Below are 140,490 nucleotides of genomic sequence, written 5' to 3'. Positions count from 1 at the left end.
CCCTGGGGGCGGGTGTCCCTGTCCCGGCCCCGGGGGGTGCCGCCCCGCCCCTCCCGGCGTGCCGCGCGGCCGCCGCGCTCGCGCCGCGGCTGGGCCCCGCCCCAGGGGAGGCAGCCCGGTAGGTGGGCGCCATTTTGTGTCGCGGGGGAGGCCGCGGGCGCCGGTGCCGAGGAGAGAGGAGCCCGAAACCGAGCAGCCCGGTCCCTGCGCCCCGGCGGCCCTCCGGCGCTGCGGGCTGCCCTGCCGACGGGGCGGGTTGGCAGCAAGCGAGGGGGGGGGGGGTGTCTCCGTGCCGGGCTGGGGCTCGGCTCCGGTGCGCAGCCGCAGGGCGAGGCAGGGGCGCGCCTGCTCCCGGCCGCTCCGCCCACCCGCGGCGCGGAGGGCGGCCGGAAGGAGCAGCCGGCCGGCAGGCGTGGGTGCGCCCCGCGGCAGGGCGAGCCGGACGGACGGGCCGCCCAAACCCCAGCCGCGGGCAGGATGTGGCGGGCGGGTTCTGCCCAGGGCAGCTCTTGCAAACCCTGGGCGCCAGCGCTGTTAGCTGAGGTGAAAGCAGCAAAGAGCACTGCTCCGAACCGATGCAAAACTAACCGTGCAATGTTGGGTAAGCACGCCACAGTCCTGGGGTTAGTCCCCTTGTGACTTGCGATCTGCTCCATTAACAACTCCCTCCATCTTGCATCAAAAAGGATTGAAATCCCCAATTTCTAGGGTGCATCCGAGAGTGCAGAGGCTCCCCTGCACACACCACGTAAGGCTGGCTGGGCGGTGTACCTGTCACCTTCCCTCCCGCTTTTTCCGAAGTCATCTGAATTTACACCCGCCCAAAATAAGGTCCGTACCTGACAAGGTGCATGGTGCTAGCAAGGTGCCCGAAAGGGAAAACCATCATGACCTTATTAGCTTGACGCTTGCATTAAATTATGGCAAGCTGTTAAAAGTACCAAACTCAGATCCTCCCTGATGCAGACAGCCGGCTTCTGGTCTTCAGTGAGACCATGTATTGTTTATTGATAGTGAATTTTAACCCACTGTCCCATTTTTCAGAGGGTTATTTTCTCTGTGCTGCATTTCCTTCTGAGTGTCTAATGTGGAGTAAAAATTAATATTTGAATATGAAGTAAGCTACAGCATCTCTGATTTCTGAGTGGGTTTGAGATGGTGAGAAGCTTGTCTATTCCTATTCCAGATCCCTTTTTGCCTGATGTTGAGGTCTATTAAATATACAAAGATGCCTGGACAAAAAAGAGTTGGGACAGGGAGTCCTTCTACTAGACAACTAAATGATGGGTCCAGAACAGGTACCGTTTAACTGGGGGGGTTAACAGCTTAACCTAGACTACCTGATTCCATTAACTGTTTGAGTCCACCAAAACTCAGGACTTCTCTGGAAGTTATTATACTAACTGGAGCTCACTTCTTGGTATTTATGATAAAGGTACCTAGAGGAAATTATCTCTAGGCAGAATAATACATTTATTGAGGCCAGAAAGGGACAGTTTTTATAAAAGTTGCATAGATATTAAGTGGAATTTTCAGAATTACGTGAATATTTACCTGCCATTGAAACAGATAGATGTCTAGAAGTTTTTCAAATTCCATTAAGCATAAAATTATTCTAAAAGCTGTCTGAAATGATGTAACATACATTGAATTTTTACCTTCTTACGCTGAAATAGAAAGCTAGTCATCAAAACTACAATTCCAATCCACGTCTACAAATTCAAAATAAGCCAAAGTATCACTCCTCTATCAGAGATGACAGAACTATTGTCTCCAAAATTCCCTGAAAGCCCACCACAAGAGGTAGAAGACTCTCTAAATCAAGCAACTGCTGAACTTTCAAGAGAAACAACAACCTCTAAAGCATCTCGTGGAGCAAATGATAGCCAGGGAGAACTACCTATTTTATCAGACATGGCAGAAGAGACTGCTGTAGAACCATGAGTATTCCTTGTGATCTCAGAAGAGTTCCTTCTACACAGAGCTAGCATTACCAATGAGAACATTGAGAACTCCTCAACAACATTCCTACACATGTAAATTAATCTGGCAGATCACTTACAGCGATTGTTGTTGTCTCCCAGCATCACTGAAAGCACCTGGAAAATCTCAGCTGACTGAATGGAAATTGACAATAATTCCTTTGGAGCTCTGAGGGTTGACCCCATCTTCTTGAAGGACTAGCATCAGTCAGGAGAGTAGTTGAGAGATGCTGACAGTTACCGGACACAGATTGCCAGGACTCTGCAGAACTTTGAAGGATGTCCTCCCTTCCTGAGAGACCAGAAACAGGAGACAGCAATGAAAAAATCATCAACTTTTCTCCTCAGATGAAAAATTCTTCAATTTAAAGATGTATATGTTAATACTTTTTTCTGTCAAATGTCTTCTGCTTTTTTACTTACTCTGCTTATTCTTACATTATATCTACTGAACACAAAAATCTGAATAGCTGACACTAGGTCTCTAGTCCTTAAACAGCATGGGCTAAGGGATAAGAAACTGTCATTTTATAAATTTTTGGCAAGCCATCTTTTTTGTCATTTCGATTTCTCCCTGGGTAACAGTATTTTATTGTTATTACTACTGTTTGCTATGTGTATTATGCTTAGGGGTCACAGATAGAAGACTTCTGCTGTAGGACATGCCAATAGATACAAATGTTTGATCTGAAGTGAGGTTTATAACCATCAGTTCATCAGTGTGGGGTGAAAAGAGGACACAGAAAGAACCACAGACTGTTTATAGCCCTGGTTCTCTACTGTTAGTCCCTTGATTTCAGTACAGTTCATCCTTATTGATATCAGAGAAAGGACCAGATGCAGAGAAAAGTCAATGGAAGAGCTCCTGTGGACTTATTTTTGTATCAGGTACTAACATCTTCAGAACTGTGCCCTATATATTTTGCCTAAGGTTAGTGACAATCTGAGAACAAATCTAGGCAATGTTACTGCAGCGTTCTCCATAAATCAAGGGCTGTCTATACCCAAAGACACACCAGTGGGTTTTTTGGGTGTAGAACAAGCCCAGGTGTTGCCTGCTATGCTGTCAGTCACTGCTTTTGTCATGCGAAGCAAACTGAAAGCTTAAAGCATGTCTAGAAAATGCCAAAATAAAACTAAGGAAAATTCTTATCTATAATATGTTGCTTTGGGCCAGCATATGCTCTCTGAAATTTTATTGTACCACAGATTTCTCATTCCTGTATGCTAAAAGCATTTGGCACTGCCAAATCCTCTAAAACCTGTTTTTCAGGGAGGGCCAGGCTATACCTACAGGTGCACCTGAGTAGAAATGGTAGGCATTTTCAAAATCCTTGAAAACCAAGTGTGCAGGACTACAGGGTTAAGTGATTGAAGGCAGAAGACATTTTAGTTACATTTTACATTCTTCCCTTTCACAGCACTGTTGAATTACTGTGTTTGTGAGCATAAGCATGAATTATAATGAGATTCCTATCAAAAAAGCTGATGTTTGTTACCAGTGCGCACCATCACGTAACTTCTGAGGCAAGTTTACCTGTAGCTTACAGCAGTCTACAAGAAACAATAGTGGGCCCTGTAGCAATGAGTTGGCTGTTAATTGCCACGGGTGTTTGGCATTGATGGGGTTCTTTGTTGGCAACCGTTCTAACCCAATTATGTTTCTAAAGTAGGACTGAAAAGCATTGTAGGGAGCACCATGTAAATGGCTCTAAATGCACTGAGACTGAGCGACCTCCCAGAAAGATAGACAGGTGCCAGCTAAAGCCCCATATGATTGATTTTCCACGGCTAACATGGCAACCACAGACATCTGGGTTTGCCCCATTTACAACAGCAGCAGCAAATGCGAGCTGTTGTTTTAGTTAGAACAGCAAGGCTTCTTAGAATGACATAGAAGTATGGCATTTGACTATCAATGGGTGTTCTTTTGCTTTTCTATGAGCAGACATTTATACTTCTGGCACTAGGACATGAGTTTTTAGTCCTCAGAAAAACACAGAGTCTGTGTGTGTGTATGTAACTGAGTTTAGCACTTGGGCTTGTTTTAATGCAGGCCTGACATTTAAGTATGAGATTTTAATTAGTTGTAGGTATAGCTATATGAAATGGGCCAAAGCCAGCATAAAGAAAAATGAGCATTCAATTGAGGGGGATCACATGGGGAGGAAAAAGCCTTGCAGATCCAGGACTGGTGGAAGAGATAGTGAGTCAGCTGCACATCTCATGATGTTTCCACCAGCCAGCAACACCAGTGCACGTTCTAAATCGTCTGTAAGAGAAAGTGCAACGTTGCAGTTCTTTGCTGTTGCACACAGAGGATACTGTTGTTACAGTCTTCAGTCCCAAGGCAGGTGCCCTTCTACCCTTTCCTTGCTGCTAGGAAGGACAAAAGCTTTTCCTCTATTAAATTACTTTGTATTCCTGGGAGCGTTACACAGGACTCACACCAGACTGTGATGTGATAGATGGGTCAATCCAATGAGCAGTTTTGGAGGCAAAAGCTAACGGACTGTGTAGGAGATCCTGTGTCCTTTGTCCATGGTTGCTTCCTATTGATAAGAGACTTTTTTTTTTTGGTGGGGGGAGAGAGAGGGTTTTCTTCAGTCTGCAAAACTATGCAATGAAGGACAGTATGTATGTTACCTTATGCAGCTGTCTTTTATACAGAATAGAGCTTAATAATGTCTTTTTGTTAGAAGAGTTTCGCCAAAGGGACTGCATCACAGAAGGTGAACTTCCAGATCCAAAAGCAAAGGTGTGATCGCTACAGCTTAATGATACAGCAACCACTGTTAGTTCTTTGTATAGTATTTATGCCCTACAGTAGCAGCTCTAACATAATCCAGAAGTGACTGGACCAGTGGTATATTGACATGCAAGACAGTTCACTACCATGATTTTCCTTTGGTGTTCAATATTATGTCACATTTGTCTGTAAATCCCCCAAACTGGGACATATTTACACAATCTAAGAGCTAGACCGTAGGAAGGAGCAGCCCTAAATGTGCCACCTCCCAGCTCTGAGCTGGAAGTGGCCTGAATGCAACATGCGTATGGATGATTGACCTATTTGTGCCCATTCCGGCTCCCCGAGGCTGTTCCTAGGCCACTACCTATACCTGGGCTAACAACCTCAGAGCTGGTTTATGTCTGACAGTGCTCCCACTGTGAAGACACCTGTTCATCCCAGGCCGTGATGATCGTGGCTTTACCAGTCCCACTTGCAGCATGCTTTCTCCCACGGCCCTGAGCAGTCAGTCAGACTGACCCGGCAGTATTTTCCTTACCACCCAGACCACACGTTAGATGAGAGGGCTGCTGCAACAAACCTGGCCTGCTCTCCTCCGGCATAAAGCACCTCGCAGCGAGAGGGAACTCCCAGTGAGAGAAGCACGAGGATTCCTGTCAGCGCGGCCCCGCGGCCGCACAGGGCTATCGCCCGCCGGAGGCCGCGGCAGCCGGCTGCGGCAACGCTTCGGGCCGGGGGCTCGGCCTAGACCGGGGGGCCGCCCGGGGGCGGGGGCACGGCCCAGACCGGGGCGGGCCGCCCGGGGGCGGGGCGCTGGCCCGGCCCAGACCGCGGACCCGCCCGGGGCGTCGCTGAGGTAAAAGCGCCGCGGCGCTCCTCCGCGTCCTTTCCTGGGAGGCGCCACGCTGCTTGCTCTGATTGGTCACTCTTTTCCCTTGGCCCAATGAGCTCCTCCCGCTGGAGGGCTGCCGGCGGGGAGGTCACTAGGCCGTGGCCCAATGCGGAAGCGGGACCGAGCAGAAGGCGGGCGGGGATTGGCCGGCCGCCGTGCTGGCGCCGGACGATTGGCTGGCTCCGCGGAGGCGGTGCGGAAGCGCGCTCCGCTGCGGAGGGTCGGCGGTACTGGCCGGGCTGCGGCGCGATGCGGGGCGGCTGTAGCCTCTTCCCGCTCTTGCTCTTGGCGCTGCTGCGCGGGCTGTGCCGTGGCAGGGAGACGGCTCCGGGCGCTGTTACCTGCGGCTCGGTGCTGAAGCTGCTCAACACCCGCCACAGCGTGCGGCTGCACTCGCACGAGGTCAAGTACGGCTCCGGTGAGCAGGGCCGGGCCGGGGAGTGCCGCGCTGAGGGGGCCGGGGTCTGGGAAATGGCGGGCGGGGAGCCCTGAGGGGTGGCTGAGCTGGGAAGCGTTGAGGGTGCAGGAAAATGGTGGGGGCCAGGCTGGCGGGACAGGGAAGCGTTGGGGGGACAGGCAGGGGCAGGGAGGCGGTGAGGAGGCAGCAGAATGGCGGGGGGACAGGCGGTGAGGGGGCAGGAAAATGGCGGGGGGCAAGGAAGCGTGGAGTGGGGCAGGCGGTGAGTGGGCAGGAAAACGGCGGCGGGCACAGAAGGAGGAGGAAGAGGTTGCTGAGGTCCATGCCCCTGGTGCAGGGGGAACAGCAGGGCAGGGACGGGGCGGTGGGTGCACCGCAGCGGAGGGTGCTGAGGCCTGGGGTCCTGCAGCGGGGATGTGACGGGACACCTTGCCCTCATCCCAGAGGTGAGCCCTGTTCTGTGTCTCGGGCCTCAGCGGAACCTTCCCAGTGTCAGTTCTGGCAAGGAGGGTGCAGGTTTGTTTGGGGACACAAAAAACTTGGTAGTCGTTTTGAGAAGGACGGGATAGTGTGAACAGTATCCATCACGGATCAAATTTTCTTCTCACATGTTCACCATGAACTTCAACAGTTTGCAGCTACTAGCAGATGCTGTGTTTAACTTTGATCTGAAAGATCAGTTGGCACCTGCATTCGCATTGCAGTCAGTAAACAGACTGGGGGAATGAAGCCTCTTAAACATGAAGGCATGACAACATTGAAGCAAATTTCGCTAGTGCTTTCAGGACTCTCTGAACTGGGGAAGTGGATTAAGTCTCCTCCCGTTTCATTCTGTTCAAACAGGAAGTGGGCAACAGTCAGTGACAGGAGTTGAAGCTTCAGATGATGCCAACAGTTACTGGCGGATTCGTGGGAAGAGTGATGGCAGTTGCCAACGCGGAACACCAGTGAAATGTGGGCAAGCTATACGCCTTACCCATGTTAACACAGGAAAAAACTTACACACTCATCACTTCCCATCACCGCTCTCCAATAACCAAGTGAGTTGTTTTAAATCTCAAGCTTTTGTATGAATAGTGCATGCTATTGACAATATTCTCTCCAGTTTTTAATGTTTTTGAAGAATCAGGCTTGGGTACCAGCTGCCAGAAACAGTATTTCTGTGCATATCCAGAGTTCAAATACATGCTTCTCTGCATCTTGGAATGGTGTATTTAAGTTCTTGACAGAGGTAAAATTTAATATGTGCCAGTATCGGTATTTCACAGTAGTTTTAACAAATCCGGATGTTTTTTTATTCTGCAGAGAAGACTGTTCTGAAATGTTCAGCACTTTAAAGGCGTAGGAGGCTGGATGCCTCCCTCAACATTGTGAAGATTGCTCTAGAGAAAGGCAACAGGTCATCTGTTGTGGCACTAGGCATTCCTTCATCCAAGTTCCTTGGTGATCCAATCTATTAGTCTCAGTTATCTTCTCACTATCCCTATTTTAGTTCACTATTCTTATTTTTCTGTCCTCCTTCCACAGGAAAAATGGATCTGCTCTCATAATCATATTTATAGTTTTGTACATATCTAGAAGAGTGTAATTTCTAACAGTAATTAGGTCCCAGTCTTGTTCATGAAGAAATGTTTCTCCAAGACTGAAAATCTTCTTAAAATAAAGAATGCCAACTTCTTGGAAGTTTGTCATTAATAGTCATTTTAGTCTTTCTTCACATTATATAGATAGGTCATTAGATTCAAAGTTGGAAGACTTGACCCTTTGTGTAAAAGGTTTATCTTTTACCATGAGTAAAGTGGCTGAAAGAATAAGGTCCAGTTTTGTGTACATGATCTGTTTTTTAAAACAAAAGAAGTGATGGGAAAATAACATTTCAGAAGAATTGTTTAAAGAACAGATTGACTCTAAAACCTTCCCCTGGTTTTAATTTGTCGGTTTAGGCAATTTGTTTAGCATCGTCATTAATGTAAAAATGTTCAGCAACTGTCATTGTGGTTCTTTGGTTTTGCTGTTTGTTTGCACAGTATCTAAGAGAAAGGCCAGTTTTGCTAGAGACTGACAGGGCTGTGACTTACGACATCATTGGTATATGATGTAGTTAAAACCACAAATTTTTATTTCATATTCTTAACAGAAGTTGAATTTTCAGTTCGTATGTTGTCTTTCACACTTTTTGGACTATATCAACTTGAATTAAGATGACCCTAAAATCTTAGGTTGCTAGGTACAAAGTATTGCAGTTCTATTTTTCAAGTTGTTCATCGCTTCTAGTACTCAGATTTTTAAGAATTAAAGGCTATCTGGAGTCCTAAACAGTTGGTGCTTAGCCTATTCAGTTTCTGCAAACCCTTGGAATGTTTTTGGTGCATAATGAAATCTAATCCCTAACTTTTGTTTTAGCAGGAATTCATTTGCTTTAATGGTACTCTTTTATGTTTTTAAAGAGCTATTCAGCTGTCTATCTGAAGAAAGAGTGTAAACCAGGGTGGTTGTCGACCCAATTGTAAGCTTGGTATAATTAAGTAAGAAAGGACTATGGTTACTTAATAAGCTAAATTGTTGGGACATTGTGATAAAAACACATGCTTAAAAAAGCCTGTTGCAATGGAAACTATGAAGATGGTCATACTACAAAAATAAATGTGCGCTTTTTTGAGCAGGGAAAATTTGCATCAGCACTAGTTGTTTCTTTTGAGTTTTTTCTCAGAAGGATTGTTCTGATCTCTGTGCTTAAGTTCTCTTTCATTTAATCTGTAATGTCTGCTGGGGTTTGTTGGCACTTTTCGCTCAGATTGCATGTTGAGACTTTGTTGGCGCTTTGTGTTCTGATTGTCGTGGTAGGAAGTTACTGCTTCTGGATTTGATAACTGTTGACACAGCAACGCAACAACACTTTTTCTTTCCTCTCCATCCTTGCCTTTGAACTCTGCTGACTTGGTGATTGGTATTTTTGCATGTGTATCAGAGGTGTTTGCTTACATTTTCACTTCAGGAAGTTTGTGTCTCTAACAGGAAGTAAGTGCCTTTGGTGATGATGGCGAAGGAGATGACCTCGATATATGGATTGTTCAATGCAGTGGGACTTACTGGGAGCGGGAGGATGCAGTGCGCTTCAAGCACGTAGGAACCGAGGTGTTCCTGTCAATAACAGGGGAACAGTATGGCCATCCCATTAGAGGCCAACGGGAAGTTCATGGCATGCCTACTGCTAATCATCACAACTATTGGAAGGCAATGGAAGGAGTCTTCATCAAACCCAGTATGGACCCTGCAAAACATGATGAGCTCTGAAGTGATGGAGGATCCAAAACGCTTCAGCTTACTCCAGTGTTCGGAGATGCTAATCCTTGGTCCCTTATAGGTCCTACCTTGCCTAAGTGACTGACTCTCTGTATTACTGAAGGGCATTAGTTCATTCTGAGAATGCAGCACTTCTGTGGGGAATGGCATCTGCTGGGTTCAGCCACTGCAATTTATTTGGCGAAATCCTTTCAAGCTTAATTGATGAAACTAGTTCATACATCTGTTAGTTTGCGTTGTCATTTGTTTTGCTTGTTACTTTTTCTCAAATTTAAAAGAAGAGGAAAAACTGACATAGTATGTTTCTGTTGTCCCAAGTAAAAGAAAACATTGTATTTTGTAATCTTTTTCCAGTTATAATTAAATATTTGGAAACTGATTTCTACTTCTTAGTGAGAGGATGTTATTAATGAGGAGATGGAGTAAGTCTAGAAAGGGAATAATGGTTCTCAAATATGGTGTCTTTTGAATGGCTTGAAGTCAGATATTCGGCCTTCGAGAAACATGAGTTTCATTGCGTACTGTATTGGAACAGTTTAAAAAATTGTGTGTGTTGGAGTAAGAAGACCAAGTTTTTTAATTTGTTCACTTTCTCCAAGAAGTCCAGTTTTTCTGGTAACGGCAATACTGTTCACTGTCAAATGGTGAGACCACTCTGCTCTATCAACTGGTGCAGAAAACTACTGTTTAATTAATATGAGAATTTTATAACGTGGTGTAAAGGAACAATTGAATTTGACGGATGTTGAACTTGCGTGTCACTCTGCGAGATCAGTATGATGTACCCATGTGGGGTTTTTGTGTGTGAATCCAGAATAAGAGAAAAAAAGAATCTTAGCCGATGGTTTCATCCTGGATTTTTGGTAGAACGGCATGCTCTGGAGTGCTAGCAAGGAATCTTCACTGAACAACTTACAAATTTCTGTGCTCCTCTCCCTCTGCAAAAAGGCAAAAAACCTAAATCTTGAATGTGTGTGTTACATATTGTTAGAAATACTGATTAAATTCAAAGTACCATACATTTTCTATTTGCTTTAAACGGAAAAATTCACAAAATGAGTGTGAAGAGTCAGAGAATTCAGATGTTCTTGTCTCCATGTGTAAATAGTTTACTGATTATGGTCTTAATTAGTCAATCAGTTAAAGAAGCAGGAAACCAATTTGCTGCTGTTACATCTCCAGTCACATGCTGCAGTGTTAGAGGGATAGTTGTTGCGAAGGTGCGACAGGCAAGGGCAGTTACCTGCCGGTACGCACGCTGCGCTTCCTCGTGCGGCTGTGCTGTGCAGGCTAGCGTCAGGTTTTATGTTAGGGTTTGCTACTAGTGAAGATCCTTCGTACCCTGTGGAACAAGGAACCTCTGTAACAGTTGGTTTGGGTACTTCGTTATTTTTCTTCAAAGAAAAAGGTAAGACTGTTTTTCTGTTAATCTCAGTTGCGCATGGGTATTTAAGGATTACGAGCATTTTGGAGAGTAAGTAGGCTAGCTTTTGCTGTTTTGTATTAGAAGTAAGCTTTCATGTGACGAGTGTTTCAGCTTCACTGATATTCCTAACTGGTATTGAAGTTTTAGCTATAAAGGATAACTAAAAACAAAACAAACATTCTGCATAAACAAGCTGACTTTTCCTTTCCTTTATTTTTTTAATAAATAAAGGGCTTTTCTTTTGAAGCTGGTATATGAGTAAACTCAAAAAGAGTGGTAGCATTTGGCAGGAGGAAGAAATAAATTTGCCAATGAGCTCTCTGTCATTAAGGGTTAAACGCTTTATGCCTAAACCATATGGGCTTAGTGTTTGTGTGCCTGTGGAACACTGGGTTGGCTGAGAAGGGGTAGAGCTGTGTGGCTCATCTCAGTCTCTGCGCCAGGTACTGTCCCCTCACAGTGTTTACTTCTGCCTGGATGTTTCTGTCCCTAGAAGAGGTATCAGTCTTATTTATTATGCTTGAACGGGATCTCACTGGACCTTCCTCTTTTGGTTCTGGATTTGAGCTAAATTGGTTTGGTGAGGCTGACTTTTAGTCCTTATTGCTTGCTTTCTAATACGGTCTCAGTTTTGAAAACATTGGTACCTGCTGTTCTTAAAGGGCCAAGCTTCCACACACACGGATCCATTAATGCCTTATTTAAAGACATATTCAACAATATTCCTGTGAACTGAGTTTTCTTTACTTTTGATTCTGACCAAAGTGTAAAGGTGTCTTGGCATTAATATTTTACTTATGCATGTATCATAATAGTGGGGGTTTTTTTCCTTCCCAATTCTTATCACTAGAAGCTGTGCTGAAGGATTCTTAAATAAGGCCAGTTGAAGTACATCTTACTTTGGAAACGTCTAATGTAATACTAAAAGAAATATTGGTACTCATAAGATGCTAAATGCAGGCTACAAAAATCGTAAGTTAATGTAGGCAGTGCAAAAGCTTATAGCTGTGAAAAATGATGGCTTGTGCAAGTGCTAATGTGCTTTCCTTTATGTATAACTTCTACGTTTACAAGACTTGCAGTGGTTTCTGTTTAATGTCATATTTTATGCTTTAAACTGAAGTACTGAGATTTCAGAATCTGATTCAGGTCAGGTGTTCTTATTTACTTTGGCTGCTTACAGTTCAATTTCTCAGTCCTTCCCCCACAGCTGAGGACTAGAGACTTGGAGAATCCCGGGTTTTATCGTGCTGGGTTTTGTTGTTGTTTGTTTTCCGTGTGGTTTTTATCATCTGTCTAAAGACGTCAAGACTTTTTAGGCATACCATGAAATACTGAGAGATGTAGATATGAGAGTTGGGAACACTGTTTTGCTGCTTTCTTTATTTTAAGGTGATAAACTAAATTTTATAATGCCTCTTGTCAAAATTCTCTATACACTTCAAGGTTAAGTGAAAGCTATTTATTTTGGCTTCTGATGCTAGCAGAAAAGAACTCTCCCAAATAACTGACCAGGTGCTTTCCAATTTCCTGCTCACTACTGCTACAAGAACTCTTTTTGAAGAGGTGCACCAATGGTACTCTTCCTTTAATAAACTAGAAAGGCTTTTGGGAAAAGACACAGAGGGATCCTTATTTGTAGTTGTTCTCATTAGGGATAATTGCTGAAGACAATCTACCTAGTTTAACGCTCTATTTTGAGAAATCTGTCAAACACCGCATGTTACACGTGTATATGTCTAGTTCAATGTAAAATGACAAAGAGTTCCTTAGACATGTTCATTTTGGAGGCAGGTGTGTGTCTACAAATATTTTTACTCTTTATTTCCTGAAGCTTTTTAAAGCTTTGTATAACAGCTTAGCATATGAACAACTTGATTTCTCAGTATGAAAGAAAATTGGCTTTAGTTCTCCAAAAGTGCTAGAAGGGATATACTACTCCTTGGGTCTTCATTCTGTATGTCGAGGCTAAAGATAAAATGATGTTTTAATTTCATTTATTATGTTTGGGAATACTAATTGGGTATATCTGTTCTTATTGAGTTCAATTAGCATAGTTTTAAAAAATCAGATCAAAAACCCCTTCCAATCAGAACAACGCTGTGGCAGTGATGCTTACTGAGCCTCTTAGTTTTACCGAGTCTTCTCTCTCCTCTGCCTCTCTTTTCCAGCACCGTAGCACTAGCTCTCGTGGCAGATGTACTGTGTTTTGCAGCCGTACCAGGCAGAGGTTGAACCTTAGCAGTATCTCCTTCCAGAAGCAGCATCTTGCTAGGTGCTGTCTGACCCCTGGCTGACACACTTGCTGGCTCATTGGATAAATTCCCCGCTGGCAGCTGGGAAACTGGCTAAAAGCCTACAGAGGGTTGTGTCTGCAGGGTCCTGTGATGCTGCCTGCCCCTCTTGCCTACTTTTGAGTTCTCATCTGTGCTCCCTTTTGATTTTGCAGTTCTGGGCCACCATTCAAATACCTTTGGTAACTGATTGCTTCCTAACCTGGCTGTTTCGTCAGCTGCCTTTCAGGGACCGTGTGTTTGGTTGTGTCATTAAGCTTTCTGAGGAAATAGGTTTTTTTAAAAAGTTACCCTTAAATGAGAATACTCAGACCTAAAGGAGTGCTTTCTTCCTGTAATCTCCTTGATCCTATTCTGTGGGGTGGGGAGCACAGGGGATGGTTTGCTTCCTCCAGAAGGAATGAAATGTTCACAACCTTACCAACATGGAGCTGCATTGGAAATGCAAGACAATTCAAACGTACCTTAGCATATGGACTGTTCGTTATGTATGCAAGTCACAAACAATAATAAACTTTAGGGTCCTAAGGTTATTTTAATTACTTAGAGGAATAAATATTTTGTACTTTCTCCCCTCCTCCCACTGACATTCTGAGCATCTCAGTGTTACCATGTTTACGTGTACTTTAGTGGGACCTTGAGTATTTACACCTAATAACTGATTTTGATTCTATGCCAAAGACAAAACACCAATGTTAGCTCCTTCTAATCTGTTTCCTTAATCAAACTTGCAATAATTTCAGGGGTGCATGGAAATTTATTGAGAGATGGCTCTGAGGACAGAACTGAGTTACTTTGGGTGTGTATGAGACAAGGAGGGAGTGCAGTGAGCACCTTGAAAGCAGACTTCAGCAGTTGCACGGTTCAATGCTGCTTTCTCTTTAAATTACAGCAAATTAAACAGATTATGAAAACCTTTTACTATATTTGGTATTGTACTAATTCTAAACTAGCATAAAGTCCACAGTAGAATCCTCCTGTGACAGCTCTGATACTGATTCAAGCTGCTGTTCCGTGGGGGATCCGATGGTCTTCAGTCCTTTGGGAAAATAGTGTCCTGCTTCATCAGTGTCAGAAACGTTGGAAGCCGTATGACATCTCAAGGGTACCAAACCCTCGTGAAATGCATTACAAATTAATCACAACGGGTGCAAGCTATAAAGCTGGCTAATTAGTTTCTATATGCTTTTTAACTATAAAAATAATGTGCAGGTGCTGGCTTTGCATGGCTGGAGGACTGTCAAACTTGGACCCAGGTCTAAGGCTCTTTGCTTGCTCTTCATCATGGTCATGTATTTATTGACCTAAGCTTCATTTTAGCAGTAGAGGTGTGCGCTGTGCTGAAAGGGGAAGTGTCAGGGTGAATCTACTGTAACTCTAACCACAGCTACACACAGAACAAAGCAGGTGCCGACCTTGTTGGCCGCCGCCCGAAGGATCGGGCTGACTGCGAGCGCCTTCCCGCTGCTCCCCGGGCTCGCAGGTGCCCCACGGAGCCCTCACCGCTGGGGTTTGGGTTCTGCTTGCTGAAACCCAGGTGACTACTCAGTCCTGCCCCGGAGAGAGCCCTTTCGGTGGTCGGTATCAAATCTCGGGTGGCGTGCATGGGAGCAGGGCCGTTCCGAGGCAAAAGGCACGGGCGCGACTTTCTCCTCATCTCCGTTTTGGGGCGCGGGGTGCGGTGCCCGGGGGCGCGGCCGCTAGTCAGCGCTGCTCCCCCGCCGTCCGCTCCCCGCAGCCCGAGCGCTGCCGGCTGGCTCCCGGGGAACCGGGCGCCTTTGGCAGCCCGGCAAGGTGTCGGCAGCGTGGCTTTGATCCCTGCGAATTTACGCGCTTCGGGAGAAGGCAGGGGTTCCCGCTTCCCCCGCGGGGCGCTCGGCGGCGGCAGGGGCTGCGGTGCCACCGTGCCCCGCGTTCCAGCGCTCTGCCGAGCCAGGTTCGAAAGGGAAGTTTGAATATCAGCGCAGCTATAAAGCGATGCTCTAGGCGTTTCCGTTTACTGTCGTTCTGTAGGATCGATAAAGTGCGGCCAAGGCTGAAGTCTGTTTGCTTACAGTGGACACTTAAGGCAATTAATATTTCAATACAGGTAAACACTGGTTTCCGCGCAGGGGGGGAGGAAAGACACGAAAGGATCCCTAAGTAGCGAGTTCTTTCTCCTCCCGCCACCTACAGCAATCCCGGTGCGTTTACGATGTCTCGAAAGCAAAGCCCAACCCGAAGCACCGGTTTCTCGCAGCGCCAGGCTGCGCGGCAGCGGCGGTACTTACGGGAACGCCGCCCGCCCCCGGCGGAGCCGACCCTCGGCCCTTGCCCGCGCTGCTCCCAGCGGGTGCCCTTGGGGTGCCGGGATTCGGGCCGACCTGCCCTCCCCTGCTGAGAGCGCGTCGCTCTGCGGGCTGCACCCGCCGGCTTCCCCCCGCCGTTCCGAGGGGCCGCAGGTCCCGCCGGCTGCGTGGGTCGCCCACGCCGCGCCCCGCCAGCCATCCTCGGTGGGGACCGCGGGCCGGCCGCCCCGCTCCCCTCCCCGCCGGCACAGCTGTTGCCGGGGGCTTCCTCCGTCTGCCCGGTGGGCGCAGGCTTTTCTGCAAACCCGGACGGCGGCTCAGCTTCGGCGCCTGGCCTGAGCCGCCCGCCGGTACTGCCCATGTCCAGCGGGACGGGGGTCCCGAACAGGAGCCTCCCGCCGTACCGGGCGCCGGTGGCTGCGGGCCGGCCCACGCTAACGACCGTCCGCGGGGATCGGCGGGAGCCTTCCTCCCGAACCCCCTCACGCCGCGCTCTGCTCCCTCCCCTCGTCCCGCCCCGCCGGGCGCGGCCGCCGCTTTACTCGGCCTCGCTACGGCGGGGCGTGGGGGCGGCGGGCAGGTCCCGCCTCGGGGGGGCAGCCCCGCCACGCATGTACCGGCCCCGCCAAGCCCCGGCGCCGGTGGGCAGAGCTGCTCCCGGCGGGAGCCCGCGGGCCGGCGCCGCGCCACGCGTGGGAGAACTCCTCGCAGGCTGGGCGCGGCGATGCGGGGCTGCACCCCAGGGCCGGGGCTGCACCCCAGGGCCGGGGCTGCACCCCAGGGCCGGGGCTGCACCCCAGGGCCGGGGCTGCACCCCAGGGCCGGGGCTGCACCCCAGGGCCGGGGCTGCACCCCAGGGCCGGGGCTGCACCGTGCCCGGCAGAGAGCGGGAGTCCCTCCCCGCTTCCTCCGCCCGACTCCCTCTGGCCGGGCGGCGAGTGTAAAGCCCCGTAGTTCAAGAGCCCGAAAGGCTACAAAGGGAAGCATTGGGCTGGGGAATTACAGGAAAGCCGTGTAAGCTCCGTATGCCCAGATAGCACTGCAGCCCGCAGCACCTGGGCGGGAGCGGGAGCCGAGGGCACACGGGCGTTCCCGGGCTCCCTGAGCGTTCGTCCCGCACTTGGGATGTCCGGTGGGTTCCGTGCTTATGGAGACTCTTGTGAGAGGGTTTCTAGCCCTGTCCGGCTCCTGACACTGTGAGGGAAACGTGCCTCGGTGCACCTCCGGCAGCTCCCATCCTGCTGCCGACGGACCTGGCTCCGTGACTGCCTTCCATGGGCGCACAGAGCGCGCTGAGATAAAATAATTGTGTAGGCACTTGCTTAATCACCGGTCGCCTCCGCTTGTACCCTCCCCGCTCGTTCAAAACGGGAAGGCTCGTGATTCCTGCCGACAGCATCTTACACCGGGATTGCGTCGCCTGTGCTTGTGATTCCAGCGCCAAAAAAGGCTGTCGTAGCATTAAACCTGTGCGGCTAAAACAGAGATTGGGAAGCGCAGAACGCGAGGCTTGTCCTGAAATTGCCCCCAGGGGAGCACCATCTGCTCTCTCTCCTGCAAATACTATACTTCTGAATGCATTGCCTCTGCCTTCGCTGGGTGTGGGTGCGGAGACGATGACTGTCGAGCTGGAGGCAATTCTGCACAGCAAAACCCGTTTCTGTTGTGCTGCGTTTCCTCAGCAATACAAACGCACGGTGGTGAGGGTGGTTTTCAGTCGGGCTTAGAGACTTCAGTCTCTGGGGCAAAACAGCTTAAAATGTTTGTCTGTCTCCCTACGTGGCCGCTGTTCTCTCTTACGAGATGGGAGGCTGTTTGCTGCGGGGGATTAACTGAAACCGTGCTAAGAAGTCCCAGCAGTTACTCGAGAGCAGCCTCGGAGACCCCCGGTCCCGGCTCTGGGATGGAATTGCTCCGTGCCTTCCCTTCGGAAAGCTGCCTTTCCTGGGGCTAAAGCGGGGCGCTGCCCGGCTAAGGGGGGTGCCCGCACCGGCCAGAGGGGGTGCGTTTGCCCCTTAGGGAGAACCCAGCTTCCTTCCTCCCTAAGAGGAGGTTGCAGTTGGAGTGGAAGGGACACGCTCCTCCAGGAGATCTGCGGTGGGTGGCCGAGGAAAGCCTTGAAAACCCTCCCGCGAGTGGAAGTTTCACAAAGCAGCTTTTATAGCTCCCTCCCGAGAACCCGCCAGGGAGCGAGCCCCGGCTGGGCGGCGTTTTCCGCCGCTCGTGTCCTGGGGGGCCGGGGGTCCCGAGTGCGCGAAGTACCACCGCAAAGTGTCCGTGACGGAGAAGGAGGGTTTCTAATGCCCCCGCGGGGAAGGGGGGGTTCCGAGCCTGGGGGGGGGCTACGTGGGGGGGCGTGCAAGAGAGGCTGGGTGGGGGAGGCTGCCGCAGCAGCCCCCGCTCTGCCCCGTAGCACGGCCCCGGCTGGGACCCCGCGGCAGGCACCGGCCTCGCCGGGGAAGGGGTGCTGGGAGGGCTGGTCCCATCGGGACGCGACACCGAAGGGTGCCTTCGCAGGGACAAACAATAATATGCAGGACGGCTCCTCTCTTTCCAGGATGTTTTCTGCGTCCTTCTCCATAGGAAAGGTACCCAGTCTAGCCCGTTCTTGCCAGAAAACCACCTCGACACTAGATCGTATTTTCTTCTCTCTGGTGCCTTAGGAAACCGAAGGAAAACGATTATCTGTTGTTCACTCTGAGACACCATGGTTCATACTGAAAGAATGGCTTAATACTCAACCTAAAGAAAGACCCATCCTTATAAAGTGTTAGCCGAAGTCGAGGGATCTTTTAGTAGGAATAGGCAGAGCTGTGCTTAAGGTACTGGCCTGGGGCTGAGGACCAGGACTCGGGTCCTGCCTGCAGAACTGAGTGGTCCCAAGCAACGTGTCAGAACCTCTTTGTCCCACCTGGAGGAAACCCGGTGGTTTTTCTTTGCCCTGTGTGCGAGTGGCGAGCCGGGACGCGGGGTCGGTGTCCGGGAAGGTGGCTCCATCCCCAGCTGAACCCCTTCTTGGCCCCCCCGGCGTCCTTCTCCCGCAGCTCCGCGCAGCGGCGGACCATCACACGCCGCCTCTGTCCGGTGGGCCTGCTCGGAGCGGGTTAAAATGGCGACAACAGCCCCCCTACCCTCCGAGGGCAGCAGCCCCTCCGGCCCTGCCCAGGGGTTTGCGGGGTGGCCGGGCGCGGGGGTGCCGGGGCAGGCGCCTCGCAGCCGGCGCCCCTCCGCGCCTGCTGTGGCCCCTGCGGGGTGACGGGGGTTCCCCCCTCCCCGCAGCCCTGCTTTCCGCCTCGGGGACCTGCCGGCCGCTGTGCGGGAAGCGCGCCCAAAGCCAGCGCGGCGGCGGGGTTGCCCCCAGCCCCCCGGGGTGCCCAGAGGGGCCCTCCCGGCCGCACGGTCGGATCAGCCGCGGGGTCCCTCCAGGCTGCTCTCTCGGGGCGCTTACGAGCATCAGTGGGCTTCCAACTGAACGGAGACTAGCCGGGGAAGGATGTGCTTGGATTCTAGGGCTATTGTAGGCAGAAATACTCGGAAATGTGCGAGTGAATAGCCCGAGCAAGACTTGCTGAGCAGTTTGTCCCTCTGCGTGTCTTCCTCCCCAGGCTATTTTATCGGGTGCCCCCAAGGTAATACAAATCTTTCGAGAGGTTGAGGTCGAGAAGCGGCTGCAGCCGTTGTCCCCTTTGCACCGCCCCGTCTCTGCCAGGGCCGGGCGACACGATTTTGTGGGAAGGCGGCGGTTCCGAGCACACCTTCCCCGATGGCAGGGGGGCCGCCCCCTGCACCCCGCTGGGGGAGGCTCCTCGGCCTTGGGCGCCTTCCCTTTGGGCACAGCCGTGGAACAAGGCGGTGGGGCTGACTGTCAGCGGGGTCCCTTCAACAGCCACGAGCCAGAGACCCTCCGAAATCCCCTGGCAACCCCCCTGCGGAGGTCGGTTTCGCCCGGCAGCGCTGCGCCGTCGCTGGGCGAGCCCCGAGGATGAGCCTCAGGCACGGAAACCCTTTCCCGGCGGCGGCGGCGCGGCAGGGCGCTGCCCCCCCCGCCCTCGCCGTGCCCTCGGGGCACCGGGAGTGGAGCCCCGCCGCCCGCGCAGCACCCGGCGAGGCACCCTCCGGCTTCTTGCGCCGGAGCGGGCGGGCAGCAGGCTGTTGGCTTTAACCCATCTGCGAGGGGCTTTCCTGCTGTAGTGCCAAAAGCCGGCAGCGGCTGGTCGAGGCTTTGAAGACCCCTTACCCCGCCAGCTCCCTGTTACAGGGTGCAATGGAAAACGGTTCGGCTTCACTTGTCCCCATTTCAATATTATCCTGATTTCCCCCTCCCCTATTTAAATTCTCTCCTGCTTGTTTTTTAGCAAGATAGTTTATTGGTGGTTGTTAGTTGGTTTGTGGGGTGGTTTTTTTTCTTGTAAACGTTTACCTTTCAAGTAGGTATGTCTGCACCTGAAGAGGGAAAGCAGGAATCAATTATGATCAGAGAATCTGGCTGGATTCAGCAAGGGAGTACCAAAACTACCCTTTGACCTGCTCCAAGCGCTGCTCTAAATTAATTACTTGGCATTTGGGTGTGGGCAGTGAGGAGTCCTTAGCTTTGTGGAGCTTGGTGTCGTAACAGCCTGCATGTGAAGGTGGCCTCCATTCTTCTCCAGAGCTGTGAGAGATCCCCTTTTCCTCTAGATCAAGAAGTTTTAAATTTTGTGCTTCTCTCGGAGCAAAGCCTCCCTTTTGTTTTATTTTTTTTTCAAAATAATTTAGATGTGTTAAAAGTGTAACCACTATAAAAGGAAAACCCAGCAACAGAATTTTCTGCTGGTGGGCTGTGTAAAATCAGATTGCAGTCACCCTAAACTTGTTCTGAAATATGATGGGGACTCACAGTAGAGGAAAAAAACAGTTTGTCTTCTAGCACTATGTGATGGTGGCTTTTGTATTTGGTGTAACTCCCTATTGGTTTTAATTGGGCAAACCACTCGCAAAGATGTAGTGACTCCTGGCAGAGTTGTTGCTTCTTACATCGGTGTTTGAGGGAGGCAGGGGTCTGCTGTTTGCTGAAGTAGTAGTAGGGTGACTCTTTAAAATACTTATTACACCCATGCAAAATGGTACATTCGAGTTTGCCCTGTGTGCCACAGCTTATCCTTGTCACCCAATTACTCTGTGTGTCTAGGGAGGTTTACAAGACCTAAGGAGGTTTACAAGACAAGGGCTCACCCACCTCCCAGGTGAGTGAGTAAGCAGGATTTTTACAAAGCCGGTGTTTGATGCTGAGCCCAGGCAGCATACCTAGTTCTGTGCAGTGCCATGAAGACTATTTTGGTTTGCCCCAAGGAACTTCCATTTCCAATTAGCTGCCCACCCGCTGTTCTGTGAGCTCCTTCTGGCAGAGATCTCTGCCTGCAGAGCTTCTGGTGACAACACGCTAAAGAGAAGAGCATGGTTTCAAAGCTCTGATGTTTTGAGACTACTTTTCCCATCTGTTCATGTCTGAGCAGGGGGACGGGTCCTTTGCAAGGACGCAGGGCTGCGAGATCCAGGCCTTGCCTGGGGAAGCTTGCTGTTCCCAGGAAGGGTTTAGCTGGAGTCTCAGAAGTTGTGTACAAATTGAGCCAGGCTTCAGCTGAAAAGCTGGGTGGATAATGCCATTGTCAAGCCTCCAGTGGAGCAGTTTGGCCACCTGCTACTCCCCTTGGATGGGAACAGGATGCTTACTGGAGGGCTTATCAGGAAGGGAATATACTTTCAGGTATCCCATGTGAATGGGGTACTCTGGAGGAGTTAACCCTGAATACCTTTTTCTTAATCAACTGCATCTAGGATTTAGATTTATTTTTTTTTTTAAGCATATGCCTCACCCTCTTTCTTAGCACTTAGTTTGCCATAATTTCCAGAATATACCCTGTGGTCAGTCTATGCTGGGATGAATCCTGAGGACTGGATGCAGAGCAGTGGCAGGATATGGCCCTAAAAACCAGCAGCGCATGCTTCCTGCAGGGAAGTGGCTGCCTATGGCAGCCCTTCTAGAGGCAGTACACAGTGGAGCGAGTGCGGTGCTGACCAGAAGGTCGAGGTAAAAAAAAAATAAAAATCTGTTGTGCCTTGGTTTTCAGTAACTGTGCTGTGAGCTACCTAGTGGCATTAAGTCTAATCATAGGAGTTTTCCCCTCAAAGCTGTGGCTGGATTTATGTTGATCACTTTAAGACACATCTCACAGATATATTTAGTAGAAGAATGTGTAAAACCCCAACCCCTAAATGGTATTATGTAACCAATACTGTATTTAAGTGCCCCCTGTGTAAACTAACTGAAAAGCCTGCTGTTTGCCTTCTTTGCCTCTGTTGTGTATTGGTCAGCCGAAGCCGGGCGCTCTGTTTGCTGTTCTGATTACTATTTTAAAAGGAAAGATCCATAGGATCATGTTATCCAGAAAGTGAAAAAGACTTAAACCCCCCTCACTGGGTTTAGAGAGGGCTCTGGGGCTGAGCAAGAGCTCTCTTGTGGGCTGCCCAGGGGCGTGGATTGCCAAGGGAGCTTGTGCCATTTGAAAGCGCGAGCACATCAAGGATACAGCCCCGCGTGATGTACTTTGTCCCTTTATTTTGGCATGTGTGGCGCAGCCGTTCTCGGTGGCCTCTGCAACCTCAGCCATGGGGTTCAGCTGAGCTCAGCAAAGATGATGTGTAGGGTCAAGGAGATGGTGGAAGCTAGCAGGCCAACTGGGAACATGTTCCCACTGCTGTATCTAGAGCCGGTTTCAGGTGGAAATGAGCGGTGGATTTCCTCTTATTTTGAACCAAGAGGAGTTTGTAGGCTTTCCCCCTAATTTACTGTTATTGATCTGCCATCAGCTCCTTGCTCAGTTAAATCCTTTATTCAAGGTGCTGGATCTTAGGAGCACAGTGGTTTCCCATTATTGTTATAATCTTTTGCCAAAGAGAGATTCCCCCTTCTCAGTAATGCACCAAAGTGGAAGTAATCGCTCTTTTTTCTTCTTGCATTTGTCCTTTCCTGTTTCATTCACCGATTGAAAAATGGCTAAAGAGCAGCCCCCATTTCACCTCCCCTTTTCCCTGATTGACTCAGCAGCTCCTGGGATAGAGAGAGGAAAGGGGCCTCGAGGTCACAACCTCCACAATCTTCAAAGCCCCTGCCGCTTCCAGCAGCTGTCACAGCTCTCACTGACCATATCCCCAGAAGGTCAGCAAAAAAATAAACACTGGGGCCCGACAGGTCCCCTTCTCATGCAAACTGGCCGTGTCCCTCCCCAGCTCCCATTCCATGCATAGCTTACACACAGGAGACCCCCTTGGATATGCACAGAGCTATGCAAGAGCAAAATGCCACAGAAAATAAAAGCAGAAGGGCTTCCTGGGCAGGCAGGGTGGGAAAAAGAAAAGCAGCTTCCTGAGCTCTCCATGCCCACCCACAGGCTGCTGCAGCCATTTTGTGTGCGCAAAGCCTGAAGGTGAAGCTGGGGAGGGGGCTGACTTTTCCCTGGGAGAAAGACTGCAGGGAAGGATTCAGCTTTTATATCTGCTTGTGCATGTGAGAGACGGAAGAGAGAATCCAAAAGAAATAGGAAATGAAGCATAGACTGTAAAAGCCTTTTCATCAGGATTAGACTGCTGTCCTCTCCTACAGCCAGCCTGCTTTCTGCACTCACCTTCCTCTGCAAAAAGTCATGATGAAGCAGAAACAGTGCCAGGGAGAAGCGCAGGTTCAAAAGGCCAGAGTGGAAAGGTCCTTTGCTGAAGGAAGTACCCCCCCCAAGCCCTCTTCTAGAGAAGTATCCGTTTCACCACAGCCACTCGGAACCAGAGGGCTATTTCCTGGCCGCCCCAGCACAGCTCCCAGACGTGGAGTGCTCTTCCCACCTCTGCTATTGCAAACCCTTCCCCTCGGGCCCCCCCCACTCGCTTCCCTGCCCTCGCTGCCCCTCTGCTGAGCCCAGCACTAGGGCACGACTCGAGCCTGCTTCTCAGGCCCCACAGTGAAAGAGGATGCTCCTTCTCCCCCCAGCGTTTTGAGCCTCTCCCCACAAGGACGGACAGGCGCTCAGCACACCCACCGCCGGACAAAAGCCCATCCGGGGGGGCAGTTATCGGACTAGGGGGCTGGTGACCTGCAAGAAAACCCACCGGGAAGAAGAGGCAGCGACAGGGGACGTGGGAGTCACTTTATTTATTTGGTGTGGGCCGGGTACAGCGGAGGGGCGTCCTGCCCCGCTCGGCGGGGGGAGCGGGCGGGGCGCGGGGCGGGCGTGGGGCAGGGCGGGGCGCGGGGCCGCTCACCTTGCCCTGCCCCCCGCGTCCGCACGCCCCCCGCCCCGCGTGGTTAAACAAAGAAAGTTGCACAACCGAAGCCCCCCCTCCCTCCCCGCCCCCCGTTAAGGTGGCCCTCGGGGCACCCCGTCCCCGCACGCTGCCACCGGCGCGCCCCCGCTCTCGCCGCTCCCCGGCGCACTGACGCCCTTTCATTATTGCACTGCTCGCTGCGACCGTGACAGTAGTGCAACAGGGAAAGAGGGGCAGCCCGCCCGGCGCTCCCGGCGCTGGCCCCGCCGCCCCCGGCCCGGCCCGGCGCTCCTGCCTTTGTCCCCGCGCTCCCGCCTCCCCCCGGAACGGGGCTGGGGGGCCAAGCCGAGGGCAGCGTAGGGCTGCGGGCCCCCCCCGCCGTCGCGGGGAGAGGCGCCGCAGCGGCCCCGCGCTGCCCGGGACCGGCTCGGAAAGCCCCGCGGCGGCCCCGATCCGGCCCCCAGTCCCCTCCCACCACCCCTTTTCCTGGGCCCCTGAGGTCCCGAAAGGGACCGCGGGGACCACCTGAAATGGAAGGCAGGGCCACCCACCCGGCCATCCCGGCCGCTGTCAGTCCCCAGCTGATCCCTCACAAAGCGGAGCGGAGGCTTTACGCCCCCGCCGCCGCTCCGTTCCCACGTACCTCGGTGAGCAGCGCCCGCCCAGCCCCGCCGCGCCCCCCGGCCCCGGGGCTCCGGCCGGCCGCAGGCACGGGCTTTGTTTCCAGGAGGTTACCGGGATGACAGCCTCGGCCTCTTTGTGCTACGCTCTGCTTCGCGCCGCACTGGTTTTCGGGCTGGGTTCAGGCACAGAAACGGCAAGCGTGGCTATGGATCTCCTCCCATCCCTTGGTGGGTGTTTACATCGCTATGTAAAATAGGCACCCTTCAAACGTCTTGGGACCCATACTATTTAAAATGGAGCCATGATGGGTTTCTGCGGTTTCAATCACTGCTTGTGCATTTTAAACACGAGGCCGTTTTGAGTCCTGTGCGATAGCATCAAAAATATGCCCATTACTCACAACCTGAGTCACCACAATAGCACGATTATTTGTTGCAAATAACATATCTGCACAGTTACTTGCCTATCTAACAAGGCTCGGCATTTCACAACTTTTCCCTTAACTCGATGGGCACATAGGATTATTTTTTCCTGCTGTGGCTTTCTTCTCGCCGTGAAGAATAACCCTCAAAAGAAAAGACCCTATAAGCAATATTGCACTACTACCCTGATCACAAAAGCAGAGGCAATATTGATAGGGTCTCATCCTTAAGGTTAGGAAGCTGGATAATGTGTCTTGCAGCAGGTGACTGGAAGGAGCTTCATTCCACGCCTGCAAATGGGGAAGGGGTAAAAAGTTAGAAAGCAGTGCACTGTCCTACGGATCACAGCACCGTGTGCACCCGTGGGGTGGGGGATGCAGGAATGGAGCACTGACCCTGCAGAATCTGTGCATGGGTGCTACCCCTTTCTCCCAGGACATATTTAACTATGGTGTGTATTTTATCCAGGTTTCTATACCTCCGTCCCCAGTTCTCACGTTCTTCTGTGCAAATTTCTCTCCTTTATTAACAACCTCAGTCAATGCCTGCCTAACTGTTAGAGGCTGGGAAGTGCTATTTATTTGATTAACCGATAGCTGTATTTTGAATCTTTTAGTAACCGGCGTCAAGCCCTCAGAGAACTTCCTTTCTAGGGCTGTCCTACTTGGAGAGCCCAGTGTTTTAAAATATCCCTCCCTTCATTTGAAATCACGGGATTAAGTACACACCAAAAATTAGAAAGCGAAACAGGATCTCCAGGGCTGGCTTTCCAGCACTGACTTCACGTTAATGCACACAGATTAAACAGTGTTTGGAGACGCACGCCTGTTTTGCCCTAGCTCGTTTTGTTTGGCTTTTTCTTCTCCTCTTCCCGCTCCCCAACACCTTGTGCCTTCCAACCTAGGACAGAAAATCTTCAGCTGGGGCTGGCAGAGTGTTGAACACACCAACAGCCCCAGAAATTATTCCCAGGGAAGGGCTGAGACACCTCCACCTTCAAGGCTGCTTTGCCAACTAGACTTTTCCTCTGCAGCCTGGCTCCCTGTTAACCTGCCCCCGTGCACTCCTCACATAGGAACACTTGAGAGCCCAGAGGAAGGAAACTTCATTCTCCCAGGCCATCCCAAACCAGGTCATGATTTTGACACTTTAAGCTTCTCTTTCCTCAACCTGCTTTCCCGTGGATTAAATCGGAGTGTAATGGAGAGACAATCCCCTAATTCATGGATTCCTGGCTAATTTATGCATGCCACATTGATCTGGTCTTTGCCATTAGAGATCCCTGGCGTTTGGTACGCTGGTGTCAGGCAGCCCCGCATCCCCTTTGATGTTGCCTGTCTTGCCAAAGCAGCTGAAAACCAGGGACATGCTAAAGAAAAGGGAACAGGGGAAGCTCCATTAATTGTTTGTTTTTCTAATGGACTGATAAACAAAATCTCCAGTCTGCCCCAATCTCCGCCTCTTTCCATCCTTTGTGATACTTGTTGGAAGCAAACAGGGATCTTTTTTTCCACATTATTTATTTGTATTAACCTTTGCTCACTCTAATTAAAAGGCCATGTTCACAGAGATTGCTGTAAGCAGCTCAGAATTAGTTTTATCAAACTTCTGTATTCTCGTTACCTTGGCAAAACCTCAGGTTTAATCCTGGTACTCTGCTTCTCAACAATCCCTGCAGCCTAGACAGCCAGTTAGACTGAGAACATAAACAGAGACGCAGCTAGGCTCGGCCTTACCTTTCCATCTATTCCCGTCCAGTCTCTATTTTGTTTATTGTTTACCATGTTTTTTCCACTCTTCAGCCTCGATGTTATCTCAAACAAGACTTACACTTAACACACAATTTAACTTCTCCAGTGGCACAAGAGACAAGCCCACTGGCAAGTTTACAGTGGGAATGCACAATTCGCTCATCAAGTGACATTACTAATGCATCAATGGTGGGGGGAGGGGGGGAGTGCGGTCTGACAATTTCTACACAACTTAAGAATTTCAGTAGTTGCAGAAGCTACAACTGGCAGGAGAGGGCAAGGGGTGTAATTAGAAACGTCAGCCACAAGTTGAGTTCCAAGCAAAGGCAATTAAGTTACTTGGTCTTTATGTTTCTGGATCTGTGCTGAGAGCCTAGATGTGTCTCAAAAACGTCCTTATCTCCAAGTGGTGTACTGGCACAGGACTCCCCACACCTTCCCTTGCTTTGGTGGTTTTTTTTTTTTTTTTTTTTTTACAAGACAATGAAAAGACTGAATCAGTCTTCAACAATATTCCCCCAGTTCACAAACAATATGCAAAGCCTGGGTTGTGCTACGTCCTACAACAGCGAGACCCTCCGGAATGTATATGGGGGTTATTTTAAAATAAACGTTTAAACACGAGATTATGAAATGCACGCTATTTATACACCAGGAGGCTCAGCATCTCTAGATATGTTTAGAAACCTCTCTCGCCTTTAATCACGGTTATAGAAACTAAATGGAAATGTCACCCAGACTAGTATGGAAATAACACTTTGTATGTTGCTCAATAATGGAAGCTTTTTTTTTGGCAGTGTGTGTGGGGAATCTTTTACTGTAGCGGAGTCATTGCTATATATTTGAGCCCCCCTTTTCTGATGTTAGCAGGCAAATAGACTGTTAGCAGGCACTGAAGTGTCTTTTTGATGCAGCTTTGGGACAAATAAAGCAGTGAGCTGACTCTCTGGAGCTCAGAGGCCTCTGCTCCTTGTGAGATCAGACCTAGTCTTGCCTGGTTTAGTTTAGGGAGCCATTTCCCCTTCCCTTTGTTGCTGTTTGTTTGTTTGTTTCTCTTGTGGTTAAAGGTGCCACTTCAGGCAAGTGGGTTTTTTAAATTTTCATCTCAGTTGCAACCTCACAAAACATAACAGGGCAACAAAGCTTCTGTCCAGCCTTGTTTCCCTGGTCACAGCCATTTCGCTAGCCTGAGGAAAGGAGACCATTTAAAAGCCATCTTGCAATTAAATACATTATATAGTCTACAATATATTTTCTGCAGTGGAATTGACACTATTACCAAAGGTCAGAGCAAATACTTTGGGAACAGCTGTAGGCTGAGAGTTGATTTAGAGTTTTCCATCCTATTTAATAATTTTATCATTGTTTTAGAACTGGGAAGTGTTGCCTTTTTAATTCTCTCTCTCTTTTTTTTTTTTAAGAGAGAGAAAATTCTTAGCATTCCAGTCCTGGCTCCTGAAGTCTATCTAGCAAGTTTGTACAAATCCGTCCAGAGAAAAAGGGGATTCTTGCTTCCATGCAAGAGTCAACCTGTCCTGGTGTGAGAGACTCCAGAGAGCAAGGGTTGATAATCCTCCCTGAAAACACCACCTTCCCAGGCGCATTTCACCCACCAAGCTTGGGGATTCTGTCACCCACAGCCACTTATCAATACACTCTCCTTCTCCTGAAATCAGGAGGGATTATACTCCAGAACATCCTGCCATTTGATTCTCGCTTATAATATTTAGTTTGTGGGTTTCAATAACCCTTTTCTCAGCAGCAACATTTCCTCAGCTGGCAGAAGCCAGATCTGCGTCAGTGAGCTCCATTAAAAGGAATGACAGAGCTCCTTAAACAGCCTAGACTTTGTAACCCCACAATATGGCTTTTCTGCATGGTGTTTACCAGCGCTTTGCTGTCTGATTGGGGAGGGGGGGAAAAAAAGGCTTGTGGTACTAAATGCAGGAGCAAAATAGGGCTAAATCTTATCACCTTGGAAGTGCTGGTCCACTCCTAGCCCTGCATCTATAGCAGGGCAAGCGAGAGGCTTTGCAGCCGCCTTGGCTGGGGAGGGCACACGTGTGGGGCAGATCTGGGGTTCCCCCAATCGCTCTTCCCCCGCGGCAGGGCTCGGGCTCCCCTCACGACACCCCAGCTGCCCATCGCCTGCGTGCAGGGCCCGGGGTGCGGATTCCCCGCAGGCCCCAGCCCCCGGGGCCGGCTCCGCCAGAGGACGCGGCACCTCCTGCCCTCCCCTCCCCAAACCACCCAGGAGCGGCGAGAGCAGGAGCCACCTTAACACAGATCTAGCACTCATGCAATGACTCAAAAAGTCCCCCTGAAAAAAAAAAATCCCTCTGAAAACTTAAACCATCTGATTTCACTTTCCGCTCCAATTGGTTGTGTAGCCAGGGCGCAGGTCTGGCCTCCTCCACCACACTAATACCCTATGTGTGCTGCCTCCACAGAGGAGGGGTTCTTTTAACAAGTTTATGCAACAACAGGATGGAGGCTCTGCCGGAGCCCTTCCCCCCGCAGCCCGACCTGATTCCCCGCATTCCTCCCGCGCCCTCCCCCTCCGACCCAACTGGAGACAAACTCTGGCATCTCCACACACATGCAAATGGTTTCCCTTGCACAAATACAGACTCCTGAAGGGGCTTTTGCTTCCGAATCCCCCCCCCCCCCCTTTTTTTTTTCTTTCCTCCAGTGCTTGCTGCCTTTTTTTTTTCCCCCCCGTTACATTCCTCAGCCAGGCAGGGTTAAAAAAGAGGGGAAGAAAAAAAAAAGGGGAGAGTGGGGAAGGGAAGGTTCAGAACCTCCATCCATCCCAGGCCCAGATCTGCAGGGACCGCGGTCCTCGCCCCCGCACCCTCGGGCCTGCCTTCAGCTCCGTGGGCTCCCACTGCAGGGTCCCCCCGTGGGCTCCCGGTGCCCCAGCCCGGGCCAGGCGGCCTTGGAAGGTGTCCCCACACCCTCTGCGAACGGGACACGGCCCTTGTCACGGCGCAGGCCCTTCCCTGTGTCACACACCTCGCCCCCTCATGCCCAGGGGAGCTCTTCAAGCATAGCGACTATGTTACCTTTAAAGACATAACTTTATACATAAAAACGAGTAAGCGTCCATTCCCGCCGTGCTTTCTCTGCCTCCAGCCAAGGCAGGCTCACGCGTCTCAGAGGCCATCTTACAGCCCGGCATCAGCCCCGCCGAGGCTTGCGCCAGCACTTATTTCCACTCACTGATGGGCTCCCCGAGCACGGGCGGACACGAGCTGCCCCACACCAGGACGGCTCCCACCTCCTCGCTGCCCACCCTCTCCCCGGCGTCCTTGGCCAGGGCAGCAAAGGGCCCCCAGCACTTCCACTCTGGTCACTCTTGCGTCCTATTGATGGTGGGGGGAAGACACCCCCCGCCCCGGCAGACCCCTAACAGATTTCACACTCTCCTACTTCTTAATTAGGCAAAAATTAGGAGAAGGGGAAGTGCCAAAGCTGAACAGGCCTCCCCGTTCCTTAATGCACACAAAAATGGCAACCGTGCTACAATGCAGAGAGATGGATGAAAAGAAAAGCTCTAGAGAAAGGGAGCCACGCCGGCTTGGGTTACCTCCACTGAGGCCTGGGAGCCGCAACGCATCCGCCACCAGCACCACGCCTCGGCTCGAGCGCGGAGGCTTAGCCTTCTCCGCCGGGTGTGAAAGGGAGAGAGGCTTCAGCTCCTCACCAGAAAGAGGGACTGAAAAGGTGCCTTTTGTTTGCTCCCCCGTTCATTGAAGAACAGGAACGCGTTACTGAGGATCCGGCTTCCCCTCACCCCTCTAAAACAGGACGTGCACCCCCCCTCAGGATGTGGTCCTCCATTTTCTGCCTCCCCATGGCTCGCTCAATAGCACACCCCAGCCTGGCTTGGCATGTGCCGTGCAATCTGAAATCGCTCCCTTACCTAGATTTGATTTCCAATATGACGGCTCTCCCCACCCCCACCCTTTGCTCCCAAGGTAACAGCTCAAGGCTTCAGGAAAAAAAGGGAGAGAGGAAGGCCCCATCCCCCAGCCCTCCAAACCCCTTTCTTAGCAGCTGCAAGCGCAAATACCACATCTGCCTCCAACTACACCACCAGTGACAGTCACCAACATATTGTTATTTAAAGATCAATTCTGAATGCAATATTCGTGCTCCTAGGCCTACACCATCCCTGCGTCTCTCGGACTCGCTCCATGTTGCTATTGGGAAGTGCAGGGAAAGATTGTCTTTCAAAACCTATTGATTGTTATTTAGGTGCTTTCTACTCTTTCTTTTTTTTTTTTGGTAATGAAAATGAAGGTATCAATATTGCTTTAATCTTAACAGTAATTCCCCTAAAAATGAAATACCATGGAACTTGAAAAAATACATCAATAGGAAGCAAAAATTAAATTGCCTCTGAATATATGTGTATGCATTAAAGTCACTGAATTCTATACACAACAACATCATTGTTAGGTTCATAAAACACTAATTTTTAAAGCAGTAGCAAGAAAATACTCAAACCTGCTCAGGATATTTTTTAAAGGTGGTGATTGCTCCAAAGGAGGACAAGAGGGCTTTAAAATGTGAATAGGCCAGCTTTTTATTTTACAACTTGGACACGCAAACCCAGCTAGTGGCAGAAAGGGCAATCCATTGCGTACACTGAAGCAGTCAAACAAAACCCAAGGAATTTCCATACAGAGCACTCAACCTAAGCACAAAACAAACAAACACACACAAGGGTAGGGGTTTTTTAGGCAATTTCTACATGGTCTTGACATTTTAATGCTTGTGCCTTTGCGGTGGGGGGAAGAAATAAGTAGGGGGCTGGTTCCCCACTAAAAAGCATTAAATAACTACGGAATCCCATAGTGTCAGGGACTGGGTGTGCAACAGTAACTGGTCATAAAGGATGTATTAGGACTGGAACCAAATGCTTTGACAATATTATTGCACTGCTTTATTTGTGCAGACAGTAGTGCAACATTGTCAGAGCCAGCGATACCAGCAGCCACTGTCACGTTCTGCACAGCTGTCCCTGCATCCTTTTGTAAGAGACTGTTACATTACAGTGTTAACCACAATAACGTTTTTATGTTTAGCCCCAATAAAACTCTGCATGACAAAGTTTATTTGCAATCGTAATTAGACAAGGTAAAAAAAAAAAAAAAACCAAACAAAAAAGGGTAGTTTAAAAAAAATGACAGAAAGAGAGAAAAAAAGGGGGGGCGGGTAGAGAAAGACCACTGTTAGTACGGCTTGTTAAACAAACCATCCAAGTCTTTTGCTACATGCCCAGGGTATCTAGGCATGGCATGTTATAAAGATTTTATACAATCAAATATTTTGCTACAGTAATGGAGAATAGAAGAATGAGGGACATAATTCAGCATCCCCAAATGTATGTGTTTCCATAAAAACCAAATTGGTCAGTCAATGAATCTGAACTATGCAATTTAAATAAATCACAGAAAGTGCCAGCCCTTTCCTGTGCCTTCAGAAGTTTTCTTGATTGTGCTGTGTATTTATGGTGGGTGACCAGGACAGATGAAAGGGGTTGATGTGTGCGTGTGTATATATAGAATGGTATAGATACACGGTGCTTTGATTTGCTATGGAAAACATTACAGAAATGATGAGACTTGTGTACAGAAATACCTAGCGCCTGTGCTTCAATCTCACACGTATCTGTGCGTGTCGCCACTCAAAAATCACAGCATAACCACCACAGATTGTTACAAACAAATCAACGGCACTGAATCCCCATGGACATCGATAGGGACTGCCTTAAACATAAAGGGGAAAGTTTCTATAAGGGGAAAAAACTATGAAGAAATCATTATAAAATTTCAACATAGATATTGTATGGCAGTGCGTAGAAATTAATAATGAATTACTCGCAAGTTATTGGTAAACAAAGCAGGTAATGTGATGCCTTGAAAGCTCCCAGAAATATTGGGAGCTTACGTGTTACACAGGATGTGTTTAAATTATTCCAGCCCATTTCTATAGAAAGACATAGGAAAATGTATCACCCCAAATCTCTCTCCTTATTTAAAACCACTCCCACAAGTATAAACCCTTATTTCACACACGTGCATAAATACACTGGAGGAGGCATCTATTTTAGGGTTGTTTGCCCACTCTGAGGAGGGTGGGCTGCTAAAGGGGGTCATGTTTCTGCCAGCCAATGCCCTTTTAATATTGCACTGCTCATCATAATTGCCAGTAGTACAACAGAAAAAGGGCTCTGGACAACAGCATACTTCAGAGACTTTCCAAAATAAATGATAAATCAGTTAGAAACTTCTCCAAGTGATGGCCTTCTGTGCATGACTTACTCTAAAACAGATGGGTTACATTAAAAAAAAAAAAAGTTCCTTTAACAACCACATTGATTCAATGTCATTCTTTAAAATTAATTTTAATATTTCACAACTGCATCTTGAATTAACTTCAGCAGGGATTTAGATAAGCTTGGTTTAGGGTCGGTTTTGTTTTCTTCTTCTCAATGGTAAATGTATTATGTTAGAGCATGTGAAATCAGGGACCAGACCTGGGATCGTCCTCCCTGCATTTCAGCACCCCACTCTTTTACAAAAGTAGGTGTCACGAATTACATTAAACATTATCTTAAAGACACAGTGGAGGAGAAGTTAATATCCTTTCCATTGCTTTCGTCTGAATCGTCTCCTAAAATATTTGGTATTTATTACACACATGCTTGCTAGTAGCTTAAATTGCTTTTATTTATTTTTAATTGCTAAGGAAGCCTCGCTATTTTACACAAGCATCTAAACAAGCTTTCAAAACAACTGCCAGCCAGGAGCGAGAGACCTTTAAAAAAATCATCTGCTTGCATCATAAAAACATCACTATTGTGATTTTTTTTTCCTTTTTCAAAAAGAATGTATGGGTAGTAAGGAGAAAACGTCAGTTAATCATTACAAATCAGACATTCCAAATAATTTTAGTAATAAGTAACATTTAAACGTCACCTTGTTAGTCTTTAGGTTTCAAACTCCTACCATTTGTTTCTTTAAACAATTTCAAACTTTAAGCTGGAAAATGTAACTACTTATTAAACAAGAGTCACTTGAGAAGTTACAAAATACTTTGATTTCAGACTTCAAACAATGCAAAGAAATTCTATGCAAAGAAATCCAACCTTGAAAACAACTTTCCATGAACTGTACAGACAAGTCAGAATTGTACCCGATGCTGAAATGAATTAAACTGGTTCAAGTCTGGGGGAGTCTGGGCTGAGGGAGAAAATGCACTGCATGGATTCTAGGTGTCAGTTTTTCAGAGTGGTATTAACAAAAAGCCAATTGACTTGGAAATGTCCCAGCGCAATTAGAATTTTAAACTATCATTCTTATTTTCTGGTTTTATTTTAGTTTTTCCTCCTTTTTTTTTTTGTACAATAATTTATCCCTAGTACAGAAACCTAGGCTAGTTTTGAAATGTTTTTAAAAAAAAGGACAAAAAAAAAAGAGAGAAAGAAGGAAAGGAAAAGAAAATAAAACTAGGAGAACAAACGTACTTAAAACTTCAGGAAGCTTTTTCATTCCGGAGCCCCGGTTTGCATTCGAGGGTACGAGCTTTCCGTACACAACTCGAAGACCACACACCGGAGGGAAACGGAGCGGAATTGGGGCAAAGTGCAAGAATGCCACAGAAACACTTTGGGCTGCGCACCCTGGTTTATTGCAAAAACTCTGGACTATTTAAGCAAAGCATTAGTTTTACGAGATTTAAATATTAAGCCAATATAAATACTGGCTGGAGATAGCATGTGACTTAGTGCCTGCTCTTCGGGGGCTTTAAGCGAGGAGAGAAGGGGGCTCTAGCCCGGGTTTCGGCGCCGGGGCTGCGCGCGGGGCGGCGGGAGGCGGGCGGCGCCGGGCCGGGGGGGGCCGGGCCGGGGGAGCGGCTCGGGCGCGGGACCGCGCCGCGGCCTCGGCAGCGCTCGCACGGCTGAGGCGCTCGGGAGAGGGGGGACAAACCAGCTCGCCGCTCCTCCGGCCTCGGGGCCGAGCCTGCCGCCCCCCGGCCGGCCCCCCGGCCCCCGCCCCGGCCGGCGCTGCCCCCTCCGCCGCTCCCAAGTTCCGCTCCCAGCCCGGTCCCGCACCTCGCGTCGATCGCACGCCACAACGCGAACCGGCCGGGCAGAACTCCGCCGGGAACCGCTACGGGGAGGGGTGTCCGCTCCCGCCCGCTCCTCGCGGAGACCCCCCCCGGGAGCGCCCGCCGGGCAGCCCCGCACGGCGGGAGGGCCGGCAAGCGGAGCGCCCCCCTCCCGCCCCGCTCCCTCCGCCGGCCCCCCCGCCCCGCCGCCGCCCCGGGCGGGGGGCGCCCCCCTCCCGCCCCGCCGCCGCTCGCCCGCGGGCCATTGTCAGAGCCGCCGCCGCGGCGCGCCCCGCCGCCCCCCCGACCCCCCCCGCCCCGCGGCCCGCCGCCCCCGCCATTTCCGCCCGAGCGGGCGGATGCGGCCCCGGCCCCGGGGCGGCGGCGGGGTCGGCGGGCCCCGCTCGCGGCGCGGTACCTGGCGGCGGGAGGGAGGGAGGGACGGGCGGACGCACGGGTCCCCGCGCCGCGGGGGGGAAAGTTGCCGAAAGAGGCGCGAAAGAGGCGGCGAGAGCGGCGCGGCTCGGCCCCCCCACCCCGCCGCCCCGCGCCGCCGCCGCGCCTCGGCGCCGCTGCCGGGCCGGTGGGACCGTGGGCGAGTCCTCCGGTACCAACCTCATGGCCGCCCCGCTCCAGCCTCCATCTTTGACTAGTTGACATTCAGCTCCTGCCTGACCAACTCCTCATTAGCATACCGCCCCGCCATTGGCTCGCGCCTGCGCTAGTCTTTGCCACCGCCTCCCCCATTGGCTCCCGGGGAGGATATTTAAAAATATTATCCCCTCGCCCATTGGCTCCCGGGCGCTCACGTCACGGCACGCTCTTTATTTTAACAATGAATGCACAAACACATTCTTCCATTCACAAATTTTTTTTTTCAGCAGTTTGCCCGCCTTTTCGCCAACTACATTTTCATTGATTTTTTTTTTTTTTTTTTTTTGTTTCAACTGAGGGGGTCCCGGCTGTAAACAGATAAATCACAGGCGAGCAGAGGGGGGACCCGAGCAAATGCTATGTTCTGTCTCTCCGTGCCCGCTTTGTTCGGCAGCGCTGGGGCGGGGGGACCGGAGACGCTCCCGGCCGTCCCGGGCGGCGGAGGTGTGGTCGGGGGGCTGCCCTGCCCGGAGCTCGCAGCTCTCTTGCGTCTATTTCGGTTTTCAAAGCTCGACCCCCTTTCCCGGAAAGTGGAAAAGCAAGTCCTGCCCGGGCGAAGCAAACCGCTAAGTTTGTCCAGTTCAGCACAGCAATTCCTGCCGCACTGGGGAGCGTTTGGCGGGGGGCTCCGAGGGGGCGCGCCCGCGGGAGGCTGCGCCGCTCCGCTCCCTCTCCTCTCTCCTTCTCCCGCTCCCCCTTCCCGCTCCCCTCTGCCTCTCCCCTCTGCCGGTCCCGCTCCCTCCCGCTCCCCCCGCAGCCGCGCTCTCGCCGGCGGATTCACCGTGACCGGCCCAAACACGCCAGGTCACCTCAGTGCACTTTCGTGACAGGAGCTGCTCCCTTGGTGCAGGCGGCTCAGCTGAACCCAGGCGATATCGCAGCTGAAGGGCTGGGGAGGGAAGCTCGCCGGTAGTTCCCTTGCCCTGCAAATTGTAAAACGCAGGAATCGTTGCAAAATAAATGACCAAAGACCAAGAGAGTCACTGACAGTCTCTCTCACAGGGGAATGGCTCGGTGAGCTGCTGCTTTGGAAAGATTTCTGCCATATTGTTAACTGACAAACTCACAACTGTGCAGTTGCTTCCACCTTTAAAGCATGTAGTTCCTCCTGTGGAATCAGCTCCTCAACAACTGATTTCAACAGATGTCTGTAAAATGAAAATATTTGCCTACTCCGGTGAGACAAACTTCACAGCAGAGGAACCGGGTAAGCTGTGAGGCAGGGATGCACTTCTGTGGGTAAACAGGCTGCCTTTTGGGGGTTTGTTACTGTATTTACTGGCATTTTACGAAGTAATCTGTCTTTGAAAAAGTATATTTTTCTGTAAACAGTTGAGTGATTTTAGTTTTAAAATCTCTTTTCCTTTCACTTGGTAACTACCTTCATACCAAGTCCAACCCCAAAACACAACTCGCGTGCCTGTGAACCAGAGTTTTACATTTTACAAGAAAAAGGTTATTAGCTATTTTTGAAAACAAACTAAACTTCCTTTGTATCTATTCTTGGGCTCGGGGGTTGGTTCCGATTTGGACAGTCTCTCCATATATGCATGCACACGTGCGCGCAAGCCCCCCACGCACAAACACCGAACCCCTGTTGGAAACGCCAGACCTGGGTACTAATGGGTGGGGACCTGGAGCAGTGGATCTCTGGCAGTGGTTTTGGAGATGGGAGAGAAGGGCAGTGGGCTGTGAAATCACACATTCCTGTCCAATGGAGCTGAAATAATGGTATTGTTCTCTGGAAAAGAGGTTGCTTTTCTCTTCTCCATTCTTCCCCTGATCTGCAGGGACCTGATTGTGCAGTTAATCAGCAAAAAAGCGTTTGATGTAAGGCAGGGCGTGAATTCAAAAGGCCCAGGGGGGATTCAAGAGGGATTCTTCTGTCTGTTAGAAAATGTTTTTCTGATTTCAAAATGGTAGACATTTGAAAAGCTGCACTGGTCCCTCTTCAGAGATCCCAGTTTGTAGTGGGTACCAGCACTAATTATATCGCTTCCTTTGTGGGTTTGACACTTTACTGCTGGAAAAAAAAAAAGAGTAGATATTCTTGCAGCAAAAAGAAAGATGTCCTTCCTGGAGCAAAGGTGAGCCCCTGTATCCCTGCAGTTTGTTCCTTCAGCTTGCTATCGGTTGCCAGAGAGTGTCCTTTAGCCTTGCTAAATGTTCAGCATCTCACCATTCACAGTAGAATAAAGCCTGTGGGGAGCAGGTAAGACCTACGTGGGTCGTCCAGCTCTTTTTGGTGACCTGTGTCCTGAGCGTGACGTCCACCTCCCCGAACAGTTAAGCGCAGAAGCTTTCCCGTCCCACACCAACTTGTCTGTAGATTTTTCCCTGCCAGCCGTGTCTTGAATGCCAAGAATACTTGAAGCATGTTTCTTATTTCAGCATGGTCATTTCCCAAACTTTTTCACAAAATGCTCTCTGCCGAATTCTGCTGCTGTATGTACCCAACATCCTGCTATCTCTCCTGCAGCACAGCAGCTCTACGTATGCAAATATGGAAATCCATTGCTATCCCTTTACTTAATATATTATTATAGCTACACAGGAAATGACACATCCTAGAGAAAGGCAACTGCCTTCGATGTTTATGTGAAAAATGGGTAACTTTACAGCAAGCTCCAAGCGGGTTTGTCAGTTTAATTTTGGCCAAACTGCAGATGAAGTCCATGAAGGTTCCCCATCGGCAGCCCGCGGTGCCCAGCCCCAGCTCTGTCGCTGTGTGCCACAGCCCTTCCACGGGGCTCCTTCCTGCTCCGCGGGAGGAGGGCTGCTCTGCTGTAGTGCCGGACTGACTGATTTAGTTTGTGTGTTTCAGGGCTGGGGGACATTGGGGAATTCCCTGGATTTTCTGGGGGGTGTTGTTTAGCTGCAAACGCACCGTTGTGCTCTGCCCTCCCTTTGGAAAGGGAGGCTGAGGAAAGGCATTTGTTCTGCTGTTAGTTTGCTTTAAAGAAGGGCTCCTTGCAAACGCCCAGTGCTGGAGGAGAATGGCGTTTTTATCATTTTTAAACATCAAGGAAGGGAGGGAGAAAAGCTGAATTTCTTTTTTTTTTTCCAGATCTTGGGGTGTTTTTGCAGTGTAACTCAATCTGATGTCACTGGGGGTGGAGTCTCCACTGCGTTTGCTTAAACTGGAGCTGCCTCAGTTCAAGGCCTTGTGGCTGAAAGTTCTTAAATCTGCGGCAGACAGGCATGACTATTCCTTAATGAGACCCCTGCTGCAATAACGCGGTTTTTATTTTGATCAGCTTCTTAATGCTATTAATTATGATTTCTTTAATAACACTCTTCCCATCTGCAAGGTTACCGTAGTCCCACACGAACAGCAGAGTAACACGCTTCACCGTTACCGTCTGTGTGAAAACACATGTACAAACTCATATAAAACCTTCTTAATTAGGTCTTGGGCGTACATATGCTTTGTGAATGTGGGTGACAGAAACAAAGAGAAGAGAGGAGGGTAAGAAAAATTTCACTGAGGTTTCCAAAGATATTTACAGAGGCTGTTATAAATTAACTTTAAAATCCATCCTTGTGGAAGTTTGCTACAGCTAGGAAGGATAGATTTGATTTTTGTGTTTTGTCTTTTAGTCCCAGCTCCCTAGCTGCAAACATTTGCTCCTGTGGACAAAACTGTAAAGCTGCGTTCAAAATTAATTGATAAAACTCCATGGGAGACAGGAACAAATAGATTCATAAAATGTTCACAGGGCAGCATTGACCAACAATGTTTAAACTTAAACAGATTGGACTTTTGGTTTGCCTCAACTTCAAAAAAATCCCTAGGACTCCTTCAGAGAGGCTGGAAATCAAAGTCACTCTGGGCTCATCTAAAACTGTAACGCTCTTCTTATTTAGCACAGCCACCTTTCATTTTCTTTTTTTAACACACAAACTTGAAAAATGAAGCAGACCCTGCATTTAAACACTGATTTGAATTATCCTAAAAGTTGCCCCTAAAATATGTGAGATTCTACCATCCCCATATTTTTACCCAAGTCGTTTACAGAAAAGTTTTATTCAGATGGGCTTTGAGTCAGGCACACAAGAAGAAACCAGCTTAAAATTACTCTGTGTATGTGTATCTCTATGCACGTGTATGTGTCTACACACCAGTGAAACTCAAATTGTTTTTTATTTTTAACTCAGATTCTTACAGTTTTTCAACAGATGCAGCTTGTTAGAGGATTTTTAAAATGGAAAAATATAAAGAGAAGCAATAATCACAACAAAAAAAGGCATCATCTGAAACGTTTTAGCAATTTAAAAGCTGTCAGAAACGATTTCTAAAAGTCTAAAATGCATCCAAACTCATCCCCCCACCCACATCTTTATTTAGATGGAACAATCGTTTTAATGTGATAAAAGTGCCATATTTTCTTAAGGACATTTTGCTATCTGCAGGATTATAATAAGAAAGGCAGAGAAATCTCCTCAGTCCTTTCACTAAAAATAAATTATCTTCATCATTTCCTAGCTAGCAGATGGCCAAAAATACCTTATGTGTTTCCATAAACATAGCGAATCGATAGCTTCAAAAGTGATTGAATGTAACCCAAATGCAGCCAGCCCAGAGAGCTCAAATCTCTGCTGATCAGCCTTCTACAAAGCAGGCTCTTGTGCTCGGCTTGACAGTGCCCGGGCGGGAGGGGAGCATGAATGAGAAAAACAGTCACTTAAATGCAAGTTATGAATGAGGGATTGGATGGGAGAGGGAAGAAAAGAAAAAAAAAAAAAACACACCACGAGGAGAGACGCAGCTAATGCAAAAATCAGTTTAATTCCATAGGTTTTACATGGATGGGATTTTCCCCTCGGATCCCACCGGGTCTGCGGACTCGGAGTTCAAAACCTCCCCAGCCCAAACCCCGGGAACCATCCCCGCTGCAGGAGAGAGGGGTATTGTGCTCGGAGGCTCACGGTTTCTTCTCCCCCCCGTCTTCACTCGTCCCCCATCTCTCGCCCCCCTCCCTCTTTTGTAAATCAGAACGAGGAGGTTTTATAGTGAGTCTAATTCTCACTCCCTCCATTTCCTTCCTTTCTGCATTTTTTTTATCCCCCTTCCACCGCGCCCCTCCCCTGCCTGCAGCCCTGCTATTGATTAACCACTTCGCTGCTGCCCCTCGGCGCTGCCTCCCCGGCCCGGGGCCGCTCCGGGGCCGCTCCGGGAGCGGCGGGGGCCGCGGCCGGGGCCGCCCCGGGGAGGCTCCCAGCGCCCGGAGCCGGCCCCGGCGCTCCCGGCCAGCCCTTCGAAGTCGGGTGCCCTTCGCGGCGTTTCGGCGCCGGGAGCGCCCGGCCGGCTCCGGGCGAGGGGAAAAGTGGTACAACAAAGCGCCAGCGACCCAAACGTGGGGGGTTTCATCGCGGGGATGCTGCCCGCCTCCCCCGGCCCGGCTGCCGGGCGGCGCAGGGAGGAGTGTGAAGGAGCCAGGGGGAAAAAACGCGGGCACCGAAATAGTTAATGGCCCCTGGATGCATTGATTAGTATTGATGGCTTTGGTAGTTTTAATGGATTTGTTGTTTGTGGGAGGTGGGGAGCTTTTGCCTTGCTTTGAATTCTAACCCCCTGGCTGGGAGCTTGCTCCTAATTGCATGCACAGCATTCCTTCGGAGTGGGTGGTATCACCTTTTACTGCTGCTCCCTTCCACAGGGAAGGCCTGTAAAAAATCCCTTTCATGTGCCCGAAAATCAATACCCAGGGCTCTGGATGGCTGCTGTAAAAACAAAACAAAATCCCGTCCCTCCCCCGCCAAATAATAATAATAATAATAATAAATATATGTATATATGGGGAGAGAGGGGGGGAAGAGCCCCATAGGAGCAACCCCCGCCCTGCAGACAGCGCAAGGGGCAGTTGGCCCCCTTTGCCAACCCAGGGCAATGTCGGCCCGTGTGGAAGGAGCCCCTATTTTTACAGCTGCTGGGGTCACTTTTGGAGGGGGCAGGGGGCTGCCGTCGGGAGCTGGAGGTTTCAGTCTGGTTCTGGTCAATAAAAATGGACGTGGCTTGAAAATGCCTGCTCCAGTGGCAGGGAGGATGGAGGGTCAGAAGCAGTGCTTAAAAGGTTAAAAAGGACTGGGTGAGTGGGAAGTTGCAGAGTTATGGGTGGAGTTATCCACACTTTTAAAAAAAGCACAAGAGAGTAAACAAATTCATCTTTCGGTTAGTGTCAGGAGGAAGGTAAGAGCGAAGGGCTGCTGTGCCTCGCCGTGTCCAGCACCGGGCTCTTGGAAATAAAACCGAGACATTTTACTGGGCAAATATTAAACTGAGTTTATTTTTCATTCCACCTCCAAACCGTGCAAAAATGATACCAGCCTAACTTACAAGCGAACTTCATGTCCGCTTCTCTCTCTGCTGGATCTTAATTTCTTTAGCACTGAGGGGAGAGGGGGCAATTGTTAAGCGTTTAAAAATCCATGCAAAATAAATCAATGTGTTTCTGCCATCTACATTTCAATTCAATAACATCGTTTTCATAGAGCTATTTCATTAGTATGGAATAACTCACCTGTAAGTAATTACAGCTGACTTGCTTTCTAGCAGAGACCAATACAAGTCCAGAAAGGGGATAAAGGTTAGCTCAAAGAAATACTGCAGAGGTTTGGCATGGGTATAAAACTGAATAGCTGTGTTCTCTCCTCAGAAAGCGAGTAATTCTTAGTCATCATTTGAAAGAAAATTCATAGCTGTGCCTTGAAGCTTCGCTTCAATCTCAGATTTAAAACCAAAACCCAACTTGCAAGCGTTCCATCAGTAAAACGTCACGTCACTGCATCAAACAGAAAAAAGCTCCAAAGCAACAAACAACCCAAAGTTCCTAAAATAATTGTTTGAGAAATCCACCTTTCTCAGATTTCGCACAGGCTCAAACAGTCAAATAGTTTGTTTGATATTTGTTATTGTAATGCTGCCTCTTGTTGAAATTGTGTGTTGGCACTGAGTTACATTTGTTTGAAATTAGTTTATCAGTGTAACACTAACCTAAGAATGAGTTTACTGGTTCAAAAGTGCACTACTTTGAGTGAGATAATTTAAGTGGAGCTGTACGTGGAAAAAACACAGAGAGTGTTTTAAATGGATTTTTTTCCTACCTAAGACTCAAATTAAAGAGTATGTCTTTATAGATAATTTAGTGTCAAATTTTATTTAAATCATAGTTCAAAGGCTTCCTAATTTTATTTAATGATTTTTATTTAAAGCAAACTGCCCAAACATTTTGTATTAATTCATACTAATATGCAACGCTTACTTCCAGCTTGTCCAGAATATGCAAGAGGAAGGTTTCCAGGACATTTTCTTTTTAGGGAACCCCGGGTTTCTTAGTAACAAACAAAATTTTCAATAAAAAGAGTCTTTTTTCAGGATTAACTAATTTCAGGAAGTTCATCCTTTCACCATTGTACGAGCTTTTGTACGTACATTTTAAAACAAAATAGTTACAAAATAAAATGCCTTCCTAAAATACCCAGGATGTGCTCACCTCTCAAATTCCGTGGATTTGTACATTAAACTTGTTTTGGAACAAAAGTAAAAGGGACCTTTTGCTGTACCAAACAAATAAAATGTGCTTTCAGATATGCAGAGAGGAGGGAGTTGTGCTGTGAAAGATTTGAAGCAGTTTTTTAGAAGTGCACTACAGCGACAAAACCTACACTTGAAAGTATTTCAGGATCTCACTCTTTGTTTTAGTGTTAAGAAGAACATTCAGGTTTTTGGTTTTTTTTTAAATAAAGACAATCCACAAAACTTAATCAGAAGCAAAAGCTGGGATTCAGTTCTTTCCTTCTTTCCGAATCTGTTTCTTAGTTATTTTCCACACAGTTTTTTTTAAAAAAACCCAACAACCTAAAACCAAAGAAAGCGCCCGACCTGCAGCTCAGAGAGTATGAAAAAAGGGTAGTTATTGCCTTCATTCACTGGATTCACCTTAACGAACAATTTTGGATTGTCATTTGTTTGAAATCTGCAGCATATTTTTATCCCAGACATTTTAGTGCACTAATCTGTGTGGCATTCAAGAAAAGTAACTGAAGAAAAAACCCCACCTTTCCCCCCCCCCCAGCAGAGTTGCCAATTAATGTGATTCTGTTAGCCCTGACCAAACGGGAGGAATCAGCAGGGTATTATGGGAGATTTATCTAAAAGTCACATCTCACTTCTGAGTTAAGAATTTAATATGAAAATAAATCATTATAAAGGTGCTGTCTTTCTTCTGGTATCTGTGAAATCTGTGCTAACCATGGAGATAGCTGTGTGTTCGGTGAGGTGTGAGCACAGGCTCTGGGCAGGGTTAGCAGAGCTACTTGTTTCTCTGCTAAATGTTGAAAACAGCTTTTCCTTTTTTAACTCTCAAACCCCACCAGTAAACACTTGTGCAGATGCAGTTGGTGTATTTTAAAGGAGTCAATCGACACAAACGGAATTATGAAATTATGGTTTGATTATCAAACAAACGGTTTAGTTTAAAAGGCTCGTGAGGCTTCAGCTTAAATTTGGGGGTTTTAGAGGGGTGAACATGTGGCTGTGCTCTCAGTTTGACTATCTCATAAACTGTCTCTTCAAAACGAAATAGAGAACTGCAGAAAGAAGTGTTCACAGTTTCCCTTGGCATGGCTACTGAATTGCATACTAGAAATGAATTGAAAACTCATTTCCATTGCTTTTAGCTGTTAACCAATATAACTTTGTTTTAAGCTTGCAGCCTTAGCGAATGCTTCCAAAGTTAAATTTAATCTTTGTATTCCTCAATAGCACCAGTGAGGCTTAATTTTAAACAACATTTATTAAAAACTTTGTTTCAAGATTAATTTCCCCTTACCTTCAAACTTGTGTGGCTTGCTCTTCTCACAACCCCAAAACAATTAATATTGGTGTTTTGTTAAATTATTTTCTCCCAAGCTGTATGCCAATTATTCAAGTCCATCAAGGATTAGTGGTTCAATTATATTTAAAATATCACTTGCTAGTTCACCTCCAGTTTCCAGGCACTCTGGTTAGCCGAGCAGAGCACCTACCCTTAATTATAATCTAACATTCCTCATCACTTATAATGAACGATACTGAACTAGTTAAGCAAGACTTTGTTGGCACAAGAGGAAAATGAAAATAAATGAATTAACAAGCCCTGAAAAAAAATCTTTGGAATTCCAGAATTTCTTTGGTTAATATCTCACACACATTGTGCATTTAACCACAGGCAAGTGGCGGGTGCTTAAGGTGTAAAAGACCCTTTAGAAATATTTCAGTCAACACTGCTAGCTCTTGAGCATGTTTATGTATGCCTTTCATGTCAATGGGGGAAAAATAGCAATGAAATTTTGGTGTTTATACACCTAGAAGCTGGGAAGTCCTGGTTAAATATACCAATCTGTAGCTGGGAACATTCATGTGAGAACGAGAGCTTCTTCATGCTAATTGAAATCCGTACCTGGAAAATAACAACCTGCAGGAAGAACTAATTTTTCAATGAGAGCTCAAATGTGTTCGGAGCCTGTGACCAAACCCAGGACAAATTCAGATGCGTTCACTATAAACACTCTCTTACAGAATAGGAGCTTTTTCTGTCGGCGAAGATGGAATTTAGATTGTAGAAGTCATCTGTTCAGATCAAACAGATAACAGTGTCTTTTCAAAACATTAAAAAATATTCCTTATCCACAATGTTATCTTTGTGACTAAATGATTTTAGTAAATGCTGCAGGGAATATGACATTAGCTAGCAGAGTGCGGCGGGTCCCTGCTTGCCTCAGTCCTCCCAGTATTCCTTGTAGTGGACCGAGTCCACATTTAAAACATTCACACGCGTTTCCCCAGATGACATCAAAGACTGTTTGAATCAATATTTGGATGATCAGGCAGCAAATGTTTGAATTTGGAAAGGAAGGGGCAAATGCGGGCTGCGCATGGCTGCTGTGGCACGTCGCACGCGTTCTGAGGTGGGCAAACGTCGTCACATGGCAGAGCTGCCGTAGGAAGGCGAGAAAACGACCGCTGGTCGAGCGGTCGGAGGGTGCCTGGAGGATTTCATGACTGGGCAATTCCACGAGGCAGAGAAGAACTGGGTGGAATTAACAGTGCCATCAAGGAAGGGTCAGTGTTTGTGTGGACAATATTAACAGGCAACTGAAGTGCAAGTGACTGCAGGGCAGAATCGGTTCACCAGTTCTTCCAAAGCCTTTGATATTACCAGTGAAGAGGAAGACTTGCATGTGGTGGCAGAAACCAGAGATGGCACGTTTTTTTAACCTAAACTTAGAAAAAAGCTACTTTGGTGCTGTGTACACCACCAAAATCCTTTAGAAATCAAGAATTGAAGAGAAAAATTGCTCTGTTAAGACCTGGCAATGGAAACTTCAGGCATCACTATGTTTCAGCTCAGACAGTTTTTCTCTTTCCCAAGTAAAAATTTAAGAGAAGACAGGTGTAGATCAACTGCGATTTAAAGAAAACCAACAACCCCAAACCACACAGTAAGAACACCTTCACAGTATTTAAAGCAAACTATTAAGGGTTCTTCCAAGTACGCATCTAAGCTTTGTCTGTCAGGGGTGGACTCAAACACAGTATAAAGTGTATCTGCTGCTCTTACCTGGCTCTTGGCAGACCTGACTTGGTTTCGGTACAACTTTCACAAGTCACTGGCATCCTAACATTGCTATTCATTAGCCTGCTGGGAGAAGGAACCAGCTTTTCTCTGCTGCTCACATAGAGGATGCGCCCGCTCTTCACAATTTCTCATTTGAATGAAACGTTTCTTTAAAAGATATCATCAAAAGAAATCCCTAAAAACTTTAGGCTCGTTATGTGACAGGGTATTTGTTTTTATTAAGGGTATGTTAAACTATCCCCACCCAAATAACAATCAAGATAACATCTCTTTAAGCTACATTAATTCAGACTCTAGGAGGCCAACATGTATAAGGCAAAGTGTGCAAATTAATATGCTAAAGGATGCTGCACACTTAAACCACACTTTGAAACAACAGACCTTTCCAAAGAGATCGTCCGCTCTCATCTCATTTAACTGAAATTAATCAAAATTAAACGAATTCTCAAAATGTCAAAAGTGATTGTAAAAAAACAATGTGCGTTGCAAACCCCACCACCTAAACAGCCACTATGTTTAAAGGAAATCTGTGATCTGCAACCAATTAGGAGCAAAATGGTTGTAAAATATTTAATTTGTGAGTAGCATTTTAAATTCAGTAACAGCTATAACAAAATGGGTAAGTAAATGACATTAATCACTCCTGATACTAAATTATCCCTCTTTTGCTTCTAAGACAGGAATCGGACGGGGCGATGTTTTCTATTAGTTAAATACATCCATAACCCAATGAAAGCCTAGGAGGCCATTTAACTAATGGGGATTCCAACATCCTTGTTGTTCCTTTATTTTGTGTACTTTTTAAAGGTCATATAACTGTTTTAAAGAGTCACCCCTTGATTTTTTCAGCAGAGGTAGTGAGTATTATTTTCCTGATAAGAGCTGTTTCAGACAGGTAGAGCAATGTTTCCTGCAGTGAAGACTAAACACCAAGCTCATTTGAAATGATTTTAACAACTTCATGGCCTAAAGGAAAATACTGCTCTCTAGCCTACAAGATGAGTTTTTTTTCTTTTTGGTTTTGTTTCGAAGAAGAATAATTTTTGGAGGGTAATACTAAATAAAGCAGTAAAGTGCAAGTGGTTATTTTCCACAGTTGAGCTGTTATTTCGTTCAAAATCTGGTATCTTCTTTGTTTTTAATAAATTAATGGTGAGTGCAGCAAGTGGGTGCAAGTGCTCGACTCCTCCATCCCAAACCAGTCCTGCGGGGTTCTCCTGCGCAGTCTGACAGCCAGAGACATACGGTCTCACTCTCACCTGTTTTCCAGTTTTTTACACTCTCTGGCTGTGGATCTCCATTTCTCATTTCATGAAAAATGAAACTGTATTTTTATATATATATATATTTTTTAAAAAAAAGACCAATTTTAAAAGCCCATTTTAATTCATGAACATATCAGATTAGATTCAGCTTCTCAAGATGAATTATTTCCTGCTTTTCTTTCTTGTAAATATCTTCCACCACCAACCACCTTCTGCAGATAAAACTTTACCAATTAGTCATTTACAGACATAAACTCACAAGGCAAAAAACAGCCTTTGCAGCTTTAGGCCTCTTTGATGATGATGATGTTTACAAATGCTTTCACTGCTGGGCTAGTAATGTGCACTTTGCCATTAGCTCTCTGAAACTGTTCGACACACAAAATGTGCCTTTCAGTAAGGCAGATGGTAAGAAAGATTGTTCCTTTCATTATATGCAGGACACTTATAAAATAAATAGTGGCTGGGGTGAACACACCGATTTCTTCAGACTGAAAAAAGCTGTCTTGTTGTGCAAAATGATTTCACTGGCTGAACAGGTCACTCATAAATATCTGTCCTGGTGAGGTTTCCACTATTCCTGCGCTGCCACCGTGCCTCCCAGAGCAGCGGAGGAGACGGGGGCTCCTGGTGCCAGGTGCTGTACGTGCTCATTGTAAGGCAACCCTTGTATATGAGATGCGACTGAAACCCTTCCTTTCTCTACCGGTTTCTTTGGTTCCTATGAAAATTTGCAGTTCCCTCTTTCTTTAGATGTCAAGTGCAACCAGGACACATTGGCTCCTGACAGCACTGTTGTACGCAGCAGGACAAAAGTTCTGCATTTGATGGGGATACAGGAGCTAAAAAAGGGTTAAGTCAGGCAATAGAGACATGAATAATCTGCGCTGCCTGAACAGAAGCAGAAGTGGGTTCCTGAACGGTGTGGCTTGCAGGAAGAGTGAGAGAAATGTCAGAGCCCAGATAGCTTGCACTGGTTCAGGAGAAGAATAGCTGTTCCGATTAAGGAGACAGTGGGCAAAGTGTGTGCTGCTCATAGGGCTAGAGCCTTTTATTGATGCAAGCAGCCTCGGCTGAACAGCTGAGTGTCCGTTTGGAGTCAGACAGAAGAGAGCATGAGGTACGTTGGCTCTGCTCCTCTGTGCCAGGGTGCATACTCTGCACTCTGGTTTTCCTTCGGTTGCTGGCTGGGACCGACCAGTCCCACTCCTGGGACTGCTTTGAAGCTCAGGCAAAGGAGTTTACCCCAACACAACCAGTTTTTACACCAGGCTTTACAGGTGGCCAGGACAGCACACTGAGAGCAGGCAGCATGTTTTGCTTCTCCTCTGAGTACCAGACACTTACAGAAATGTGGAGGTTAGAGAGATGAATCAGCTGCCCTCTCCATTTGCTTCCCCACAATGCTCTCCTGTGGTCCATTGGATTACCTAAGCACCAGCTGAGTTTTGGGTTTGCTTGAATATCTACCAAAACATTTTAATAGCTAACTTTGCTATTTCAAGAAAGATAAAGTAGCCAGAATAAATTGGATTAAGTCTTTAACCCTGTGGCACAAAAACCTCTGTTATACTTCCAATCACTAAATTAAAATGAACGTCAGAGATATAGTAATCAATTGTAAGAAAAGAATCAAAACTAGGGTGGGTAAGGGAAGAAAACAAATGCTCAGGAAGGAGGGATGGAAGCATTTCTTCCAGAGCAGCCTAAAAACTTTCACATAATTACATGGAGAATAAAGACTTCAAATGTTTCCACAGAAGCAAGGAGCAGGTTTCTAAAACTGCTCTCCTAAGAAAGGGCAAGAACTTGGGTACTCCTTGGACATAAGCTGGGTTTGCCTTCTCCTGTGCTGGACAGCTGTCATTGGCACCTTGGGTTGGGTCGTCTGGCTAGAGAGGTTCTGCAGGGGAGCACCTCTCCATCCCTTCCCCTGCCCCTCCACCCTTTTGCCCAAGGTAGAACATCCCTCTTGTGAGACGACTACCTTGTCGTGTGTGATCATCCATGTTTGGGTGCAAGAAGGGAAAATGCTCTGAGTTACGCTGGATTCCCGTGAGTTTGTCACTAGGACATTTGCTTGCTTCTCGGAGGGTAAAATCACAGACAAGTCTTACCCTGATCCATCCTGGGCTTATGTATCGCTGGGCAAAGCAAACATCTTGATCTCTACTCCTCATATCCGTGCCATCCGGTTAGCTGTGTGTGGGGCATACACCTCTCCACTGTAGAGAGAAAATGGGAGAGGGAGCTGAAGTTTGGAGCATGAAGCTTGTAAACTGTCACTTGGACAACAGGAAAATAAATAAGAGGATCCTCAGAACATGGATCTGCTTAAAAACATATTCTCAGCACATGGCACTGAGATTGCTAATGATCACAGTACCTTGATACTTCCATAATCTGGCATGTCCTTAGTCCAGGCTTCTTTGGTTTCTGTTATATCCTTTTGTCTCATGTTTGCAGCTAATGCAGGACAGGAGTCCTGTGGCTGAATTCCCAGAGAAACCTGGCTCTGGAATTTGACTGAGACACTGGCTCCTCTGGGGAGAGTAACTGAGGGATTCTGGGTTCAGCCGAGGGCTCGACAAAAATGCGGTCCAGCCTATTTAATCAGGTTATCACTTGCCTTCCCTTGCTTTACATTGTTTCCTGAAACCTCATAGAAGCTAAACAATAGATCATTTCACTGTGATGCAGAGCCCGACACTGTCTCCACTGGTGTACATTGTGCAGTGGGGCTCTGAATTGGCACCGCTGCCGAGTCTCTGAGTAGTACTGACAGGAATGACAGATATTTGCTACTCCTTGGGAGGATCCACGGAAACTCCTACATGATTTCTGTGATATCCTAAGACACACAGATATCATAGATGTCATCAGAGGAACATAGGCATGGCCACAGTACATCAAAGAGTAATCCACCTAGGTTTGTCCTGAAACAAGATACTGATCTAATTTGATGTACTCATAGAAACTAGAGATGGGGAAACCACTCTCAGTCCCTCTAGTTAAACTCCAGCGATTGCAGGGAGGTCCTCTGCACTGAGAGACAGAGATTGCTTTTAAGAAATCTCTCAGCAACAGCTGGGCACTATGAATAAAAAGCCAGCACTGCAGAAGCCAAGTTTCACTTCCCATACTCCGTACGGACTGTCAGTCAGGTCAGATCTGGGAACTGACCAGATTTAGCAGTAGCAGCCAATGTAAAGGAGTTTCTGTTTTACTATCTGTGTCCCAGCTCAATGCTTCTCTGCACAGCCTTGTTTAATACACTGTGTTTAGAAATGGTTCGTTTGTCATGTTTTAGGAAGACGTAGAGTATCACTGTTTCAAACTCTTTGAACATGGAAGGCTGATTCATTTCTAATTTGGACACTTAATTAAGATTAAGAGCTTGGAACGGTTTCCGTCTGAAAGCAGTGGGACTTTTGCCGCTGACTTTGAATGCAGGTAGAATTACACTGTTGGGCTGTGTTGGTGCAGTACGACAAGTGCACCAGAGTGCTAAAGAAATAGACTTTCCACTAAAGCCCAGAACTGAGGTCTGGAGAGCTTCCAGTTCCTATCCAGCCAACAGCACCTTCTGTTGAAATCATTGATGTGGATCGGTGTAAGGATTGAAATTCCGCTTCTGGACACAAGCGTACAGCTTTCATTGGCTCAGCTGGAGGCTGCGTGTTTGTCTCAAGGGAGAGTATCTATTCAAAGGCACAGGACACTGTCCTCAGTGCTTGCTACAAGAGGATTCTTTTTTGTGCCAAGGCAGGAGACCAAGATATTGGTACCCCATTCCAGCTGGCTGGGGAAGGGCTCCTCAGGAAGGAAAAAAAGGATAAAGAGGCTTAGATCATGCCCTGCCAACAGGAAGACAGCACTCACCAGCTACAGACTCGGCGCATTTCAGAGCGGTGTCTTGCTGTTCCCTGTGCTGTCAAGCAGAGAAGAGAGCCTTTCCTCCCATTCCGCCTGCAGAGGAAGGGGTCTACTCTTACTCCTGCCACTGTTACCCCTTCAGAGCGGAACAGCAGCATTTCAGTTGAGGACAGCAGGGCAGCTGCCTGTGCATCCATCAAACGCGTAGCTCACAGAATTAAGTGCGGGGTGGGGTGGCCGGAGCTGTACTGCTGCTCCAAACAGGGCCGCGCTCTGGGAAAGCGGGACCTGAAGCTGCCCCTTGGCTCTGCCCCTGCAGAGAGCTGCACCAACAGGCCGGCAGGAGCCTCCTGGGACAGAGATCATTTGCACAAGCCAGCCCAGGAGCAAGTACACAAAGATCCCCAAAATGGACTGGTCAGTGATTCCTTATTTCACCTTTTCTCTTTCCAGTCAGCAGTGTTGTGCTTTATCTTGCCTATGCTTAGGATCACCTGGTGTTAGTGAGCTATTCATCACAGCAGGCAAACCCCCTTAGCACTTGTCCAGCTGCACTGAGCCTCCCGTTACAGGAGCTCCCTCCCCAGAAAGCCCTGCTGCACTGGGGTTAGGTTTTAAGTTTGGCAGGTCTAGGGCACTTTGTTCGTGTTCTGAGAGCAGCTGTTTATTGCTGCAGGTTCCCCTCTGGCTGCTGGCAAGTGAGTACCTTTAGCCTGTGTTATTTCTCTGTGTTTCCTTTTTTTTTTGTTTTTTTGAAGGCAACATTTATCTCCTTGTAAGCTGTTGTTATCCAAGGCTCTTGAAGCTCATGGCACTCTGTAATAATACCTGATGCAGACATGGTACCTATAAGAGTAGCAGCTTGCAATCGTAAATCTCAAGGTATTTTATGAAGGTGATTGTTGTATCTGCTTTGCAAGTGTCGTTGCTAAAGCTGAGAGAAGTTAAGTTGCCTGCCCTAGTACACACATCTCGTCTGTGGCAGAGCAAAGATTAGAGCACGCCAACCTCAATGGCGCTTGCTCTGTTTGCTCCCTTGGCCTTACTGTGCAGCGCTTGTGCTACGCAGCGCACCATCCGGGCCCTCGGAGTGACGCAGGACTGCAGAACCCCTGACACCGACAGGTGGGAGCTCTAGTTTGCTCTCATTTGGAGTGGGGATGGGCACAAAGCTCGGGTAGCCTTGCAAGGAAAGCCCTGTGCTTCAGCCCTGAGAATTCATGTTTTGTGCCAAGTAGTTGTATTGTTTTCTCTGCTTTCTTCAAGTGTTTGTTGTAGTAGATCTTACTGCTGTAATGGCTCTTCTTCCTCCATGTGTTGCTCCAAATTCAGTTTTTAGATGACGGTGTGTGCTGGGTAAATGAGAAATGGTTGTACATGTGCAGGGTCTTGTTTTAAAATATCAGATGTCGTAATGGTACCCAGCTGAAAACTAGCGGGACTTTATTGTGATTATTTGAGCGTTTTCCTTTGAATGAAAGATTTTCCAAGCCCATCAGCACTTGTGGGCAGCATGAGAAAATGATCAGATGACAATGTATGCTCAGTAAAACAGCTGCTCTTTCTACAGTCGTGAGTCAAAGTCTGCTTTGCTGCAGAATTTCATTGGAGTCAACTGGAATTTTGCCCGAGTAAGGTGCTCGAGATTTTTCTTCAAATAACTTTACAGTTACTCAAGATGGAGAATTGGGAATCACGTGACATTCCTAACACAATATTGTGTTTCCATTCTTGCTGCATGAACATACTTATCTGAAGATTAAGTAGATCTTGCACTTACAAAAGTGCATGCTCATGCTGAACGCAGACAAAGACGTTGGAGCTGTTGTATTATTGGAACTCCAGTTATTTATTCAACTGTCCACCATGGCAGGAGTTTTTCTGTTAAATATATAATTCCCCACTTTTTTCCTTAAACAAGAGAACCAGAGGGTGAAAGGGTTGAAGATTAAAATGTAAACAGCAAAATTTATTATAATTACAAGAGTGTTTCAAATTATTTCCTTAAACTGCAACATAATTTACCTCTAGTCAAGGTCTCTATTGGTGGTGAAAGAGGAAACTGCTTGACCTTGGGGTGACCTCTGGCCCCCGGGGGTCAGCGCCCGAGGAATGCGCAGATGTCACGGTTCATAAGCAAGGACAGAAACTCTCAGGTTTCCCAGGCAGAGAGGCGCCAGTTCGGGGATGGGGCCAACATGTGCACCTCCCTTTGAACCAGCCACTCATACCTGAAATCACATTGAAAGCGAGCACGCACGGGGCTGGGGACAGGAAAAGTCCAGAGCAGCCCAGGATGGAGGCTTGTTCCAGGAATGGACAGAAGCAGCAGGATATAATGAAGGGAAACCTAAAATTTCAGTAAAGTGGGCCAGTATCTGTGCTACCTTGTTAGTTGCACTCAAGGAATGCTGCAGACAAATGTGATCTGAAACACAGATCCATGTACAGTGCTTGGCAAGTATCATTTAGAGGAGCTTCGCTGCAACCAACTGATGCAGCTTGTGGCTGTTGCAACAGCAAATGTCCTGTACTCTTAACAATGCAAAGGAGAGAGAAATGGAAGGATTTATTGCCCATACTATGTTAACAAAAACTGTGCATGGGCTGGGTTAACGCAGAGGAAACTGCTGCTAGGACTTTTGTAACACCAGCAGAGATCCTCACAGTAACCCAGGTCTGGAGTCCCTTGAGCTGCTGCTTGGGTGCCTTCTCCCTCTGCCCCGCAAGAAAGCGATTTGCATTGCCAAGCCATATTCTTTGAACAAAAAAAACCCCAAACACTTTCATGACTGGGACCAAAAAAAAAAAAACAACAACAACAAAAAAACCTAACACAAAACACTAAAACCAAACCGAACTTTAGAAAGTTCTTCTTAATAAGAGCAAATGAACAAGGAAAGTTGGGTTTAAGCTAAAACAAATTTTGTGGTAAATATTAAGCTTAGGGAGAGAAATTATACTAGCAATAATATTCAAAGAAGAAATGGGCTGAGGGGGAAAACAAACACAAGGTTAATTTTAATATTAAAATCATACCTTATGTATCAAAATAAAGCTTATATTCAAGGAAATTGTGAACTCAAGGGTTCCTTTCAACTATTTGTAGCCTACAAACCACAAGTTGTGCTAAGCATGATCAAAGTACTTCACAATTAGTTTGGTTTTAAATCACTATAATTGTCAGCCTAGGTTGTAATCAGAGAAACATTGTTTTGAAGCAGCAGCAAACTTGCCCTGGTTGTAATCTGGGGAAAATTCGAGAAAAATGCTGGGATCTGGTCAGTTAATGGCAGCGCGGTGCTTGGGGACAGAGTTGTGTTAAACATCAGAGAGACTGTCCTGGGTTCACGAGACAGCCCACCCTCGTCCGCGGGTGCAAAGACCTCTCGGACAGCTTCCTCTCACGTCAGGTCCCTACCTTGGGTTCTGTCTTGGGAAAAGCGGGCACGACGTTGGAGAGTCTTTAGAAAGTGCAATTCATGAAGTGCTATAAATACGTGTGCTTGAGGCGATCCTGGAAGGTGCTTGCGTACGTTGGTTGTGCGGATGGTAGGAAGAGGCAGCTAGTGGAATGAGCGGCGCAGAATACTTGGATGGAGGAGGCTGCAGGAGTGCCAGGAATGACTGCAATGCGAGTGTGAGCCTGCTCGCGCGTTGCTCGTTTAATAAAGCTGGCAGCAAGTTGCAGCTGGAAGCTGCAATGGGCTTCCTAATAGATTCCTTGGTAGTTTCAGGTTGGAGAGCTCTTCCAGGGGCTTTGCCAACAACACAACAGAAAAGAGGATGAGCTCCAATGCTTTTGTAATTAGGAACAGAGTATTCCTTGCAATTAAAAAGATCTTCTAGGAATATAGGAAATAAAGCCAGTCTTAGAAGGAAACGTGCTTTCTAGACATTGAAAGGGTAAAGGTAGCTTTAATCTGGACTCTGCTATAGAGAAACTGAAGGAAATTTCCCCACTGGAAGCCCTAAAAAGAGAATTTGCTCAGCACTACAAATGAATAAAACAACAAGGCTTTGTGCCTGAGGATCTCAAAGCGTTTTCTGCCCTGCACCAGGAAATGTAATACCTCCTGGGAGCTGTGCTAAATTGGAAACAGGGACCTTCTAATGGCTAGCTCAACTCTGCTCCGGCTGAGCACAGCCATGCTTCCACCAGTGTTGGTGGAAAAGACAAGCGATGTTTTGACAACTTGAGTCGTCAGTCGTGACTTTTCTATGGGGATGCAGGAGATTAGCAGGCAGCGTAGGTTTAGTGAAGAAGCAGTTAAGAGAATTAAATTTGCCACCTTGCATCCAGCCAAGCCAGAGGCTTTCCTTGGCCTCAGAACAACAGAAAAATCATCACCTCAGATGTTTCTTAACCGGGAATGTCCTTGCTCCCAAAGGAATGGGGGTAATGTTGGGGTGGCAGTGAGGGAATGCGCTGGCTTAGGAGGCTCTGCCTTGGACGGGCAGTTTCCTCAGCTCTGTTTCAGAAGAAATGCAGAACTGAAAGAAGTTCAAACCCTGTTTTAGCTTGTATGAATCATCATCTCTGCTTCTGTTTTCTTCTAGTCACTAAAAAGACAGTAGGGAAAAGCTGACTGAACAGTAGCAAAGGGCATGCAGTGTGACAGTGAAAGTGGAGGGGAATTATCAGTGGAAGAGATGGGTACTGTAAGGAGTGACTGATATCTCAGCTTTTCCTGTGGGGAAGGTAAACCGTTTCCCAAGAACCCGCTTGGGTCCAAGTGGCACTGAATGGAGAGAGCCCCAGAGGTGGTTCGCCAGGAAGGAGGCCGTTGTAACCAAGTGGAGGGGGTCATGGAGGATGGTGTACCTGTGCTGTGCTCTCCTGGTTGAATGTAAATGGATTGTAGCTCTCTTTTTTGCTCTACTTCTGCAAAACAACTTACTGCAACTATTTATTTAAAGAAATCACAATTAGAGCAAGTAAAGGAATGCTCAGGTGGCATTGTGCACTGCCAGGCCTCCTGGCAGGCCAGGTTTTCTCCGAACCAGGCACGGCCACGTGGTCGTGGTCCTGCCTAATCACCCAGAGTACTCAGCAGAGTTTTTGCTGGCTTTGCTGTACGACATCTGGCACATCACCAAGGAAATGGCACAGACGGATGGTACCTGATCTGCCCTGTCAAACAGTTAAGAATTTGTAGATTAAGTTTATATCAAATCATTGATTTTTATCTGGCTTTTCTGAACCAATGCTAAAAAGTTCCCAACTAGTTTCCACTGTATTACTGACTTCTCTCAGGACTGAGGAGACTTTTTGGCTCTGCTATCAGTTTATGTGTTTGGAAGTACAGCGCTCTGTCATGGAGATGGTACGAGGGTGTACCAGCTAAGGTGCGTTACTGTGACTTGTTACCATGGCGGTTTTATTTGTTCACTTTAATGTGCGGAGAGAGCCTGTCACGCTCTTGCACGATTTTGAGTATACGCACTAACCGATGCAATTGTGAATGGGTCCAGTAAGACACCAGCGATGCATGTGTTTGTCTCCAGCCTCTAGTCATACACCTTTTGTGACACGCGCAGGCTAATGCACTCCTGTAAATTTGTCCTAGCATGACTCAGCCCACACCAGTCAATAAAAGATAGTCCATAAATCTGATGGGTGGGAGTAACAGAGTAATAAAGAAAAGGAGGTGGACCAAGACTGATGCTGGAATTTTTTTGTTTGTTTGTTCCCTTTTTTCATGAATGGGTGAGCATCAGGGAAAGAGGGACAGCCTCTGGGATGTGGTGATGGAAACATTCTCCCATTGACTGGCTTGACTCAGCAAACAAAATCCTTCCCCACATGGAGCCACGGAGGGCACAGAGGGAGAGAAGTGCTAGTAGAGCTGTACCCAGCCATCTAGCAGCAGCAAAAGGCAGCTATGGAAATTGTTTCCTGAGCAAACAGGACCCAGAGTTGTTTCTTTAGTTTTCCTTTGGCTCTTCTAAGTTTTTCTTGCTTCAGGAAGAGCTAGGTGAAAAGGGGGGTGGTGGTGGTGGGTTTGTGCAATTCTTCCACTTGAGTGTAGAGAACAGGGAGCAGAAGGTGCAGTGAGAAGCCTTTTAAAGTGGCTGTAGATGTGTGAGGTCTGATTCTGTTTTCAAAAACGTATCTGTTAGATGTAAGTGCATGGGAGGTCATTAGAGCTCTGCTGCCTTTCAGGGGTGAGGCAGGAGGGAGCCGGGCTGCAGAGCAGGCAGGCAGCAGCATCGTGCTGCCGGGAGCGAGAGCCACCGTGCGATCAGCAGGCTCTGGCAACAGGGACAAGAGGGGAAAGAGGCTGGTTTTTACTCTCCTCAGCTAATGTCATTGCTAGCCATGGCCAGACACTTATGTTTAAAATCACACCAGTTGTTTGTGATTACGCTAAGGGTTACTCTGGAGACGAGTACAGCTAGCTGGCAGGGTTTTAAATGTAGCAGTCCCTGTCTTTGGTGATCACCTAACATCCTGTTATTTACTGGATCTAAAAATAAAGCGTGTTTTCCCAGAGGAGAGAATCTAGCCTGTACAAAAAGGTAGGTATCTCCAAATTGCTTTCCTGGTGGTAGGTATTCCTGGTTCATCCAGCAACCCTCGCTTCTCTCTTAACCCTCCTCACATCACTACTTACCTTGGATGGATGGGGGTTGCTTGTCACGTAGCTTTTTATTCAATAAGATTAAAAAAAAAAAATTGTAGCTGTGTGTAGATTTATTTCTGAGGGAGAGACAGATGTACCAATTTGTGTGATAATTTTATGAGGTTATAGGAATAGATATTCTCTTGGACAAAAAGAAGTGGTCTGATATTCACCCTGCACAGACACAATGTCTTGCCAATAATCATGCTACTCATGCTACTAATATTAAGATTCATGTTGCATCTGAACTAATCCCTGGTACGTCTGTGGTGGGCCACAAGTGAAGACAAAAAGGGACAGATATGAAAGGGGAGATGTGATAGGGTCTCAGTGTAAGGCTGACCATGGACTGTATATGACATTCTTGTAAGTAAACTGACAGTGTCCAGGTTTATAATAGCTAAACTCCTCAGTTTCCTTTACATAAACATTTCACTCTAATGGAATATTATACCCAGGACCGTGCTTCAGCAGACGTGCATGTATATGAATTGCATAAAGATAGACCAATAGATAAATAGATAGCTGGATTTAATAAACACTCACACTGTAACAATAATAGGCTGGTGAAATCTTACAGAGAGGGAGAGAGACACTGAAGGAAAAGACAAAATACTGTCAAGAGTTTACAGACTGGCATAACTGGAAGCACTCAGCATCAAAAGAATGAGAGGAGGAAAAGGCCAAGATGGTACAGGCGAATTCTACACTAATAATGTTCTCCCATCTCACGGCGAGGGATGGCGAATGAGATGGTAAGGTGGGTGCCTGCTGTTTCTTCAGAGGCAAAATCATCATCATCATCATCCAAATCAAAGAGTTTCACTTATGAACTATGGAATTAGAAGGGTTCAGATATGTTTTTCCAAAGTCAGAGGACCTCTAGGAGTTTATTTTCCTTGAAAGCTGGTAGGTGCTTTTGAAAATTTATCTTTGACTTCTTTTGGAGGCAAGAATGCTTTTCCAGTTGGGAGAGATTTTCTTCGGACAATCATTTTCCTGTATACACTTCTTGACACTTTCTCCACTATCATTCACCAAAAAAGGGAGGTGGAAAAAGGCCAGACAAAATCTTCCATTCCCTGTCCCCTCCCAAACAAATATCTCTTCCAGCGTCTGCTCTGGGAACCAAAACCTATAACAATGGCAGCTCTCTACTGAACTGTTGAAATTGTACCACTTGACAGAATATGGTCCTGACGGCCAACATGGAAAGGAGGAGGATTCTGCATCTGAGAGCCTACATGGGAGGGCTCAAATAATTCTCTTTGGTTATTTCCCATGACTTCAGAATTCAGGGTAACTAGGTGAGAAGAAGGAAGAGCTTCCTGACAGTAAATGAGCAACAAATAACACAAACAAAAAATGTGGACTTAAACTGCAAAAATGAATTTCTAACTTCCAGCTTGTCCACTCTGGTCTGCCTTTTAAACTAGCTTTGTCTACTACCCAAGTAAGGTCAACGCAGCTATTACTTCAGCCCAGACACCCTTTTTTGCTCTGTTTTTACAGTGCTTGGGTTTATTTTTCTTCCCTTTATTTGGCTCTGTGCCATTTCATTGGCTAACGTTCACCTTGGCTGGATATACTGAGGAAGGGATGATCATTGCTCCATCTGTGGCGTGCCCAGCAAAGCCCGCTCTTCCCAAATGGCTCCTGCCATCGATTCGGTCTGCTGCCATGTCAACCCGCTGCATTTTGGGGAGCCAGTGACTTTAGAAGCGAGCCCTTTTTTTAGCTGTCTTTTAATTATTGTTCTGAGCTAGACTAAAGAAGATTTCCCTGCTTTGCAAAGAAAAAGCAATAAAATAAAGGGGGCTGCGCAGCGCAAAGCCGCCACGAGAAGAGCACAAGTGGAGCCCCCACACGCGTGCGGGCACCACGTACTCTCCCACCAGGGATCTGGCAATCTTGCATGCATGAATTGCCTTGCAACGGCCACTCGGCTGTCATTCTGTCAGGCCCATTTACAAATCGCATAACAGGTTTAATTTTGAAATCTCTCTTCCCCCCCCCCCGCCCTTATTTTTGCTGAAATGGATTTACAATGAAAGTATTTGAAAAGGAATAATTATCTATATGAGCAACAGCAACACAATGCCTGCAGCATGGGGGTCGGGCACGATCAGAAGAAATCAGTCTTAAGTCTGAAATCTGCTTTTATACGTGTCTGTCTTTACAAAGAGCTAGATATTTGTAAATACCTATAAAATATCTGATGGATATGTGTGTGACATGATTTTTAAAGTGTGTGTGTCTATACGTCAGACATGTGAAGCCTGACTTCAGCTTTTGTTTTTCTTGTGCGAAATGCCACGTTTTAAAATAAGACTCCAACCATACGATTGTGTGCATTTTATATCTGAAGTGGTATTCACCAAGAAATTGGTTACCAAAACCTTAGAAATGCTCTCCAGAGCATTGCAGCCCAATTTATATTTTAAAAAGGGTGACCAGCTCACTCTCTGAAAGTGAGGGAGAGCCCATTTTATGCAGTAGTGGACATGAAGCTGAAGCTTTTTCTATAGTCTCTGTCCATTTCTCTCAGTGAATTGAATCCAGTCAAAGGTCAAACTGGCCAGAGGCACTTTTATTGTCATGGTAACCATGACTTAATCAAACAATCCTGAGATTCCAGGTTTGTGGGAACAGGCAAAGATCTGAAGAGACTGGAATTAATCAATCAAAGGGGGCAGGGAAGAAAATCCTAAGATATATGACTTATCCTTCCAAATCTATTACTCTGTCCTTAAACACACAAGAATTATGCCTTGGACAAAGCCTCTTTTCAGACCAAATACCTCTGATTTTTGTTTTCTTGTCCTTTGCATCAAATTTCCTAACATACCTCTGTCCTACAGCACTCAAACCTCAGCCCAGATTTAACCAACAAGAGAGAAAGAGGGGAGAAACAACAATTTAGGAAAGATGAAGATTATTTTGTAAAAAGCTACTTAAAGAAAAACAAAGAAGAGGAAAAGGAAAACCAAGGGAAAATACAATCAAGCACCTTTGATTTGAAAACCTATTTAGGCTTGTTAGTAGTGATCTAGTGCACATCTACAGGCAGTAAATGCATTTTTAAGGTTGCTCTGCTTTTTGGCCAGCTGCTGCATCTTCTTGGGATCCCAAGGCTTGCTCTTGTCTCAAGCACTGGACTCATTCAGCAGTGCTGAGTTCGTACAGCCTCTGCTCTTTTCTGAGAGCCCGGCTGCTTGAAGATTGTTTTGCGGCATCTGGTGTGTGCTAGTGGTTGGTTAACCAGGACTCAGCTGGGGCTAAGGCTACTCTTCCTTAAGGATATTTTGCGCATCTTTCCTTTTATTTCAGAAGCAACCTGTGTATGTCTTAGCTCCTGTATTTTGCTTGTGAGGCTAATGGCTGCGCTTCTCGGCAGGAGGAAGAGGTAGACCTGTAGGCTCCGCTCCACCGCCATACTAATGGAGAGAACCTCTGGTGTTTTTTGGGGACCTGACTGCCACCTTTGTCCATGTGCTGTCAAACCCCCAAAACAATTCTTGCTTTGGCTTCTAATAAAGTTAGTCTCTTTCTTCAGCTTCTTCTGCCTGGAGAAGTCTAAATAAAACAGTAAAGTCATGGGGGTATGACAGGAGTAGGAGGGCTTTGCTAAAGTGTTGGTGGCAGTAGGTTTCACTCATTATACCTAGTTAAGTGGCAGAATCGCACATTGGTTTCCAATTTTAGAGAAGAATCAGCTAGAAACCTGAAATATATTTGCTCTTGGAGGCTTTGCTGAAATCGGCGTCTGGTGGGTGGGATTGGTCGCACAGTGTGCGCACTCAGGTACACCCTTTGTGATGTACAGTCACGGAAACATTGACAAGCCAGTGGCTGCTGTGCCGTACTGGAAGCCTGGTTTTGTAACGGCATATAGAGATGTTCGCCTTTCTGCCCTGCTCTCAAAGGCAAGGCGGGCTGGGAAGCAGCCGCCTATTGTCCAGTGACTACTCCGTCCTGGGGAGATTGCTGCTGAAATTTTGCTATATTCATGTTATATAAGGTATGCAGGTAATTACCTGAAAACCCTAAACCTAACTACCTTAATGGCAATCAGAGCATGAAAAGAACTGATTGCTTCTTGTTGTTAATGTAGAGGTATCCTTACAACAAATCATATCCTCTCGATGCTATTGTGGGGGACCTCAGCAAACAGACTCTAACGGGTGAAATCTCCCAGAAAACAAGCTCCTTTCTCGCTGCCAGATGAGCGGGGGGGTCACCTGTGGAGGCAGTTGTTGGTAGTTAAAATATGCAGGGAAAAATTGTATAATAGAGCGCAGCAGAGGGACAGAACTCCATTGAGTGCCAGGATACCGGCAGGACGGAAGAGAAATTACCAAAGCCTGAGCGTCAGACAGCGAAATGGGAAATTAGTAGCTGAGGAGGTCTGGAAGGAAGGAACACTGACCTGTGTCCAGGAAGGGTGTGATCTGCAGGGGTAAGAAGAGACAGGTCCCCTTTTGGCTTGGCTGTAAGGACTGGCTGTGGTACCTGTGGTACTGTGGTACTAAGGGTGCTTGTGGAAAGGAGACATTTGAAGCCACATGGGAGGAACAGAAAAGGGACTCAACATGGAGGAATAGCAGTTTAGGAAACAACAGAAAGGAGGAGGCAGAAGGCTGATCATGTCAAGAGAGCCTTTTCCGAGATCTGTACGTACATGAGCAAAAAAAGGAAACAGAAAATAACAGTGAAGATGAAATGAGAGAGAAGAAACAGGGAGATCAAAAACAGGAATTAGGGGACTGGATGAGCAATTACATGAGCAGAGAGAAAGCAACGCTCCTGACATGGGGGTAGGGCTTACTTAATGGCAGAACGAGAAAAAAGTTGAAGAGGAAGAAAGGTTGTACAGGGCCTGCTCGGAGGATGAACAGGGACCGTAGTTAGACTGGTATCACAAAATTGAGGAGAGTTTTGATGGTTTTTGATAGGGAAAGGCTTTTCTTCATTTCTTGTCCAGTGTGTCAAATAATCGTAAAGACCAGGGCAAAGAGCAGCGCTGATAGAGATGAATCGCCACCTCCTGCACAAGTGCTGAGCACCCCTCTTATCAAAACTACTAGCAGCAGCAGGCACTCAGAACCACGGTGCAAGAAGCCTTAAATTGTCTTTGCTCCTAATCTGCTGATCTTTTCGGGACAAGACTGAGGAAATGGGTGAGATAAGGGACCATGGGCAGGTTATACACAGAGCCACCACCACACATGACCTATGTTGAAATGAAATGCAAATCTGGGAGGTAAAAGCCCCGGCAAAACTCCTTCCCCTTTGCAAAAAATACATTCCAAGTCAGCTTTAACACTTAAGTACCATGGTTCCTGAATGCTACCTTTAAAGGTTAAAGCATTTAAACTATAGGAAGAGCCAGAGGCAAAAAGAGGCCCATTTCAATTTGATATGTTGAGGTCCTGCAGAAAGCCAGGCTGGGGGGTCTCTGAGCTCTTTGTGCTTTCCTTCCCTCCTGAACCTGAGATGGCTCTGAGGCCCAGGCTGGGCTGTGTTTCACTATCCTTCTTTCTCTCCCTATGTTGTAGTAAATTAGCCATTTCCAAAGGGCTTAAATGAGGATGGGGGGGTGGAATTCTCCGTGCCTGACTTGCATGCTGCACCAGGCTGCTTTGCAGGAAGGAACTGAAAGTAGATCAGAAAAGAATGGTGCATGAAGAGGAGAGCTGCACTTCTGCCAAGGGTCTGAAGCTTTGTGGAGATGAGCAACATCCCCCTGACACCATGAGCACTGCCAGGGATGGGTGGGACTGGCCCCAAGCAGCATCACTGTCTTAAGGGGAGAAGACTGCCTTTAATGGTAGATCACAGGACACTTGCCTTCCCTGGGGGGATCAGGATCTGTCCCAGCACACTGATGGGCAGCAGTTTTTTCCCATTTCCCAAGCTTTACCTTGTCCCTGTTCTTCGAGGCAGGCGCAGGCCTGACTCTTGCTGTTTTACACAGCGTCTAGCCCCACTCCCGGTCAGTCTGTTAGGTGTTACTGCAATACAAATAGCAGGACTGTCCTGGTGTACGATGAATGTTTAGCTTGCAGAGATATGAGAACACCCTGCGGACTTTACCCCACACTGTAATCAAAAGAGTACTCTGCAGTTTACTCTAGCCTAAGCCTTTCTGCAAGCTGCTGCCTTTTACTGTATTATCTGGTACGATAGCAATGATATTAATAGCAGGAACCTTCCTTGCAAAGAACCAATTGCAGCTACAGTGCCCCTCCTGTTGCACTCCTTGCCTGCACTGCTATCTCTCTGCACAGGAAAACACTTCCAGGTTTACTCCAGTGGTTACAATTAATGGAGATCTCCATCCATTTACCCTGCATCAGCATAAACAGTCCTATCTGTAGGTGGTGCCTGCTGTCAGCTCCCACCCTTTAAAATGAGGCTGGAAGTTCCTTGTACTCAGAGATGTGAGCGAAGGCCTCCAATATTTTCTAGGCAAGAGCAAGGCTGAAGGTGACGACTGAGGAAGAGAAGTGTAAAATCATCTTTCTGGGAGCCCTGCCACAGAGAGGTCCTCTACAATTGTGCTCCCCTCTTTAAAAGAGATCTCTTTAAAAACCTTTACAAATATATGGATGGATTTCCAAGTGATCATTTAAGGGATCAGGAAAGCCCAACTACTTGATAAAGTTCTTTCACCTTTAGTAAAAGAATGTTAATGCTGGAGAGTTGCCATGTGCTCTCACAGGGTTGTCCTTACAAAGAGATGTCTTAGATTAGCTGCTTTTCAGGAAAGAAGAGTAGCTGTGTCTGACCAGGAAAGCTTTCTGAGGGTTTCTTCCAAGGCTTGCTTTTTCTCACAGGAGCAGCTAAAGCTCTGAGCGCTACTTCTCTGCTACCATGATAGACCTGCCCCTGCTGTTATAGCTGTGCACAGCCACGTGGGCAGGCTTCAGTCCTTTGTAGCACAGGTGAGTATCTCTGGTGGTGACAAGTCTGAATAATGCTGGCCATTGAGCGCTTAAGAACATAGTTTTCTGGAATAACTTTTTTGGGGGAGATGTTACCTGCACCAAGCAAAGCCTTTAACGACATGTATACCTTAAGAAACTTACTGTCCGAGTACTTGGCAGAGACTTGGTGGACTCCAACCAGATGAATTTCATTGGATTCTCTGTCAGACACTCAGTATCTCCATTCCGCCCTCTGTGCAGCCTGGGATGGTGGCTTTGCCAGGGAACTCTGAACTCCATGAGTTCCTGTTTCCACGTTATCAAGCTCCAATGTGATGTTTCTCAATAGCATCATTCGGAACAAGATCATACTGAGATATATTTGTTTCTATGTCAGGCTTCAACTGATTTATAAAATAGTTCTAAATCATCACAAATGTGGGTATATAGCATTGAACTGTCTCTCCAAATAGATCCTGTAACAGTCTAATAGACTTCTCGTCAGATGTGTTAAGGCATAGAAGAAACATGCAAACACGATTGGAAAGCTTTGGCATGGAGGCGTTTTTTCCCAAATAATGATGTGCAGAATCTTTTATTATGAATCTTGAACTCCCTGAGGAAGGACAAGGTGGGTAGTTCCAAGGTGTCTTGCTAGCTGATGTAGGGAGAAAGCTCTAAAAGTTAGTTCCAAAATATTTGTGTGTGAAGGCTGGGGTGGAAAGAACCTGACTCAGTTCAATCAGAGGAAAATGTCTGATACCTAAATATAAATCAGTTCCTCCTCTTAAAAAAAAATAAAATAAAAGGTAACATCCATTAAATTTTTTTTAGAGAATGAAACTAATTCTGCCTCCCTGCATTTTTATTTAAAAAAACCTCTTCCAAGCTCATGAAAAGAGAATTATACTGCTAAATGAAGCCTGGAGTCTTATTCGCATCTCACTTTACAGCAGCATGTGAATGTGAAGTTGAGTAGAAGTTGATGAATTTACACCCCTTAGTGTCCACTTGCCGAGTATGCAAGTACTGAATCAGAGCCCCAGCAGTGCGAGACATGCAGGCAGGAAGCTGCACCAAGCTGCTTTTGAGGAAATCACACTTTTCAGATAAATATCAGTCAGCTGCAAACATTTTTCTCTCCAGTATGTGTGTGCTTTTTGAATGTTTAGAATAAAAATGTGGTGCTAGGAATTGGGAATATAGTTTTCACATATTTGATTACTTCAGCATTAAAGCAGCATGATAATATTAGTGGTAGCCTTTAACATGAACTTTGTTCTGTAACTTCCAGGCTTCAAAAACTAATGAGGAGTAAAACTGGGGGGAAAAAAGTCCTCTGACAAGCTGGTCTTCAGCACCTTTTTAATGGATAACAGATTTGCCGTCATCACATATCGCTTGGAATGTATTATGCCAAGACACACAGGCTAATCTAGCGCATTGTCTACAAAAGGCTGGTAATGGGTATATATTAATGAGTTGCTCTTAAACTTGATAGAGGATGGATGAGTTCCAGTTACAGAAGCTTTTGAATAGTTTTCTCTGAAGAACCTAAACCCAGAGGCTCCCCGTGCTGGTACCTGATGTAATCAGACAGCATCAGATGCTTTGTTATGGAAGTTGCAAAATAGTCTCTTTGCTTCTGTGAGATTTGGAAAGCAAAGCATGAAAAGACTTTCTAACTTGCAGCACTTAAGAGCAAGTTTTCAGGAAAGCACAGGACCCCCAGGCAGGCAATACGAGATGTCAGATTTCCACTGTACTGGGTCCTGTTCCCAGAGGTACAGTGAGTTTGACGTGCCCTGAGTCTGGCTCATTTTTGTTTCCAATATTGGGATGTGAATCTGGACGGGTGTTTCTCACGTGCTCACTGCTGGGTGCTTGCTGCTTTCATCGGTCTAGCTCTCAGGAAGCGCTTTAAAGTGTAAAAGCATCAAATATTCCTACCCATACAGGGAAAGCAGGGTGATGGGAGGTGTAAACCTAAAGTTTAAAACCAAATACCTATTGTTATTAAAAGACTAGTACATGCAAAACACTTTTCATTTTAAAAACAAAAAAACGTTTGACTAAGGGAGCGGTATTAGCCGATGTGCACCCAGGCATCCCTGCAGCAGGCGTGGCTATTTCTCTCATCAGCTACAGTCAAGAGTCCCTCTTCTGCTCTGTTCCTTCCCTAGCTTTAAATGGCATATCTAGAAATATATCCCACTTCCTTGTCCTGGTTTTGCCTTTTCAGTCAAGAAAATATAGTGTACTCTTAAAACATTTTTAAAAGTGCTCCTCAAACTCCTCCAGGCAGGTCGATGGGTAGCTGAAACTGGAATGACCCAGGAGCACTGAGTCATCTGCTGACTTCCCCCAACACACACACTTCTACAAGCAATGATTTGTTTTCTTCCTTCCTCTTGATTAGCTCTGTAATACACTCAGATTGGAGAGCGAACTCAGTTTTGTGTCTCTCATATTATCTGTAGTGTCTCATTAGCCTTGGTACCATTATAACCCCTCTCTGAATCATCATTTGTATATGGATGTTTGACATATCAGCTGATTGTCCCATTTTCTTTCCTTTCCCATCTCTTCTGAAAAGCAATGAAGCTATTTCTGTTGATACTTGAATATCACAATTTCTCCCACTATCACTAATAGCATAATGGCATTGTGAAGAACCTTCCTGCAGCGCACTTTTGAGTGGTGTAATGCAAACAAGGGGCAGCTCAGCGAAAACATCATTAAAAGTTACCCTCTTAAAATTCATTCAGATAAGAACAGGCAAGAAGTTTGGACCAAGCCAAAGTTGTTTTTCAGGAACAAAGCATTGAATTAAATATTCCCAGAACAGTTTCAGTCAGGGCAGATTTGACATGGGAGAAGGGACCATAATGTTTATGTGCATATGGCCATAAAGTAGGCTCTAGTGCACAGAAAATAGGTGTCTCCGTGCCACTGCAGACCGCCGTGTCGCCAAACTAGTCCTGTTTTCACCATTCTCATATGGTGAATAATTTCCCTCGGGCTTATAAACATTTCTCCAGATATATGCTAAAATGGCATTTAGTGTCTCCTGCCTCTAGGTATTGGACAGTCAAAGCAGTGTTAAGCTCCCTCGGGCTTTCTCTGCTCTGTGTGATGTAGTATGAGGTTCTTGTGTTCATACTGCTTTGTTTTTGTTTTCTTGATACCCATAGTCACAACCTGGGTTTTTTTTGTTATCCTGGAGACCATTGTACAGGGAGCTGCCACTTTTTAAAAATAAAATAATTGGAAATGTTGCTACTTTTTAAAAAAAAAATGCAGGATAACAAATTCTGGTAGGTTTTTTGTACTTGGTATTCCACATCCCAAATTTTTCTAATACTTTTCTTTGCTCAGCTTCCCTGTTGCCTCATTCCATGTGGTCTCACTTGAGTCTCGCTTTAACTATGATAAGTCCTTTTGTTTTCTTATTCATCTTATCTTCACAGCCATGTTTATTTTTCCTATTTAAAGCCAGGCAAAATTTCTTAGTGGTACCCAGAACGCCAGAAAATGCTTCTCTGGAAGCATGGCTGATCTGTTACAAGGGCAGCTGCGTGCACACCCAGCGTGTGCTTTGCTGGATTGGGGCTTTTCCCTGATGCACTTTGCAATGCGTTTGAGCAATTATATTGCTCCAGCAGTGGGATGCTGAGCTGTCAGGCTCTTCTCATTCTGTGGTCTCCTGAAAAGGCCTATGATAAGGAACCGTCTTAGAAAACTACAGTTTGTTGCTCTATAAGACTAGGGAACATTGTATTTGATTGGTATCCTTGATGGACTTGAGTTTTGCAGAATTTTGTTCTTGATGTTTAAAAAGAAAAAAAAAAAATTACCTGTAATATTTAGGGCTCAGTTAGGGGCTTACTTGAGAGCAGTAGTGCTTGGTGAGGTCCGCCTGCCTGGGGTATCGCTGAAAGACCTGACGCTGCTGCAGATCTTCTGCAAAGGCACTTTGGCCCTCGTCTAGGCTCTGCCCAGTGCTGGCAGGCGGTGCCGACCCAGGAGAGCCCTGGCTGCTGCGCTGGTGCTTGGGGAGGCAATGGGCACTTCTGCTGAAAACTTACTGCCCAGCACCTGCCAGGCTTCATTTTCCTCTCTATGTCCTGACAAACAGGGCAGTGAAAGGTGGCAATGAGCTGGTCTTCCTTTGCATGGGCATGAAACCTGAAAGCAGGTGGTGCGCTTGAGTCTGTACTTTTCCAAATGGGATGGTTTTGCCTCTGCACCCCCCAGCAAGTCGCTCGTTGGGGAGATCGTTATTCTTACTTGGTTAAATAAGCATTAACATGTAACCATTACCTTGCACAGGTAGGTCAGGACTTGCACAGAAATTAGAAGGCTCCCTTCCCATCACTTGCTATATTTTAGCTTTTGGAATGGGTGAGGATTTGTTTTCCTCTCCTCAATAGTCAACGCTGTTATGATGGAGGAGCTGAAGGGCCCAATTACCCACCCTGTGATGTTGTTTGTGAAGCAATTAGAACTGACAGAGTGTGATTAAAACCAAGAAGTTATCGGTTTTTTTTTTCTTGAGGCAGGAGGGGTGACTGTTTACAGATGAATACGCACCAAATCCACAATGGGAATAATTTCCTCACCCACTATGTAATCTCCTCTACTTCATTACTGGTTGACTGTATATAGCTGTATAGTTTTTTTGCGCATGAATTAACACTTGTAGCTAATAGCAGTAAACTCACAAATGGACTATTACTTTTTATAGCCATTTAGCAGAGTCAGCCTAATGGAGCAAAACTGTTAACAGATTAAGATACATTTGACAGGGCTTCAAGCAGGAATCATAACCCAGGAGTCACGGTTTGGGATGCAAATGCAAAGCTATCTGTAGAACTAGCCTGCATCTCAGCTGGTGTCGTGATGGCAAGTGCTAAGCGACATAAAAGAAGAGTTAAGGCAATAGCTCTCTGTTGGTGAGATTTTTAGAGAGGAACCGACTTCCTTTAATGTTTGTAAAGAACCTGTCACATCTCTAGTGCTGCAGGATATAAAATGACAACAACAATAGTAATAGTAAAAACAATCATATTTGTATACTTATGGCACTGTATTTAGTTATTGTATGATTATCAGGCTACAAGAGCATCTGGTCTTCTGGGGCCGGTGTCTCTAAGCCATGGGCAGCATGTATTTGACAGTGCAGAAGCAGGGCTTGTTGTGTTGGCTGCCTGAGCATGAAACAAACTGGAGTAAGAGTGGCTGCAAGAGTTGTCAAATATGTTCAAAACAGGACTCCTTTTCTAGCAGACACCATGCTATAGCCTAATGGGGCATGGGGTTACTGGGGGCAGTACGTGGCTTCACCTCTGTTCAGTGGTGGGTGTTAGTTTTGGGGATTTTTCTCTTTTTTTTTATTTTTATTTTTTTTTAAATGAAGAAGCGGAGGAGGCTGAGCAGAGACTGCAGAGCAGCTGGATGTGCACCGGCTCCTCTGGTGCATGGGAGTTAACACACAGGAGCTGCCCACCTCAGAGCTTTCTGCCTCTCTCAGTCTGTGGCTTTCAACCCTGCCATTCTGCCTTTTCTTAGTGGTTTCATAGAGTATCTGATCTCTTTTACACCTTCAAACCCCATCTCAAAGACACTCTTTCAGTCAGCTCTAGCTCTTCCCTTGTTTGGAGCTGGCTGACGGGGCGTGTGGGTCTGACACTGGTTCGTTTTCTGCCCCACCTTCCCACAACTTGACACTGCATTTGATAAGACAGATGTGACATATGTCTTGAGGCCCCATCATAAGCTGTACCCTACCAGGGGGCTTTTCTCCAGTGCATTCTTATTACTGGAGTTTGACTATGTGCAGCATCACATCATGCACCTGCTCCTACTGAGGAGTTCAGTCCATGCCACCAGTTCCTCAATTACGATGCTAATTAGTAACTCAAAGCCCAAACTTAGAGACATTCAGGTCGTTTTTACTCCTCTTTCTCTACCTTGAACCTTTACCCCCCACTCCCAGCCTTGCTAAAACTTCATCCAACATAACGTGAAGGCTTGTTCTTCTCTTAACACTTTGTGATATTCCGCTAAGAACATCCAGTGTTACAGTTCCAGCATAATTATATTTCCCCATAGGTGTAAAATGTGTCTGCATCAATAGCTTATTAAAAGAGTGTAATAAAAAATTATGACCCTACAATTCTGCTACTAATATAACAGTTCAGAGCCAAGAAAACTCCCCGATCCTTCTTACAGATCTATTGTAACATGGTACAAGAGCAGAACACCTTAAGCCAGTTTAATCCCTTCTTTTCACCCCCTAGCAATATACGTTGGCCCAAGAGAGTAACATGAATTGAAAGTTTAATTTATTAATATGCAGTAGTGATAATGTCAAAAGAACAATATATAAAACCCACACAGAACAGGATTACACAGTACATAGGGGAAAGCCTAGAGCTAATATTTAATAAAGCAAAACACAGCCAAAAATAACTTCTCATCCAAGGAGCAAAGGAGTGAGAACTCTGCAGGTGCCGGCTGTGGTAAGCAGCCTCTGCCTTCAGAGGCGCAGCTGGACCCAACCGGCCGTCCTCTGCCGAGCCCCCTCTCTGCGGGGAGCCCACAGGTCGCGGCACTTCCCGTGAGCGCCAGCCGCTGGGGCAGTGACTGAGGCTCCCAGCTAGCACCTTGTTGTCTACCTTGAAGTCTCTCGCTGCTCCGATTTAACAGTGCCCCAAGAATCAGAGCAGCAGACACCAGTGGCGCACGCGGAGAGCAAGCCACGTCCAGTGCACAGCGAACTGCAGCAAACGGGGAGCCTCGCGGCTCAGAGCGTTTCAGGAAGTGAAGCGTGAAACCAACTGTTCACTTCAGCTAAATTATTCACTTAAGCTTGGATGATTAAACTTTCACCAGTAGCCAAAGTATCCTGCAGCCTTAGCAGGGGTACGGACACACTGACATTTCACCAGCTTTGCCATCAATGAGCGATTTGCCCTATAGTCTTAAACCAGTAACAATCCTGTGAGTGGAAAATGTTTCAGCTCCAAGGAACTGGCAGGTTTCAAACACTTCCTAGTCTGCTTTCTTGCCCTTTCCCTAAAAAGAACAACAGGGGAGGAAAGAACAAATGCGAAGGAATGGAACTCGGTACTTTCCTAGCATTACTGGGCATGCAATGTTCAGCCTCTACCCAGAGAGCAGAACTCACTCCGAGGGCAAGCTGAGAGAGGGATGAGACAGGGGGCTGATGACCCCAGGACCTGGCTGCCTGCAGATTTCCTGCTCTGCCATGCGTTCCTTGCATGGCAGGCTGAGGTCCGAGCTGGCGCATCCCTGCCCGCACACACCAGAGCAACTGCAACAGCAAATAAGTTTGGTAAAAATGTCCGACCTACCTATTGCTGTTGATTAAAGAGCTTGAGCCTGGCTGTTAGAGCTCTGTTAGCTGTTGTGTCCGCAGATTCAATCCCCCTCTGATTCCTCCTCCAGCCTTCCCCAGTTCTGAACTACCTGCTGTCCTTCCCTTTGCTGGAGTCGATTGCTCCCTTCATGGCGTAGTCTGAATTTGAAGAGGCAGGTCAGCTTGGCAAAGCTCTGCTGCTTTAAAATAACTCATCTCCTCTTGAACATCACACAAGATGCTCAGCTCTCAAACAGCAATAATCTCTAAAAGGCAGGAGGAGGCTGTGGAGGTGGGAAATGAGGGCAAACCAGGAGCCACCTCAGCGGGAAGAGGATGCGCGCCCATAGCCTGGCTCTGCTGCGCACTGTGGATCAGAGCCAAGTGCAATGGAGGAAGAAAACCAGTTGGGATTCCCTGAGAGGGGCATGGGGGAAGAGGACAGCTGTGGCAGCAGCTCTTGTACAAGTTAGCAGTCACCCCTAAAGCTTTTCTCACTGGCATTTCTCAAGTGCCGGAGCCCGGATGGGTTAACACAGGTCACAGCTGGCCTGTGCCGAGGTTTCATGTCATGCTGCCTGCTCTTATACATGGAGCTTCCGTGATTTATTTGATACTTCTTTCAAAAGCTTTACTTCTAGCTAGTTGGCTAAATCAGTGTATTTGTCGTTGTCCAGAACGGGTGGCTAGCTGCAGGCGGGGCCCCTGGCTGAGCGGAGGAGGCGCGTTTTCCTTCCTCTGCAAGGAGAGAGGGGTCGGGAAGAGCCATGTCTCTGCCCGGCCGCTGCAGCCTTTTAAGCCCTTTGTGGTACTCTCCTGCTTCCCTCCTGTGGCTGCCATTGCTCTGCATTTTCCTGTATTGTGGTAATTTTTTCGAGTTTTATTTTGACACTTGTTAAATCACTGATTACATTTTGCTCTACTCAAAGCACTGTGTGGTGTGTGCCAGGTTTTATGAGCAATAGCTTTTGCATTGGGCTGCCACTTACCCAAGGGACAATCAAGGCTCCAAGGAGGAGGTTTGCCCAGGGCTTTGCTTATAGGGTGTGGGGCAAGTCCCAGCGCTGCTGTGGGCCAACACAGGACCAAGTTGCCTTGGAAGGGCAACCATAAGTGTTGTGTTCATGGCAATACAGCTCAGAGCAGGATGAGGGGCCAGGCAGCAGAGACATGCCCAACATCAGAGCTGTGTGGAGTCCCTTGGTCTCTGAGCCCAGGGCGCTGCGAGGTGATGTGCCCAGTCCCCCCCATGGCCTCGTATGCTGGGTGAAGCAGTTGCTGGGCTGCAGAGTGGGTGTACCTGCTCCGTGGCCTCGCTGACCAGAGGAACATGAGGCTGGAGACAGGTAAGTGAGTCTCCCTGGTAGAGTGAGTCTTACATCAGTGGCTTCCCAGCTGGTTTCTGCTCTGCCATTAGGTACGGGGGGGTGGGGGATGAATCTGTTTTGCAGTTTCTGTGGTTTTAAATATCTCATTGTATGACATCAGTCAGATGTGGGGATATGATAGATGGGGTGAAAAAGAAAAGTGCCATCCTGTTCAGTACAAATGATTCTGCCCTGGGCTGAAGAGGGCAGGAGAGAATGACAGACAAGTGCTCAACCAGCAGTTGAAAGGCAAACCTGAAAAAGAGCCGAGAGGAAATAGGAGGGAGTGAATCTCTAGTAAAGGAAAAAAAGATTAAGATCTGACCTAGATACAAAGATCACTCCCAACCTGCCCCCATTTGCTCGCTCAGAAGAAGTAATGAGGAGAGCAAGACATCCCAAGGATTGCTACAAAATTCCTCCTAGATTTTGAGCCCATGTAAGGAGGCTCCGCAGGAAACACAAGGTAGCTGTGCTGCACCGTGTGCGAGCGGGTGTCTGCATGGCTGCTGGTGATGCTGAAGGCAGGGGAAAAATCTTCTTCGCTCTGTCCCCATTCCTCAGCTCCTCACACCAGGCAAAAGCCAAGAGGTGGAGGATGGTGCGTGTGGAGCAACAGGTGGGCGTTATGCTAGCCTGAAAGCGAGATGCTTTTACTCAATGCTCAGCTTAACAGCAGCATCTCAGCTCCCACCGTGTGCAGAATCTGACCTCCTCTGTTCTCTTTATGTGCTGTTCCCCTGCCCTGTGAAGGGTCAGGCTCTTGCTGTTGTCCGTCTTGAAATAAGGGTGCGTAGCTCAGCTGAACAATGTAATCTAATGACAATCTGCCAGTAGGTGATGAGTTTAAAAATATCGAGAGTTATCATGAGAAACAGCAGAAGACTAGAACTAGGAGTAATAAAATGAGGTTGAAAAAGGAAGAGTCACCTGAAAAGTCTCCTCAGAGGTCTGCTATGCTGAGGCATGGCCTCTTGGGATAAATGTGAGCCTTCCTATGAAACCATTCATAAATTATGTGAACTGTTTGCGTTTAAAAGCCTTCTAGCAGACAGCCGTCCATATCAAGTCACCTGTTAACTCTTGATATTTCCAGCTTCTTTTCTTTGCCGTTGCTAGTACCTTGATTACAAGGCTTTCTGACACTGAGTTATCCGGCCTTATCTGTGCCAGCAAGGCTTGCTCTGTGTTGAACTTATTCATAAGAAATTCAACTAAAATATTTCTTGCTCAAAATACAAGCTCTTTTACTTGGACATTGATGTCCCATGATCATATCCTGGACTTGAAGTATATTTTGAAAAGTGTTTAAAGTGACTGTTAAATTATAGTTTAATTTTTAAAAGTGACTTGGGCACCTCACTCATGGGGAACTCAGCTCATTTGGATTAGGGTCCATTTAAATTCTCGGCAAGGTTTGGATCACATATCGTTGCAGCCAGGCTTGGATCTCTGACTGCAACTGAATCCAGACCTTTGTGCTTAAACTCTCTAGTGTGAACTGTGAAGGAAGAACGCCCATGTGGACTCTGTTGATAAAACCTTCGGGTACCTGTGTGAGATGTATTTAAGTAACATTCGGGGCTTTTTGTGGAAACACATATTTGACATTTGGGTTTTACTGGTCTTCAGAGACTGGCAGTGAACACAAAAAAAACCTCAGGTGTAACATGAAAATAAATCTTTTACCTGCTGTCTTTCATAAACATGGCACACAATGGGCTTTTCCACTCCGCAATTTGAGAAAAAAATTGATTTGAACCATTTAAGTGATGAATGCTCACAAAATAAAACCTTTTTTCTGGAATGATGACCTTGGGCAGATTAGAGCAGCTAGGTAAGAAATCCAGCAAGTATTTATCAAAGGCTTCTAAGACAGTGCAAACTCTAGTGAGTTCAAAAGCAAGAGACTTTTAGTCTTCATACAACTGACAGGGTCATAACGTTTCAAGAATGCCAGGAATCCGTGTGGCTGTTCCATTAAACACCCCTGATTAGTGAATGTGCTGATAAACTTCGAGAGTCAGAGGTCAACATTGTGGAGCCGAAGGTACCCCAGGTATCTGAAAATGTCTCCAGAATTCAGGCTCCTCTTGCCCAGTTAACCCCTTCCATCACTCCACCCGTGGAGGCTCAGAAATGGAAAGGGAGTAAGTGTCTTGGACAAAATGTTTTCCAGACAATTCTGCAGAGAAGTTGAGTTATTCTGAAAACTATGGAAAAATGACCTCAGGCACCTCCCATAGAAATGTTCTCGACAGCTGGTTGTTCTTTGATTTCAGCTTGAGCTCATAGTTAATATATGCATAAAATACCGCGTTGCCACTGGCTCATCCAGCCTCTCTCCCCTCAACTTCAGGTGATAAAATGATGGCAGCAGGCTGTGCATTAAAATACCTCCAGAGCTATCAAATTGCGAACACGACTGCAGTTTCAAGCTACTCAGACAGGACCGGTCGCACCACCCTGTCACCGTGCAAAGCTCTCCGCTTTGTTCGGGTTTTGTTGCAAGAGCTACAGCTGTACTCCTGCCAAGTGCCTGTAGCAAGCAATTGGGAAATCTGTAAAAATACGGGCTGCGTGCCTGACTGTCGCTTTTGCAGGGCATTGGTTTAACTGCAGCGCAGCCAGGAGGGTCCCAGGAAGGCTGAATTATCCCAGCAGCTCCCTGGGGCGGCAGCCCATTTTTCAGGCAGTGGCCCTAACTGGCAAGCCTGCCCCCATGCAATGACATTGCTTCTGCCTCAATCTCCCAGGCAGCAGTGCAGGGCTCAGAGTTTAACCGGTCCTGCAATATATGGCTTTTCATTCCACGCTCTGATTATAAGCTGCTCGAGGTACTGAGGATTCATGTCTGCTGAGGGCCACAGCGTGACCCCATCAGTTTCTTTGAAAATCAATAGGGAAAATGTCGGCGAACGCGAAGGAAGCAGGAACAGTCAAAGTAAAGACAAGTGATGTCCTGTAATGGCTGTAATGATTCTGAAACACGCAAGGTCACAGATAATTAGGAGCCTAATTCTCCTTTGAAAGAATCTGTCAAGTTACTTTCCTACCTCAAAACCAACTGCTGATTGATGTTATTTATGGGCTAACAAATGCACTGAAGGTAGTCTGAATGGAGGCTGTACAGCCTTTGCTATCCAGGTGGAGTTAGGTAGCCACAGCTGCAAAAGACAACCCAGGTAAAGAGGTTTTCATTGTTGTAGTAAAATAGTCTTCATAGGTTGTGGTTCACAAGGGTGCCGAGGCTGCGGCAAGTGAGAGCCGCTACGCAGCAACTCTATTAAACCCTCAACAGTTTACGCCACAGACATCTCCCCGTTTGGGTGTTTTACTGTGCTGCAGTTGTTCAGAAGTGTTGTGAAGTGGGGAGAAAAGGCACAGGAATGATGGGGCTGCCTTGGGACCAGGCAAAAGCGTGCAGCGAGCCCAGGGCGGGTGGGGAGGCTGAGCAGATGCTACCATGAGCTTTACAGAGGATCCAAAATTCGGGGACTCTTTCTCAGCGCATATCACAGCTAACACTTCAGGAGGAGGACGCTGAGCTCTGTAGGCTGCATTTGGTAGGATTCTGAAGCCAGTTTGTACCAATGTAGAATACAAGGTGCCGCTCAGAGCTGCGAAGCGGGAGGGTCAGTAGCTAACACTAAATGTCAGGCTCCTTCCTCTCTACCACATTTCTACCCAATTGGTTTTGGTTTTACTTCGAATTGTAAAGAGCTGGTCTCCTGTAGGAAAGGGGTAAAAGGTTTTGTAATAAGCAGTTGGGTCGGTTGAGAGGGGCTCTTTCCCCCGGAGCCTGCGTGTGTACGGAGCTGGCGGTGAGGGAGCTATGGCGTGGGGCCAGACCCAAAGCAACCTCCAAACAGCAGAGGTGCAAGGCAAATTGGACTTCAGCACAAGCGTGGGTGTTAGCTCGAAATGCATAACGCAGAATTGACACACAGCTCAAAGGCCAGGGCCGCAGCCAGTGAGACAGCAACCCCACAACTCGCCAAGTGTTGGGATCGGGCTACGTGGCAGAAACAGCCAGGAGAAGGAATGAGCCTCTCATGTAGGTATAATTTTAAAAACACTGTAATTGTGAACTGCGTTCTGAGAGGTTTCTGGTAACAAGGTGCCTTAGGTTTTAGTTTTGTTTTTTTTTTTTTTCCCCAAAGCTCTTTCTGCAGTTTTTTTCATGGCTGCTTCAGCCTCAGCAAGGCCCTAGACTTGAGGGGAGATGGTGGCCCTTCCCAAAGAAAGAGCGGTGTAGCTACAATTGTCTGGATCATTTTAACTTCAGATATGGCGTTTTTCTCACAAAATGAGGCTGCAACAAGAAGGATAGAGCATATAAAAATATTAAGTTTTCAAAGTCCTGAATTCTGCCCCATCCTGAGTGGAGGGAGAAGTGAAATTCAGGCCATGATGAGCTTTTGGCTTGGCTCCACATGGGTTCAGCTGGCAGAGTTCTTTCAGCACTGAGGATTCAACCCAATTCAAAGCAGAAATTCCAAGTTCCAAACCCAGTAAAAACTCTGGTTCAAAAACCAGCTGAGATTTCTGCAAAGTGACAGCCAAAAATTTACCTCACCTTTAATTTATACAACTCAGACATTTAGAAAGCAAATACATCAATAATTAGGTACACAGTAAACTTTACAAGGCTGTCTGAACCTTCCCGTATGGCTACGAATGATAAATTACATATTTTCTCACATCCAGGTGGTATTTTTGGCGAAGGCGCTGTTTATGGCGTGCTGTCTTGTTATCTAGATTTGTATCATTCGAACAAGAACTTCGAAACTGCAAATACAGCCAACACCCAGTACAGACTCGGCACAGCCAGAGCCCATGTGTGTCTGTTCTGCCAGACCAGTGCTGGGTTTCTGATGGTCAACCTGAGTGTCTCCGTGGTGCAGTATTATACCGGGAGCACCCTGCGGGTGCGGGCGGGGGGACACGGAGCAGGCACGAGCAGCTCTCCGTGATCCAGCCCAGCTGGGCAGTTATCAGCCTGGTCTCAGAGCCAGCCCTGCCTAGGCCAGCGTGAGGGAGGGTGGCCAGCCGTAGCTGGTCCTCACGGTGGGAAATGAGAAGCTCCACAGTGCAGGGCAGAACAAAGCCAGTTTTCTCAGGTGAAGCTCAACCACGGCTGGGAAACTCTGTGCAGGAGTTGGGGAGCTTGCTTAGCTCTTAGGAAGCTTGCACATCGCTGTCCCTGCACCAGAGGCTTCCCTGATGGGCGATGTGAAGGAAGCTTCACCTGCCCTGGGAGCTTGGGAGGATAAACTCTCCTGAGACGTGAAGCGTGCTGAGTCTGCTGATGGTGGGTAATCTCAGGGCATGCCTACACTAAGGCGGTGAGATTGCAACTGGTGCAGATTTTTCTGCTCAGATAGGCTCCCACATGGGCTGCGCTACCCGGATCTCAGCTACTTGCTTGGAGGTGAGGACCTGATGTGGCCACAATTAGGTTGCTGCTAATTTGCAAGTAACCCCATGAAAGCAGCTGAAGTCTGTGCCTCCCCCAGCCGTACCCATGGGTCTGCAGCACAGTTACACGCACGTGGGGCCATGGGTTCCAAACGGTCACCACCACGTTGCCTTTGGGTTTCTTTCTGCCCTTTTACTTTTTTTTAATTATTGCAGACTGCATTTGGAGAGGGACTGCGTTATCCTACCTGGATCACGGGTTATTGTCGATGCCAAAACTGCGCTGGATGATACAGCAGCTGGTGCAAGACCAAACCTGAACAAAACGCACGTGTTTGGTTTCTCTTGTTCCACCCCTGTGGATCCACTCCCGTTCATGCAGATCCTTTCCGCATCTCTCCTTCAATTTCAGGTGGCCTTACAGTGAGAAGTGCTGCATATGGTAAATGTGCGCTTTAACTTCACAGCCTCTTCATTCTGATACTCCCCCCCCCTTCATTTTAGTAGGTGAGATTTGCTGCTCAGCAGTACTGTGCTAATTGGCAGATGCATGTTGGGTATGTGTGGGACTGAAGCCTGGATGTTTTCTAGCACAGAGCTTCGGTTTTCTGCGAACTTTTGCATTTTCCTTTGAACAAAAGGCTACTACTTAAGGGGAAAACAAGAGTCGAGATCCAATGATATGTCATGTGTCGTGTGTGCGTGTATGTCCCAGCAACTCATCCCATTTCACCAGTATTCACCCTCTTCTCTCCCTTCTATTATTCAAAGATTTTTATTTTAACATTTCTTATAAGGGGCACAATCACAACTTTCACTCCAGCACAAAACGCTTCAAGCGCAGTTGTTGTTCTGTATGTGGTAGAGACTGTCTCCTGCTTCCCAGCGCTGCAGTATCTGGAGCCCAGATTTGTAGGCACATTTTTGTGGCCTCTTAGTTCTTATTTTGTTTCTAAAAAAGAAAAAAAGGAAAACTATTTTAATAATTTGACCTGCATTTTCATAATTTCTAATGTCTGTGGCATCCTTCCAGATGTGTTTCTGCCTGCCTGACCCTTCTGTCAATACTTATTAATTTCATGGCAATCTTTTCAAGTGTGTTTGGAAACAAACAGGAAAAAGTTACTCTAAGGTCAAGAATGAGCCCAGGGAAATGAAGCAGGAATGATCATGCTCCCTACAATAGTTTATATTTCTGTAGCTTTTTCTATGTTGCTCTTAAAATGGGCTCTACAGGTACAGATCAGTAAAGCATCCCTGAAGGGGGAAGTTGCCACTCGAGTCCTGGAGGTGAGAGGAGGCACCGAGGCGTGAGTTACTATCTGTTGCTGGCACTACAAGGAGGTGCAGGGCTCTAACCTCTGCGTAAGTGCTTCTGCCAGAGAAGTGAGACACGGGCATCTCAGGCAGGGTGAGAGTTTTGGCTACTTAACTAAAAATCCACTGAAATGTCCTGGTGGATAAATGGTGTTGAAAAACTTGGGACTCCCCAGGCAGCAGGACCCGTGAGGTTGAAGTGTCCTCAGTGTGCAGCGTGCTTACCCAGAGCTGTAGCTTTCTTAAGCTGACAGGCTTACCAAATTAGTGTAAAACAAAATGTAGCTAATGATTTAAACCTAGAAACAAAACTCGGTTTTCTCTGAGAAAACCAGAGGAGAGGCTACTTGCTTTGGTTCTGTTTGTTTGGTTTTTATTCTGCCCCATTCTTACAGCTAGAGAGCTGTGTTCATGGCCTTCAACTCTTCAGAAGAAAAGTGAAGAAGCACCAGCCAAAGCTGGGAAAAGTAAAGGACGGAGGTGTCGGCGGTCCTGGACGAAGCCTGTGCGCTGTGGGCAACCGGTGTCTTGGCAAACATGGGCCTCTTTTCTCCGGAGTTTCTCCCAGTGGGAATGAAGAGCCTCCCAGACCCGGGTTGCTCGCCGCAGGGGTGGCACGGTCAGGCAAGATGATTTTCAGAGGTGAGAAGTGCTTCTACAGAAAGGGCTGCTGACCCTAAAACAGGAGTAACACCCAGGAGAAAAGCTCTATGAGGGGAAGTCGCAGGGGGAGCTTGGCTCTCCTGGGCTGTTGCAGCGGGCAGGAGCCGATTCCCGGGCAAAACACGACGCAACTTGGAGTAAAGTGAATTTACAATGTCCTGAGCCGCAGCCCAGTGCTGCACCGGAGGAAGCGATGGGAACAGCGTAAAGTGAGTGCGACAGCGAACTCCTGCCTCCTGCCCCGGAGACCCCCACGGCAGCGGCTGTTCGGAGGGCAGCCGGCACATGCTGCGGGCACCCACCCCAGCGAAGAGCCGTGCCAGGCCTGCGTTGCAGGGCTGCGGAGCCCCTGTCCCCAGCCCGGCTGGGTGATCTGGTCCTCGGCAGGAGTGGGACCGATGCAGCTCCACGCCAGAGGACTGGAAATGGGGCGAGGCTTTCCCAACTGCAAAGGGCTTTCCAAACCTGCCCTCTCCTGGTTGTGAGCGCTTCGAAGCTGCTGTCGTGACCTGATGTCCCAACGCGCTCTGAGGATTAGGCCAAGGAGGGCTGGTGCACATGGACTGTCCCGAAGCGGGGATTCCTTCAGGCTGTGAAAATCTTCATGTGGCCCAATGGAGCAGCCACAGGCACGTCTGTCCCGACACGGCGGTACACGGGACTCAAAGTGCCCGAGTCCCCCAGCTACGTGTTGGAGAGACCTGGCTGCGCTTCCACAGGTGAGTACAAGTCTGAATTTGCATGTGACATTGCACATTCAAAAAGAAAAGAAAGGTTGGATTTTTGTAGAGAGCTTTTACTAGAGGAAATTGAAAAATATGCATCTGACATATCTGAAGACTTGGTTTTAACTTGCATCCTGATTGTTCCAGATGTTCCCCAGATGTCAAAGGGAACCAAGCGTTGAAACAGCAGAATGCATTTGTTTTAACAAGTTCTAACTTCAGTATTGCCAAAGAATTAAAAGCCCTGGGTTTGTTTTGATTTTTCTTTCACTGGTAACTCTAATATTTATTAATTGCCTTCTAATTTAATTGATGGTGAATCAGTTCCCTTTTACTCCAGACAGCACAAGGTTGATATACATCCTGATCCCAGCTTCTCACCAGTTTCTTCTCTTTGGGTTTGTATGGTACTGAGCAGCTTCTGGAAGACAAGCGCCACGAACATCGGCAATGATCGACACATACCACGGGTAAAACCAGAGCTCCGAGCCCCTCCGACAGGCTTATAGAACTCATGGATGCGGGGCTTCCCTCTTCAGCGCCCTCCTTGACAGAAATATTTCAGGGCGTGTGGAAGAGCTGAAGGCTGCCTGAGAGGGTGGAAACGGCCCGACGTGCTGGCCGGACCCCCTCAGCAGCGCTGCGCCCCCGGGAGCGGCAGCTGGGGCACGGGGCCCGTCCGTGGCCGCGGCGCAGGACCTGGCTGGGGCGGCCCTCGCCTCCTCCCTGGTGCTTCTGCCTGGGCCTTCCCTTCCCCCTTTTCCTCTCCCTTCTTACTCTTTCCCTGTCTGCCTAAGTGAGAAATCAACACTCAACTAACATTTAATGTGCAAAAAGTGTATTTTTTTCGAGAGTCGTTCCAAAATCGGTATTATTTCCATTATCTCACCTGGGTGCGAGGCAGTCAGGTGCTTCTCACCCTCCTAGGACAAACCTCTGTGCATCGAGGGAGGTGCTGGTTGGGGAACAGACCATTCATAGTGGTCTCAGCCTACGGAACCTAGAAACCGCGCTAGGGGCTGCGCGGAGGTGTGCTGCTGGCACGGGGCAGGTCCAGTCCGTGCGCACCGGCTTCCTCGGCGAAGTTTGACCGCACCTGCTGTGCCGAGCGCCGCCCGCTGCCGGCCTGCCCTGGGGCGGCCGCTGCCCTGGCCGCCCGCTGCCTGCGGCGCGGAGCGCTGTGCCGAGCGCCGCCCGCTGCCGGCCTGCCCTGGCCGCCCGCTGCCTGCGGCGCGGAGCGCTGTGCCGAGCGCCGCCCGCTGCCTGCGGCGCGGAGCGCTGTGCCGAGCGCCGCCCGCTGCCCTGGCCGCCCGCTGCCTGCGGCGCGGAGCGCTGTGCCGAGCGCCGCCCGCTGCCCTGGCCGCCCGCTGCCTGCGGCGCGGAGCGCTGTGCCGAGCGCCGCCCCGCTGCCCTGGGGCGCGGAGCGCTGTGCCGAGCGCCGCCCCGCTGCCCTGGGGCGCGGAGCGCTGTGCCGAGCGCCGCCCCGCTGCCCTGGGGCGCGGAGCGCTGTGCCGAGCGCCGCCCCGCTGCCCTGGCCGCCCGCTGCCTGCGGCGCGGAGCGCTGTGCCGAGCGCCGCCCCCCTGCCCTGGCCGCCCGCTGCAGCCCCCGCCGCCAGCTCCCACCGCCAGCCACGGCGGTGCCCGGGAGGCGCGCGCCCCGCCCGCAGCCCCGCCGCTCCCCCGCGCCGCCAGGGGGCGCTCGACCAGGCGGCCGCCGGACGGGGCGCTCCCCGCGGAGGGGCGGGGCCGAGGCCGGGGGCGGGGCGGGGCGCGTGTGTGTCGCGCCCGCCCGTCCCGCCTCGCCGGGCGGTGCCGCCCGCGCCTTCCGGCTCCGTGACCCGGCGGCGCAAGCGCAGGCCATGGCCGGCGGCTGAGGCGCGGAGCGGAGCGGGGCGGGCGGCGCGGCTCCCCTCGGTCTCTCTTTGCCGGTAGGCCCCGGCTGCCCCGCAAGCCTCGGGCCGTAAGCGGTTCCCCGGCCGTGCGGCGCCGGGCCGCGCCGCCCCTCTCTCCCCGCGGGCTCTCGCGAAGGCCGGGCGCGGCGGCGGAGGGCGGGCGGGCGGGTGGGCCCGGGGGGCGGCAGCCCTTTCCCGGGTGCGAGGTTATTTTGCGCTGCAGTAACGGCGAGAGGCCGGAGGCGCCTTCGCGGTACGGCCGCCCCGTGCTCCCTCCGCAGGCCGAGGGCCGCCTCGCTCGCGGGCTGCGCGCCGCGGCCGCCGGGGAGCCAGGCCGTGCCGCTGGGGCCTGCGGCACCCCGCGAGTCGGCCGCTGAAGATGAAGACCGTTCTGATGGTGGCGGAGAAGCCTTCTCTGGCGCAGTCCATCGCCAAGATCCTCTCGAGAGGTAGGAAAGAAGGCGCGGGTTCAGCCCTGCTCGTGGCTCCGCCAGCGTCAGAGCCTGGGGGTGAGGGTGGGTCTCCCCGGGGGGGGGTGTGTGTGTGGGGGGGTGCGTCTCCGCGGGGTGTGTGTGTGAGGGGGTGTGGGGTGTCTCCCCGGGGCCTGTGTGTGGGGTGTCTCCCCGGGGTGCTGCAGGGGTTGCTGCAGGCAGGGTGGGGTTCGGAAGCACCCAGACTTGTTCGCCTTGGGGCAGCCGCCGCCGGGGAGTGGTGACTTAGGACAGGTCAGGAAGTAACTGGTTGCGCTTCACGTTCTGTTCGTGCGCTGATGCGTTTCGATTAAAGACCCAAGGAATCTGGTTTTGAGGCTTTATGTAGCTGGAGCGTGTGTTGGTGCATATGGTTTCTAGGAGGTGCCGGCTGGGTATCAAGTGGCTGTCTTGAAATTTTTTAAGCTATAGTAAATCATGTGGAAAACAAAATGCCTTGATTATAACTGTACTACTGGTCTAGAAAACTGGCTGTGTTTTCATAAGGATATTCTGGTGGGAGGGAAAGGGTGGAGGAGATAATGGATAGTTTCAGAAAACGAAAGATGCTTTGAAAAAAAAGTCTAAAGTGATAATTAATGGAAATAAAAATTGGATCAACAAGTAGAATTTTGTGATCAAGAAGACCCTAGCTGTAAGATCTAGGAAAAAGGGAGATGTCGCTTCACACTAAGTAACTGTTACTTCAACAGGAGTTTTTTTAATCTTGTTGGTATTTATGAACTTATTTTCACAGGCAACATGTCATCTCGGAAGGGGCTGAACGGTGCCTGCTCTGTGCATGAGTACACTGGATCATTCGTAGGACAGAGTGCCCATTTCAAGATGACATCTGTCTGCGGTCATGTCATGACTTTGGATTTCATAGGTACTTGTTCATAAAGCATTTTAACTGATACGGCTTGTAAAACCACCAGGGGCTTTTAAGAGGGAAGTACTCATTGTGGAAATAACTCAGGAATAACGTTGGAACTAGGGAGGAAAGGAGGATGAAAAGGTCACTTGGGGTCAGCAGTTCTTGATTTTTGTTTCTAGGTCCCTGGCCGGCTTCTTGCGTGACTTCAGGCACGCCACTTGTGTTTTCTGTGCCTGAATTATGTTTCTGGAAAATGAGGGGAGATGAGGCTCAATCTCGTAGCCTGTGAAAGTGTTCTGGTACTTCGGATGAAAGGTGGTGGAGGAATGCAGAGCCCAAAGGGATATCCTCTAAAGCAGTGTAGCGTGTTGCTGCAAAACAGAGGCGTGGTACAGATAATGCACTAGGAATCCTGTCGCTAGCTTGCTTTGAAGCATGGGACTAGTCCTGTAACTGCTGTATTTCCTCTGATGATAATGACCTCACGAATTTTATGAGGACTAAATTTTGAGTTATTTACGCAGTGCTTTGAAGAGGTACAGTTCATGTAATTGCTAAGCGATATTGCTAACAGCTACTTCAGAAAAATGGAAACGAACAAAGGGCTGGATACGAGCAGGTGGCACAGGGTGCTCGCTGGCATAGCGGGGCTGAGACGTAGCTGGCCGTCAGTAACGAGCAGTACAGCAGACTGCAGCGTGCATGCTACGTGTGCACTGTGAAACACAGGAAAACAGCTCCCTCCCCTCCACCTGGTCGATCAGTTGTACAAACAGAAGGTGTTTTAACAGCTCATGTTAAAACTTCGAAAGGTGTGTAGTATTTATTTTTCCTTCATATGTTTCAAAATGGTAGCTGCGATTCACATAATGCTAAGGGAACCCTTGAGATACAGTAAAGCAAGATGTGCTAGGGCAGAAAGCTTTCAGAGGCAAATCTTGAAAGCCTGGTGTTTTCCAAAGTAATGTTTTTTTGTCTGTTGGTTTTTGGTTGGGGTCTTTTTTAATGTATATTTAGGGCTTTACTTAATGTACTTCTGCTTTTCAGGAAAATATAACAGCTGGGACAAAGTGGATCCAGCAGAACTTTTTAGCAAAGCTCCCACAGAAAAGAAAGAAGCTAATCCCAAACTGACCATGGTGAAGTTTTTACAGGTATTCTTTCTTATGAGATTTATTTGAGATATATCTTTTTTTTTTCCCTTGGTATTCTTTTTCTTTATTTCATTTGGAGTATATTCTGTCTCAAGGATTTACTGTTCTTATTCTTTCTCTATTGGAAGAAGCAATGAGACCTATTTTTATCCTGTCAAGAAAAATAAATGAAATTATTCTGCAGTTCTGGGAAACAATAAAAGCTATTAATAAATCTGAAAGAGCAGTGTGGCATTTTGCTATGAATTAGACCTGCTTTTAAAAAAAAAAACCAAATAAATTCTTACAGGTTAGCTAGCTTTTATTTAAGAACCAGAAGTATAACCCTCTCCCAGCCTTTAGCGTGGGTCGGTTATCTTCACTCTAGCATAAGAAATCGAGTCTGCCTTCCCCACAGATAGTTTTCTGGTGGAGGGTGATGCCAGAGCATTCCATGTCCTTTGTAACAGCTGTTCCATACCTTCCCTCCACTACGGCGGCAGGCGGCTGAGTGAGCCGGTACTGACGCAGCAGGTGCGCAATGTTTGATTTCATAGGTCTATTCACCCGCTTCCCAAAAGCGGGCAGTGTTCGGCAGCGCGCTCTGCGATACGCTACAGTTCTCCTAGGGTTGAAGAGAAATTACTACCTTATTTAATGAGGATTTTCTTCCCTGCAGGAAGTAGGTTTTTGTCAAGGTTAGATCTATTTTATGAGTTTTACTGGTTCTTGCACTGTCTGAAACCTTTGCCTTGTTGAATCCACTTTTGCCATTGCCTTGTGAGGTTTTTTTGACATGCTTCTCAAAATTAGACCGCTGTATGTGTGTTTTGCTTCTAGCAGCAAGTGTGAGGCATAGCTTGTAAATGCCTTCTTTAAAATAGGGCTAGGTTGGTTATTACTCATTCTTCACGTGCGCCCCTCTGAGAGGAAAGTGGCAGTTTGGTTGTTTTTACAAAATAATACTTTCTGAAAGGCAAGTATGTGTGATGTAAAACAGATTCCTGTCAGATAAATTTAGACTTCGGGGTGTCTTTATGGAAAGTGTTTCTTGTTTTGTGGTGGTTTCTTCTTCTGTTTGTTTTTTAAGGATGTGGAGATTAAGGCACAGAAAGGGGACGGGACTGTGCCCGAGGCTGCACAGACTGCGGCAGTTTCAGGAGACTTTCGCTGCTATAGAGCTTTGCTGACTTTTTTTCAGGTCCTGCAGAAAAGCATCTTGTAGGCGGACTTCGGGTCCCATGATGCACAGCTTGCTTCTCTCTTCAGCCGCTGTTTAAGTACCTGCAGACTTGTCGATTCTGCTAGATTCTTCCAATCGTTTTCACACCAAATAAATTATCTCTAATACTTTAAAATAGAAACAAAAAGTATGCAGGTAGTGAGGAGGTAGGTCGTCTCTTGAATTGCTGAACAACTGTGCTAATTTTCTCACAGGTGGAAGGAAGAGGCTGTGATTGCATTGTCCTGTGGTTGGATTGTGATAAGGAAGGAGAAAACATCTGTTTTGAAGTAAGACTTCAATTTTTAAGATTTATAATACTACAGTATATTTGTCTGTGACATACAATACTATCAGCATATTGTTTTGTGGATATGCAGTAAGATTCATACTGAGTTGAATGAAGCCTTAACGGCATGGAGGGCCGTGGTGGAAAAACTCATGTGCTTTTGAGCTCTTACAATGTCAGTTAAAGAGTATAAATCAGTTTCATAGCTGTTGCTCATCTGAGATGAACAATAAGGTCTCTTAAATGTTCGAACATTCCAGTGCTTTGAGAATTGGTCTGTATTTCACAGCTGGAGTAGTATTCTGCTGCCCTTATAAAACTTGATCTCTGTTATCTTTTGGTCATTAAGCAATTGGACACTTCTGAGCATAGAGGCCGCTTTTAAGTGTAGGCTTACCGCAGGAGTGTGGACTCAGCACATAGAAGACACAGAACTAAAACTTTGGTCTGCAAAGGTTTTGGGTTTTGTTTTTTTTTTAACATCCTATTCCCAGAAGTCTACGTAAGAGTATTTTTTGGGTTTTGTTTAAAGAAGCCCACTTTGTCAAGTAATTTTAAAAGTTCTTTAAATACCACTATCCTAACTGGGCCCTAGCAATACATAGAATAACCCCAGACAGAAACTGATACGTATTCACCAAAAGGTGCTGCAGCTGCACCGGTGAATTTCTTTGCACTTAACTAAGAATAGTGCTTCACTTCCCACACTTGCTGTTTAATAAATAAGCTCTTCAGTTTTGCTAATTCTTGATGTACTTCTGGGTGGATAGGCAACACTGCTCTTGCTTATCAGTTGGTGTATTGGCGTGACATCTTACTGAATTAAGAAACGTATCGGCAAATATTTTGTGGAGGGTGGGGTTTTTACTTTAGAGAGAAAAACTGACTTAAGCCCTTACCTTCCAAATACTCTTAAAATATGCTTCTGATCTTCATTAGGTTCTCGATGCTGTTCTTCCTGTAATGAACAAACCTCGTAGCACTGAAAGGACGATCTATAGAGCTAAATTCAGTTCTATTACTGACACAGACATCTGCAATGCCATGAATCACTTGGGAGAACCCAATCGCAATGAAGCTCTTTCCGTGGATGCCCGCCAGGAGCTGGATCTCAGAATTGGCTGTGCATTTACAAGGTGACAGCACAGATTACAGATAGCTTTGTGAAAGGCTCGGGAGTACTGCTCCGTGCATGAAATAAGTCTTGGGACTCTGGTGACTAGTTCTGTTCAGCACCAAACTGAGCAATTTTATGCACAGACAAATAACAAGAAATAGAAATTGCGTTATGGCTTTGAGCTAGATGAAGTCCTATCAGCAGCTATGGTGTGATCTTGTTTTATGATGTTCTCCCACATTTCTTTCGGAATAAACATAATTCTGTGAGGCAAGATAATTATGACTTAATTACCTGTAAGAGATGATCTTTCTCAGAGCACTTTTTTCCTAATGCATGAATGATTTAATAGATTACTTGTATTTGTGTGTATAAGTTAATGAAAACTTTTGCTTTTCATGGGAATGAGAATATTAATGTATTTGTTCCTGGGTTGGGGTTTTTTTTTTTGCCCTCTCTTAGGTTTCAGACTAAATATTTTCAGGGGAAATACGGGAATTTAGACAGCTCCCTCATCTCCTTTGGGCCGTGTCAGACCCCAACACTTGGATTCTGTGTTGAAAGGCATGACAAAATCCAGTCATTTAAGCCTGAGACTTACTGGGTGTTGCAAGCTAAAGTAAGTTTTACAATACTTGTTTGTATATGAGGAATGTATATTTTTACCAAAGAAAGGCATTTATATTTTCATTGTGTTCATTCATAAATTTGTAGCTGCTGACAAGAATTCACAATGCCTACAGTTTGGTCATCTGTTCTCATTCAGTTCACATGTGTGTCACCACTCTCTCAAGAACAGATTCCAGGATGTCAGTTTTCTGTTAAAGTGGTTATTGTCTGCTGCTTATAAGAATTCTTCAGTGCTAACCATCTGAGCTTAGACTCGGCCAAAAAGACTACTTAAAATGGTTTTCTTTTGTTCCCTGGGGTCCCTGGACTGACTGTGTTGTTAATTTGGATCCAGGAATTAATTAGGCTGCCAACAAACATTGGCGTTGCAGAGTATTGGAATTTTAAAGCAAATAAAATGCTCATTGTGTTAATTGGCAATTGAGTCCTCTGAATACTTTGGCAGCTTGCAGCAGTTTTATAGCCTTGCTGCTGTCCAGGCTCTGAGAGCAAACCAGCACGGTTTTACTGCTTGTGATCACAAGGATTTTTTTTTTTAACAAATAAGAGATATATGGTAAAAAGTTGCCATTTTTAGATTTTTAAAAGAAAAAAAGATGAAATCTGGTGTCTACTGTCATCTCTTTTCTGATGCATCTCCTGTGTCTCACAGTAGGAAGTTGTTGGTGCCTGTTTTGAGAGTTTTGTGCTCGCTGATATCGATTGCTTCATATTTATTTTTGTACATGGGAGTTGCATTAAACTGTAGCTAGATCATGTGTCAAACAATTGATTTTACTAAATCAAAATGGTAAACTTTGAATTTCTGCCCATTTTAGCCTTTACTGTTCCCTATGCTAAAAATAAGAAAAATATTTCCGTTAACTGCAGGAATAATTCCAGTCTTTTTTTCGGCCCAATAGGTGAGCCCTGAAAAAGAAAGTTCTCTCACTTTGGACTGGGATAGAGTGAGGGTCTTTGACCGTGAAATTGCTCAGATGTTCCTGAATATAACAAAGATGGCAAAAGAAGCAAAGGTAATAGCATTTACTAAGTGTCAGTAGAGCCATATTTCCTATAAAGGAAATACCATTTAATATTTAATTTGCTGCATATTGGGTTTTTTTTGTTTTGATAAGAGTGTAGAATATCTGTCTCTTGTTTTTGACTCTATTCAACTTTGTGTAAATGAGAATAAAGGGCAAGATTTTTTTTTTAATTGTAGTTCATATTATGCTAGTGCGGTCATCTTGGCAGAAGCTGCTTCTTAATATTGACTTTGGAAATGATCGTCACTCACGATAGGAAGTCTTCATTACTAAACCTGCTAAGAAATACTGTTCAGATCTCTCCAAGCAGACCTCTTATTTCCCATGAGACATTGTATAAATCAGATTTTAATTACTTATGTGGCAATATTCCTGCAGTTAAATTTTTAATCATGTGTATGATACAGTCTTTATAGCCAATTAACTTCTAGTTCTGCTCGGTTCAATACTTGTTTGACAGCATGCTTGGATTTAAGTGCTTATAGCCACCAAGGTTCAAAGGCTGCATGAAGCTTTTAAAAACCAGGATCCTTATAGTTAGGACCATTACTTGGAATAAGCACTAAATCCTTGTAGCACCGAAGTACGTGTGGCTGAGGGAAGGGGGAAGTAAAGAGAGCCATAAGCTACCTTCCTGCGTTCATGATCTCCCGTCAGATTTCCTGAAGTAAAAATATATTGGTCGTTACTGTTTTTACGAAAACAGATATGACAAGAATAGATGATGGTAGGTATGGCACGTGTTTATAGGCATGACTGAAATGATACGTTTGCCAGTTACCAAACTTCAGAACTTTTACTGGGAAAATGCTATTTTCTAGGTAGAATCTGTGAGTAAAAAAGAGAAGGTGAAGCAGAGACCACTGGCTCTGAACACGGTAGAAATGCTACGAGTGGCCAGTGCTGCTTTAGGTATGTGTAAAAGTTCAGATTTTTACACTGTTTTAAAGCAAAATATTTTGGCTTCTCAGGCGAAATAATCAAGGGCGTACCAAATATAGATCGATACCCTCCTCTCCCTATGATAGTTCATTTTGGGGGAAGGATCAAGTTTAGAAAGCTTGTCAGAAGTGACATGTTGGGTAAGATGAAGGTGCCAAGAGTCTTGCGGAAAGGACAAACCATGATTTATTTAAAGGTTTTGATAAAGTATACTATGAGATGCAGCAAACAAGTCATAATCACAGTGATGTGTAGATGACTTTTGTTTTCCTCTATCCCATCTTAGGAATGGGTCCACAACATGCCATGCAAATAGCAGAGCGTCTTTATACTCAGGGTTATATTAGCTACCCTCGAACAGAAACTACCCATTATCCAGAAAACTTTGACTTGAAAGGATGTTTGAGACAACAAGCCAATAATCCTTACTGGGCAGAAACTGTGAGTACATGAAGCTAAACCTGTACTAACAGATCATCCTCTAGTCTGTGCTTTAGAATATATCTTACTTGGTATTTTATGACCTATGGGTCTTCAGAAGCAATAAGTACTGGTAATTGCTTTCATTTATGGATGTTGTACAGACATGGATTTGATCTGAGAAGTTCCTTAACCTGCGAAGAGAGACCCGTTATCCACTTCACCCAGCCTGTTTTCTCTCTCCTCTTTCACCCAGGTAAAAGCATTGCTGTCAGAAGGCATTAATCGTCCAAGGAAAGGCCATGATGCAGGAGACCATCCTCCCATCACGCCAATGAGAGCTGCAACGGAGGCAGAATTGGGTATAGGCAAATTCAGTAGTGTTGCAACACTATGTGAGGAAATTAGTTCCTTGAGGTATAGGAGCCAGTTTGAAAATCCCTGAGTTTCAATAGAAAGTACAATTGTTTGAATAGCAGGAAGCGAAGAGAAAGCAATCTTTATCCAAATTTGAACTTCCAGTGACAGTGAAGTGCAGAGCTGGTCTGCTCTTCGGTAATCGATTTAGGGACCGTGGGACTGCTGAGGAAAAGGAATAGCCAACTTAACAACTTCATGCCTGCTTTCGCTAGGAGGAGTTAGCCCCGGAATAGTAGCCGAAATTTTATTGTGTTTTCGTGCTTGAAAGTCAGGCTTCAACTGCATTTTCATTTAGCGTTTGTGGGTTTTATGTTAAAATGTAACGTTTGCCTTTCTCTACACTGTGATCCCTCAAAAAAGGATTTTAAGTTTATAAGAAAGTGTAGTGATTGTATTGTTTACTAGGAATAGCTAAGATTGTTGTAGAAAACTGACAGCTTTGGATTTTAATGAATCGGTGAAATAATCTCTGATAGAAAACCAAATGCTTTAAAGTTTTGAGTAACTGCACAGGCCACTGAATGGCTGTGTAAGATGTTTTTATATACACAGCAAGATGAAATATGCAAAGCACAGGACTAAGAATTAGAAGCTGTTCATACCAGTGTAACCTTTCGGCTATTCCATTTCCTATCTGTAGATGTGAATAAGGAACTTTATTTTGAAATTTAACCCATATCAGTGTTAATAAGTAGTATTTTAGAGTCATCTGTTGCAGGACTTCAAGCTGACCAGTGTGGCAGTTGCCACTAGGACCCCATTTTAGGTTTTAGATTAGGGTGCGGTCTGTGGTGGCACTAATCAGTAGGTCATTTTGGGTTTCTCTGTATGTCTGTCTTTTTTTTTTAAAGCAAATAAGAGGAGTCTTTTCTACTTTTTCCTCTCATTCAAACAAATTGCAAAACTGGGAGATGGGCTGGCTAAACTAGCCGTCCTTCTCCAAGAGCGTCTGCATGCAGCTCATGTCTGTGTGATGTGACAGTTCTGTAGGCAGGAAATTTTTAAGGGGAAACTGGATGGACTTTTGAGTGTTATTTTCTTTTAGGTACCAGTTTTTCCTGTGGTACTTTTTAGTGCAGATTTTACCCAGAACTTCAGGACTTGAGTTTTGTGGGTAAGATGTTGTTTATCCTCAGGTGGAGATGGATGGCGACTATATGAGTACATATCAAGGCATTTCATCGCCACTGTCAGCGCTGATTGCAAGTATCTACAAACCACCATTTCTTTCAGTATTGGCCCTGAACGTTTTACCTGTATCGGAAAAGTGGTAACTTCACCAGGTAAGACAAATCAGGGAGTAAGTAGATAGCTACAGACTTTTTTTTCCCCATTAATACATTGAATGAACATAAAAGGGAAGCTTTGGGGGAAGTACAATTTTGAAGACATCTTTTGAGCTATTGAGGCCAGAGACCAAATCTTTGTCGTTGTTTCCATACTGCAGTAACAGTAGAAGTCTTTTTTTCATGTAGTAGTCTCAGATTCAATGCCGCGTTTGCCTGCATGAAGACCAGCCTGTTTATAGACAGCAAATGACTTTTCAGTGTTAAATTACACAAAGGTAGATTTTTTTCTTGGGCCTCTGTAAAATGAATGTAGCACCACCACAGATTTTTATGGTAAGCTGGCCCACTAGTCCTTAGTACATTAATATGACGTACTATTTGTATTTCCTTTTTAAGGAGCTCCTCTCATCCATTCTGGCACTGTGCTTTCATTCAAAGAGAGCGTTTACTTTTTGTCGTACATCAGCCTGACTCAAGTCACACACAAAATAGATCTGATGCGGCGTGGTGGGAGATGCCATCTTGTGATATTGTATTGCCTCAGAATTCCTAGCTTCGGGGATTTTCTGCATGTATGGCAGACAGCCTCTTAACTTTGATCTGTATAATGCGGCCCGTGTTACAATTAGAAACCTAAACCTTGGCCTTTTGAAAGCTGTGACGATAAGCTGTCATTATTTTTGTTTGTTTCATTAACTCCAGGGTTCACAGAAATTATGCCGTGGCACAGCATCCCGTTGGAAGAGAGCCTTCCCCACTGTGAGAAAGGAGATCTTTTTCCGATTGGTGAAATAAAACTGCTGGAAAAGCAAACCAGTCCTCCTGATTACCTGACGGAAGCAGAACTTATCACTCTGATGGAAAAGCATGGCATTGGTAGGAACTTGCTTAACTTAGATTATCCTGTAATACGTGCACCAAGAGCGCAGAGTCTGAATCGCTCCTCTGATCTCTCTCTGTCGGTAATGACCTTCCGGTATTCATTTGAATAGGTACAGTAACGATCTCTTCCCCCCCGACTTCAAACCACGATGTCTGTAGTCTCTTAGCAGATGGTAGATTGTCTCTTCCTCCCCGTTCTTTTTCCTTTTTTATTCTTATGCCTAGTTTCTGACCAAAGCACTGTCATTTGGTAACACATCCTTGTCCCTTCTCTGCCAGAAAGAGCCAATGTTTTGTGGAAAAATGCATCTCCTCATTCTTAGGAGTTATTTCCTTTACAGCCTGCTTCAGCTTTGCTGGCTCCAATAGTCCTTATATATGTTATTGTTCAACTTACCACAGTACGACTTTTTTCTTTTTTAATCTGACTTGTTTCCTTTGCATTTTCATAACTTTGTCCAGTCAGAACAAACATAGTCTCTTACTCCGCTGTGTTTTTCCAGAATTAGTGATTGTGAGAATAGGTGTCCTCCCAGTAGTAATTCCTTGGAAGAGATGAAAGAATAAAGGTTAAAACATGTTTCAGGCTTCTCAGAACTGCAAAGGACGTAAGAGTTACTAGACAGAGAAGTTACCCACTAGAAGTTGGGTATCAGTAAAAAGGTACCTGAATTTTAGGTAGTCTCAGGAGCACTATAGCTTGACATAAAACCAGAGAAGTCAGAAATGAGTAATTCAGTGAAAACTCTTTGTTCAGAGTGGGTGTATTGTTTTCCTTTGTGTGGCAGGAACTGATGCAAGCATTCCAGTCCACATTAACAACATTTGCCAGCGAAACTACGTCACCGTGGAGAGTGGTCGGAGACTGAAGCCTACAAACCTTGGCATTGTTCTGGTCCATGGTTATTACAAAATAGGTCAGTTAAATGCTCTTCCCTTTCCATCCTCTTAGCTCCTTTTTCCCTTCAGCATGTCAAGCACGTAAACCACGACACTGTATAAGTAGCATTTCTGTCTGAAATAATGCACCCAGGAAAATATTACTTATTCCAAAGACTATAATAATTAAAACTTGCTGGTTTATTTTGATGGTGGTTTACATATGGACAGTTTCCTACCCCCATTTTTTGATCTTTCATTGCTGCTTCTCTGCTGTTGTCTCTGGTTTTCTGTTAGATGCAGAATTGGTTCTTCCTACGATCCGCAGTGCCGTAGAGAAGCAACTCAACTTAATAGCTCTGGGTAAAGCGAATTATCATCAGGTCCTGGAGCACACCCTTGACATTTTCAAAAGGAAATTTCACTATTTCGTGGATTCTATTGCAGGTAAAACTTTTTTACATGTGGAGTTCTCGATAATCGCTTAATTGTTGCAATGATGCTAGTAGAAAATACTTGTTTATTAGGTTCTTTTCAGAGGTTTAGGCTTACTGAGAAGGTGTGTTCCAGGACTGGAAGTTTTGAGTCAAATTAAGTTGCTCTCTGAAAAGAAATGGACTGAATCATGGCTCCAAAACTCTACTTCAGATTTATTTTGTGACTGTGCAGTGGGGAGTTTCAAAAACTTCAGACTAGCTGAGGTACTTACTCTTGTGTGTTTGTACATGCTCACTGCAAAACACTGTGTATTCAAAAAATCTTCCTAAAGAGGGAAGAGCATTTTGAGTAAAATATTTTCGTTCCCACTTCTTCACAGGTCCTGTAGATGATTTTGTGCAAGATTTCCTCTTAAGAACTGAAATTCTTACATAAATGTGACTATCTCTTTCGCAGGTATGGATGAGTTGATGGAAGTGTCTTTTTCACCCTTAGCTGCCACGGGTAAACCTCTTTCCCGCTGCGGTAAATGCCATCGTTTTATGAAGTATATTCAGGTAAGTTCACTCATGCTTGGGATTTAAATTTCACTTGCTGGGGGGGCATTGAGCAGAAAACCCTTTTCCATTAGTGAATTTGGATTCAAATGTGGTTGTCGAGTGCATTTCTAAAACATAAAGCCTGATGGAGTTTCTCCGCGGGGCACAAACCAGAGAGCAGCCCCAGCTGGATTTACTGCATGTTTGAACACTGCTTGATGCTACAGTTATTCAGGAGGCTTGTATTCTATTTCCAGGCCAAACCGAGTCGTCTGCACTGCTCTCATTGTGATGACACCTACAGCCTCCCACAGAATGGTACCATTAAACTCTACAAAGAGTTGCGTTGCCCCCTAGATGACTTTGAGCTGGTGCTGTGGTCATCTGGATCCAGAGGAAAGAGCTACCCACTCTGTCCATACTGTTACAACCATCCTCCCTTCAGGGACATGAAAAAAGGTAGGAATTATGTAAACGTGCAGAGATCAACCTCACTTGAAATAAATTAGGTGCAGTCTATACAGTGTGCTTTTTCGTAGTTTTTAATCACTGTTGTTTAATATAAAGTACAGTTCAAATTAGATTACAGATACCTAAAATTCACATCAAACTTGCTGACCAAAATTTATTAGTTAACCCGTTTCTGCGCGCACAGTAGGTGACCTTCGTAACACCCAGTATGCAGTGAAAACCACTGAGATTCTGACACCTTGCTAACTGGAGTATAGATTAAGACCAGGTCTTGAGAGTGTTTCGATACTGAGACAGATGGTGTGTCAAAAGCTGTTGAAGGATGTAAGCAGGGGTAAAAGTTGCAGTTAGTCTGGTAACTGTGAGACCAAAACTTCAAGTAGTGCATTTGAAGCTCTGAGTATCAGGAGCTTTTTGGCATCTTTTTATTACCACTTTTTAATTAATTAAAAATGTCTTGCACTAACAGTGGGTAGTGCAAGTATAAAGTAGCAGTTAGGAGACATACAAGTAAGTGTCCAAACTGCCTGTACTGCACAGTACGCGGTATCTGGCAATTCTGAAAGCCATTACAGAAAAACTTTTGAGGAAGGGATTATTCTGAACCTGTGAAAAGGGAAGTTGCTGTTCGGGGAGCGGTTCCGTTCTTTAGTGATTTAGAAAACTTACATATACTAAGTTGTCACTGATTCCTGTGTCTTGAGTCCTCCAAGCTGGGTAGTGTGGGTAGTGATATCAGGGGTTCCTCGTGGTACGGTTTTACTCTTCTTTCCCCAGGAATGGGCTGTAACGAATGCACCCACCCCACGTGCCAGCATTCCCTTAGCATGCTTGGAATTGGGCAGTGCGTTGAATGTGAGAATGGGGTTCTGGTGCTGGACTCGACGTCCGGCCCCAAGTGGAAGATGGCATGCAACAAATGCAACGTGATTGTGCACTTCTTTGAGAATGCCCACAAAGTTCGAGTGTCGCCGGAGACCTGTGACTTGTGTGATGCAGCCCTTGTGGACGTAGATTTTAACAAAGCCAAATCCCCTCTGCCTGGTGATGAGACCCAGCATTCAGGCTGCGTGTTCTGTGATCCTGTGTTTCAAGATCTGGTGGAGCTGAAACATGCAGCCATGAGGCACCCCATGCACCGTGGCGGACAAGGAAAAAGGCAAGGCCGGGGAAGAGGTAAAGGCCGGAGGCCTGGAGGAAGACTCAATCCAAAGAAACCCAAGGACAAAATGGCAGCTCTGGCTGCTTACTTTGTATAACGGCCACACAACAGAAAAATAAACTTCTTATAAAAAATTGTTTCCCTTTAAGTTCATTTTTAAGTGTTTTTGATCTTCACTGCTTTCCTGTCCTTAGAAAAGTTAAACACCTTAGATCATTGTACACCTTGATTTAATCGCAAAACAAATTCTTCTGGATGATGAGTTAGTCACTGCGTGAGCCTTTAAACGTTTAGTTGGAATTCACTGGTCCAAATAGAGCTTACAAATAGAAGGGAGACGTAAGAAGTCTACCTAGACCGTTACCTGGGGCTGACAGAAAGGAAATGAAATTTCCCTCTTCTGTCATTTGTGGGGCCTTTGGCAGCAGTACAAGTGCCAGGAATATAAGAGCTGATTAAGATCAGTGATATGCTGCTGTAGTCTTCAGGTGTGGAAGGAGACTTGTTTCATCTGACTTTGAATCTTCAAAACTAATAAATGATTAGCAGCAGTCAGATTTTTAAATTACATCTGCAATAGCAAGAGCACCACTTCAGACCTGTCACTCTGCTGCATAAGAGAATAAAGCCAAGAGACGTACAAAATGGAAATTGTAAATGTGAAGGGGGATATTGGCACTGAGCAGTGATTCCCACATTATGGTCTGTGCAGCCAAGTCAATAACCTTTGGTCAACGGGCCCCAGTTAACTGAGACCGTCTCCCGCTGCAGGAGGTCAGAGTACCCATGCTGCTGTTTTCCTCTTGTGTTCACACCGCTGATCATACCTGATCAGACAGTTTGTACCGTCTGTACTACAAATTGTCGCTTCAGTGTTGGTTAGTTTTGTTGTCAAGAGGAGGGCGTCCTCGTCTTTTTTGTGGAGCTGTGTCTAACCACTGTGACGCTGGGTGCCGCATCACAAAATCTAGTTGTACCAATGCATAATGTTCTCTCCTTTCCTTCCATGTGTGCGTAGCTGATCCTATCTGGTCATCTGATTGAGTACAGTTTGTATCGCCTGTACCCCCAAAACAGTTTCAGCACTAGTCGTTGGATGGGAGGATGCCATCGCCGTTTTACCTGGTGCAAAGGCTCCTGCATTCAGACACGGGCTGTGCAGAGAGCGACTTGGCACGTGATTCGCTGGCAATGGAAAGGAAAGACAAGTCCCTGCAAAAGGTAACGTACAACTCTGTTTTAATTGGCGCAGCGTGTGCATTTACTGAACAAGGGATCACGGACGAAACACCACAGCCCCAAGCCTGTTCCTCTGATCAAACGTTTATATGGTTACAGCTCAGACATGAACTGTGTTTTAATAGTATTGCTTAAAAGACCCAGCCATAGGTAGAAGTTTCTTTTTTTGTAGTCTTGTTTGGTTTTTTTTCCGAAGTAAAAATAAACTGCCTTTGCAACTCCCTTAGCCTGGAGCTGGTAGCTGCTTTTCATGTTTTAAAGGTCATTTGCTGTCATGTCTCAGAGCCTAGTTCTTAGCATAAACTATAAGAGCTTTCCAGGTGCTTGTATTGAGTTGTTGAAGTCCTCTCTTAGGCTGTAGCCTGCTTCGGTACATGAGGATACGGCTCTGAGAATGCCTGCGTGCTCAGCTGGCTCCTGCTGCTGTGTACGGCGCTGGCCGTTGGCTGGCATTTCCCTCCTCCTCGGGAGGCGGTGGCCCTGGAAGCGTGGGAGACCTGTTGTCACTCGTTCTTCTGGCTTCTGAGCTGTGTAAGAACGCTTTTCTTTCTCCAAGCATGGCTCTTATTTTGGCCATTGGCAAACAAATTTTCGCTTGTAAAATCCCTTTGCTGTATTAGCGCCAGTGGAAATAAATAGCTGGGACCTTGCTCTTAAGAACGAGCTGTTTACATGTTCTGGCAGACTTCAGTGGCTCCCTTCTCCCTACCACAAATGGGCACGTTCTTTCTGATACGGATCTATGAGTAACTGCGAACGGCCATTCAGAACCATCGGTGCCTGTGCCTGAGGAGCAAAGGCTTTGGTTTTGTTCTGCACCAGCTGCCAGAGAAGCTTGTTCTCCCTCAGCAGCCGGGCAGCGCAGGGCGGCCACAGCCTGGGAGAAGGCTGTGCACGGTGCAGGGGGTGCCACAGTGGGCTCTTAGTGCCGCGGCCTGGCACACAGGTTGGTGGTGGCAGTTGTCTCTGACGGGAGCGGAAAGAATGCAGCAGTGATGAGCGTTTTCAGTTTCTTCTTGAAACTTAGAGGCACATTCCTGGGATTGCTTTAAAAGGTACAAGAGAGCAAGAAACTCCCTAAAATGCTGAAGTCCCTGGAGATGTCTCTAACGTTAAGGTGACTGCTACATGTCTTATGTCTGCGGTTCTTACTGGAACAATGAAAGGAATTACAGCTTATGAAATAAATCTCTTCTACTTTCAGTTGATATTCCATGGGAAAAGCTCAGGGGAGAGCTTTTGTTGTTTAGGAAGTTACCTTTGAAATAGCACCATTCACTCAGGAGGTTGATTTGGCTCCCATTGCTGATGAAAGAATAAAAATGAACTGACCCGTATGAAAGGGCTGCACGCTTGGCCCTGCTGAGATGGCACTAGCGTGACCTCGGAAGCTTGCTTTTCTCAGCCTGGGAAGAGGGGGGTAGCAGCTGCTCTCCCTAGAAAGTTGGTGCCAAAGACAGACAGACAGCGTGGTGCTTGGGATTAAGAGGACTATCAAAATACAGATTTTTGATCTGATCGTTACTTATGTGTGGAAGGAAAAGAAGGATTAGATCTCTGATAGGAGCAGGGAAAGAACATGGCAGACAAAAACCATCTGTCTGGAAGTGATCAGTAGCCATTTTACGGCTAGTAAGGCTGAAGGGGTGATGTCATTCCACATCTAGGGCTGCTCTCTCCAACATCATTCAACTATTTAAAATCAGTTTTTGTTCTTGGAACTGCCAGCAGGGAGTGATCACAGCAGGGATGTTGCAGGACACAGGCTACTCTAGTTTAGCCTGGGAATGCAAAGGGAAGAGGTGGGATAAGAATCTCCTGAACTGTAGTGGCTTAGAAATCTCTGAAAACCTCAGCAGCCTCTGTTGCTGAGCACAGGTAGCTGTGTGCCCAGTGCCTCAATCTGTCATGAATCCTGAACTGGTGCTAGGTTGAAGTCCTCGTACTAGGGGTTCAGAGCACTCGGGTCCTTCATAAAACTGAGCATCCCACCGCTGAATTAAAAGCCTGCTTAAACAGTGCAATAGTGGCCCTCTCTTTTTTCATTTTATTTAGATTCATTTTTATGGGATTCTCTATGAAGTATCCTAGTATTAAAAAAAAAAAAAAATCAAGTTTTGAAAGCATTAATGGGGCTTCCCCTTTCCTTTTCAGAGAGCTCTTGCAATTAAAAAAAGTGTGAAGTCTGTGTTTCTTAGCTTATTCAGTGGAATGGGGACCAAATGAGCTCACGCTCTGAAGCAGAGGTGTCTGAGAAGGAGAAAACAAGGAATGGAGGTGCTGCAAGCATTTGCAGTACCTCAATTCCTTGTTTTCTCCATTATTTCACTGAACATGTACTAGTGCTTCCGGGAAGTGTGTTCCCTGTCCTGGCTTTGCAGCATCTGGTGTTATTCCTTCCTCCTCTAAAGATGTTCTGTCCAGTTACCCCTGGAAGATACAAGGTAAGGACAGAATCCTTATCGCTGTCTTGATACCTGAAGTAAAGGGTATTTCTAGTTGTGCACACTGGAAACGGCTGCTGTTTGGAAGGTAAGACGTGTCACCTGTTTGTGTCTGGATGTTCGGATATGGAAGAGGAGATGGGGAATGGAAATAGCATTCAAGATGGTATCGTTGCAGGGGAAGGAGTTCTGAGGTTTGGGGTTTATTTTCCCCCCAAACTGAATATTCAGGTTAATGCCTTGATAAAACTATGTGTTTAATACTTAGCAAATGAAAGGCCCGTGTTTTATGGTATTAAAAATCAGAAAGCCAGATAGACAATAAACTGGGGTCCTGTTTTTGGGAAGGACTTTTGCCGTTTCTCGGGTGGGATTAAAGAATGGTGTTGTGCTTTGGTAGTACACTTCAGCAGAGTTACCGAGCGCTGCGTGACAGCGCGAGGCAGGACGGGGTTTTAGTCGATATGCTGTAAATACCCCAAAGGGCCCGAAAGACGTAGGCGAGAGGTCAGCGCGAGCGTCCCGGCTGCCTGTGCCGTACCAACCTCACAGGGGGGTTGATGCCGTGTTCTTTTTGTGAGTCTGGGGTTCAGGACCGTCAGTCACGCTTCTCCTGGAAGACTCCAGCTTGGGACAGAGATTGTTCCGTCTCGTTTCCTGACAGTCCCGTTTCTGAGCCAGACGTGTCCGTGAATGAGCAAGAAACGGTGGTAGGTGATGTGGCGGACGTGTTTAACTGCAACTAGTGCGAGAAACAGGTCAGCTTGCCGTCGTGCTGGCCGAGACGCCGAGGCCGTTACCGCACAGTCCCGTGCTTCTGCCGGCGGGGCGGTTCTGAGGGCGGGCGCGGGCGTTTTGCAGTGAATTATGGGCCCCAGAGCCTGGCGTGGCTGCGGGCCCGCGGCTGCTGGGCCTTTTTAGAGTCACTTCGGCGGGAACGGGAACAACCGCGGGGGGGGCCCTGTGCGACCCCCACACCCTGCCGGGGAACGGCTGCTTCCGGGTGGAACGCGGTTGCGGGGGGCGGGCCGGGGACACGCCCTTCCGCCCCACCCGTCCGGCCGCGGGGCCGCCCTGCCCCGCCCCCGCATACCAGGCATCGCGCCTGGCCGCGCCCCCTGCGCCTGGCCACGCCCCCTGCGCGGCGCTTAAAGGGGCCGTCAGTGGGGCCGCTGCCCTCGCCCTCCGCTCGCCGGCCCGGCCTGCCCCCGGCCCGCTCCGCTCCCGGCGAGGCGGCGGCGGCCGGGCAGCGCGCCCCAGCGCCGCCCCGCCATGGCGCTGGAGGGGGAGGCGGCCGGGGCTCCCCTGAGCTCTTTTCTGAGGGACTTCCCGTCCCCGCTGGGCCCGGGGGAGCCGCTGCCGTGGAGCCCGGCGGGGAGCGGCGCCCTCAGCAAGGCCGAGGTGCCGGGCGCGCTGGCGGAGCGGGCGCGGAGCCTCCTGGGCGGCAGGTGAGGCGGGGCGGGAGGGCGGGCGAGGGGCTCCCCTCAGGGCCGGGGCGATGGGGTCCCCTTAGGGCCGCGGCGGGCGGCGCGTCCCCCGCTCCCGGAGCTGCCCAGCCGCGGCCGGGCCTGGCGGTGCCGGGGCGGGAGGCGCCGGGCAGGCCCGCCCAGCCTCTCCTGGGGGGGTTTCACCTTCTCGTATTATAATTTATTCATTGCTTTTGCGGTGTTCTCCTGAAAGCTGGGCGTTCGGTAGCGTGCTTCTGCCACAGGCCTCCTGCCGGGACCCGCGCCCTCCGCAGTGTTTCCGCTCCGGCTGCGTGAGAGTGTAAATCGCAGCCCCGCAGCTCCCTGGCAGGGCGAGCCTTGCGGGGCAGTGCCAGTGTTCGGATGCGGGCCCCCGGCTGGGGCGGGACGGGTGGCGAGGGGCAGCCTGCCCGGCCCCTCCCGGCTTGTCCTGGCGGGCGGGACGGGCTCGCGCGGTGTCCCCAAGCTGGTGTTTTCCCAGAACTTCAAGAGCTAGAAAACGCAGCTCTTCTTCCAGTGACGTTCCTGCCATCCCCTGGTTTCAGGAGAGGCGTCTTACGACCTTCATCCTCATCGGTTTAGGCATCCTCTTTAACACCGCTAAGACCTTGGATGTGACTTATTTGCTTTGGCAAACTAGTGCTTCACCGAGAACAAGTCCTCTTGCGCTAACCCCTTGCTTGATGCTCTCAGCGTCTGCTCCCCGAGGCACCTCAGCGCAGGGCCCGCGTGCTCTGGGTTTTGGGAAGTTCCTACCACGGTCTGCTTCATTAAAGCGTGTGGCTGGAGTCCACAGCAGGGATTGTGGATGGTCTAAAAAAAAAAGTTGTCCGAGCGGAGAGCTGGCTTTGTGCTGTGGTGCTGGGGATGCTAGTGAAGAGAGGGAGTTCAGGGAGACTGGTTCTCGTTAGGTGTGCTGAATGTTACCTGGAATTTTATAAAGAGACGGGAAACAGGGTTGGAATGACTTGTCTCCCGAGCTACTGTCTGGTGAGTTCGTGAACGCTGAATAGATTTTGTTGTTGTTGAAAGCGTATAGGTGATTTTGGGGTACTTCAGTTGCCTTAAGTTACTTCTGTGCTTTATATTACATACATGTTTCTGGACCTCGTTCGGTTAAATGGTGTGCCTAAACCCAAAAATGAGAAATGCATATGAAAAAAAAAGGTTTTTACGCTGTAGTTGAAAAAGACCCAGCTGATCGTTGCATTACTTAATTGTGCTTTGACTAATTTGCTCTTGAACAAAACACAGCTGTTGCAGTCCTAAAAGAGATTAAAAATTCATCCTGTGCACTGAATCTTTGACCTCGTTGGAGCAAGAGTGATTCTGCATGAGCACTTTAAAGAACAGAGTAGTGCTAGTCTTGAACAAATACTTATCATATGGTAACCCGTCTGCCACGTGGGCCAGGGTAATGTCTTCTAAAATGGTTTTAGAGAAGAAGGTATGAAGCTGTAGCGATACGGGGTAGGTTCTTCAAACTACAGTGATTTTTAAAACAGTGTTTCCGAGTTACATATCTGCTAACATTCTGTTGTTCTCTAGCGGGCATATTAGCAAGTGGAAGCAGAAAGAGAATGCTGCTTTTGCAGCGCTCTCGTCTCACCTGTCACTTCAGGTGTTTACACAGAACCGAGCCTGCCCTGTCAGAAGCTGCATTTTTCACATACCTGCCCTGCAGCCAGCGCTGCTGTCTCAGCAGCCTGCATCCGTGCAGCCTCCTAATTCTGAGCTGGCAAAAATAAAAAAAGACAGCTGAAGAAAGCCAAGCAGAACAAAAGTGCATCAATCCACTTATTTATGCTTCTCTTCATAAAGTGTACTTGGGAAACAGAAATACATACAGAAAGTGTTTTTACGAATTCTCGCGGCTGCCTGCAGGCGAAACAGGGACGCAGCCCAGTGAGTGAAGCTGTGCTTGGGCGCAGTGCAGCGTGCCTGGAGTGTCACACGTGGGGATCCCAGCAGACTTACGGCTCGGTTTTGGACTCCTGTGGCAAAGAGAAGCCTCGTTTTGCAATTGCAAAAGGGTTGCAGTTTCCTCTTGGGTAGGCAGAGTTCTTGCATGTGGAGGAAAAGACTGGTAGAGCCTAAGGCCAAGACAGGAATCTGGTGTTTTGGAAGTGCAGGCCCTCTTCTTATAATTCCTGTAGTTAAGGACCAAAACTGAAGTCTCTGACTGTGTGAGAAATTGCCAAGCATCATGCTTTCTTCCCTGCGTGCCCAGGTTTGCTACTGCAGATCAATGCAAAATGCAGTTTTGAAGGATAAATAAACTTTTCAGTTGATCTGAATTTCCCCAAATCCTCAATAAAGTAGATCAGGGAACATAAGGAAATAGGAGAAAGAAGGATGCAAAAGGTTTTAAGAAAAATAAGGGGAGGGGTGATGCTTACAAGACATGTAAATGTGTAAAAGTTGTTAAAGATGCAGAAGCAACGCCAGATGAGGAAGCGAGTTCGTGGGAGGTCACTGGAGCGTAGATCTGCTGTGGCAGGCTATTGCGGTAGCGTCCCTAATGCACAGATGGCAGCTGGGTGCCAAATATAGGCATTCAGCTATTACGGTGTCAATATAACCAGGTTTAACACTACGAAGATGTTACTGGATGTGCCTTGCTGACTTCTGGCATTGATGCTTGTTCTGTACGTCCTCAGTTCGAGACTTCTTTAATGCTCCAGCATTGCTGAGCGTATTTTACAGGATGATTAGTAATGATGAAGGGTATCTCTGTAGATCAAAGTGTTACTGTGTAAGCACTGTGAGTTTGGCACGTAGCTCTGCTTATTTCTGCGGTGTCGGATACTTCATTTGCACCCACGCAGATGTGTGGGTCATGCCTTGAAGGGCCCAAGCCGCTAAAGGTCCAGCAATATCTTTGGCTCATGAGAAAACATATGGTGATGTTTAGCTTGTCCTTCTGGTTGCTTGAGGCATAAACCTTTGTGTCGTCGCAATGAGAAATATTCTTCCTCCGCCACCACTCAGGATTGCTCTCTCGAGAGAATGGGGTAAGGGATGACATTTGTTAGGTCCAGTGAGGAGTTTCTGAATGCTCTTGCTTCTCTAAGGCTGCACGTGTCTCTTACATGGAAGCAGCTGGATATCTCAGGCTACCCCCCTTGAACGCCTTTACTAGTCTAAAATGAATTATTTTAACAATCTGCAAATGCAGCTAGCATAGCCAAACACTAGCTGAGGCGCTTTTGCTTCCTGGCAGGACTCAGGCTTAAATTGCTGATCCAGTGAAGCTTTGCAGATGTTTCTACTTTGAATAATTCATTTAAATCAATGGAACTGCCTGCCTGGTATGGAGCTAAATTCATAAATTCTGAAGAACTGGGGCAGGCTTAAGTAATCTTGCTTTGCGGAATTTTAATTAACATACACTTTTGGGTAAGAGCTGTGTGTTCCGACAATCTGTGGAAGTGGGTCAATGCGAGTGAAGCGTCCAGTCATTGCTTGCTTCCAGAGCTTTAGAAATGAACCTGAAATGTTACCAACTTGTACTGGAACAGAAGGTGAGATGAAATCAGACCCCCAAGTACAGAAATTCCTCCTTGCCCTTGATAGGAGCTGAAACTGGTATGACCATCCTGTGACATAGCCAAAGAACAATGTGAAATTCCAGCAGCCTTCCTGTTTGAGGAGACTTCACTGCAATAACAGCTGTGAGTCTTCGGCTTCCTGCTCTGCCCCCTCCCAAACGATCCACTGTGCTTCATCGGTCGGTTGCCTCAGCATCCTGTTTTGTGTCTGTGTTTGACACTGTAATGCTCACACCCAAGGTGTGGCCCTGGCATCTGTATTTTCAGCATTTCCCTGCTTTTGGAGTAGTTAATTCAGCAATTCTGGTATTTTGATGGTTTTACGTGATGTAACATGGGGGGGGGGGAATCTTGTCTTGCCTCTGGTTTACACAGTCTCCTCTTAAAACTCCCTCTAGTCCCTTCCTCTGCAAAAACCAATACCCTGTCTACCTTGACCTCTGCTTTTAATAAATCCCCTGAAACTTACTTCCTTATTCCTAATTTGTACCATTTAGTCTATATTAATGGCACTAATGCTTCTCATTCCTAGGAACATGTTTACGGTGTCAGCGATCCGTTCGCTTCAGACAAGAAAGTGAATTTCATCTGTGATTGCAAACAAACTCTCGTTTTCACGGGACCGGTTGTGCGTGGTAGCGAAGGCAAGCGTGGGATTAGCAGAGACAGCCTACTCTTTCAGCGACACCGGCGTTCCCACGGGCTTGTGATTAATAATGTTAGAATCGGAAGCCTTGGTAAAGTTAATGCGCGTGAGGAATGTGGCGCTTCTGCTGTTTGTCAACCGTTTGCTAAATTAGCTTGTAAACTGGCGGGCGGTGGTCAAAACTAGCTGGTTTTCTGTTGCGAGTGGTTTGCCCGCTGCTGCTCCTGAAGCTGATGGCAGGACCATACACAGCTTGAGAGAAATGATGTGCAGCTCACGCTGTGGCTGTGGCTGGGTAGTAACATTTTTGGCAGTTCTGACCTGCCTCCAACAGTACATAGAGGCTGGAGAAACTGTTAATTTTGTGATCAGCGGCAAATTGCCTTTCAGAACATGTTTCTTAAATTAAAATTCCCAGGGAGTTTTCCCTGTTACAAGATACTCTCAATAGTAATATTGGGAAAGAATGAATTTGCCTTTAAAAAGAAAGTGTATGTATGGGGACACCTGCAAAACGAGAGGGAAAAACCTTGATGAAATGCTGGGGGGGGGGGGGGGCGGAATCTATAACAATGAGGAAACTTTTAGGGCTGACTTGCCGGTGTTTAAGTCAGTTTCTTTGGTTCCGCTTGGAAAACTGAAATTGTCTTTCTCTAGAACTTGCATATTTTGCTCTCGTGATCAGTGTGAAACACCCTTTCTGTTGCTGTTTGAGTTGGGTATCAAGATAAGAAATACTCAATTTTGAAACAACAGGTTTAGGGCTTAATTGAAAAGTGGCTTTTGTGGAATTAAGCCTCTCCAGTTCTGCTGTGTGGGTTTTCTTCCCGCTGAGAATGAAATGGAAGTAGCAGGTGACTCTCCATTCACGTTTTCTGTAAAGACTGTTCGATGATGACTGAAGGGCCTAAACAGATGGATTCTGGGTTCTATAGCTGCTGCTTCTGATAATTTCAGAAGAAAATCTGGAAAAAAACTGCTTCATGTAAAGATGGAAACATAAAAGATTGAAATTCTGTGTGTGGCATTTTTTATATATTTGGTTTGATTCCATCTTGTTCATCTACTGTAAAGACCTGATGTAGTTAACAGAAGAACCAGCTTCCTACACACTGTAGGATGTCAGATGTTGTCTCCTTGACAGATACGTATGTGTACTTTTCTGGTCACCATCACCCTGGGAACTCTGGGTCCTGCTGTAATAAATGCTAATGCTTACAGCCACTTGAGTGGAAATATTCCGTAGTTGATTATAAGAATAAAAAACGGGGAGGAAAATAAAAGTGGCAGATTGGGGAGAAAATACTGAATACAAGCAGCTTTTGTTTATGAGGAAACTTGTGACCCGCTATTATTTTGGCAGGATGAGAGGATCTTTCACTCACTAGGGAACTGCTGGCATTTGCGGATCTGCACTAAAACCACTTTGCTGATGTAGCTGTGGCGTGCTGGAGGCGCGCGCTGAGCCCGCAGCCGCAAGCCGCTTCACCGGCGAAGCTGCGCTGTGTGCGATCGGATGGTGTCGCAGAGCCTGGGTAGCACATCAGTGCAAACGTATCGCTTCCCTCCGACACAAGCCAGCTGCAGCTGAGCGAGGCTAGAAGCTTTGGCGAGCAGATACAGCACCTCTTTGTTCCCCAACATATGTGTGTGTATATGCGCGCTCCGAAGGGAAGAGGGGAGCGTTCGGTGGTCCCCTGGCCTGCAGCATCACTGCTGCCTTGTTGCCGTGACTGTGGTGATAACGCCTAGAAAGACTGTCGTGTAACTTTTTCCTCCCCCAAGTCGAAAGGTGACAAGTGATCAGCAACGTGGCCAACACGGTTGGCAATCTCTTGTGCTTCTCCTCATACAGAGATTTCCTGACAGTCCTGTGGGAGAACGCGTGTGTTTGGGGCAGCGGGACGTGAACTATTTTCCTTCCAAAGACGCAAATAGAAATTGAGAAGGCTTTGCATAAACACGGGGTGTTTGGTGCGTCCTGGCGAGGCTTTGTGCCGCTCCCCGCCAGGTGACACGGAGCTTGCCCCTCTCTGCTCGAGGCGCTGAAGAGCAGCTGCTCGGGTTGCCACCTGCTGCGCTGCTCGGCTCGCTCAGAGCCGCCGTAAGCTGTGGGCACGGAGCACAACGGAAGGTCTGTCGTCTGCTTTCAAGCCTTTGAAAAAAGCATAGTCATAGTGAGGCTCTGGACGAGCTGTGGTGGCCTGACCTCGCGTGCTCTAGATGCTTTGCCCTTGCCCACAACGCTGTTAACTAGAGACTTCTGAAAATACCCTCTTAAACTGGAGGAGAAGAGGAGGTGGGGGCAGCTTTGAACGGGTGACTTGTCTGCCACGCTCACTGCAAGTGTCCTGGGGATTTAATGGCCCAGGTAAAACCACACAAGGAGTGATCTTACTAGAGCTTCTGCTTCCTGAAGAAACGCGTGTATATTATCCTTCCATTCTGAAGGCTGATACGTCAGGGTCAGTAGCAGTGTACGATGGATCCGACATACGTGGGTACGCTGCGGCTGTGATGGTACGACAGCCGGTCTTTTAAAGTGGAATGAATAGAGAACTGAACTGTGTTGCGAAAGAGAAACAAGGTGAACAAGAAGGGAAGTCAGTCACGTTCTGTAACTCATGCCAAATCCAAAGTATGCAAAATATCATAATTGCTTTCTGCTTCCGTGTGTAACTCGTGTTTTGCCCACCGGGGCGTACGCCAACAGAAGCTTTGCGTAGCGCCTTCGAACAGCGCTGTATGCGTCCAGTAGGCCGGGATCTTTCAAGGAGGAGGATGGCCTATAAATTTAACTGTGTTCTTTATTGGCATACGTATTGCTTTACTCTGTAACTTGCCACTTGTTTTAAAAACCTGAGTATAAATATGAGGCTTCTGTTTTACCATGAAGTGGCTGGAGGATGTGAACTCCACGCTCCAGCCGCTGGCGACCTGACTTTAGCTGGTGGTGAAGCTGCAGTGCCTCACCTGCGCTGTTACAACATGCATTAGTTCTTTTAAAATATTTTTTTGTTGTGGTCAAAACACACCCTTTTTGTTAGCAAAGAAATAGCCTGTAGCAAAGAAATTTTAAGTCTGTTTACTACTAGCCTGTGTAGGCTGGGGCAAGGTAATTAGTGTTGCATGTGTCATAGGAATGGGGCTGGCACGTTCCTCCCCAGACTCTCCTAAGAGAAGGTAACATCCCTCCATGTAACGCACCCCACCAGCTTCCCTCCTCTTCCCAGCACAGTTGTTCACCCGCTTCAGAAACAGCTACAGTATTTCTTCTGATTCATGAAGATTAAATTATGCTTGGTTCAGCCTGCCAGCGGGGTGTCCTGGGCTTCTTTGAAGGGAAGATTTTAACAATAAATGACATTCTTCTTTGCTTACAGAAAAGGTTTGAAGACTGTTATGGTAACTGCAGTGGGCTTCTACTTTTACACTGGTTGCCATAGGTACTGTGCCTGCTTCCAGACCCTCTCCAGCCAAGTGAGACCTTGTGGCTCTCAACTAAAGCAGCAGTTCTTACTCATGATTATATATTTTGTTAACTCTTGAAGCCTCTGATTTAGGGGATGAAATTAGAACCACTAAACACTGAAACTGAATGGAAGATGCCGTTGCCTTGGAGCTCTGTTTACCTGAGCTTGTGTGAAAAACAGGCTTACCAATGTGGTAGAACCTAGTATGAAGAGTTTATAAGGTGATCGACAAGTATGTTCTGTTTCGAACCGAGGTTGAGCTAGATAGGTAGGGTCATTTTTTTAGGCTTTTATCTTTTGTCACAGTGTCAGAATCAGCTGCTCAATGTTGTTGCTGGCTGCATAGCAAATAAAATCCCAATAAGCCAACATTTTCTTTGTGTGGATTTGCAAAGCTATGGAGGGAGAGGAAATGCATAGGAAGCAAAACTGAATGAAGCATATCAGTACTGAGGAGTCTCTGGATTTCCCTTTTAGGAACTGGGTGGCAACTGGAAAAAGTTGGAAGGATGTGACACATAATTCATAAACCTTTTCTTTGTTACAGGCATCCTGTAAGCAGAGGTTTATCCAGGACTCGTGACTTAGTATATTGCCTTTTGTCTAAGCTTTTTTCTATGGACCCAGTTCAGCAAGTCAGGGCTCTAGAAAGCAGAAGACTACAACGTTTAAAATCAAAGTATTAATCCCTCTTCTGATGCTGAGCTGGAAACCCAGGCTAGGTTTGAATTTTTCCTCCAGCATAGCAGAGAGATTCTGAAGGTGACCGAAGCTGTGGCAGTGCATTTAAATGCACAGCTGTTTCGCTTCATACTTTTTGTCTCTGTTCTTGGAGCTGAAACTTACTTTAACTAAAGCTTCTGACTTTCAGCAGCATCAGCTACATTTCTGACATAATTTGTGTGCCTTGTATTTTAATATTCCTTTCTTTTCCAGCTACACAAACAAAAACAGGAAGCAGGATTTGGGGAGGGGGTGTGTGTGCCGTATCCGTTTCAGATGTGTTTCTTGCCTGACCTTTTAAATAGTTGTCTGTTAGTGTCGGAGTGATTGTAAGCAGGCATTGTTACTTTTAATTTGGGTAGGAAAGGAACTGACTCCCCCAAACATATTAGCCTGAAAAAAAAGAGAGCCATTTTTCTGCCTTTCCCTGATGTGCTATGACTGCAGCTAGCATTGAAAGGCCTGCAAAGACGTTGCCATCTATTTGAAGTACCAAAATGACTCATTAAAGTAGGCCATCACCGCTACAGAATGCAGAGCATAAAACACGCTTCTGTTCGCAGCCCGCTGACTAACACAATGCTTTCTGTTTGCTGCCACAGGAGGTACTCGTACACGGCTGTGAGGGTATGACAAGGCCTCTCTTTCAGAAACACAATGGCAAATGCATTTCAGCGTGTTGTCACTGGGATCTAAAAACCTCACGGTCTGCCCCTCCCCGCTCTTCTGTACGCACAAAACCAGTCATCTCTGAGCCTCTGCAGAGGCCAGTTGCTTCCACCGTTTCTTACTCTGTGGCCAGCCAGTTTCATGCAGGACTTCCTAAAGGTTTCCTGGGAAAACAAAGCCTTGCCCTTGACTTGCTGCAGGTGCCTTAAAGTGTTATTTGCTTTGGCTGATAATTTGATACTTTGTGGGTATCAAACACTCTGTGAACAATGGATAAAATGCTTTTTGTGGATGTCCACGCTTATTCTTCGTTGTGCTCTTAGAAAATGTCTGGAATGTGTGCTATGTACTGTAATCGTTAGTGCCTGCCATGGGAATATAGTGAATATAGAAGAGTTATTTTCTAGTAGCCCTATTTTAAACTTGGATGGGGCCTATGTGTTTACAGATTCAAAAGCAGTGTGGCAAGTACGTGCTTCCTATAAAGCATGTAGCTTGCATAAAGCATTGGATAAAAAGGAGAGGGTGTTGACTGTTATTGTCTTCCAGCTGCTTACCTAAAAGCTTCAGCGGAATCACAAGTCTTTGAGTCTTTTCTTAGCCTAGTCTCCAGCGCCAACTCTTTGCACCTTCTTCCTGGGTGATTTCTTTGGGGAGCTTCTCGTCAGCAGAAACTGGGTGTTAACGGGCTGCAGGTTAGTGCTGAGCATGACTTTTCTTGCGAAGGGAACTGCCATCTTAAGTAACCTTTCTGGAGATTTGCATGTACCACAATGCAGCGCTCCTGATACCGTCTGTGGTGAGACGGCTGACTGCAAGCAAGAAATGTTGTGTAGTGAGTAGCAACAAAATGTTTGCATTCAGAGGCTAGAGTTGAAGGTAGCGGTTCCCATCTGAGAGCTCAAGAGAAGGAGGTACCATCTGCGACTGGAGTGTGAGGCAACAGTTTGAAAACATGATTCATATGCTTCTTCCTCTTTGCATTCTTGAGAAAGCAGTTGTCTAACTGAAGATCGTACTAAAGATTTGCATGAATAAATACTGAACATATGGTTTCTTCTACTAGCTTACTAATGAAGTTGGAATTACTGATTGTGTGTAATGCTTTCTAATTCTGAGGTCACCAGCCATAAACAGTGAGGTTGTAGCTCAATTTAAACTAATGCACTTTGTTTTGTTTTCCCTTCTGTTTCTTACCAGCAGAGGTGTTTCGCCACTTCTTGCAGCGTCGTTGATCCATGCTGCAGTTGATGAAGTCCTCCGAACAGACTTGACTGAATTTAAGCAGCAAAGTGTGGAAACAGAGGGAGAAGTTGATGAGGAGAGGTTCACCTGTAAGCACACTTTTTCTTCCATCTGTGGTTTCCCCAGAGGCTGTCTGTTGGAAGACTTGTTTTGAAATGTTTCCCAGAATATTTGGTTAGGCTGCCGGGCAAGCAGCAGTGAATAGAACTTTATTTGCTCCTGCTGGGTATCTGTGGGATGAAAGGTAGTTTTGTGGGCAAGATGCAAATGTGGCGTCTGGAGCCCCGGACTGATCGTGTGGGTTGGCTTTCTGGAAAGCGGAGAGAGAGAGTTTCTACCCCCCCAAAAGAATTAATGACTGTGCTTCCCGAGCTGAACTAGTTAAGAACTTTTCCTCTCCTTGTTGGATACTTTCACTTAAATTGAACTGGTTCGGTTCCTATCTTAAGTTGATAACCTCTTGTATTTCTGAAGTGCCCTTTTCTCTTTGGTAGACTGACCTTAGCAAATTACTCCTATGTTTTGATGTTGGCATCATCGCAGTTGCTATTGTGCAGCCACACTGACACCTTAAATTCATCCATATAATCCATCTTGCTTTTGTCTGTTCTTGGGACCAGATTTTGGGCCCTCCACAACCTGAACATCTTGAAATTCCAGATCTTTCCCTTGGCAAGTTTCTCAGTAGTCTCTGTCTTTATCGAATATTTCTTCTCTCCCCACCCTCCCCTGTAAAGACGGGATGCTGAGGGATGAAGGACCCGATGCATGTGTCTTCTGCCTGATGCCTGCATTTTCTCCTATCTGAGTGAGTTGGAGCAAGAACAGACCTTGGTGACTGAGTACTGGGTTTGTGCCTTGTGTAACAGATGGTCCTATTGCATTTACATGCTGAAGTGTTTAACGTTAGACTTCACCAAACCTTCAATCCCAGTGCCAGGAATTTAAATGGAGCAGGATGCGGGCAGAGTCGAAGATAAAAATGGAGGAGAGATGTCTTAGGCAAATTAGCCTGTCCTGTAAGGGGAAATAGTCGCCCTTCCGCTTCCCGGGGATGACCTGAAAGGCGGTTCAGCGTGCCCCAGAGGATGCGTCTCCAAGCAGAGCTCTGGCAATGGCCAGGACGTGACGCTTCCCAGAAGCCCGTTTCAGTATTCACCTGTAAGTCTGAAACGGCAGCAGGGGAAGCGTGTTTCATTGAGTCTTGTGCACCCCAAATAGTTCATCCCTTGCCTTAACGTTTGTAGCCTTCATATGTCTGGAGAGATTTAGCAAGCTCCCCGCGCTTTGCATGGGAAGAGTTGGCTTCGCATCAGCTAGGCTGGGGTCTAAACAACGCGTCCCAGCTCTCCTCCTGTGGCGCAGGGAGAAATGATTCGGAGGTGGGTGTTCTCAGGGAACGTGAACAGTGACATGTGGGGTGTTGGCACACCTGCCTCCGGGGCGGGCGTGAGCCCCAAACGGGCGGGGCCGGGGTGGGGCGTGGTGGCCCAGGCCCTCTGCCACCCCTGGCGGAGCTGGGGCCCGGCTGGGGCTGGGGTCTCCCAGCGCACCCGCTTACGAGTAAGTTCCACAGGTCTTCAGGGATTCTCACAGGCGCCTCTTCAGTCGCTTCGAGGTCAGCCTCCCCACAGCGCCCAACTTCTGCACTCGCTGTGCCGCGGTGTCTGTCGGTCTGCGGGTAGTCACACGGGCTTCGCTGCAGCTAGCCGAACCCGGAGCAGGGCACTGCCCCAGATGGGGAGCCGGCAGAAGTTACTAGACTGCTGCAACTGTAAGAAAACAGGGGTTCAGGCAGCAGTGCTAGAGCATGTCTTTGTGCGGGGGAAGCCGAAGGAGATAAGGTACTGACCTTCCATAACTAGAAGCTCTGTGTTATCATAGAACCATTTAAGTTGGAAAAGACCTTTAAGATCATCGAGTCCAGCCATAAACCTAACGCTGCCAAAATGTTTGTTTGGTATGTTTGCAGCAATGACCATAAGGCATGTGGTAAGGTCTCCCGTTGTCGAAGTGATATAAAAGCATCTCCCTTACTGAGTCCCTTAAATTGGAGAGAATTGTATCTTACTGCACTGCGCCTTTGTGCTCTAGTAGTGCAGCTTTATTTGCTATTGCTCAAATAAGGAACAGCATATGGTAACCCACATATGATAATTGCATAGATTTTCAGCACAAATATTTCACAAAGCAGCTGGAAACTGGTCATCAGAGCATCTTGCAGTCACTGTGCTGGGGAGTCTTCACTGAGTCCCATGTTACTATCTTTGAGGTGAACTGTAGCAGTACTATAAGATGTGAACTGCTATGTATCTGTGAGCCTAGCATTAATTATAATTTCTAGTTCTGGGTTTTATGAAAATCTTGGGACCACAGACCTCCACTTAGTGAAATCTGAGCGGCTTAAGAAATTATAATGTTTAGAAACAGTGAGTAATGAAGAGCTTGATAGGACAGACATTTTGTTGGTCACAAGCATCTGACGTCTCTGGAATCGTGTATGGTTACGTTATACTGGGGACAAAATCATTCATGCTGCTGTGTTATTCTGAAGGCCATAAAGATACAAGATTGGAGTCTACTTATAAGATAGTACAGGCAAAATCAGAAAGTCCTTGAATGAGCTCCACCTTGAACTAGCTCAGGTTCTCTCTCGCTATTCCTCATTGACAAATGCCCCAGAACCTTCCCTGTTCTGACGGCTGAAACCTTTAATTTCCATCGTACATATTCCTGTCTATTTTATGTTTGCTCGTTCTTGTGTCACCATTGTCATTTAGATCAAATTGCTATCCACTGTTCCTCTATCGAACATTATGGAAATCTGCTTAACTATGCAGGTACTTGCATTGCCTAATCTGCGCAAGGAATAATGCCTGCTTTAAAGGCGTTAATCCCTCTGCACGTTTGGACCGTACTTGTACTTGTTTTCCCTATCTTGTAATTGCTGTGGCATCACTTCAACTGTACGACTAGGAAGAAAGGTGTTCCTTGTGCTGCAGCACAGTATGGACTCTCTTTCCTGCATTGCAATAACAACTCTGCCAAAAAGCCATTCTTGGAATGAAAGAGAAGTGAATATATAAAAGCAAGGTGTGTACGAGTGCCTGTGTGAGCAGCGCTCTTTGATGTGGTGTGCTGCAGAAGAATTTCTAGTGTTAAGGTACTAGATTCTATGTCAGATTTAACAAACTTAATAATTAAACAGCAATATGTGTCCAAGTCCACTGGTCAGTATTAGTCAAGCCGTTTACAAATATGTAAACTAATAGCTGTAGACAAAGCTGCTTAAGATGTTGTCCTATTTAATTATATTTGTGTATGGGATGACTTCATATTCAAAGGTTTTACTATCTCACCCATTCGCACCTGTATATTAAGCAAACCAGAAGTAGTTTTAGTTAATGTGTAGTGACTGCTAATCAAAGATCTATTTTAAATGTAAAGCTTTCGATTCTCCAGGCCCAGAGATGCATCTGCAGCTGGCCATCCAGTGTTGCTGAGAAAAACAAATGCTTGCGAACCAGGAGTTATAAAAGGGAATTCTGAGGAAGCTGTAATGGTGGCAGCGTTAGAAGGAGTCGGGATAAAACAGAAATAGGAAAGATAGTTCATGCACTGCAGTTCTTTAGGAAACACGCTAGTGACCAGCAAATTATTTTTGCTTTATAGACAGTCTTTTTAATGCTTTTTGAAGTTAGTTGATTTGGCATTGAGGCAGGGTTCTTACTTAAATAACAAAACTTTAAATTATTACCTATCCTGAGAGAGACTGCATTGCAAAGCTAGACGCGATGCCAAACACCAAACAATTCAGTCTGATGAACAATAAGTTTGGATTAATTGATCTTTGGGAGCTATCCAGAAAAGGATTTGAGTGTCTGGCCGGAGCTTTTCACACTCTGCCCAATGGTGTTTACAGTTCTGCTCCGTAATGACAAAGCAGGAAAGTGGCGGAAGCGTTTTTCTGTCCCTCCAGCTCCTACAACCACGTGCGTTTAAAGAGATAAAGACAACAGCTTAAAATCCTGATCTGTTCAGCTCAATTATGAGTTGAGCTATTGACCTCAGCAAAACGTTCTGAGACTTCCTCGTTGTTTCAGTGGAAGTGGTTCACTAGGACATAACCCGAGCCGAAGCCAGGCTGATGCTTTTCCAGCCTTTGTGTCTAAGACAACAGCAATCTCTTACCTTGAAGGCTTTTCTGCCCTTTGATTTTTTTCCTTTTTTTTTTTTTCTCTCCCCCAGTAGGGATGCACTGCTGCTGCTATATCTTGTGCATTTTACTTCATCATAACTTTCATGTCTAATGTGCCAGACTGATTTGGGGGTCTTTGTTATGATTTTTGTAATATAATCACCTACTTGATAAGCCCCTGTTTTGAAAGAGAACTAGTAAGTAAAGAAGCTGCTCTTATCCTCAGTGTTATACTGTTTTCCGTCGCAACTTCCTCTTCATGTTATTCTCAGGAGCCTGTCTTAATTCTTGCAGAGTGCTGAATGTGTGTATGTATCTCTGAGGAGAGAAACTTGAAGGGAAGATAGGCCAAAAGGTGGGGAAACGGAGGAAAATGAGGCACACAACTTATTGTTTTGTCTTTGTGCTGTCAGTGCTGGATGGAGAGTCGTTGCAGCGCTGCTTCTTTAACAAGCTTCGGGATGTTTGCTTTGAGTGGCAGAAGCAGTTGCCGCCACTGAGACCACTGAAGCGGTTCCTGCTTGTTTCCATCCATGCCATCCGTAACACTCGACGGAAGATGGAGGACCGCCACGTTCTGCTCCCAGAGTTCAATCAGCTGTTCGGTTTATCAGTAAGTCTGGACAAAATTGGGTTTCTTAGCTTTTCCACATTCCCGTAAACACAATGACCTAGTGATGGATGATCTGTGAAGTGGTAAGAATTTCTTGCCCCAAGTTATTTATCACGTGTTTGCTGCAGCAAGGGCTGACTGACTCAGGTTGCTAGGGGCTAACTACTGCCCTGATGAAGAACGATCTTGTGACCTTAGGTTTCGTGTCCTAAGCAATAGAGGGAGATGGGAAGTTCGCCTTAGTGTTATGTTCCTGGAGCTATAATGTTCTTGTGACTGAGGTAACTGATATATTAAGAAAAGGAGGGGGGAGAACAGCAGCTGTACATGTACAGGTGACAATTAATGAAGCTGCGGTGGGGCTACATAACCAGCATTCTGCTCTTTCAGTTGCAGATTACTTTCAAGGATATTAAATGACTAACAGCAAACAAAGCAATGTAATTCCACTGCAAAGTACCCATTTTGTCCATTTTGCTCATGGGTAAACTGACATAAATTGCTCTTACCTATGCACCATCGTGTGGAAAAAAGCCCAGAACAAAGAATCTTTGCTTGCTGGTACCAGTCTACGAGCTAGTTTGTTTTTGAACATGAACATGTCTCCCTCTCTCCCTCTCTGCAAAAGGATGACATCGATCGCGCTTACTTTGCGGTATTTGATGGCCATGGTGGAGTGGATGCTGCCAATTATTCAGCAACCCATTTACATGTAAATGTTGGGCTACACGAAGAAATTGTTACGAATCCAGCTGAGGCCTTGAAATGCTCTTTCCAGAAGACAGATGAAATGTTTCTTTTCAAAGCCAAAAGAGAGGTGAGTGGGTAGAGATTAATTCCATTGTATTTAAATAACACCGAGAACTGTTGGACAACACGGTATTATCCAGAAAACTCTGGCAGTAGTTTCTTTGAGTCATTGACTTCTTAATGAAATTATGCTACATGTAAAGTTTTCTTTGATTGAATTATTTCTTTTTTTGAGGAAAAACAAAATGACAGTGCTTGCAAGTTCAAGATAAGTGATGGAAAAAGAAGCATTAAGTGGTTTAAATGATCCTGACATACCAGTTATTTGAGAGAACACTCTGCTGCTGCTTTACCTAAATTAGGCAGCCTCTAGATGTTCTGTGCTCCTGCCTCTTACCTGGAAAAGAGGTTTATCTCTTCCTGATAATACGGTCACCATCTTCCTCTTTCTTGTCCCACCATTAACATCACAGGTGGTTATAAGATGAAAAATGTATTCTGTGATTTAAATCACTCTTCAGTTCATTAAACTTATTGATCAGTTTTGAATCAAGTTGGTATGATGAACATTCTTTCTTCAAATCTACATAATGGGAGGATGGTTTATAATACAGCTTAATGAGAACTCTTATTATAGCAGTAACTGAATATGGAAGTATTCATTGTTAATATCTTCATTTCTGTCAATGAGGTACAAAAGAGGGCCCAGCATCTTAATGAGGTCTGACCATCACTGATCTTTACAGGGAATCTAGGACAATTAGGCTCCTTCCTTTGTCAATATCCTCATTTAAATACCCAAGGATAAGGGGATGTATACGGAGCAAGGTGTCTGTAGTTGCTAGTGGTAGAGTGGATAATGTGAAAGGGATTGGGGACACCTGTGTCTGTTTGTGAAGTGTTCAAACTACTGACGTTCAGAACATCTTTCTTTTCCATGTGTCTCTGTGTTCTGAACGACAGAGGTCTTAAACTCCTAGATCGTTTTTGGAATTAAGAGCTGAGAAGGAAGAGCATAACAGAGGCAGTATTAGCCATCTGCACGTTATAATATGTAAAGAGTTTATCTTGAGTCTGTCTAATATCTTGTACCTTCTTTTCAGGTACCTGGATTATGATTAGCAGGTCTGCTCTGCTGCGTTTCAGTGTGATTAAACCTGGGTTTACAGTATTGCCATGTAACCTATTAGAGCTTGTTGAGTATTCGCCTAACATACTTGTTCTCTCTGTAGAAGCTGCGGAGTGGTACAACAGGTGTATCTGCGTTGATTGTAGGGAACAAGCTACACATAGCATGGCTAGGGGACTCGCAGGTAATGCTTGTGCAGCAAGGAAAAGCTGTGACGTTAATGGAGCCTCACAAACCAGAGAGAGAAGTAAGTCGGACTCGGGGTTTTTTGTGTGTGTTTTCAGAATCTCTCTTGAAACCTTTTGGAATCAAGCCTTCTGAAGTGTTTGGTGCTATAAATAATTACATCTATTGTATGGTAGGAGTCAGAGAATGTACAATTTCTTTTTTTCCATCCGCTCCTCTGTCTTGAAAAGGTGATCCCTACAGCTGTGCCCCCCTGAAAGTACTGGTGGTACTGGTAGTCCTGACTAGAGTTCCTGCTCAGACTGTCTTTTCAAACTTTGTAGTAATTAAAGACTTTCACAGTGGGTTTTTTTTTTTTTTTGTGGGAATTGTAACAGGCAGTTTTAAAATCATCTTATTAATTTGAGATTAATAGCTATTTAAAATGTTAGTATAATGCAAGTCTTTCATAATATGCTATACTGTCATTCAAAAGCTAATGATGATCTACTAGCCTCACGGGCTTAGTGTATTGCATTTTCTATGTATTTTAAATAGGCATGTATTTCATTACATTAAGTTTGATGGGGACCTTGCAAGTTTAGATAGCATTGCATGACCCTTCGCCTTCATAGCGTGAACATTTGTAATCACTGACTAGTTAAAGAAGCATCAATGTAAATGGTCTTGTTACATAGTCTAGTTACCTTGTATTCTATTCCAAATACTTACATATTTACCCAGTTGCTGTGGGATGGCAATAAGTGGCAGGAAAGGGTACTCACCCATGTAGGAAAGAACACAATGATACAAGAACTTAAGAATGATGCCTGTTTGTGGACAAGCCATGGTATGGTTGGGAAGTAGGTGGGTTGTGTCCAGTAATCTTGAGCGCGTATTTCTGATACGCGTGTGCTGTAATCAGTATAAATACAGAAGCAGAAGCAGCTCTGGGTTTCGGGTTTTGTCTTTTTTTCCTCTTCGACTGGATAACAACAAGGTCAGTAAGCCATGGGTAGGTGTTCAGTATAAAAATTGTGTTCTGCTGTGTTTCAGGATGAGAGAGCGCGGATAGAGGCTCTGGGTGGTTGTGTTACCTACATGGACTGCTGGCGGGTTAATGGTACCCTGGCTGTTTCCAGAGCAATTGGTAAGATAAACCATCAGAATCAGTGTAGTTCAGATTAAATGTGATTAAAACGCACCACCTGAGACTGCACATTTGCTCTAAGTGACGTATTGCTCAGCATCAGCCAGAGTAAACCACTCTTACTGTCTTTGCCGTAAGGCTTGCTTACAGCTATATAACTTAAGTAGCTTGCAGCTATGTAGTCTGACTGGTTTTACCATCAGCATAGAATATTGTTTTATTTTACATACCAGCCATGACAGTCCTAATTCTTTTATACTTCTAAGCCTTTTGCTTCTTGTAAATATCTTTGACACTGTGGTGTTCCACAGTAGCTTAACAAACATAGAGTATTTAATTTGTAAAAGTGGAGGAAGCGATAAATGTTGATTTGGGCTTCTTTATGTGCCTGAATGTCTGCTTTGTGGGTTTTTTGTCCACTTAAATATATCTTTCTCCTGACTGCAGTTCTTAAGTCAGACCACTGCATCCTCCTTCAAATCACACACATCCAGCAATTTATAATCCAGCGTTATAATTGTAGTATTCCAGATTAAATGAGTTTACTTTGCTACACGCTGATTAAGGCAAGAAGAGAAAAGACCCTGGGCAAGTACAGTAGGTAACTAATGTATGAGTGGAAGCAAATTAATATAAATCTGTGTAATACTATTTGAATCAACAGCAATCCATGTTTAATAGTGTGTCCATATAAAACTGCTGAACTAAACACAATGAACAGATTTTTACGGCATTGTGCTGTATATCTGAATAGCTAAGGAAAATGTCATTTCAACAGCATTCTGAAGGCAGTACAAGAAGCACACCTGCAAAATGAAGGCCTGACTATTTCCTTGCACAAATACATTTCATAGAGAAAAAACTTAAAATAATTTCTTTAGTTTCCCTGCAAAATTAGGAGAGCATGAATCCTTAGAAATCCACTGGATTTAGGTAGGTCCCAACCATTCTTAAAGAAGCAAATGCCTTCCATGCTTATTCTGTAGGTTTTCACTATGCTGTGCTGCATCAGGTACCTCTGGAATATGACCTGGCTGTCCTTGAGGATGGTAAAAGCCAGTGGTGCATGAAGAAGTTACTGTTTGCATTTGAAGTAATAAAGCCTTTGTTTTGTTTGTCGTAGGTGACATATGTCAAAAACCCTACATCTCCGGTGATGCGGATGGAGATTCATTCGAGCTGACTGGTTCTGAAGATTACTTGCTCCTAGCCTGCGATGGATTCTTCGACGCCATCAAGCCGTATGAGGTGGTAGACTTGGTCCTAGATCATTTAATGCAAACCAAAGGAGTGGGTCTCAAAGCAGCAGAAAGTCTGGTGGCTGCTGCAAAGGAGAATGGATCCAGTGATAACATCACTGTTCTCGTGGTGTTCTTGAGGGATCCTCAGGACATCTTGGCAGACTGTCTCAGAGACCCTAAGAGCCTTGGGGCTGGTGATGATCCTCGGAGCTCACCCTTTAGTTTCCTCAGCTGTGAGGCAGCAGCCACACAGTGACAAAATCTGCTTAATCCAGAATGTTCAAGTAAGTTCACATCAGGAACTGCTTTCCTCTGAAGAAACCTCTAACACAATAGGCAAAACGTGTCAGGAAAAAATGACAAGTGTGGACAAACATTTAACAGAAAGGCAAGACTGCTTTTACTGAGTTCCCATTTGTCTTTTCCTTCCTTCCCCCTCCCTTCAAAACACGCTGAGCAGACGTGGAGATTTGTACAGCTATTTTGTCTCTGGGAGCAGACTTCTAAAGTGTGTCCCAGGGCTGCTGGTCATATCCCTCTGCCCTGGAAGTGGTAGGAAACCGCAATAAGTATAAGCTACTGGGTGAGCATACCCGTTCGTGAATTCTGAGTGAAAATTTAAATTAGTGCTTCAAAGAATGCTGTATGTTGTATTTAATTGTGATGTTCCTTTGGAGACTGGGAGGAGAGAAACTGTCACCGTCAGAGAAGCTTGGTCTGTAGAAGCAGGCTTGGTGTGCGAGAGACTGGGTGACACCGTTATGCTGTGTACGTTGCTTTTGTTTTGTACCAAAGATGATACTACCAGAAGGATGCGGCCTCTTTACTCAGAGACATCTGATTTTTGTGTGTGTGGAGAGGAGAAAGTGAAACGGAATGCTCCAGGAAAAGAGCAAGAAAGCTAACTAGAAATATCCCAGGCAAAATGATACCAAATCAGCTGCTTTCTGGGATGCTCTGGTTTTATAAACTGGAATCCAATATTTAACTGCACTGGATTTTTTTCTCCCTAACACACACACTTTATTGGCTATTTGGCAACCTGAAAAAAAAGGACCCTTATTGTTGTATTTCAGAGAGGTCTTTACAGTATGTATGCTCTAGCAGTTAAATAGGCTCTGTTTCTGCCACTTTTTTGTGTACTATAACAAATGAGAGTTTTATTTTTATTCTAAGTATTTACTGAACTTTACAGTTGGATGAATTTTTTAATTTTTTGCAGTGTTACTTTTATTTTGTTGTGGTTTGTATTTAAATTAGAATTTTTAAGTGGCCATGTCTATTATCTGGTTTTAAAAACTGACTACCCTCAAGTGCCTTAAATATTTCACCCAAGGATTACTGGCTTCCTGTCACACTCTGAGCCAGTTTGTAGTGTTTTTAAAATGTGATATTTTTATTTCATTAATACTAATGCTTAATGCACTTAAACGTTTCATTTTTGTGAATGATTTTAGTGGGAACTAGGTTTTGAGAAAACACCTCTTTCATTGTTGCCAAATCTTGTGACTTGTAGTAAAAGCTTCACGATACTTACTGTGACTTACCCCTGCCCCATGGAAAAAGCTCTAGTTAATCATAAAGTAACGATCTGAGTCATCATGACTTTCATTTAAAAAGAAACACACTTCTGACCTTCACAAGAAAACGTAATAACACAAACTAGAAGCAGTTTAGGAACAGGTCTTGATTAATAGCTGGTTCATTTGGCCACACCTCATGAACTCTTGGGGTCTAAATAACTTTCTAAGGAGAAGTGAAGCGAAGGCGAGGATGAAAGAATCTTGGTGAGTGTGTATGTTGTGCGATTGTTCTACCCGTTACGCGCTGGAGCCTCCGGTTGTGTTTGTCTTGCCTTGCTAGCCCGGCTGGCAGGGCTCAACAAGATCTGAAGGCTCAATGGCAAATGTGTTAGTAATTTTTGTATCCAAACAAGAAGTGCTTTACATCTGGCAGCAAGACTGTATGCCTCATTTAGAAGCACATGGCATTGCAATATGTCAGGCCTGTGGATTAAAATGTGTTGAACATTAACGTTGCTTAGGGAGGAAATTTAGGGAGAAGAGTTGAGGCGGCTAAAAGGCAGAAGAGAGCAGCACTGTTCTTGCCCGTCGTGGCTCTGCAGTTACCCGAGTGACCTGAGATTTTTGCTGGATTACTACGGACAGCCCTGCGGTTTAACACAGGAGCTCATCCGTGACGCCATCTCGTTACTCAGCGACTCGGACAGGGACTTCCTTGTTCTCTGTGCAACAACAGGAGCTTTTCCTCCGAGAAGGTTGCAAGCGCTTTTCCGTCCTACGTTTTGCTGTCCTAACATACGTGGGAAGGCGTTCTGTGCTGGCAGCCTGGTAGGGTAGGTGTGAATTTTTGTAGTGGCCCTACCTCGGTTGAGGAAGCCTTTAGACTTGCATAGCAATCCCTTTGTATTTACCATCTCCCAGCTCTTTGATTTCTAACCCAGATATTCAGTGTCATGCTACGTTCTGATGACCACTAGTGCCTCTTGGTGTCTTGGAAATAGTTCTCATTATTAATAGAGTAGAAATCTTACAGAAGTGTTTGATTTTACTGCTGTCTGAGGTTTGTCAGGACAGCGGGAAGCTACTGTAATCATGAAGGGAGGTGTGAAATATTGGTAAACTCACAGTATGGTTTAGCTTCTGAAATTTGCCAAATTTCCTGAAACATGGAGGGAACTGAGCAAGCCAAACTCTTTGTAATTATCCTTTTTATTTCAGCCTTTTGGGGAAGATCTACTTTACAGAGGAAACAAAGTCTTAAGTCTTTGGACTTAAGTCAGTGGATACTTAACAGCTATGTAAGAATATCCTTTTCTGTTTCAAATCTGATATATTTTTTTTTCTAGGGGAGCAAAGTGAAGCAGGCCTTTAGAAAGCTGTCTGTGGTCATCAAAAAGCTGAGTTCTCAGAGCTATGCTCTAGGGAAGAAATTCTGCATTCTGAGAAGCTGTTCCCTTATATAGATATTTTCATTCTGAATGACCTAGTGCCTCATTTCTTTGAGATGAAAGTGGACAGGAATAGCCTTTGGGAACTCATACAGATTTCAGCAGGGATAAAGAAATATTTCCCTAATTTTCAGAGACTTTTTACTAGCTTTAAGAAGCCTGGTCAGGTCTATAGGAGTTGTAACTGGGTCAAAAATGGCAGTTTGTATCCTACCAGTGGAATAAATAAGTCTTAATGTGTCATCTACAGTAAAATTCCAAGTACTATTTGGGGGGGGGGGGGGGGGGATTGGTTTTGGAGATGTCTTATGTGTGCTTGACAGCCTGATCAAAACCTATGGAAACTTTTTTTTTTCTAACTGAAAAACCAGCATTTCAATTTGATGTCAAATCAGTAACGGAAGTATGGCAGAGTATGCCGGTATGGATTTTGGAAGTGTACTTTTAAATTTGTTTTGAAAGTGGTCATCAGGATGGTCTTATCCTGGGGGTGACAAGGCAACCTCCGATTTGTTTCACCTGACACCTCTGTTAGAAGCCACCAGCTTTAACGCATAAGCTGTTACGGGAAGCGTCACCGGTATGGGTGGCGAGGAGCGAGGGTGAGGAGCTCTAGCAGAAGGTATGAAGCTGAACGAAATATGTAACGGTGCTCTGTTTTGAATTCCCAGTACTAATCTGCTACATTACCTTTCCTTACCTTTCCTCTTACAACTTACTGGATTTCTGGTGTTGGCTGTTCTGTTTTCCTTCCCTCCTTTGGTTAAAAATAGCATGTAATTTTGGTGAAAGAACGCTCTCGCCTCTCTGGCCTTTCCCAGTGTCATCTACAATACGCTAACGCTTGTCCGCCGATGTCAGATCGACTAATGACAAATTGACTAATTTGCCCGTTTCCTTGTTGTCTTTCTGACGGGCCTGCAACAAAAACAATTCTGGAGTCTGGCCAAAATGTTTGAGGCTGTAGAAGTGAGCTGAAGGGTTCAAGACAAATGTTCGATGAAAAGTGAAAGTATTGTCACATTTTACTAGACTCCAAATGAATGCTGCTGCAGGTTAGCACCCAGCATCAGAGAGGCTGCTCCTTAAAAGAGCCTGCACTTTTAAAACAGAGCACGCTTAAATTCTGGTATTGTGCTTGACTGAAAACGAGCTTTAGTCGTTCTGCTTCGAGAAAAACATCTTTTGCTTATGGGTAATTCATACTTCTGCCTTTCTTTCCCTTGCCTTCCCTACCCCGCCCTCTCCTACAAAGAAGCATACCTAAGACAGTGAAGTCTCCTGGGTCTGACATAGACAAATTACAATTTTACAAATTACATTTGTTGGAGGGTTGGTTTTGGGTTTGTTTTTTTTTTTCTGAGAACACAGAGGATAGAAATGCAGGAAAATTTTTAGAACAGAGGGAGATGAAGTAAAATCCACCCTCTGAGTGATGGAGGAGTGAAAGAGAGAGACAGGAATGCATTTAAGTATTATTAATGCCTATTTTAAAAAGGAAGTGGGCTGGAAAATAGAGCTACAAATGTCAGTTCTTTAGAGTGAAATACCAGTGCTTGAAAGAATTAGAAACACACCCATTAAAAAGGCAAAGCTCGGAGGTAACTGTCTTCAAACAGCCAGGGAAGGAATCACAGGGAAAGCATCCGAGGCGACTCACCGAGGCCCCGCGACGCTGTCTTGGAAGCTAATGCTACGACATGGATTTTTCCAAACATCGTTACGTGTGAGGGAGCGCGAGGAGGGAGCGCTGGTACGAGCAGCTGCCGGTCACCGCCACCGCTGCCATGAGTAAATGCCATGAGGTGTGTTAACGAATCGATACGGCTGCTGAGCTCCCCCAGGATGAGTAATTGGGCACGGAGCGGTTACAGCAGAGCTGGCAGTTGAATAGTGTTAATCACAGCGATGACTTTAATAGCATTTAATAGACACTTATCTGAATTCAAAGTCAGATGAGATACTGCTCTTTTTAAAAGCATTTCCAGTGCTATTAGCTTTCTGTCGTGAAAAGCCACTAAAATTTCCATTTTTTTGTTGGATGTTGGGAAAAGTGCTTCTCTTGCTTTCTGAATTCTGGAGATAAGTTGGCTGTCTGCACTGGAAAACCCATTTTCGGTTGAAAGCTTAAAGCAGCTGTTTGGGGTTGAAACTTCCCTCCCAGGCAATCCTTCAGAAGCTATTTAAAAGGTGCCTCCAAAACAAGTGGCTGAGGAACATAAACGTTTCCGAACAGCATTGCACAAGAGGTAACCAGCAAACATCCTCAGTCTGTAAAGGGCACAGACGGTTATTGAGCTGCCTGAAGTCTAAATTAAGATTGCAGCTCCACCTTTGTGTAACTGACACTTGGTTGGTTAAACTACTCCTGTTCTTGTGGATGCAGGTACTCAATGCACAGCACCAGACACGGTCTGCTCCTGTTCTTACAGTGCTGAAGTACCAAGGAAATGCTCTAGGGAGAAGGCGGGGGGATGTTAGGCACGACAGAGCAGATTGCAGATGATTCATATATAGTTGAGCTCTAGTTAAGCCTGAATTAAATTTCCCTGCTTAGTTCTATTACTGTCCCTTTAACAATTGGACCTGTGCCATCAGACAAAATCCTACTAGGAAGTAGTGGTCCCTTCCCTCCTCTTGAGGAGCAAACAACTCCTGACGGACGAAATGTTGTTCAGGAAGGGTTGAACGGGGGAAAAATGAGCTTTCAAAGGAGTGCAAGACTTCCCAATCTCTGCTAAGTTATCTGTTCTCTCTAAATGTGTTTATAGCAGGTCTGAGTGAATTTGACTAGCTGTGCTGGAAAGCAGTGGGTCTCCTGCCAAGCTAGTCATAGCCTTTAAAACTGACAGCACCAGAACCAAGAGGCTTGTCCTCCCTGCCCTCCTAAACCGAGCCACCAGAGCAGCCAGCCCTGCCGAGCATTTGTTCTGCAGCATTGGCAGCTCTAAGAGCTAAGCCAGCCACTTTCTGCATGTTCTTTGGTTGTTTTTAATACATTTATTGGATTGTACTTTATCTAAAGTTATTTCTGTTGAAACCAGTCATGTCAGCTGAAAAGTAATCAAATGGAGACATGGGGAAGTGACTGGACCTGGACACGTATCTGTCATAGACACTTCTTAAAATACTACCTTAAAATGAACTGGTAGGCTCTTGGGATAACCTTATCTCCGAACAGAATAGGAAACCAAAATCTTAGGGAATCACTTAAACCCTTATTTCGGTGTGACCCATCGGAGCCCGAACCCCACAGCCTTCCCCACAAGCTGTTCAGCGTCGCGGGGTCAATGTGTTTCCCAAGCTGTGCACGCTGCTGCTGGCGCGCACGAAAACAAACCAAAGGCAGCTGTGTTGGCAGCGCAGAAAATTTAGCAAGATGCAGCTTTTGTCAAACAGAAGAGGACAAAATCAATAGGAAAAGAAATGTTTTCAAGCTTCTTGGAATGCAAACAATGGAATAAAAAAAAAGCAACCTAGAAGAGTTGGCAGTGCACTGTCAGCTCAAAACCACTGTTTTAAGCAAATGAATTTGGCTGCTTTGTAATGTCTGCTTTATTTTGTTAACAAACTCCTCTCAGTCAGGGTTTCATGTCTTGTTGTTGATATGTGCTTTTTTTAGTCTGAAGAGGGAAAATATATTTAACTTTCGAAGGAGCTTGAATGTATCTGGGCTTAGTGACTAGTTAGATTATGATTGTTGAATTTTCTCTCAACTAAGCAGCCTGATGACTGATTTCCAGGAGATATTAACAGAGCAAGTACTGAACTAATTAAGGATTAAATGGCCCTGGATTTCCATGCACAAGAACTTCATCAGTCTTTCCTGGTCTAGCAGATCGCCTGAAGTCTGTTATCGTTTGTGCGGCAATACATTAGGCGTGCGGAAGGTTGGTCGCTTTGGCAAATGGAGCTGGAAGGCGTAACCATCACTCCCTGCAGGAAGTATTTATCCTTTTAACTGGGGAATGATGGCTCCTTTTGGATGTCGAAGGTTAAGGAGATGACAGCTAGGAATCTAGAGAGGTCCTAGGGGCCAGGGGGACACACCTTCTCAGGGCAATTAAATACTTCCTCTTTTTCATGTTGTCCTTTCTAACTTTGCTAAAAGCCATTCTGCTTAATACTGGATGATTCATGCTGGGCTGTTTTTCTTTTTTTCTTTCAGTGTATTTAATAACAGCAAGATGTTTGTTTTGTTGGGGGTTAAAACTTTATACTGGCAAAAAAAAAGCCAATATAAAGTTTTAACTTTAAGTACTTTAACTTCCTTAACTACTTTAACTACTTTTAACTTCCTCTTCTGTAAGTCAGTCCTGCTCTGTCTCCTCCTTATTCTCTTCCCAATGTTCCTTTTCTTTTATGTCCTTTCACATTGTCAGCCCCCATCCCCAAAATGCAGCTTCTTACACTGTAAACTCCGTTGGCTGTTAAGTCAGTTTAGTTGACACTTTAAAACTTCAGTGTCATCCCTGTTCATAGCAAACGTGGACTGATCTTCAGGGGCCCACAATACCAAGAGTGTAGAAAGTACCGTGTCACCTCGGAAGATAAGAGACTACAACTGTTGTGTCTTGGGCATTGACCACTACTGGATGTGTAAGAAGCAAATCCTGTTATTTGCATGTTATTCCATAGGAATTCTTAAGCGTACTTCAGGTAACCGTAGCTCTCGTCCTGCATACGGGACTTCAGAGATGCTCTTCTCTCCGTATTTCCCCGTTCCTACAGATTGCTTGTGTTTCCAAACGTTTGCGCTGTTCAGAGGGGGGAAAAGAGCTTTCTGACTTTCTTCCCTCTTCAGTTCTCTCGCTCCTGCCCTAGCTGACCGAAGCGGCAGCTGTTGCTGCAGCGCACCGCGTGGCTGAGCAGCCTCGGCCAGCGTAGTTCTTCAGTGTCTGCTCTGTACCGTAACTTCAATCCCGTGCTTATTTAGTGGTAAGTTAGACCTCCGTAACTACTCCTGCCGACCTAAAAACACACGTTCTTATCAGTATTAAAGTAGTACAAGAGCAGAACTGTTGCTTTAGGCACATTTCTTGCCACTGTGTTGGCTAATGAACCTTGAATGAAAGTAAGAGGGCCAGTGACTTTGAAGTAGGAGCTGTTAGCCGAGTGTTGTAGAATCGTAGTCCTTATTTATTTTGTATGCTAATCTGCACTTGTGACCCTGAGCAGAAAAGCTGCAGTACAGCAGGTTTTATAAGCTGTGGCTCAACCAGTTGTTTAGTTTCTTAAAACTCTTATTTAAGCTGGCTGGTTTTGTGCACAGGTCGGAAACCTGTCATTGATCATTAAATGCTATGCATATTGTACATTCATTCACATGGATTGTCCTAATAGTGCTCGTGTGTATTGTGCCACATTACCATATTTTTTATATATATATGTACGTGCGTACTGCATGAGGTTTAATTGTTGGGGTTTTTTTGTATTGTCACTTTTGTATTCACACAGTGCCTCATGTATCTATTTGCATATTGCAAGAAGTTGTTTCAAAGCAGTGACTGGAAACGGGGATAAGAACTCCCCACTGTAGGATCTGATGTTGCTGAAGCATTAATAAAGTATAGCGATTCAAAGCATTGCTTGTTTATTTTCTTAAATGTATTTTTCATTCTAATATGTCAAGTAGCTGGATCCGCAGTGGTCGTATTGCACATCTTTTGAGTGGTTACTCTGTCACCAAACCGTACCGTCTTCCACAGGCCTTCCTGGGAGGAGAGACCGGTGGAAGTGCTGGGAGGACCCAGTCCTTGGGATCACAGAGCACACTCGCTTGAAAAGGTGGTGTCACTAAAACCGTCTTAGAAATGGACTGCGGACCTCTAATTCATTGACTTGATCTAAGTTTTCTTTCATTCTTTTTACCAGCTAACAACAGTAATGATGCAGGTGGAGTCTGGCATACGGTGTCTTACAGCGGAGGGATAATGGTCTGAAAGACCCTGTTGCAGCAGAGATTGTGACAATTCGTTGTGTACTTGCACTCTTGTTAACGAAGCGGTCTTCAACCGCTGACACGCAAGGATGGACAGCGAGTTCTTGGGGTGCATTGGGGTTAACTTCCTACAGAAACAGAGGAAGTTTCAAGAATGATGTTAACTTCCAAAATGTGAGTGTGGCTTGGAAGCTAAGCTAACCTGTGTGATTGTGTCTGAAGTGCTGGCGATCATATCCTCAAGAAAGGACCCTGTAAGGAAAGCAGGACAGAGGTGGGCAGCTCGACAAAAAGCGAGCTTTACAGACTTGGGGATCTGGGAGACGCAGTCTTTTAGGCAGTTTGTCTAAACGCTATTGTGTTTATCCTAGTCAAAAAGAAAAACAAAAATCTAGTAAGAGCCCCGGATGCTCTATCAGAGGGAAGCGGATAAGGTATTTTGTGAAATACAAAAGTAAGGATAACCATAATCAATCATCAGGTAGATTCTGCTCAAGATACTTGAACCTACTTCAGATCAAACCTCAAATCTCCTGAAAATATCTTCCATTTCATGGTTCTAAATGCTTTGTTGGTTTGGGTTTGGTTTTTTTAACACTGAGAATTCCAGGGGTGAAAATTCACTTGTAATAATCTCTAGAAAAGTAGCAAATTCTCGGAGAAGTGTAGGTTGGCGATTTGCTTGGCTGGGTTTAGCAGCAGTGTCCTAGCCTGTGATTCACTTGGCTCACCAGGGAGCACAAGCAACAGCCAACGGCTGCTGGTCTTCCGTGGGAACCCACCATCCAGGTGACTCCACAGTCCGAGGGAACTGCAGCTACTCTTTGCTGATAACACGGAGCTGACCAGATTCACTCCAGCGTCTTGTGGGTGTCTTTGGTACTTCCCAACGAGGGGTGCCGTCGCCTCTAGGTGTGAGCCTGTCCCAGCTGCCGGGGAGGACGGGAGTGGACATTGCTGTTGTTCCACCGGTGCCCAACATTGGCTTTACTGTCTCCTCCTGATTAGTAGGAGGTGAAATCCAGACGTTGCTGATTCTCGCTGGCTGTGCTGTCGCACTCATGAATGTTTTCTTTTTCATCTAGCAGATCTCCAATAGACCATGTGTTCAACGTGGGGCTCGTAGCCAACCTTCTGCTCTGTGATATCAGTCATCTGCAGGCTCTGCTGCTGGTGGGTTTGAGCAAGAAGCAATCAATAAACCTGTGGAAATGAATGCAAAACTTTGATTTAAAGCTGCATGAAGCTAAACTTAGATGCCATTGATGGGTTCATGACACAGAAGCATTATCCACCTCAATTGCTTGAGCAAGGGATAACAAATCTCCATGTCCTGTCTAACCGCCCCCAAGTTGATATGTGTTTCTTTGCGACAATGTGCTGTAAAATCTGCAGCCACTTATCTCCTAGACTGTAGAAAGCAATGAAATAACAGTGGTGATGAGGCACGTTTCTCCTCCAGCCTGAGTTAGGGACTGTTAGAACACAAATGAGAGCGATTTAATTCTTGTAGGGCTGCTTAGTTTACCTTGACTAGTATTTGCTGGTTTCATCCAGGATCTCTGGGCAACTTTACTGGGGATTGCTATGCAGAAATGAGTTCTTTGGCTCTACCAGATCAGTCTGGAAATGCCTGTCCCCTACACCTGGGAAACGGAGTGAGCAGAAGTGCTTCTTCAGAGACTAGGAGAACTTTAAGAAGTACGGGCTCTCCTCTAGTAACGCAGGCTTCACGTGCCTCTGCTCTTTGGGGGCCAGCCAAAACATTTTCTGCATCTAGATCAAGTTTGCTATTCAAGTGACACTGATGTAGATCACAGGCTTTCATGTTACCATCTCTTTTTTTTAAGAAATTAAGCATAACCCTGAATATGTCACATAAAGCTGCTTGTAAATTATGTGTAGGGACTGTGATGGGTGTTTACCTGTTTCACCAAACTGATAACGCCGCAGTTTTGCATATGTAACTGTGCACGTGGCTTACAGTCACATCCCTTGTATAAAAAAAAGCCTTGGTTTTTCTAAGTGTTAAGCTGTTCTTGAATTCTTCTGGTTTAGGTATCTAACAAAAATCTGTTACCTGTTGCGCTACAGCTAATCCTTGCTTTCGTTAGATGCTTTTTGATACTCGCGTTTCAGTTTTGGTTGTTTTCCTTGGAGTTAAGATGTTTTGAAGTTTGGGTTTGCCACATTCTCATGTTGTTGTGTTGAGCTGTTTGGAAAGAATCTTAAGTTCTCATTAGAATGAGAAAATATTTAAATGTTTAAATGGCGCAGCTGTTATCTAGCCTTCAAATAGAAGTAGCTCTGGGAAAGAAATATTTTGAACATGCCTTGACAAACGTAAACCTGCTCATTTTATACAAGAGTTCGCTGTATATGCTTGAGGCATACGGTACGGCGAAGCCCGAGTCTCTCGCGCAGCCTGAGAGAGAGAACTCTAGCTCTGTTGTGGCGGGCAGAGTAGCCACGGTGCTTCAGCCGGCAGTTTGATGATCTGTTTTCCCCTAAAACAGACGGCGCGAACCACAGAAAGGAGACTTTCCTCCCAGGCCGTGTCCCGGGCCGCGAGCGACCGCCTGCTGCCGGGCCTGATGCCTCCGGGTCGGGCTCCGGCCTCTGAGGCCTGGGCACGGCGCGGGGGGGGTGGCTGCGGGTGCCGGGAGGGCCCCGTGGGGCGCGGCGGTGCTGCCCCTAGAGGGCTCCCGCTTTCCTTCGGCCAAGGCCGACCGAAAGGCGATGGGAAGGGAGAGGCGACCTCGCCCGCGGCCGCAAAGTGCGGCGGAGCCCTCTGCCTGCCGCGGCCTTCCCCTGGTGCCTTCCTCCTGCAGGGAGGTGCTGGAAGGCTGCCTGGGAAACCTTTCTCTACACGATACTACCTTCCTTCCCTCCCCGTACCTTTGAAGAAGTCGCGGTGTTTCTGGCGCCCGCTCTGCGTTTCGCTGGTTCAGACGCAGGGGTTCGGCTGAGGCTGCCCCCGCCGGGCCGGCGGCAGCAGCGACGCGGGGAGGGCCGGAGGGCCTGGTGCGCGGCGCCGGGAGAGCAGCCGCTCGTCTGGGGAGGGACTAACCAAGCGTAGGTTAGAATAATGGTCCTTTTTGCACCTCGTAGTAGAGATTAAAAAAGATCCGAAGCCTTGTTTCTCCTTACGTAAGACACGAAAGGTATGTCTCCGGGTGTTCGTCAGGCTGTAAGAGATACCTCTCTTTCCATCTACGCCGCAGCTCCCTTACGAAACCGAGTTCTGGTGTCGGCGTGGGGAAAGGAAAAACATTTTTAACAATGGACCAGGAGACACTTCAGACTTTCCGTATAATTAATTATAGTAATTTAAAATCTTGTGCGAAGTCTGTGCGTGAAGAAGTTCTAAGTTATAATTAAGCCAAGCTGCTAACGATGGATCTAATTGTTGGGTTACAGACAGGCGCAGGTAACGCGAGTTGGGCCGCTGACACCAGAGATTTCACCCAAGTGCGTTCTGTTGGTGCAGCTAATTCCGCACAGCTGTTCCAGCAGCTGGAATGACCGGCATGGGGTGAAGCGTGGACACGTCAAGAGTTTTCCCTGACAGACTTAACTGGCCAAATGCCGTTGGTCTTTAAAGGTACCGTGTCCTTAGCGTCGGCTCTCAGAAGACTCCCTGGAGCACAGCTGCTTTAGCATTGCCGCTGCCGAACCCCGGCTGCTGAGGGACTCGAGGTGGGGAGTGAATGAGACGCTGGAATGGCTCTGCCAACTCCCCCTGCCTATCCTACCCATCACCTGAGGGTCTCACATCTTTCTGAGGAAAGGAAACGTTGCAGTCGAAGCAAAGGTCAGGCTCAACAGCGCGGGCAGGCTTTGCTGCGCACTGGTGAGTCTGCTTTTAAAAACAAGAAGTCATCCTTTCCCTCTCTTTGTCCCACCCTTCTCTGGATTTTCATCTCTTCAGAAGGTTAGAAATATCACATCAATCATGGACAGACCTTCCTCTTACTACAGATCTAAACCTGATGGCCGGTACCGGTGATTGATGAGGATGCTGAAGTAAACATCAAACCCTAGGCATCCAGTATTAAGGCTACATTTCAAGTCTAAATACAGCGTGTTTGGAGTTACTGGCTGAGCCATTGAGGCGCTCCTGCCCCACAGTGCAGTGTACGCTAACCAGAAGGTTATGAGGAAACCATGTCAAGAGCTTGGTCTTGGATTGGCATTAAAACCTTTGAAAAATAGTTTCATTTTCCCCCCCATTATGCTCTTCCTCCTGGAAATGTTTCAAAGGCTGGGTTTTGCCTTAGTTCGGCATCTCAGTTTGCGTCTTGGTTTTGTCTGCTTTCTAAGGTAAAGACATTTTAGATCTGTATTCTCAAGCCCCTTTGTCACTGGTGGATTTTACATTTTTATTCATTTGGTAACGCTGGTGACTGGAAGGGGCAGTGAAGGGACTGGAAAGTGGCTGTTTTCTGCAGGGTAAAAGAGATAGAGCGGGGATCCAAGCAGTTCAGTATTTGTTAGGTTGAAGTAGTTTACGGAAAGGTTAATGAATAAATCCCAATACAAATACTAATGAAAACCGTTCATTTCTTTCCCCTACTAATAATCACCTTTTGTAATGGGAAGATACGTTGCAAAGGCCTTCCCTACCCTCAGACAATGGTCTTCTAGTATTTTCTTGTTAATGAAGTTTTAAGTCAATGAGCTATTCCCCAGTAGGGCTCGGCCAAGCCAGGGCGTGCATTAGCAGGCTAATGGCAGTCGTCCTGCGTCGCTGAAGGCCGTGTGGCTCATGGCAGTCCTCGAGGAGCTGGCTGCATCACTTGGAGCACTTCACACTGGCTCTGCTAAATCACTCCTGCGCTCCCACGCCTCCTCTGGGAGACCGCTCCATTGACTAATAGACCTCGCTGTCAGGAAGTCTCTTCTGCTGATCTCAGCTCCATTATATACAACTGAAACTTCTCTGGCTACTCTTTAATGAAAAATTAAAAGAGAAGGCAAAAAGCCATCACATTTATATTAAAAATGGAAACTAATCTGTTTTTCCAAGCTTCACTGTAACAGAAATTGTGTTTTTAGTTGAATGCTGCCTGCATGCATTTTGGGCCGACAGCAACAGGATCTGGAAGTTGGCTGGCATAAATCCACTCATAAATAAAACTGCTGCGACTTGGCATCTGTCAGCGGCCGACGTGTGTGCCTGTGACATGTACGAAAGCTGGCAGCTAATGAAAGCTGAGCTGAGCTGCCGAGGGCTCAAGGGAAGATTGTGGAGCTCCACAATGCGCTGGCTGAGATGTCACAGGGAAGCCAAGGGCTGGGGGCGCGGAGGGGAGACACCGGGGCTGCGTTTTGCAAGAAAAATGGTGTCGGCACCACAGCAGCCCGCAAAGCTCCCTGGCCCGGGCAGCGAGAGCTGCTTGCAGCCGTCGCCAGCCGCCGAGAGAGGCTGGTGCGCAGGAAGTACCCGGGGAGAGGTTTTTCACAAGGACCTGTTGTTCGGTTGCTCAGATTATATCAGTGTTCTGGCTATTGAGAGGGATTTGGCCTTTGGGTTTTGCTTTCAGCTTTATTTATTTTTGCCTGTTCTCAATTCTCTTTGTGAATACCAATATTCTGAGTCACCCAGAGCGATTTCTGCCTTCATTAGAGATTCCTTCCAGCTCCCCTTCAACTGCCTGTAGGCTGTTGCCTGCCCCTGCCTCCCCCTGTGCACTTTGCTGCACATATTTAGCTCTCAGTATTCCATCGCTCGTCAACTCCCGCAGCTCTGGCACATGAATACCTTCAACCGTATTAAACTGTATTGTACCTTTGGTCCTTTGCACAGCTTGCTTTCTTCGTCTGGCCTGGCCTGTGCTGGCCTTGCTACTTCTGAAGCATGTTTTCAAGCGTTTGAGATACGGTAAGAGGCCGCAGTTTATCCCAGTCCCAGAGCAGCTGTGCTAGAGCCGATGGAGCTAAATGGTTAAGTCAGGAAACTGGGCATCCAGACCCTGTCCTCTGTCTCTGTTACACTGCCGCCTCTGTGTCACCCTGGATAAATCCGTGTGCCTGTTTGTGCTTTTGTTTCTTTGATGTACATTGGTGTTGCTGCACCAGACAGACAGGACTATGCTTCTAAAAACCAAAATTAAAAGATGCGATATAAAAAAGAAGTAATTGTATAGTTCTTTATTGGGTATTCCTGCATGAATTGCTGAGCTCTGCGGCACTCTAAAGCTTGTGTGTAAGAAATTCTACAAATCAATAAAGAAAATAACCCGGAAAGGCGGATGGGTCGCTAATTACAGCACTAAGTGTCAATACTGTAGATGTCTTAATGCTAGTTAGCGACCGTCCCTAATGGTGTTCAAACAATGTACATTTGCTTTAGCTCTTTTCAAAGTCCAGATGAGCTGCTCAGAGCTCTCTTAACGATGCGAATTATTTAACGCTCATTTGTATGCAGCATGCTCCTGCTTTGAAAGTGCTTCGCAGAATTCAAGCCAAATTCAGCCTTGCAGCTCCACTGAAGTCGGTGCTTGTCTGTGCATCTGTTGGTTGCTTTTCTTTTTGTTTTCATTTTAAGAGTTAACTTCTGGTTGTGTGGATTTTATGTTTTTAAAGGTAATATCTGCAAAGGGTTTTTAGTCTCCTATCTCTCCTCCCAATAAAGCAGATGCAGTTCTGTTGATTCTCGCATCTCCCTCTTGCCCCCTGCGAAAGGAGGACAGGCCAAGCAGGATATAATATTTTTTGTGTTTTCTTTCCTCTACTTTGCACCGTTTTGGTGGTATCTGGCACTTCTCCTAAAAAATCATCCTGCAAAGGATCTATGCCATCTGATGTATGCAAGTTACCGAGTTCCTGCCTGTGGCCCGCTCCTGGTTTGACACAACGTGAGCCCGAGTCGTGTGTAGCTCCGCAGGTTAGTTACGCTCAGTGTAGCGGCGTCAGGATGCACCTTCCTACAGCCGAGAGCGATACGGCACGGGAGCCTGACCTGCTCCTTGGCTTGAATTAGCTGCCGAAAGGTGGAACGGACGTTCTTAGTTCTGGCATATACTCATTTTTTAGTTTTGGACCTCGTAACTGCAATATTCTTGTAATTTTTAACTCCATCCCAGCTATGCTTTTAACACGCACATTGAAAGAAAATAAAGAAATCGCCTGCTCTCATATCATCCACTCCCGCTGGGTAATGGGTAGGGGTGTGATTTTCAGCTTACAGCACAGACCCACAACCATCTTACTGCCTGCACGGAGCAAGTGGGAGTAACGGCAAAGCATCCGTGCTGGGTGTGCGTGTCACTAGAACGGGCAGAGACGTTCCTTGTCAGCTGTTAAGAGATCTGCTGCCAGCACAGGCATGAGCGTGGAGACGTGGGAACAATGGGTTCATTTCCAAGCTCCACAGCAGACGAATCTAGATGCCCCATTGCCCTATTTTATATCATATTGTTATAGCACATGACGGCTTCCCCTCTCCCTTCCCTGCGGTACAGTCCTCCGGCTCCTGCCTGCGCTCATCTTGATGTTCTCTCCTTCCTCCCCCTCCCCAGCTCCTCCCTCCCCGCTGCCTGCCCATCCCTCTGGCCTGCATCTCTTCCCTCTCTCCTGCTGGGGATGGAGGTAATCCCGGGAGGAATGTGGCCCACAGGCCTCTCTGCAGGACTCGGGCGTGTGACTCTGCAGAGCCTCCGAGGGTGAATGCAAAGCTGGAAAAGCAACCTCGGCCGCCTGGCAGCGCGGGGAGGGAAGCGCTGGGGGTTCGTGGGCTGTTCGGTGTGCCTGGCTGTGTCCAGACAGCTTATCAGACGAAAAATAGAGGCTAGACTTTTCGGCTGCCTGTGCTGTTTCCCTATTCATTGTGCCTGGGTGATGTATTCTCTGCCTGTGGTTTTAATAAATATCTTTCATAGCTACTTTCTGCTTCAGTCCCCCTTGGGATAGCTCTTTCCAACTCAGCTCCGCCAGCGTGCTGAAGATGTTAAGTCCAAGTGTGTGGAACAGAGGGAACTTCATGCAGAGCATCTAAGCTTTAACTCTAACCGTGTCTCTGTATATTACACAAGCCTCACCTGCAGTTTAAGTTGCACAGCACGCTCTCGCTTAATCGCATTAACTCTTTGTCCCTGTCCTTTTTGTAGCTGTATGTCCGCAGAGCATTCAAGAGGGTTTGCAAAGAGACTCCCAGGTTACTGCTGGGACCCAAACTTGTGCCGGTTTTTAATAAGCCTTTGCATGTAGGATGTTGCTGTGTTTGAGAGAGCATCCTGGAAGTTTCAATAGGGGTGTAGGGGCAGAAAAAAAAAAATAAAGATCACAGTTCTGTGTTTGGAAGCTGAGTTTTGTCCTGTGTAGTAAGTACCCGTCCTAACCCTGCTAGAGCAGAACAAACCCCCTTTTCTAGCAGAAACAGAGTTGTTGTTAATTAATGTCTTGCTGAAAACGAAGTCTCTGCCATCTGTTCTGCCCCCTCACTACGAATGCCACTCTCATTATGTTGATTATGTAATTAAAAATGAAAATATATTTTGGTAGAGTGCTGCATAGGCATCTGTGCTGATTCTTCCCCTGTTCCTATTTACCGCCCCCCGCCCCGTAAGAGAAGGAGAAGGCGGCGATTGTTCGACTCGCGGTAGCTTCGTGCCGGGGCTGCGGCGCCGGCCGCCGGGCTGGTGCCGGCCGCGTTCGAGCCGCGGCTCCTTTGGAAACCCCGGTTACTGGGTTCATGAGAAGCCCGTGGCGAGAAGCTGCCCCTTCAGCTGGAGCTGCGTTGAGCTCTCGTGAGGGGCTGGCTTGAACCCAGAAGAAGAAAAGTGAGAAGACAGAGGCCGCGTTGCTCCCCGAGTGCCAGCGTGACCTCTGAGATCAGCCAGGCTGCTCCTGCTACAAACGCGGCCTCTGTCGATCTGAGGGTGGAGGAAGAGAGAAAGAGGAGGGGTAGCTTTCCTGTAAGTGGGTTAGAGCAATTACCGAGGTCTCTTACAGCAAATGAAGCTGTCGGTGTGAGTCACATTCCCTTTTTTTCTCACTGCCAAGTTTTAGGCAGTAACCAGACAGAGGGAGGAAAAAAAAAACGGGAAAAGCAACAATGGAGAAAAGTTGAACTGAGACAACCCTTCGTTCGGGGTATTGTTTGACATTTTAGTTCTGATTGCACGTAGAGATAAAAGGTCTATAAATATCCTGTCTGCTGAAATTCCTTATCACAGCATCGCCTGTCAGCTGAACAAATAAGTTCTCCAAATAATACATAATTACGTATGTAAATACAAAATCACTGATTATATCCCTGCAGCACGTGGGATGAAGGCCTGATCGCTGGGAAGGACATTAACCTTCTCTGTGTTACCGAGAGCTGCCCCAGTCTCAGGAAAGCAAATGGCACCTAGAGCGGT

General features: G+C 46.6%; 3 protein-coding genes and 4 long non-coding RNA genes across 10 annotated transcripts; 4 read left to right on the top strand and 3 right to left on the bottom strand.

Annotated features, from left to right (window-relative positions):
- Window positions 1-5,806: 5,806 nt before the first annotated feature.
- On the top strand, window positions 5,807-9,726 carry SDF2L1 (stromal cell derived factor 2 like 1). Its single transcript, XM_064466598.1, has 3 exons — window positions 5,807-6,044; window positions 6,888-7,084; window positions 9,060-9,726. The coding sequence occupies exons 1-3, from the start codon at window positions 5,876-5,878 to the stop codon at window positions 9,336-9,338; spliced, it is 645 nt and encodes a 214-aa protein (XP_064322668.1). The 5' UTR covers window positions 5,807-5,875; the 3' UTR covers window positions 9,339-9,726.
- Window positions 9,727-23,509: 13,783 nt separating this feature from the next.
- LOC135315847 (uncharacterized) lies at window positions 23,510-36,380 on the bottom strand. The gene is made up of 4 exons (XR_010375331.1): window positions 36,287-36,380; window positions 36,029-36,142; window positions 35,181-35,764; window positions 23,510-24,983 (listed from the first exon to the last, which is right to left on the bottom strand). It is a non-coding gene; the product is annotated as an uncharacterized LOC135315847 (long non-coding RNA).
- Window positions 36,258-97,658, top strand: TOP3B (DNA topoisomerase III beta). 2 transcript variants are annotated; one of them, XM_064466594.1, is made up of 17 exons: window positions 36,258-36,426; window positions 84,531-84,662; window positions 85,698-85,804; window positions 87,221-87,295; window positions 88,234-88,430; window positions 88,874-89,030; window positions 89,944-90,057; window positions 90,891-90,981; window positions 91,298-91,452; window positions 91,688-91,793; window positions 92,988-93,134; window positions 93,843-94,016; window positions 94,811-94,939; window positions 95,199-95,348; window positions 95,796-95,896; window positions 96,136-96,337; window positions 97,127-97,658. In XM_064466594.1, the coding sequence occupies exons 1-17, from the start codon at window positions 36,375-36,377 to the stop codon at window positions 97,606-97,608; spliced, it is 2,571 nt and encodes an 856-aa protein (XP_064322664.1). In that variant the 5' UTR covers window positions 36,258-36,374; the 3' UTR covers window positions 97,609-97,658. The 2 variants fall into 2 exon arrangements, with proteins under 2 accessions (XP_064322664.1, XP_064322663.1); XM_064466593.1 differs by lacking the exon at window positions 36,258-36,426 and adding an exon at window positions 83,232-83,752 and having other exon boundaries at window positions 97,127-97,657.
- On the top strand, window positions 77,017-82,232 carry LOC135315848 (uncharacterized). 2 transcript variants are annotated; one of them, XR_010375333.1, is made up of 2 exons: window positions 77,017-77,342; window positions 80,419-82,232. It is a non-coding gene; the product is annotated as an uncharacterized LOC135315848 (long non-coding RNA). The 2 variants fall into 2 exon arrangements; XR_010375332.1 differs by having other exon boundaries at window positions 78,923-82,232.
- Window positions 79,570-81,109, bottom strand: LOC135315850 (uncharacterized). The gene is made up of 3 exons (XR_010375335.1): window positions 80,989-81,109; window positions 80,417-80,699; window positions 79,570-79,658 (listed from the first exon to the last, which is right to left on the bottom strand). It is a non-coding gene; the product is annotated as an uncharacterized LOC135315850 (long non-coding RNA).
- Window positions 97,659-98,733: 1,075 nt separating the features above from the next.
- On the bottom strand, window positions 98,734-102,246 carry LOC135315849 (uncharacterized). The gene is made up of 2 exons (XR_010375334.1): window positions 100,009-102,246; window positions 98,734-99,901 (listed from the first exon to the last, which is right to left on the bottom strand). It is a non-coding gene; the product is annotated as an uncharacterized LOC135315849 (long non-coding RNA).
- Window positions 102,247-102,342: 96 nt separating this feature from the next.
- Window positions 102,343-130,769, top strand: PPM1F (protein phosphatase, Mg2+/Mn2+ dependent 1F). Of its 2 annotated transcripts, none has more exons than XM_064466597.1 (7): window positions 102,343-102,642; window positions 112,926-113,056; window positions 117,579-117,778; window positions 118,407-118,595; window positions 119,761-119,904; window positions 120,879-120,972; window positions 122,096-130,769. In XM_064466597.1, the coding sequence occupies exons 1-7, from the start codon at window positions 102,467-102,469 to the stop codon at window positions 122,467-122,469; spliced, it is 1,308 nt and encodes a 435-aa protein (XP_064322667.1). In that variant the 5' UTR covers window positions 102,343-102,466; the 3' UTR covers window positions 122,470-130,769. The 2 variants fall into 2 exon arrangements, with proteins under 2 accessions (XP_064322667.1, XP_064322665.1); XM_064466595.1 differs by having other exon boundaries at window positions 112,923-113,056.
- The last annotated feature ends 9,721 nt before the right edge of the window (window positions 130,770-140,490 follow it).

This window comes from Phalacrocorax carbo, chromosome 15, assembly GCF_963921805.1.
Source record: "Phalacrocorax carbo chromosome 15, bPhaCar2.1, whole genome shotgun sequence".
NCBI lineage: Eukaryota > Metazoa > Chordata > Aves > Suliformes > Phalacrocoracidae > Phalacrocorax > Phalacrocorax carbo.
This window is presented reverse-complemented; position numbering and strand designations above follow the sequence as displayed.

Coding starts and splice junctions, on each gene's coding strand:
- SDF2L1 (XM_064466598.1), top strand. CDS start 5,876: ATGCGGGGCGGCTGTAGCCTCTTCCCGCTCTTGCTCTTGGCGCTGCTG. Junction 6,045..6,887: donor CGAGGTCAAGTACGGCTCCG/GTGAGCAGGGCC, acceptor CTGTTCAAACAG/GAAGTGGGCAACAGTCAGTG. Junction 7,085..9,059: donor CACCGCTCTCCAATAACCAA/GTGAGTTGTTTT, acceptor TGTCTCTAACAG/GAAGTAAGTGCCTTTGGTGA.
- TOP3B (XM_064466593.1), top strand. CDS start 83,683: ATGAAGACCGTTCTGATGGTGGCGGAGAAGCCTTCTCTGGCGCAGTCC. Junction 83,753..84,530: donor CGCCAAGATCCTCTCGAGAG/GTAGGAAAGAAG, acceptor TTATTTTCACAG/GCAACATGTCATCTCGGAAG. Junction 90,982..91,297: donor AGTGGCCAGTGCTGCTTTAG/GTATGTGTAAAA, acceptor ATCCCATCTTAG/GAATGGGTCCACAACATGCC.
- PPM1F (XM_064466595.1), top strand. CDS start 102,467: ATGGCGCTGGAGGGGGAGGCGGCCGGGGCTCCCCTGAGCTCTTTTCTG. Junction 102,643..112,922: donor CGGAGCCTCCTGGGCGGCAG/GTGAGGCGGGGC, acceptor GTTTCTTACCAG/CAGAGGTGTTTCGCCACTTC. Junction 117,779..118,406: donor ATCAGCTGTTCGGTTTATCA/GTAAGTCTGGAC, acceptor TCTCTGCAAAAG/GATGACATCGATCGCGCTTA.